General features: G+C 43.1%; 3 protein-coding genes across 3 annotated transcripts; 1 reads left to right on the top strand and 2 right to left on the bottom strand.

Annotated features, from left to right (window-relative positions):
* Nucleotides 1–16,608: 16,608 nt before the first annotated feature.
* On the bottom strand, nt 16,609–25,513 carry LOC128446128 (transmembrane O-methyltransferase-like). Its single transcript, XM_053429081.1, is given in 5 exon segments — nt 16,609–17,423; nt 17,499–17,695; nt 24,276–24,471; nt 24,473–24,575; nt 25,287–25,513. Coding segments are annotated over 4 exon segments (795 nt in total). The 5' UTR covers nt 24,536–24,575; nt 25,287–25,513; the 3' UTR covers nt 16,609–17,084.
* A 1,820-nt stretch (nt 25,514–27,333) lies between these two features.
* On the top strand, nt 27,334–101,026 carry LOC128446262 (LIM and calponin homology domains-containing protein 1). The gene is made up of 29 exons (XM_053429265.1): nt 27,334–27,688; nt 57,195–57,265; nt 60,049–60,118; nt 66,282–66,388; nt 70,026–70,056; nt 73,234–73,344; nt 74,503–74,701; nt 79,695–79,953; nt 81,191–81,427; nt 83,397–83,699; nt 85,055–85,090; nt 86,969–87,095; nt 87,368–87,525; nt 87,782–88,265; nt 90,026–90,334; nt 90,792–90,897; nt 91,060–91,160; nt 91,261–91,366; nt 91,786–91,860; nt 92,561–92,589; nt 93,381–93,494; nt 95,288–95,380; nt 95,527–95,691; nt 95,791–95,885; nt 96,124–96,282; nt 97,084–97,179; nt 97,512–97,620; nt 98,001–98,103; nt 98,959–101,026. Exons 1-29 carry the CDS (start codon nt 27,587–27,589, stop codon nt 98,982–98,984), a joined length of 3,981 nt encoding a protein of 1,326 aa, XP_053285240.1. The 5' UTR covers nt 27,334–27,586; the 3' UTR covers nt 98,985–101,026.
* A 2,309-nt stretch (nt 101,027–103,335) lies between these two features.
* phox2bb (paired like homeobox 2Bb) lies at nt 103,336–105,216 on the bottom strand. Its single transcript, XM_053429356.1, has 3 exons — nt 104,792–105,216; nt 103,949–104,136; nt 103,336–103,764 (listed from the first exon to the last, which is right to left on the bottom strand). The coding sequence occupies exons 1-3, from the start codon at nt 105,030–105,032 to the stop codon at nt 103,336–103,338; spliced, it is 858 nt and encodes a 285-aa protein (XP_053285331.1). The 5' UTR covers nt 105,033–105,216.
* Nucleotides 105,217–132,868: the final 27,652 nt, after the last annotated feature.

Here is a 132,868-nt window from a genome sequence, read left to right as displayed (position 1 = left end):
TAAAAACACTGATTTTCAGCCTCTCGCTCTTTTGGTTAAAGCGAGCTTGAGTCCCATTGTACGTTTTTGGCAACGTTATCGCGATTTTTGTGCGAACCGGGGGACGAATCAAAAATCTGAATAATAGCACACCGATCAACGTAATGCCGCAGGTTTATTTGTAGGTCTCGTGAATGTGCGACAAAATTTGTGGGAGGAGAAGCGTTTCGAAATTTTAGGAAGAAGAAATAAGAATAATAAGCACCACGGAATAGTAATATGTAATGCTGCACTGCCTAGCACCCATAATTAACGTTTCTTTATTATTGGTGATTAAAACCAGCAAACACTCTTCACCTCATGTTAACTGTTTCTACATCCTTCAAAGTAAAGCTAGCAGCTGAAAACATGAATTCAGACATGGGTGGAAAAGTTCATATTCATATTCAAATATATTCTAGCAAATTGTCATATTCTTCCGAAATCGAATTTTTGGAAAACCTTACAGCTCTAGAAGCTTAATACTAATATGTACTTTTGTCATTGAAAGAATTTTATTATACTATTGTTAGTATATATCATCCTAGCATTCAGCTACAAGCACCACTGTCTTTGTTCACAGCACAAGCTGCCTTTATAAACAAAAGGCTTGTGTGAAAATGATTTAAGTCACATTTTTAAAGTCATGACTCCAGTTTTAAACATCAAATTTATGAACAACAAATCATATGACATCATGACAGTGTCCCGCCTCAAGCCATTTACAAGTTATATGCTGGTGGTGGTGAGAAGTTTATTGAAATACTGTGTTAATGTCAAATTGTGGTTGTGATGTAAAACAACAGATTTCATGTTAAGGTTTATTACTATTTATCAGCAAGTTCACTAAACTCAAAGAATTGTAATGATGACTTGTGATGTGAAATCTTACTCGTCACTTTTGATTTCACACACTTGCCCTTTCCTGTTAACATTTTATTGCCGTTTTTATGAATAATTTATTCCCCCTTTGTTTCCTTAAATGATGGATACGGGTGCTGGAGAATGTTCCCCTGCACCTTTTAGTCAGATAATCATTTTCTCTGCTCTCCTGTGAGGATTCTTCAGTGGCTTTTCATCTCTTATTTCACTGGTAACTTATAGATCAATGCATTCTCAGTTTTTCAGAGCCACCTTTTCTTTGTGTGCGTGTTTTTTGTGCTGAGATCGAAACGCTTCCAAAGGTTGTTGATGCAAAAACACAACTGATCCATGAATAAAACAGTCGGGTCCGATCCATACTGAACAAGAAAATGAACATTGGGCCACATGTATTCACAGACACACACACACACACAGAGCGTATAAGCACAAATGCTTGAATAATATAATAAAGGTCAATGATAACTGGACCTGAAGATGTGGCCTGTGATGTCTGCACTGGGAGAAAACTGAAAGCTCTCAAGTCCTGTTTGAATTGTTTGGCCTCTTATTGTGAAAAACACCTCCTGCCTCATCTTCAGTCAGCTGCATTTAAGAAGCACAGAAGATATTTTGCCGCACTGATCAGCAGTGTATCTGTTATCTCTGCTCTATGGATGAACATAAAGACCACGACACAGTGTCAGCTGCAGCAGAAAGGACTGAGAGGCAGAGAGAGCTCGGGCTGAGGAGACAAACAATCCAGCAGAGAGTCCAGGACACAGAGAAAGACATGAAGCTGCTTCAACAGGAGGAGGAGGCCGTCAACGGCTCTGCTGATAAAGCAGTGGAGGACAGTGAGGAGATCTTCACTGAGCTGATCCGTCTGCTGGAGAAAAGACCATCAACTGAAGCAGCTCGCAGACACAGAGGATCACAACCAGTTTCTACACAACTAGGAACTTTGAGGACGTGACAGCAGCTGTGTCCCAGGTCAGAGGTCGACTACAGGACATTCTGAGTGAGACAGAGACAGAGATCTTACAGATTGTGTCTCAAGTGGATGTTTTACTGCATCAACCAGAGCTAGAGACCAGAGCTGACTTCTTAAGATATTCACAGGAAATCACACTGGATCCAAACACAGCACACAAGCATCTGTTATTATCTGAGGGAAACAAAAGTAGCATTAATGAGAGAAGAACAGTCTTATTCTAATCACCCGGACAGATTCACTGGTTATTATCAGGTCCTGAGTAGAGAGAGTCTGACTGGACGTTGTTACTGGGAGGTGGAGGTTGGGGTGGGAGGAGGAGTTCATGTAGCAGTCACATACAAGATATCAGAAGAGCAGGAAACTCAGATGAATGTGTATTTGGATACAATCATTGTGATGGAAACAGTTATAACTTTTATTACAGCAGCATCAAGACTCCAGTGTCAGGTCCTGTGTCCTCCAGAGTAGGAGTGTACCTGGATCACAGTGCAGGTGTCCTGGATCACATTATTATTATTATTATTATTATTATTATACAGACTGTAGAACTTCATGTTCATGTCAGACAACAGAGATAGAAACAGTTTGAGTTTAGAAAATCAACTCAGACACTGAAACTATAAACCTTGAAAGAAAGAATCAGTATAATAACAACTGGAAAAATGTGAAGGAAGATGGATCATAAAGAATCTTAGAAGAATGAATCAAACGTTAAAACTGACTGCTTCAACTGGTTTATAATAAGAATACGACTATTACTACAACGATACTCTATCTATTTAAGCTTTTGTCTGCTGTATCTGAAACAGAATCTTGGCCTGGTAAATGCTGCTTTATTTCTTCGACTGCCTAATTAGATGTAATATTGTTTGAAAAGACAGAAAAGAATTAAAAACTAAATAATTATTGTGATAGGCTTTCGATTTTTCAGAAAACAAACAGATTAACAAAATATTGAATATATGATATTTATTCATAATTTCACTCAAAAGGTTATGATAATACATGAATATTGACATAATAATACAATGTCTGTCAATTATGTAACAAGAGGTATTTCTGTGTTTGACTTTGATATCCTTGAGTTGCTGGATGGTCTATGATCACACCTTCAGTATACACACCATACCCCATCCTTTGAAGGAAAGGTTTCAGCAAAGGAATGCCGAGGTTATGATAATAGATAAATATCATATACCTTCAGATGACTCATCATAGGATGGGGTATAGTCTGGATTCAGCAAAGGAATGCCAATGATCTCAATTGCTAGTGTCAAATGATGTACTCTATCTTTTCTTCAGAAAGTCTGAGCTGAAGAAAATGAACAGTAAATTGATCATCGCTACTCTCAAGAGGCAAAAGACCCAGCTGGTCAATGAGAATGAACAAGTCATGGCCAGATTGAAGATCGCAGAGGCTCAGATCCACAATAATTGTTTAGGCAATCTCACTGTCACGGATGTGAGTAAGCTTTGGAGCGGGAATTCTGAGACTGTCATATGCTCTAAAAGCATCAAGGAGCTGGAGCGCCTTGTAGAAACGAAGGAGGATCAGCTCAGGAGTGAGCAGGTGGAGAAAGAGACCTGCCTTCAAAAAATCAAAGAGCTGAACCGTCTGGTTGAAACCTCCGAGAAAAGGTGGCTCAACGTGCAAGAGGAATTGCAGAAAAATGTTGAGCTCACAGAAAAACTGACGGCCGTAGAGGATCAGATCCTCAATACCTTTATATGCAATCCCACTATCACGGATATGTCTAGGCTATGGAGCAGGAATTCTGAGGATGTCGTCTGCACTGTAAGAATCAAGGCGCTGGAGAGCCTTGAAGACAACTCGGACATCCAATTGAACATTCTGGAGGATCAGGTCAGGAGTGATCAGATGGAGAAAGAGACCTGCCTTAAAAAAATCAAAGAGCTGAAGAGTCTGGTTGAAGCAACGGAGAAGAAGTTGCTCAACGTGCAGGAAGACTCACAAGAAAAAGTTCAGAAGATGGAGGAGGATATTAGGCTCCTCATCGTGAAGTCTATTAAGCTTCAGGTAAGTGACATCAGCTCAGTTTTATTTGAACGATAACTTGTTGGAATGTGAGTTTGTTTCAGATTTAGACATTTGGAGTGAAAATAATGGAACACATGTCATCTCTGTCTTTTCAGGAGCTGGCCCTCATGTCAGACAGCGACAAAGCCAGAAGAAGGGCGGATGAAAGAAAAGCTCAGAAGAAGCAGGAGAAGACAGAGAAAGAACAAAAAGAGATGGAGCAGAAAGAGAGGGAGAAGCAGGAGAAGATAGACAAATACAAAAGAGAGAAGGTGCTGAAAGAGAGGGAAAAGCAGGAGAAGATAGAGAAATACAAAAGAGTGGAGGAGCTGAAAGACAAGATGATAGAGGAGAGATTAGCGGAAGAGGAAAGAGAGATGGAGATGAGAGGGAGGAAGAAGCAGGAGAAGATAGAGAAATACAAAAGAGTGGAGGAGCTGAAAGACAAGATGAAGCAGGAGAAAATTGAGAAAGAGAAAAGAGAGAAGGAGTTAAAAGAAAAGAAGAAGCAGGAGAAGATAGAGAACGAGAAAAGAGAGCAGGAGCTGAAAGAAAAGAAGAAGCAGGAGAAGATAGAGAACGAGAAAAGAGAGCAGGAGCTGAAAGAAAAGAAGACAGAGAAAGAACAAAGAGAGATGGAGCACAAGCAGAAGATAGAAAAATACAAAAGAGAGAAGGAGCCTAAAGAGAGGGAGAAGCAGGAGAAGATAGAGAAATACAAAAGAGTGGAGGAGCTGAAAGACAAGATGAAGCAGGAGAAAATTGAGAACGAGAAAAGAGAGCAGGAGTTAAAAGAAAAGAAGAAGCAGGAGAAGATAGAGAACGAGAAAAGAGAGCAGGAGCTGAAAGAAAAGAAGAACCAGGAGAAGATAGAGAACGAGAAAAGAGAGCAGGAGTTAAAAGAAAAGAAGAAGCAGGAGAAGATAGAGAACGAGAAAAGAGAGCAGGAGCTGAAAGAAAAGAAGAAGCAGGAGAAGATCGAGAATGAGAAAAGAGAGCAGGAGCTGAAAGAAAAGAAGAAGCAGGAGAAGATCGAGAACGAGAAAAGAGAGCAGGAGCTGAAAGAAAAGAAGACCATAGAAAGAGCACAATTTCTTTCGACTATTGTGAGAATGTAAAATCTTAGCTTCTCTTGTGGCCTGTAGGTGAAGAGGATTATGGAAACAGAAACTGTAAACCACATGAAAGGAGGGTGGGGGCTGGAGCCGATTGAGACAGATAAAGGGCCTTCACACAAATGATTTAATAATAACCTTTTAACTTCTAGTGTTTAATCTTGACATTAGAAGGTGTGTGGCACATGGGTGTTTAGTCACCTGTCTTGATAAAAGGTCTGCTAAGAGCCGCTGCCTGTTTTGAGGACTGTGAATTTGTGACATACAATATGCTGTGTACTGGCAGCTGAGAGTAGCAGCGTGACGGAGACGGCTTCTTGTCACTTCCTGGATTCGTTGACAAGAGGCGGGGGATTAAAGCTGTGGACCAATAAGGGAGAACCAAATTGATTTGCGGTGACTCTCCTCCCATATATTAAACCAATCACATTGAATCTACTGCTGTAATTATATCAAACCCCTTCTGTTCGGGGCCATTATTAACTACCTATTGCTGACTGATTTAGCCTAGGCTGTGATAATTGTCCATAGCTATGTTGTTCAACTTTCATTGCATCTCAATAAATACTTGAATTGGACCAGTCCGGCTCATCTCTTATTTAGGATAAACCAACACGCCTGACACTATCTGCATGCTGTTATCTGCAATGAACTGTACTGCAATTGCTTTTTTTTGTATCAGCAGTTGCCTTGTTTTGGTTCACAGGAAAAAAGGGAAACTTGAATTTAATTTTAAGTAAACGTTTGTCGAAGAAAGTCTTTGCCTCGCTATTTTTGGAATTTAAAGTCAAATATGTATTACTTGGTTGATTGCTTTGGGAGATTGAACTGCGTGCACTAGAGCCATTTAATCCATGTCACACATCCTGCTAGGTATCACAATAAAACAATAACTGATAATAACACTGTTGTTTTTTTTTTAAACATTCTTCAAAGAAACGTTACCTTGTGCCAGATAAGACTGCATGTCATTAGCAGCGATGAACAATCCTTAATTTGTCGTTACTTTGCACCCAAACTATCAAAAGTTTTTTGGTTCGATCCCATTATATACATGATTTGAATTCATTTGAGTGTAGTATAATTCATTCTCACCTTTTCTTGGTAGTTTTTTTGATTTGGAGTGTGAATTGATTTGTAGTCCTCACCCATCCAGTCGCCTCATAAACACGGGAAGCATCAATTGTCTGTTGTCACTCACTCAGTGTCTTAGAAATGTCTTCAAAGTGCAGTCAAATGTCAAATTTGAACCCTACAGAAACCAGCTGCTGCAGGAGGTGTCAGTCTGACTCAGGTACTCGCTGTGTGTCCAAGTGCTGCACAGGAAACTCATGAACACTGTCTGAATCCAACCCAACCATCCTCCATCACGTTCTGTCCTCACACCGAACCCGTGTCCACATGTACTGTGTGTGGAATGACATCAGATGTGCTTCTCGGTTGGTCATTTAGAAAGAAAAAAAACAACCAAAAGAACCACGCTTACATGGCTGCTGCTGTTGTGTCGTCTGTTTAAGTTTTGCCGTGTGAAGCATGTCACATGTGTCGTCTCATTGTCTTGCCTGCGGTCATACTTCACGCTGATGTTCTCAGCTGTTCATCGGAGGCATTTTAAGTCTCAAGTTTAAACCTAGCTCCCCCTGTTGATTTGTATGGTAACTACTCCCCACCACCACCCGGGCCCGAGCACTTTGAAGCGTTGCATCGTTTTGCCTTAAGAAAAAAAAATAATGACTGAGTAAATATTGACACATAGAGCTGTTCAGGCTTGGACTCTGATCATGAGACAGAAGTTTGGTGGTGATAGGACAATGCACAGTGGAGTTATGACAACATCGTCTCCTTTGGCGAGGGGTGAACCTTGTAAGTACCTCAATGTTTACAAGGTTTGAGAAAATGTCCAATTCTTAGAGAAAGAGAGAGAGAGAGACGTCACATTTGCAAGACATAAAGATTCCTTCGATCTTTGAACACTGACACTGCAGGAGTGGAGTTGTTTGTTTACGGCTCAGCATCAATGAATTCATGGTCCAGAATATCATGTTTTAATGGCGTGTAATCAAACTTTGACGCCACGCCACGGTCACACCGTGTGACGAAAAATGTATCTTTAAATAACTTTTTATCTCCATCTTGTTGTGATGACACTCATCTCAATTTGAAGTTGATCTGATGAATGCCCTGGTACAAGTTTATCAAATAAAAAATGTGGAATATGGCCAAAATGGCCACTAAATGCAAAATAGCAGGCTTCCTGTTGCGTTTTTCCAATTGTACTTGAGACTTTTTTGTTTGTCTGGTCATGATACACCTGTGTATTGATTTTTGTGAAGATCGGTCAATGTGAACACGTTCCAGGGGTCTCGGGGGGCACCATTGAGACATTTTGCGACGCCCATTGAAAATTCCTCTAGAAGACGTACATTTTCACCACTTTCTAACTTTCTGCTAATTTTGGCGTTACAATTTCAATAGGGCCTCCCACTGTCAGTGCTCGGGTCCTAGTAAGATGTTCTGTCGATGTACGTTTATTGGAGTAATTACTCTTGTCCCATCGTTTCACCAAGAATATTCCCCGTCCTCCTCGTCCCTAACCGACCCTCTGTCTGTCCTGGAGGCTTTATCCCTCTGCTCCTCTCTGCTCCTCTCTGCTCCTCTCTCCTCCTCTCTGCTCCTCTGCTCCTCTCTGCTCCTCTCTCCTCCTCTCTGCTCCCCTCTACTCCCCTCTCCTCCTCTTTCCTCCTCTCTGCTCCTCTCTCCTCCTCTCTGCTCCTCTTTCCTCCTCTCTGCTCCTCTCTCCTCATCTTGCCTCCTCTCTGCTCCTCTCTGCTCATCTCTCCTCCCTTTTCCTCCTCTTTCCTCCTTATTCCTCCTCTCTGCTCCTCTCTCCTCCTCTCTGCTCCTCTCTCCTCTTCAGTCCTCCTATCTGCTCCTCTCTCCTCCTCTCTGCTCCTCCCTGCTCCTCTCTCCTATGTGGACCTTGTCACAGCAGAAAGTGGATAGACAAAGACACTTTGCCTCCTTGTCATGATTATACACTGAGCGAGCACTTTATTAGGAACACGTGCACCTCTGTGTTCATACCACCACGTGACAGTGGTTCAGATCATAAAGTCAAACTGGTTTGGTCTGTATCAGCTTTAAATCATTCATGCTCCAGGTTTTAGATTATCAGACAATTAATATTAGTATTTACCTTTATGTATCTCAGACGTATGTTACTACAGAACTAATGCGAGCTGTGGGCAGAAATCTGGTTCCTTCTGTTATTTCCCGTCCAGCCTCCATTTCCACTGACTCCAGCTACCTCAACTAAAAAATTCACTTTACCTTAAGACACCTTTTTTGTCCAGCAATAAATTAGATATGTATTAATGTATTCAGCATCAGAGTGTATTCAGTTAGCTCCAAACAGCATCACAAGACAAATCTGTGTCCCTAACAAAGCCCTAAAATCTTGTCCGATGTTCCCTGAGCACCAAACCTGCTCTGAAGTGCACGTCTCCATCTGCCACAAAAACAAAATCCTCAGAAGGAGGTCGAGGAAGAGGTGGAGGAGGAGGTCTCTTCAACCTGGAGCAGAGAAAGAACAATCTGAAAGAGGCTTCAAACCTCTTAAGACTCCACATGACAGGAGGTCTATTTTCTCTCAATCTTCCCCACTCCACAGGAAGCAGTGTGCGTGTGGTTGTGTGTGTGGGGGGGGGATTGTGAGTTGCAGGTTGAAGTCTGGGTCAGAAGCAGGAGGTGGAGTCACTTCATGTTGTCAGATCCATTGATTAAAAGAGATAAGTGAGTTTTTTCAATAGCTGAAAGTAGCAGGAAACTAATCTGAGCTAAGTGTGAATGGAACGAGGTCGTAGCACCAAGAGCTAATTAGCTCGGTTGCACACTTGACTTTATCTTCATCCCACCGTGTCTGATGGTGTTTGTTTGTTAACGGACCAAGAAAGATCCCATCGAAGTTTGATCCAAACAAAGGGACGTGTTAAAGATTTTACTTTCACTCTCTTTCGCCGTTTTCCCAGAGAATAATTAATGGATCTAGATCGAGTTGTATGTGCTGATCTAGTTTAAAAACCTCCGCTCTGCAGCCATAAAGAAAGATGATTACATATAGATAAATTAATGCATTGTACAGATACATGAGGGAAACTCTAAACTCTTTCTTTCAAACCAGCGTAATAAGGTAAACTTACATTGGACAGATAAAAAATGAGGCTTCCTCTGCTCCAGAGATGTCACATGTTGGAGGAACAGGTGACAGCGATCACATGTGAGGACACAAAGTCATTACACAACCCTGACATGAACGAAATGCAGCATGTGTGCTTGTGGGTGTGTGTGTGTGTGTTGTTGTCACAGTGAACCAAATATGGAAGTCCCCTGGTCTCTGCAGAGGCATCAGGAGTCTCCTCTCTCCTCTGGCTCTGCCCACTTCAGGTGATGAACCAGACTCAGGCGCTTTGTTCTTTCACCTCCGGACAAGAAACATGTTGTGAATCTGTAAACAAGTGTTTTTGCTGCTGTTAGACGCGACTGAGAAGTGTGGGGGGATTCACAGAAAGCATCAAAAGCTTACAGAGGATTGTTGTACCAATCATGTCAGAGAAAAACACACTAAAAGGAAATATAAATGTGACAGTTAACTTTATTTTCTTTTACCAAATCTACTATATTACACTCAACAATTTGTTTTACAATGTGAAAAGTCACAATTTTTTTTTTTACATGTAAGTGGCTTTAAGCAGCTGCACACAACTGTCCTCAGTCACTGTTTGATTCCCGGATGACTCATGTTTACCTGTGAGCGTCCTCCAAGGAAAAGAAAAGATGGCGTCAGTCGTTTCAGCCGCTGATCAAAGCTCCACCTCCCTCGAACCCAGCTTCCAAAGCGCTGCAGCACCTGGAGGAGCAGTGACTCCTCTTCATCAGGAGGAGACGGTGCGATGATGATGATACAGAGCTGCAGATGGAGGAGGTCAGTGAAGATGATGGGTCGACTATACACTGGACTTACATGAGGAGAAAACCCTTTCCTCATGTTTTTAAAGGGGACTTGGCTATCGTTTACCTGACAGGGACCTCTAGTGGTCATGTGACGCAACTTGACCTCTCAGGCGTAGCGTCAGATCGTGTTTTTCGTACTTGCGGACAATTTTAAACACGACCACGAATGTACCCAAGTTGTTTCAGTGTTTAAACCATGGACTGTTTATAAAGACAAACGATATGAAAACCCTGCTAAAAGTGAGGCCAACTCATCTTGATTGCCCCCTGGTGGCTGGCTGCAGTATAGGTCATAAATCCCACCTCCTCCACGTTAGCAAATGGGACATGGATGAACAAAAAAGTGGTAGTAGGAGTTTTTATTACATGGGGCAACTGCAACTTTGAATATGATTAATTCACACATCAATATTTATAAACACATCAGGGCCTGGGTCAAAAAATATATGAATTCCTCTTTTATACGTATTTTTGATGAAATTATGTAAAACCACCAACATGTTATGACAAATTCCAGCGGCTCTGCCCTCAGGTCTCCTTTCAGAGCAGCCTGGGATCATAACACAATGCGACAGATGAATATGACATTCTCTGCATTTCTCTGCCACTGAAGACGTTTCTGTCTCCGATGTGAACTCATGGCGGTGAATGGCCAGAGGTTCCCACCAGTGCATTGTGGGGTGTTTGGGTATGAAGGGCCTTTGTGCCGGGAGCCCGGGGGCAGCGGTGCAAGGCTCTTTTAGGGTTTGATTTATAATTGAAAGCTGTGTTTACATCCGCTCTCCAGCCTCCGTGGCACAGAGTGCAGTTCATAGCCCGACGGAGGAGGAACCCAGAAAACTGAAGCCATTAATTTTTTTCTTTTTCTACTTTGAGGAAGGGGCGAAGGGGTTGGGTGGTCATGGAGCCCGGTGTTTACATTTGGTTGTACATCATTGTGTACACTGGCGCTGCTCTGAAAGGACAGCGAGGGAAACGTTAAATCACCTCTGACAGCTGAGAAATTGACCACCTCTCGGCTCCAGCACGTTGCATTGTGGGAGATGGTGCTGGAAGCTAATGAGCGATCATTAAAGTCGGTCTGCTCTGTGTAATCACAGACACACTTCGGCCATTCAGCGACTCGGCTGGTGTCAGAAATTCATCATGTCAAAGTGCAGTGTAGCCAATTTGTCTCCAATACAGAGAGTGAGTAAATATAAAGATGAAAATAGCTTCATGGGTTAACAGATAAATACACAAGTGCAGTTTCTTCGCACAAATCTGGTTCAGGGCAGAATAAAGAAAACGACTTGTTGTTATATGTAAATAAGTTCTTTGTTAAAAAAATCTGATATTTGTACATATGTTAGTTCATAAACCTGTTTATATTCATAACAACAACATGAATAGAACTCAGTAGAGCTCATACCTCCCCAGAGGCAACACAGTCCCATTATATCCAATCACAGTGCTCCAAACCTCACTCACTCATAGATATCAACTCACTAAATATCCCAGATTTTCTTTTTTAAATCAAACATCACCTCCTCCTCAGAAGTTTACAATTTACCGAGTTGTGACGTTGTTGTTCAAGCTTGTGTGTTTTCCTTTCACCAAGTCTTGTAGGAAACTGTTTGGTTGTTTTTTCTGTAATCTCGCTTAAATAGATTTAAAATAAGGTACAAATTACCACTGAGACCAGGGATTACATCCTGGGCAGTCAGAGGTAATCACTGGTTTCAGTGGTTGGACTGTTGGGCCTAAGTGGATATGAGCTCTACTGAGTATATATGCTTCTATCCAAAGACTTAAATCTTTTGTGTCTTGATGTTAAATGCTGTAATATACTGTGGCGTGCACTCAGGGGTGTGTCCTCTCACCCAGTGGGTTGATGGGTAATGTTAGAGGCTGTAGCTATATATACTTCCCGTATGGGGAACATGTGCCAGTTCTTCCTTGCTACTGAATAAACCACAGTAAACAGTACCTGCGTCTCTGCCTTTCCTTGTCTTGCCACATTGGTGACCCCGTTTTTTGGACATGTTCGAGGTAGAGGAGGATAGTGTCCCTTCCTCATCGGGGGAAGACGTATTTTCTTCCCCGGCGCCCGTGGACCGTGTCTCCACAACGACCATGGCACCGCAGCTTCCGCGACCGACCAGCTCCGCGGAGCACGTTAAACTGCCGGAGATTTGGCAGAACGACCCCGCGCCGTGGTTTCTGCACGTCGAGGCTCTTTTCCATCTGCGAGGAGTAACGGCAGACGACTCCAGGTATTTTTTGGTGGTCGCGGCTTTGGACCAGCAATCCACCCGGCGCGTGATGCAGCTCCTGCGAGCCCCGCCGCTGCGCGGAAAGTACGCCGCCCTCAAGCAGCTTCTCCTCCAGCGCTACAGCTTGAGCAGATTTTCTGTGCACTAATGGGTTGTTAGTGGATGTAGCTAATCGCAGGCTCATTGATGCTGTGTCTTTTGCGTCTTTTCCGTGTCAGACAGGGGGACCCGGGCCGTTAACACACGCTAATTTCGCGGCGTCAAAGGATGTCTTCCAGCGCTTACTGGCGGAATTTCCTTCGCTGACAACGCCCGCATTTTCTGCCGCGGTTACTAAACACGGCGTGGAACATTTCATTCCCACTGCGGGTACGCCCGTTTTCGCACGTTTGCGTCGCCTCGACACCGTGAAGTTAGCCACCGCGAAGGAGGAGTTTGCTACCATGGAGCGTTTGGGGATCGTTAGGCGGTCCAACAGCCCGTGGGCTTCGCCGCTCCACATGGTGCCCAAGGCGGACGGGTCTTGGCGGCCGTGCGGTGACTTCTGCCGTTTAAATAACATTACGGCCCATGACCGTTATCCCATTCCGCATGTTCAGGATTTTTCGATTCGTCTGGCGGGCATGACAATTTTTTCTAAAATCGATTTGGTGCGAGGTTATCATCAGGTGCCTGTGCGGGCAGAGGACGTGCCCAAGACTGCAGTCATTACACCGTTTGGGCTTTTCGAGTTTCTGCGAATGCCGTTCGGCCTTAAAGGCGCAGCGCAGACGTTTCAGCGCTTGATGGACTCGGTGTTACGTGACCTCGCGTTTGTTTTCGTCTATTTGGACGACATCTTGGTGGCCAGCCCGTCGGTTGATGAGCATTTGTCGCACCTTAGGCAGGTTTTCCAGCGCCTTGATGGACATGGTCTCATTGTCAACACGGCCAAGTGCCAGTTTGGGCTGTCTGTCATAGACTTTTTGGGCCATCGCATTTCGTCGCAGGGTGCGGTTCCTTTGCCCTCGAAGGTGCATGCAGTTGCGGATTTTCCCCGTCCGGTCTCGGTCAGGTCGCTACAGGAGTTTTTGGGCATGGTAAACTTTTACAATCGTTTCTTGCCTCGTGCGGCCCAACTCCTGCAACCATTGTATGGTGCTTTGAAGCTTAAGAAAGCCAAGGACCAGGTTGACTGGACCCCTGTGAGGATCCAGGCTTTTGAGGGGGCTAAGGCTGCCCTGGCTAACGCGGCGCTTCTGGCGCACCCCGCTTCTAGGGTGCCCATCGCCCTCACGACCGATGCTTCGGATGTGGCTGTCGGTGCAGTTGTTGAACAGCGTGTTGCGGGTGCGTGGCAGCCCCTTGCATTTTTTAGCCGCGGTTTGCGAGACAGTGAGCGAAAATACAGCGTGTTTGACCGGGAACTGTTAGCGTTGTACCTGGCTACGCGTCATTTCCGTTTCCTGCTGGAAGGCCGCCCTTTCACAGCCTATGTTGACCACAAACCATTGACGTTTGCTATGGCGAAGGTGACAGAGCCATGGTCTGCCATCTAGCGGCGATCTCCGAATTCACAACGGACATCCAACATGTGGCGGGTAAAGCGAACCCGGTGGCAGACTGCCTGTCGCGGGTGCTGGTGTGCCCTGTGCATCTTGGGGTTGATTTTTCAGCACTGGCTGCCGATCAACCTGGGGACCCGGGTATCGTTGCACTGAGAACTGCGAGTACCGGTCTGGAGCTGGAGGAGGCAGTGGTGCAAAATGGTGGGCCTGCCCTCCTTTGCGACGTCTCCACGGGCCGCCCCCGCCCGGTGGTGCCGGTTGCTTGGCGCCGTCGGGTCTTTGATATGGTGCACTCTCTTTCTCATCCGGGTGTCCGGGCGTCGGTGAAGTTGGTGTCTTCGAAGTTTGTGTGGCCTGGCCTTCGCAAAGAGGTCAAAGAGTGGGCGGCCACATGTGTGGCGTGTCAGCGCGCAAAAGTTCACCAGCACACTAGGGCGCCCCTCGAGCCATTTTTTATTCCGGCCAAGCGTTTTGATCATGTGCATATCGACCTTGTGGGGCCTCTTCCCCCTTCCCAGGGTTTTACACATCTCCTTACCATGGTAGATCGGACCACTAGGTGGCCAGAGGCGGTTCCTCTGTCTTCCACGACATCTGCGGACGTGGCACGCGCTTTTCTTTCAGCTTGGGTCTCACGTTTTGGTGCACCGTCTGATATCACCTCTGACAGAGGCCCGCAGTTCATTTCGGATCTCTGGTCGGCGCTAGCAAAGTCTTTGGGCACACAGGTTCACCGTACCACTGCCTACCACCCCCAGGCTAACGGCTTGTGTGAATGTTTTCACCGGTTGCTTAATGCGTCATTGCGGGCTGCGCTCTCAGACGCGAACTGGTTGGATCGGTTGCCGTGGGTAATGCTCGGGTTGCGCTCGGCTCCTAAGGCTGACCTGGATGCCTCGCCTGCAGAGTTGGTGCTCGGTCAGCCGCTCCGCGTCCCAGGGGAGTTTCTGCCTCAGAGCTCGGCCCCCTTTCCGGTTCCTGTTGCGCGTCCTGCGTCACAGGCCGCTTGTGCACCGGTGCCCGTGCATCATTTTTCTCCTCGGTCTTTCGTGCCAACGGATCTCGCGACCACTCGGTTTGTTTTCGTGCGTCACGATGCTCACCGGTTTCCCCTCCAGCCCCCGTATGACGGCCCGTTTAGAGTGTTAGAGGCGGGTTCTAAAAGTTTCATTCTGGACATGGGCGGGCGCAGGGAGCGCGTTTCGTTAGACAGGCTTAAGCCAGCTCATCTGTTGGCCGGCGAAGAGGTGCTACCGGCCCGGGTTCCCCGTCGTGGTCGCCCCCCTTCTAAGACCCCTGTGTTGTTTTCTCCAGTTGTGCCTCCTGATCCTGTGCCTGTTGTAAATGATGTCCCTTCTGCCTGTTCCACCCCTGCGTTGGCGGACGGGGGTCGGCGTAGCCGTTATGGTCGCCTCGTTAAACCCCCTGAGAGGTACTGACTTTTGTCCCATTTTTTTTTTCCCTCTGGGTGTTCGGGGGGGGGGGGGCTGTGTGGCGTGCACTCAGGGGTGTGTCCTCTCACCCAGTGGGTTGATGGGTAATGTTAGAGGCTGTAGCTATATATACTTCCCGTATGGGGAACATGTGCCAGTTCTTCCTTGCTACTGAATAAACCACAGTAAACAGTACCTGCGTCTCTACCTTTCCTTGTCTTGCCACAATACTTTCGATCTAATTATCCAATAATATTTATATACTAACTTGATAATGCTTCTGTAATCCTCCTTAGTACAAGCACTGTTACTAGTAGAGAGCAGAGCCTCCTGTCAGTACTCCATGTGGAACTGTGATCCCTGTAACTTTGTGTATCTTGTGTCCGACAGTATTCAGCTCAGCTAATTCATAATGAACGACCCCGGTGGCATCAGAGTTTCCAGGAAATCAGTGTTTCTTTCCCTCAAAGTCATATTCAACAGAAGCTGCTTCCCACAGATGTGCCGACAGTGATCCGTGTCTGAGGCTATAAAGAATTCATGCATCTCGTCAACATGCTGCCAGCACAATTACCTGTTTTGCAGCTGGACGGATTTACACCACTCTCATCCAGTGTCTGTGTATTAACTAACCTGCATGTCTAATTTAAACGTGCAGCCCCCCCTGACTCTCTGTCTCCCTTTCACTGCAGCACACGCTCTCCGAGTTAGAATCATCTCACCTACTGCAGCATCCACCACGCTGTGACCCGGGGTCGGGCACACCCCCAGGCCCCGGCAAATGTTGCATCTAATTAAATCGTGTTATTGCGCAAGTATTATTTATTTAAATTCTGCACTAAATTGTCTCTAAACCGTGTAATGGCTTTCCTGCTGCTCTGAAGAGCCTCGGCGGTGCCATTAGAGGCTCAGGTCAGAAAACTCCACCTGAGTCCCCCCCCCCCCACACCCTGAAGACAACACAGATTCCCCCCCTCGTTTGAGAAGCTCCCTGGACCACTGGGTCTCAGACGTTATGGCCACTTAGAGGAAGATTGCTGATGTTAGTAGAAACAAAGGAGTGGGGGGAGCGACTGGGAGCAATTTCCCCCAATCTTGCTTTATTTATTTAATTGTAAACACTGAGTCTGAAAGTAAATAACACAACATGCACAAGAGGGAGGGGGGGGGGGTGGATGGATCTGCTGACTCAGGAAATATGAGACTGATGACATGATAAATACCAAAAGCAAAACGTGTTGATGGTCACTGAGCCACATGTAAACTCTTAAACTGGGTGGAATTGTCCTTTAAAGGTTTCCCCATCAAACCAGTTTGTGAACATTTGAGTCGTACCCAGTTCAATGTGCAGGTTTCTGTTACTTTAAAAAAAGTAGAGGCCGCCATCAAGTGGTCACTCTGGGCTCTACATCCAGTATCTATGTCCACAAGGAGGTTATGTTTTCACCCCCTGTCCGCTTGTTTGTTTGATATTTATTATGTTATTTTCTGCTGTAAATATCCCTGAAGTTAGCACATTTAACATTAAGATCAATATCATATTGATATCATATTCATTTATTTCAGATAAGATATTTGATTGATTCGATTTAATAAATAAGTCAACCTCAAGCACAAGAGACTAATTAGCTGTGTGGCTGTTTTATTTATAAACTCTTTGACACAGATATCGCTCGTTTCAATATTATTAACTTATTTGTAATTTAATTATCCAGCATTAAAAGTAGATTTTCAAGTAATCCATTCAGCATGTCTTGATCTTCCAGTTCTTTTAACTTTATAAAACTGTTCGTTGACAAGCACCTTGTCTTCAGATTCCCTCAGCTTCTCCCTCAGCACGTTCCTTCTGGTAGAAGACCTCCAGTAAAGATGGAAGCTCAGTCCTGACGCTGCAGGAGGAGTCAGATCTCGCTCTGACGTGATCCAGGATTCCTCTGAGACCTCCTGCTCGTCTCTTCCTGTCGATGAAGAGGACGGAGCAGCCGGAGCGACACAGCAGCTCCTCTCTCTCCAGCGCCTGCAGGTCGGCCAGGTACAGCAGAGGATCGTGGTCCATCAGCACCAGGTTGAACCCTTCACTCCCATCAGGCTCCAGATGTGAGCGTAACGCTGGGACGGCCTCGGCTGAGCTCGACGTCAACACCTGGAACTGAGGACGTCAGGAAAACTCAGTTAGATTCATTTCCTGTTTGATAACCAGTCTTTAACTGAAGCTGTGATGTACCTGGTGGTGTTTGAATCCAGACACAAGAATGACTTCCTCCCCCAGCTCTGCTGTGAGGGGGTCCATCTCCACTGTGATCAGTCTGCCAACAGGGGGCAGCAGACGCAGCAGGCGCACTGAGCTGTAGCCACAGTGAGTCCCCAGCTCCAACACCCGAGAGGGACGCACCCGCTTGACCACAGCATCCAACGCTTCACCTGGGTCAGAGCAAACAAGGCTGTATAAAACCAGCTTCATCAACATCACACACACACACACACAAACACACAAACACACACACACACACACACACACTCTAATACACGCATAGAAGCAGCATTTTCCTTTTCTAATGATTTTCTACCAAACTGTGGGCAGAACATAATTACATTTATTTAACAAGTGTCAAAGTAATTAATATCATATATACAATGGGTGGAAGTTAGTGATTTGTGTTAGGATTTCTAATGTTAAAGCACATTTTCAAATTTAAAGATTTGTAATCTTTAAATGATGTCTCTTAATAAACTACACGTTCATTATTGAAATAAAATTATTCTTTTTGCTGCTTTTATTACAGTCGGAGACAATATATTGTTCAGTTCTGGTTTATTTAATATAGAACCAGATAAAGAAACTGCTGCTGTGGCTTAAACTGCAAGGGGAAAGAGCGCCACTCTCTGGACACTTCGGGAACAGCAAATCTCTGATATCAGCGGCATAAACTTCACAAGATTCAAAGAATCTCATTCGGACGTCAACAACTTTAGATCCACAGAGGTCACAGATTTCAGATTCTACTGGTCTGAATGGTTAGGTTAAATATCACAACGATGGTTCCTCACAACTTTTGATGCATTTTTGATGCCTTATCAACAAGGACCGGGAACCCCACCTGACTTATTCCGCCCCCACACCTCAAGGATGTGTTAAATTAACACATTATATTATATTATATTATACTGTGTGACTCCCTCCCAAGCACAGTCAGACAGCAAATGGTTTCCTCCACGGGTCTTTAATGAAGTCTTGTTCTCCAAATCAAACCGTGAAAACTGCGCCACACACGGCAACAAAAGACACAACATACAGCGTTAGCTAACTAGCAAACACAGTATCAATTATTACAGTTACAGTTAAAATAAATAACAAACAAAATACCTCGTTGGCTGCATGCTCTTGAAAAGGAATCTTCTTATCTTTTCTTACTTAAACTCTTAGACATGCGCGTAACTACATCTGCCTGCTTCTCCGTGTCTCTTCTTCGTGTTACTTCTCCGTGTTTCTTCTAGAACAGTGGTTTTCAATAGGTGAGGCGCGCCTCCCCTGGGGGGCGCCAAAGAGTCGCAGGGGAGGTGCGAAACAAGCGAAGAAATATTAGCAGTTAGCAGTTACAATAGCAGTTAACTCATTGTTCGTGCTTGCGTGTGTGAACAAGTTGGCCCATTGAAAAATGCATCGCTTTCTGATACAACCACCGAAGTCAGCAGAAAGGGAGGAGCCCACAAAAAAACGTAGGAAATATGATCCCGATTACTTAAAAATAGGGTTTACATGGTCGGGCTCCGAGAGCGCACCTCTGCCACAATGTGTGGTGTGCAAAGAGGTTTTGGCTAACGATAGTATGCGGCCATGCAAACTGCGCCGTCATATGGAAACAAAGCACACGACTTTAGTTAACAAGCCACTGGAGTTTTTTGAGAGGAAACGTGATGAATTGCGGTCACAAAAAGCAGTAATTCGTTCGTTTGGCACCACTAACGTCAAGGCAACTGAGGCATCTTATCGAGCTGCTCTCCGTATAGCGAAGGCAGGCAAGCCCCATACTGATGGAGAAACATATCTGCTCCCTGCAGCTAGAGAAATGTGTTCAGTGATGCTGGGAGAAGCAGCTGCAGCTAAACTTGACACGATCCCAGTATCTGACAACACCATCCAGCGATGAATATCCGACATGGCTTACGACGTCAAAGAACAGGTGGTGAACAGTGTTCGCAAAAGCCCCATACACGCCATTCAACTGGATGAGTCCACTGACGTTGCACACTGCGCTCAATTGATGGTGTACGTCAGGTTTATTGAAGAGCTAAATGTGCGCGAGGATTTTTTGTTTTGCATTCCCCTCCCTGCCCGCACAACAGCAGATGAACTTTTCAAGGCTCTGAATGATTTTTACCAGGCCGAAGGCCTTGAGTGGAGCCGGTGTTGTGGCATATGCACGGATGGAGCAAGGGCCATGACCGGCCGTCACAGCGGTCTTGTGAAACAAGTGCAGAACGTTGCCCCGGCCGCTGTCTGGAGACAGTGCATCATTCATCGCCAGGCTTTAGCAGCAAAAAAGATGCCCAAAGAATTGCGTGCGGTTCTGGATGAGGCAGTGAAAATTGTGAACATAATTAAATCACGTGCCTTAAACGCACGCATGTTTAGAATCATGTGCGATGAAATGGGCGCTCAATTCAAGCAATTGCTCCTGCATTCCGAGGTGAGGTGGCTCTCTCGGGGTAAAGTCCTCACCAGGCTCTGCGAGTTGCGAGAAGAAGCCTTCCTCTTCCTCACCGAGATAAACTCCCCACTCGCAAAACATCTGGAAGACATGAACTGGCTCGCGCTGTTGGCTTATCTGTCTGACATTTTCGAGCGGATCAACACCCTGAATACTTCTCTCCTGGGGCAAAGAGTGCAATGTGTATACGGCACACGACCAAGTGTCTGGCTTCATGAAGAAGCTGGATGTGTGGTGTGCCTGTATTGGAAGGGGCTCTGTTGAAATGTTCCCGACATTGGAGGATACGCTGGAGAAGACAGCGCAGCCGCTCAGCTCTGTGAAACCGGTCATCAGCGCGCATCTGAGCGGGCTGCGTGACCAGTTCGGAGAGTATTTTGGAGAGGAGCCACTGGGAAACCAGTGGGTCCGGAACCCCTTCTCCTTCCCACCCACAGTCCGAGATGATCTGAGCATACACGAGGAGGAGGCTCTTGTCGAGCTCAGCTCAAATGTGGACTTGAAACAGAGACTGGTGGAAATGCCGATTACGCAATTCTGGTTGAGTATCGAGAGCGAGTTTCCCCATGTGTCCGCCAAAGCCATGAGAGTCCTGATCCCCTTCACCTCCACTTACCTATGTGAATGTGGGTTTTCCGCTCTGACCCTGATCAAAAACAAATACCGGTCAAGGCTACAAGTACAGGATGACTTGAGGCTGTTTCTTTCTTCTGTGCAACCTCGCATTGAACAGCTGTGCGCATCAAAGGAGCGCCCGCACTGTTCGCATTGAGAATAGCGACAAGTGTATAATTAGCCTAAAAGTAGGCCTAAATCGGAATATGGAATGTGTTGACATCTGTTAAATTCAGGATATCTTTATTATTATTATTATTATTATTTCAGTTGACGTCTCGTGTTGACGCGAGTTCAGTTTGACACTGGCGTCTGTTAAGTTGTCTGCTGTTGAAAACGATCGTTTATGAATTTGCAATGACAGTTCAATTTTAAAAGTAGGCATAGGCCCTCTGTTCGTGATGTTTCAATAAAAGCAGCCTCTGACATGGAAATATTGGATGGACATTTTATGAATAGGCCCTTTTTTGTGAATGTACTTTGTTAAAAGAAATACAATTTAAAAAAAACATGTAGGCCTATTGGGCTATCAGTTGTTTTTGAAACAGCATTCCAGGAACACAAAATACCTGGTTGGGGGGGGGGGGGGGGGGGGGGGGGCTTGGTCCTCCTTACCTTTTCCAAGGGGAGGCTCACATTCAATGAAATTGAAAACCCCTGTTCTAGAAGGTTCTTCTCAAACATGCAGCTCAGTGGAGGCTTCAAAATAAAAGTCTTATCTCTAATTACAGCAATGATATATACAAATACAAAATAAACATTAGAAACCTTTATAACATATTACATTAATATAGTGGCAACAGTTACACTCCCACCAAATCACAAAACCTTACTTCTGAGATTTCCTCATACATACTGACTGTTGCAGTTGAAGTCTTTGACCTTAAAACATTACACATCTGTCATTAACCATTATGTGTGGAATGCAAAGATAAACATTAAACTTCTTCTATAGAATGAAGATAAACATTAGACATAGTAAACTGGGTCTGCTTCAAGCAGAGTAACCAACTTATGCACAGGTCTCTCCAAGAAAACTGTCTTAGTAGTGGATTTACCCTTTTCATTAAATGTGGTGTCACTAACTAACAATCTGACCTTTCTCACCCTATCATCTGACCCTGGATAAACTTCTGTTATTCTGGCCAGCTTCCATTCATTAAGTGGGGCTTGATCATCCTTTAAAAGCACAATGTCGTTTACTTTTAGGTTTCTTCTGTTCTTCTGCCACTTTTGTCTTGGTTGTAAACTCAAAAGATATTCCTTTTTCCATCGAATCCAAAACTCATTGGCTAGATATTGAACTCGACGCCACCTCTTTTGAAGATAAAGATCTTCCTTGATAAACTGTCCAGGTGGGGGAAGAATGATGGTGGACTTCATTGTGTAGGTTGAGGGTGTGGTTTCCAGATTGCCATACTCCCACCATAGGAATCGTAAGTAATCCTGGTCTTCTTTTTTCACATGAAACTGATGAAACATCCTTTCAATGTCACACATCACTGCGATGGAGCCCTTTCGGAATCTACACAGGACACCCACTAACATGTTTGTCAGGTCAGGTCCGGTGAGTAGATGATCGTTAACAGATGTTTCTTGAAATTTGGCAGAATAGTCAAATACCACACGGAGTTCCCCTGGTTTTTGCGGATGATAAACTCCATGGTGTGTAATATACCAAGCCGGGCTGTGGTCAATTTCCTCTTCAGGAACTTTCTCTGCATCGCCACGTGAAATTATGTCGTTCATGAAGTTCACGTAATCCTTGTAGTATGCTTCATTCTTCTTTAGCCTCTTTTGAAGACAATTGAGACGATGTGTTGCACATATCTTGTTGTTCGGTAGTTTTGGTCTTTCCTGTTTGAACGGTAATGGCATTTCATAGTGCCCATCATCCTTTTGTTTGATGTTTTCTCTTATCTTTGACAGGAACTTGAGATCGTCTTGAGACACAGGATCCTCTTCTCCAGCTCTTTCTGAGAAGTCTGACTCAAGGACCTTAAGGATGTCTGAGGGGTTGATTTCTTTGACTTTGGTTCTATTCACATAGTGTACTTCAGTTTTCAGACTGACTGAGGGGTTAACTCCTGGTGTCACTTGTCTCACTACTATGCAATGGCTGATTCCGATGGCATCTCCATAATCTACACAGGCATTCCCAGGGCCGACAATGCTCCACCCAAGGTCTGTGCGCTGTGCATAGGGTTCATTTTCTTCGCCAGACACAACTTCTCGTGGGAGTAAGGCTTGCGAGCAGTTGTACCCAATGAGCAGACCTACTTCACAGTCTTGTAAAGGTACCACATTATCTTGGAGGTGTTCTAGATGGGACCAAGCTTTAGCAGTTTTAGCTGTTGGAATGTGAGTTCTGTTGGCGGGAATAATGTCACGTGTGTAGGTTGGTGGTAAATAGACCTTCTTGTTGGAGTAAAAGCCACGGACTTGAAGGTTGTTTACTCTCTGAGATCTTACTAGTGTTGTTCTTGAAGTCATAGTAGAGAGTTTTAACTTGACTTGCTCTTTGTCGGCCTCCAAAGCATTAACTACTTCACTGAGAACAAAGGTCGTGTCACTTTGCGAATCCAAAAGAGCATATGTAAGTACTTCTTGTGATGGTTGAGCTGCAGATGACAGCCAGACAGGAATTATTGCAGATGTTTGTTTATTATTTTTCTTAAAGATTACTCTATTTGAAGTAGCTACTGCAATTGTTTCAAGTTGTGTTGCTTGGGGCCTTTCCCTACTCCATTCCTGCCTTGTAGTTGACCTGTCTTGACTTGGACTTTGTGTGACTTGTGGTGCTCTTTGTAGGCATGGTCTCTCTCTTCATGCAGACAAGTAGGATGGCGCCTGTTGCATGTGTCGCAAACACTCCTTTTGTTGCAACTCTTTGAGAGGTGACCGGGCCTAAGGCAACCGAAGCACAGCCTTTCAGCTTGGACAAACTTTACTCTATCTGAGACGGCTTTTTCCACAAACTTCCTGCATTTGAGCAAAGTGTGCCCAGTCTTCTTACAGAAAGTGCAGGTTTTCACACTGTCTTCATCGGAGCTTGTAGTCAGTGTCTTTGCGTTAAAACTTTGATATCTTTGTTGTTTTGGCTTTTCAATTTCACCTTGTTTCAGTGACTGCAATGATGTAACTGGATTACAAGCGATTTTCACTTCTCTTATCAGAAATTTGACAAACTGACTAAAGGAGGGGAACTTGCTGCTTTTCTCTTCAGCTTCTATGACGTTCCGATTCCATCTTGCAGTTAGCCAGTCAGGTAAACATTAGAAACCTTTATAACATATTACATTAATATAGTGGCAACAGTTACATACTGCATTACATTGCATATTGCAATCTGACACTGTTCACTGTCTTGCATCTTGCATTTCACCTTTTACTTCACTTTTTATATCTTTTATCTATTATATATATTTTATTTAGATATGTTTATGTCTAAATAAATGTTACTTTGTATAAATATTAGAAAAAGGGAGTAAATAAGAAGTAAATAGTGAGTAAATATATATTGTTTATTTGTATTGCTTTTCTTGTGTGTGTTGTATTTATTGTGTTTTTATGTTTTTATGTTTCAATGTTCATTGTATGCACCAATAACAAGAGCAAATTCCTTGTAGGTGTAAATCTACTTGGCAATAAATACTTTCTGATTCTGATTTACTTACCTATTACTGGACCAATGGATAAGGAGGGGTGCGTCTCAGCGTAGAGGTCAAAGGTCTCCAGGACACTGTCCACTTTGCCATGGGTGCAGTTAGAGAAGACGAAGGAGTGTGTGCTCCCGACACACACTCCCCCCCGCCGCAGCAGCCTCAGCACCCAGCCCAGAGCTCTGAGACACAGCGAGGACAGTTGGACGTGGGTACCGACGGGACGCCAGGACGATGGCAGGAAGCAGCGGCACGGAAACAGCAACTAGCCACATTTTACTAGCTGCTGGAGAAAATGGGACAAATCTCAAAGATCTGTGAACATACGATGTAGAAAATGATTTAAAACTGTTTGATTTCAGCAAAGTGACACCTTGGTTATTGATTTGTCTGAACCAGAAAAGTCTTGATCATCAATTTGAGCTCATTGAAGATGGCTCCTGTTGGATCCAGATTCGGATTCTTGATATATTATCATCTTATCAATGATTTCATACAAAATAACTAGCAATTATTTTTGGCTTATACGCTTAATGCTTAACTTATCAGTGGTTGAGCGTTTTCAAACTTGTATTAGTTGTTCTTTAGCGCCCCCTGCAGGTAACATGTGGTTCTTTCAAAGCACAGGACTGAGTCTGCAGGTTTTTTTTTTAAATCAATCTGCAGATTTCCAGTCATCCTTTCAGATATTATAACATCTTAATAATTGTATTTTTCCATCAAACCGAACAATGGTACAAACTTAGAAACAGAAAAAGACTCTCATAAAAATTGATATCACGTCTATTTATTGAACAAACCTTCAAGTTTAAACATGAATTATGACTTTTAGAAACTTTATGTTGAAATCAAACCTTTTCAATGACTTCATGTCTAACTTTGTCTCAATGTTTGTACAGTGGTCATATGAATAGACCTTTGTGTTTCAGTGCAGAATAATAACAAAATCACTCTTTGTTTGATAGAAACATGTGAACACGAACAAGGAAACTTTTAATTGTGAAAAGTGACAGAGCAGCTTCTCACCCAGTAGCTGCTCCAGGATCAGTCCTGTCAAACACAGGTGGGGGTCTGTCACTGTGCCTCCTGTCAGTCAAACACACGAGCAGCACGTGACAGCAGCTGGGAATCAAACCTGGATCGTTTGGCCTCTGAATCAAATCCTGAGTGAAAAGAATCCAACGAGAAGGAAAAGCACGTTAATCCGATTCCACTCTCCAGGAAATAGACACCTCGAAACACACACAGGCTCCTCCCCCTGCTTCTCAGTGATGCTGCGGGATTCCACTAGAGGGCAGCAAACATGTTGAAGTACAACAAGCATGTGGGAAACTGGTTCTGCAGGGGAAGTTAAACTGGCAACATCTGACCTTAATAGAAGTAGAATATGTATATTCACCTCCCTTTATATTTATATTAGTCTCTCTCTATATATATAAGATAATATGATCATTCATTAGTCCCCAAAAATGTATGTCAGTGAAGTAATGATACTTAAACATGCAATACATACATACATACATACATACATATAAATCGGACATAAAAAATATTGAAAATATTGATAGAACAGAACTAATATATACAGTGTAAAGTTAAAAATATATATTCATGTGTTATAACCATACTGTCCAATCATCCTGCCACTGCACTTTATTCTTCTACTTTATCGACCCATAATATTCTCTTTGTAGTAGGAGGTGCGTATACATGTCTTTGTATTTTTCATATTTTATAGCATTGGCTATATTTTACAATATTTTTTACTTTTTACTTGCTATTTTATTTACTTATTTATGTCTAACGTAACTCTTTCAACAAGAATGAGAGAAACTATAATTTGCTGCAGAGTCGAACTGATCAAAGCGTGAGAAAATATTAATAAACAAATATTAGAAGATGCAAATGGTGTCAGTGATACACACACACACGCAAACACGCGCACACACTGCGGTGAGGTGTGCAGGTCCTGTCATCCAGTTAACACAAGTTTGCTTGATTGTAACCGGAATTAAAGCGGGTTCGTCACCAAAATAAAAGCAGGCGGATGGACGACTATAAGGCAATGAGTGGAAATTATTCTAATAATAAATTGCAATACAACTCGTAAACATTGAGAGTATTCCTGATATTAAAACCAGATTTGTTTCAAGAAAAAAACATATTTAAGAAATGCATAGAACACAGACACAGAACTCATTAATCCCTGGCACAGAACAACAGATTGTATTTCTCTCATTTTGAGCAGGTTTGACTTGTGTAATGTCGAATGAGAGGTCGACCCCGAACTGTCAGAAATGATCTACAGCTGATTCAGAACTCTGCAGCCCGAGTGTTACCAGAACCAGGAAAGAGTTCACACCAGCCCTGACCTCTGCACTGGTCCCAGTTGGCTCTTCATGGACCATGCAGACATGTTTCATATGCTCACAGAACCAATACGGCTCCTCGGCTCCTCTGGTACTGGTCAGTGAACTGGTACTGGCAGCTTTTGACTCTGAGGACCTGAGAGCTGGTGGAAGTGTGGAAATCATACATATGAGTTTAAAACACATCTCTTTGACCTGACTTTTGATAACAGACATTATTTTACTGCATCCAAGTTGTAAATTTGACTCAACGTAGCCCTAGTTTATCATATAGCTGCAGAATTGCTTGAAATATTTAGTATATAAATATAAATTGAAACCCCTTCCAACTTTTAAGATTATGACATATTGGAAACGAAGACAGATATAAATATATGTAAAAAATGTAATTCATCTTTTCTCCAAACAATGATAACAATTACGGAAGATAGATAGATAGATAGATAGATAAATAGAGTGAGAGTGAGAGTGATATAAGATACAAATAATGGTAATTATGTTTATTATAATAATAATCATCATCATAATAATATTCTGGTCAGATCACAACATCAGCTCAAGCTGAGCAGTACAATACTGTCACCTTGTGGACAAAAGTGGGAACTGAAGGATTCAGCATGTTCTCATGCTGGAGCTTTTATTTTGTGCTGTCTTAACCGGAAGTCACACCAGTAGTGACTGTGTTTGACTCGACGCTGCTCGTCCGTGCACATATTTCCACCAGGAGCGTCTGTGGAGCAGCAACAGCCCCGTCCTCCTCCTCCTCCTCCTCCACCTCCTTCCTCCACCTCCTGCTGCTGCAAACACCTCCATCCGCACAACGGAGTAGCCTGTGACCGACTCGCCTGACGCGGTGCACGGCTGCATTCTGTGGAATAATTGCGGCACCGAGCTGCCTCTGCACATCGCACGTTCCCAGGCTTTTACTAGTTGAGGAGAAGCTGAGCCCACTCGCCAATGGCAAGTCCGGCTGCAGACACAGGACAGTCTCATCAGCATCACCCGGCCAGCGACTCTGCCGCAGACTCCGCGTTCCAGGAGGCGCAGACATGGATCGAGGTGAGTCCGGTATCCGGTGAAATGCTGCTTTCTAACTCTTCAGGTCTCTGCTTCCCTTTTGACGCAGGTGTGTTGTGTTGTGCGGTCTCCCAGTGAGATTAGTTACTGGTTTGCAACCCGATGTCTCCCTTGAAACAGCACTTTGCTCTTTTGTCTGTATTGCCTCGTCACCTGTTGAAATGTGCCTCAACCAGCAGGGAAATACTTATTATCAGCCCCCATGAAGTTTCTGAGGGGGGTCACGATGATGCATGATGGAATAATTATAAAGGATATGGTGAATTTAATCACGTGCAATTTGAAATTCCTTTAAATTAACAACTATAACCAAAACAAAAAGTTGTGTTATTGAACCACACTGATGCAGCCTAAGAAGTGCAGTGTCTCCACATTCCTTCCCAGGATGCTGCACACACTTGTGAGGGACCTTCCTGTGTGTTGCAGCAGGCTCTAACTGGTGTTGTGTAGGTCTGGGGGGGGGGGGGGGGGGGAGTTTTGTACAGTAGCTGCTGTGGGGCCGGCCGCCTGTTTGCCCGCAAACAATGAATGCATCATGTGGAATGGATTTTTTTTTTTTGCCTCATCGAGAGCCCGGGCGAACAATAATCACACAAGCGAGGTTTTTTGTTCCGGGAGAATTTTCAATCACGAAACCCGCCTGCCCCCGTGTGCAGTTGACTTTGTCATCCCGAGCCGTCCGCCTGTCGGGACTCAAAACACCGGCGGCCGCCACATTATCTGCTGCGTGTGAGCAGGACGTGGTCCCCGCTTTGCAGCCTTTCACCTAGAGGATGAAAAGGCTGATCTGAAGCCCACTGTGGCACGAAGCCTTTGTACGAAGTGGGTGATGCAGTGCAGCAGGGTAGTTGGTAGAGATTGTGGGGCCTCATGTGTCTCTATTTCTTTTGCTGGAGCTTTGTGTTTTTGTTTTTCACTCATCAACTGTTGGTTTCTGAGGCGCATCAATATGTTGCTCACCCACATGTGACCGTTGATCCCAGATCTGTCCTTTGATTAAAATGGAAAGTTAAATACTTGAAACCAGGTATATCTTAACAAGTGTCCACGTTAAGCAGCAGCACAAAGGTTCTTAAAGGAGACATGTGATGCTCTTTCAATTCATAATGCACATGTAGCAGCTAATCGGGCCCCTGGTAAGTGTTTCAGACAGAGGCTGAAAAGAGGAGCTGCAGCAATGAAAAGGCTGAGGACAGCGATGTGTTTTGTGAACATTAGAATAAAATATTTGATAAAATCAATAGTGATTATTTGATGTTGATCAGTTTGACGGTCAGTATCCGGGTGGCCCCGCTGGCAGAGCCTCTCTTGGCAGCGGCCCTGTATTGATGCGGTGCCTCAGGTCAACAAGCGACTCACACGTTTAACTGATGTTTAAAAAATAAAACTGCTGAATTCATATTTTCTATCCTGGATAAACAGGGCGTCGCTTCTTTAAAGTTAAAACACTATGTTGGGTCATAGTCTGCAGTAGTGTGTGTTTGTGTGTGTGTGTGTCTGCCCATTTGTCGCTCTTCACACAAACAAAAGTGGTCACATGTGTCTGTATCGGATCATGAATCCGGATCGTTCCAGTCACTTTAACCATGATGTCCTTTGTGCGTCATGTCTCGTCTCATGTATTTATTTTAAACGTGTTTAAGTGAGTGAATCAAAGAAACCCAAAGTCATCTTCATCACTGTTCAGGTCCTAATAACTTTGGAAATGTGGCAAAGGTGTAACGATACTGGTGCAGGCTAATGGATTCATAATGTGCGTCTGTCTGCCCTGATCCTGAGGTGGGGATCATTTAGCAGAGAACACTGATCTTATTCTTATTGGTATTAATACAAGTCAATTCCTCAGTGTCAGATTATCAGAGGCCATGATAGGCCTACTTAGCAGCAGCGCTCTCCTCCGAGGCTCGTATCACATCTTTAAAAAGCCACTACTGACCTAGAATCACAGAGGCGTCTCCGGGCCGAGCGCTGAAAGGAGAGAGAAGTGATACAGCTCCTCTGTTGTTGTTCCTCTATCTCCCTTTTCCCAGGGGAACTGATTTAATTTCCCATACACACCTGGTGACCGTCCTTCTGTCACCTCAGGCAACCAGAGACCGGTTGCTGGTTCCATAATGAACAGATCGACACAAAGCCTCAGTCGGCAGCACAGTGGTCAATCTCTGACTGCTTATATTCAACTGCTGTGCCAGATAAGGTGTCAGGACCGGAGGCTGGAGGTGAGAACAACAGGGCCTCTGTTTGTCCCTCACTAATCAGAACAGTGCAGGTCTCCAGACTTTTTACATTGGTTTCACCGGTGTACCTAACTTTGTCATTAAGGTGCATTCAAAAGTTTTCACTGCGTCTTTTGGCACCACAATAATAAACCTTTTATACCTTTACGTGACAGTTCCTGTCTATATATATATATATTCCTATATTTACTTGATTTGGATTCACAAGGATTTAATTCAATATTGATTCAGTTATGGATATTTCATTGTACAATACTAGTTTAACCTGGATATGACATAAATTCTCAGAGAATAAAAGCTGTAAACTAAAAACCTAAAAATGTTAAGGTTTGTATGTTACATAACGTATTTTGTTGGAAGATATTTTGTCCCAGAAATTACTGCTTTAAATATTATTCTTGTCCTCATTGTGAAACCATTTAAAACCACTGGTGCAGCGATAATATTATATCATAATCATGCAAGTGCATCCTGTCAAAGAGCAATGAACTTAATTCTATATTAAAATATCCTAAATGAAACCAACTGTGTGTTCAGTGTTCCTCATCACTTGGGTTGAAATATAAACTTCCATCTGTTGCAGTTTAGTTGCAGAGAAGATCTACTTCCTGTTTACACCTGTACGCATGTATTGACGCAGCCTTAGAAGCTCAAACTTTAAACGTTTGCTGAACAACTGGATAACAACAACTTGTGTGTTTGTGGTGATTATAAGTTTTGTATTAGCTTGGAGCAGTTTTTTTTGGCAGGTGAGGATCATTTGACCACAGCTGTGCACTAGCTAACCGCAGTGAGAGCGTTCGGAGCTGCTGTTGAAAACCAAATTTATGCTTCTCTGTCAACGTGCTCTGCTCGTCCGGCCATAGCTGCATCCCGGGCTGGAGCTGATTTACTGTTCGGTGCTGGACTTTGTCCTGTTCTCTGCTGAAGCTCTACTGAAGCTCTACTGTCATGGCGAATGGCCATGTTGTGAGTTATGATGTGTGACCATGCATTTGTTAAATGTAAAAGTCTTCCCTCACACATGTTGTGACATGGACCTGGGAAGGTTCTCACTGTAAACCACCTGCTACAAAGGAGACACACACTGTTTGCTGCACGTCATGTTAATGTTCTTTTGTTCAGGACCTTTCTTGCATGTAAATGATTTGCAAGATGAGAAAACTGCATATTGAATAATGTGGCCTATTTAAAAAAACTACCATTGAGATACCCAAGATACCGTCAAAAACAAATGACAAAGAAATGTCGATATTTTACAGTTTAATTAAAATATGAGAAAATGTATTAGTTGAATTAAGAAAAAACACAATCTTTATCTATCTAAACATAAATTCGCACTTTTTCCACGTTGTTTATTCTTTAAAATAAAAGTCTTCATATCAATAAACATAGGAACGACTCGTATCAGCTGATTTGGTTGAACAGCCGATCCACCAACAGGCTCTTGAGCGAACATGGTGTTACTGAGAAGGAGAAGATTGCTGAATCTTGAAATTGCTTCATGTTTTCTCCAGTATCATTAATCTAGACCAGCATTGGAAACATGCAGGAGGAAAGATAAGTGCCTCTCACTGAGTAATCACAGTCTCAATGGTTTCTCTATTTAAGAAGGAGCGTGTCACAAAGACCAATCAGGTATAGTTCCACCACGGTTTTCTTAAGATCATTCTGAATATTCATCAGCCCCTCACTGTCCACTTTGAATTTCAAATGAGTCCTTTAAAATGTGTCCCTATGGGAACCAGACACAGGTTCCCTCCTTGATGGCTCCTCCGCTCAGCGTCATGTCAGCGCCGCTGCAGCTGATCACAGTGTTTAGACTCCTGAACCCCAGAGGAGTCTGACCCTGCTGATGAGGGCGGGAAACCCCAGATTGATTTGCATCATGTAGCCGCAGCGTGTCTGCTTTGAATTGGAAACCCATGGATATTCACTGACTGGGTCTTTTTCTCAGATCACACCTTAGCGGTTCTATAAATAGTTTTTTTTTTTGGTGGTTGAGGACTTTTTTGCTGCTGGCAAATTAATATCAAAGCACAACTGTGGGACAATAATGGTGTGAGAGTTGCGTAACTTGTTATGCACTCGCCTTGTTATGATGACAAACATTTACGGTGGGAAAATATCCAACAGAAACATAGATATGTGTAAGAGCAAATTAAATAACTTAACTATATACAACTCGATAAAAACAGTGCATGTACATGATGTGTGCAAAGATGCAATATGACAGGCAGATGTTTGTAGTGATGACTATCACAGTATTCTTCTGCAACTCGTGGAATATTTGAATGATGGATTAATCCAAACTTTCCTTGAAACGCAAAATGGGAAAAAGTTGCCAAAAAGTCAGAAGCTGGAATTGTTTGGCAGATCCTCAGATCAGAGTTTTCAGATAATTTTGTAGAAACAATTATTCCATTATCAAAATTGCAACAACAATAATTGTTCTCTTAATTGACTAATTGTTGAAGGTCATCACAGCTAATTAATCAGCATTTATTCATGGAATCTCGATACATGATTCAGTTTAAGCTGCTGATAAAGACAAAAACTATAAATGCAATCATCTGTAATTATTATATATAGATTATATTTTGCATACAGTTCTGTATGTGTAGATTACAGTGTTACGTCCATTAATTTGTGTTGTAGGTTTTAAACTGTATACAGTAAATAAATTCCCTCGGCAAGACGGCTTGTCTCAACTGGTTGTTTCTCCTCTCTACCGGTTCCGTATTGTCTCAGTCTCTCTCTTTCTCTTTTCTTCTATTCCTGAAATCCCTCCTTCTCCTCCTTCTCCTCCCTCTATCCATGTCATGGCATGTTTAGGTTGCTCAGAATAAAACCAACTTTCCTTGTGACATGCCTGCAGGCAACAGGGATATCATCACATGTCAATGGCTAATAGCATTCCAGTGATATCATTGTGCAAATCAGTCGAATCAACACAGACTGAATGTAGTTATGATTATGACTGGAGATTGCATCCTATTACTGACTATATTTGATCTAGTTTTTAGATATGTGCACAGGGAATAAAATCTAATTCTTTCATTTTATGTAGTCCTTATCGCGCTGTGATGAATTTTCAATTGTTAAATCTTCCAGGCTGTTGACAGATGAAACTGACCTGCACTTGGTCGAGCTTGTGTATCGTCAGACTATACTACTCTAAATTTAAATTGCTGGTTTATCGACAGGGTAATCGGTCATTTGTAATATCATTAGTGTGTCGAAATCAACACAAAAAAAACCCCACAACTGAAACCCATATCCCACCTCCTGTTGGTATTTGTTGTTTTTTTAAGTCATAACTGAATCTTTTAAAAAAACATTTCCATTTGATAAATGTCTTGGTAGCTCCTGTGCAAAGGGCAAATGGAAGACATCCATTAGACAGCAAAGCCTCCGCTGCCAAAGAAACAGGTTCCACGTGGTGATTGATCGTCGCTCACCAGCGCCAGCTTCATCCGACTGGAGGGAGATACTGTATATCAGGTGAAAACAGCCAGATGGGACCCGACCTGATGACAGCTCAGAGGTGTTTTCCACGGAAACCTTGAGTTGAACAGCAAGAAAACAACCGACCGAGCCAAGAAAACAGTAAAAACAAAGATACTCGTTGCCAGGGAGGGTTTTTAAACACAGATGATGATCCTCAACTCTCCAAACCAACACTGTCTGCATGGTTTGCTATGGAGACCGATACACTAGGTTTATTTTGGAGGACATAGGATTGTGGTTTCTGTAAAGCCTCAACAAAAATACCTGTAGGTTTATGTTTTGGTTGAGTGACTCTTTTCTTAGTTGGATGTCTTGACGGCGTCACCCTTTGAAATGCAAATAGCATGCACCTCTTTGTTTTTTAGCCCTGAGCTGTTTTGGAAAGTCACTGCAGATCTGTAGTCGCTCTGTCTGTGTGCAGTCGTTCCCGAGTCCTTCCCTGATGTCATCTGCAGTTTTAGGGCATTGTCCTTCTTTACTACTTTCAAACCTTCTTTTCTCAGTTGCTCTGCTATGACTACCAGCTGTGGAAGAAAGTAATGTTAGAGGGAAGTGTCTGTCAGAGGAGGGTTCAGGGTAGATTGAGGATGTCCCCATCATCCTTCACCTTAATGCTCCGATGAGCTGGAAATCCACGGTCCAGCACGACCTCCCTGTTCTGAGTGGTGCTGCTCCGAAGATGAGCTCAGATTCCAAAGTTCAGTGTCTTATTCCAGGAGGAGAATTAACTTGAAACGTGGACGTGATTAAGTTTAGCTGCTGATGTACATCTGATGTCACCCAACAGTCCACTCAAATTCAATCCAGCTGCACCAAGTGTCACACTCTCATAGATATCAATCCTCTAAATGTATGTAATATGAAGATAAATAGATATGTATATTTTTGTTTTTTTTCGAAATCAGTGAAGTTTTCCCTTGAAAAATGTTGCAAATGTTGAAAAAAGCAGTACCTCTCATTTCTCAGTAGCAACAAATCAACTACGCAATTTGTTTTTAACTCTTTTAGCCATAACTTCAGTTGTTTAACATTTACATGTATACTGCCCACACTGAGGCGCCTGCAGGGCTGCTGATCAACCAGCTCACAATAGATATGTTTATACATTCTGCTGTACTGTGGCATTAACACAAATGAGACATCTCTGAAAGTAAGATGCTAATCGCTAACCCAGGGGTTATGATCTTCTTAATCTGAGCAGAGATTGTGTGTCCTCTCCTGGTGAAGCAGGGAAACGAGCTGACATGTGGACACGGAGGCATTAAGTGAAAAAAAAACCAGGGATTAGATGAAATTCTCATTTACACTCATGTTTCCTGTTATTTACCCGCCACATAATCAAAGTATTTATTTCATACTAGCTTTAATTTTTAAATTGCTACATGCTCTCATGTAAATTTATCAGTTTATTTCAGCAGGATTGGATTTATTGTAAGAAAGAAAAAGGAACATAAACGATGCAGTAGTGACTAAATCTGGGTCCAGATGGGTCTTTGTGAACACGCAGGCAGGTTTGCAGTGAGAGGTTGATCATGTGGCGGATTACCAAAGTCGAGTGGAGATTAGCCCCCCCCTCTCTCTCTATCTCCAGTATGTGTGCATGGCTGTACGTTTGTGTTCATGAAGTCACTGAGGCAACATCCATCCACTCCGTTATTACATGTTTTGTATAGTTTCTGGAAATCCCTTGTATTTCCTATTCTTGCAGGCACACAGGCCGCAACGGTACAAATAATTCCAAAATTGAGACGAGTACCATTTGTCACTTTTCATGCAATTGACACACATTTTAAGGCTGATAATTCTGTCATTACGTTTTTTAAGCTTGATTGTATGGCACCTTTTCATTGTTGGACCAGTTTCCTTGGGTTTTGTAAAGTGGAGTACAGTCAGCTGTACCTAGTTTCCATCAGGTAGATCATTCCCGATGAAGTGACCTTAATATCTTTGTTCATAGCGGATCCTCCCTCATTTTAAAGGAGACATAGGCTAATTGGCCGGACTACTGATGAGGTGTCTAGATAGATAGATAGATAGATAGATAGATAGATAGATAGATGGATACTTTATTAATCCCGTGGGAAATTCAGACTAAGGATGTTCAGTAGCAGTGTTTTCTGTTGAGATGTACGTACATTTTAACGACACAAAATTAATTTAACAGAAAAGAAAAACTGAAACAGAATAATGTTACCTCCTAACAATCACTATTTTTACAGTTAAACTCATGTCATACCTGAAATCAGATCTCTAAAACACCCCGAGCAATTTCTGTAATCCAGCACCACAAGGAGACAGGACAATTTGATCATCAGCCAACATCAGATGATATATACACAGTTAAAGATTTACCAGTGATGATCAGGGTTAACTTTTCACCCCTTTTTGCTGGGATATCATTTATCACGAGTCATCCCTGGGCTCATGTGTGTCCTGCTGCCTGGAGCTGATTTGTATAATGACCTTCAATCACAAAAATACTTTCAAATGGAGCAGAGGAATTGTTGGCTGCCGTTCACCTACAATAATGGAAAGTGGATATTTGAGAGGCTTCACCTGCCAGAGGAGATGACCCCGCTGACGGGAAGCACACACATACACATGTGCTTGTCTGAACCAGTAAGTGGGAGAAAATACCAACTGGTCAAACTTGTCTCTATAATCTGCAGTAACTTCATTTTAAAACCAAATATATTCAAATATATGTGGCCACAGGACTGGGTTAGGTTGATGACATGTTATACCAAACTCCATTATTCCTCCTAAGTAATATTTGAATAGATATATGAACCAGCCACATATCTGATGCTCAATCTGAATGTGTCCCTTTGACTTTCTCTCTTTTACGTGTGCGTGTGTCTGTTGCCTGATGTTGCAACTCTGGTCGAACATATTTATCTTGTTCAGCTGTCAGGCCTGTGTGTTCATGCACTGGAGGAGAAAAATAGCTTTCAAGGAGGAGAGAGAGCGAGGCAGCGTCACACTCGAGTGAAGGAGGCACAGTCGGCTGTGTGCCGGGGCTGCACAGCTTCAACGTGCATGAAAGATGTTGACAATTGTTGTGATTTGCCATCAAGGCCATTGCATCTACAGCTCAACCTGAGAAGATATTGAGCATATTGAGGAATTTCAAAATGATCTTTACGGATGACTGACATTCTTCGGGTGGTTTCACACCTGAAAGTTCAGACGATGACCTGCGTGTATTCAGACTCTCAAACTCCTGTAATGTGCTGATGAAACCTTCCTTCCTGTTGGTCTCTGTTCTTACCACAGCTACTTCAATCAAGATGCAGCCATTAGGCATTTTGTTTCAAATCAAATAAAGCCACGACAACAAGGCCCCCCTTAATGTAGAATTTATTATGCAGTCTTCAAGGAAATGTTGGTATGCTACTTCCTCATCAAAGCCACAGGATGTCCGAAAAGCCCCAGAGTTGTTTCAGTTATTAATGTTCTTTTGAACCGACCATAAAATTAAAGCTTTTCAAGTTTTCCTTGACCAGCTCCCCTTTTTCCTCAAGCATCAGACTCAAAGCAGAGAGGAACCCCGAAACAGACATACTTCAGCTTTTTCTCCTTCTTCTTATCATCAATCACGTCTATCTAGAATATTCACCTCTGGACATGTGGGGATGATGCATGGAGACGGCAGCCGAACCTGAAGATCTGCCTCAGCTCGGTAAATGTTCAAAGATCAAACACTCAAGAATCAAAAGATCATAAATACTTCACTTCCTCCGAACAGATTTTCTCGACCCATTTAGAGACTCGAGCCTTTCAATCACAGGCCTGTTCTCTGATCTCTCCCCCGTAATTACAGGGCATTCCTCCGCTGTCATGTAATCTCCCATTGGGGCTATTGATCGGCCCTTTTCACAGGCAATGTGGGTCACTCCGCACGCCTCCCATTCAATTCAGATCTATTGATTGTTTCGTGAGCTTTTGACCGAAAGGGCGCAGATCAGTTCTTAGACCAACAGGGGAAACTTTAGTTTTTCTCCAAACCCCTCCTGCAAAAATCCAATAATTGTGTGCTGTTCTCATCCCTCATGTTCTGGAGCTTATTGAGCAACAGTTGCAGGCTGAGGTTGTAACGCACAACCTCGTAGATTGGCGTGAACAAGTAATTCTGTGGAAAGATAACATGAGCAGTATTAAAAGCATGTTAAATGAGGTGTTACTCTCAATGTCTGGAGCCGGTCTGAACAGGCCTACGGGACAGAGGATTGGATGTGACAGAGTCTGATGCTCCTCCACTGTCCAGGGGATGTTTCTAATTAGGTCGTGTGGGCTGAGCTGGTTCCCTGGTTTTTTCTGAGCTGGGGCACCGGGGAGCTGGACTCTTTCTGACTGTCGAGGGAGCAATGCAACCCGGATGGTTGGAGCTTGGAAGACTGACAGTTGTGTAGCAACAGAGTCTGATTGGCTTGTGAATAAAGTCCCTGTTCAGTTTTTATTGCTGGCTCTAAGCTTGAATTTATTTTTGGCGTCTGTCTGTTGGACAACTGCTCGGTACACAACTCTGTTCTAGATTGAAATATTAATAACTTTTGGCTGTACTGGCTCAATGACAAATGATTCAATTGTCCAATTTTCCAATACAATACTTAAGTGGTCTCACATTACTACACATTTTGTCAGTCGAATCAGATTTGTCTTTTCAATAGGATATTCCACGATTTCTCTTCATGTAGTATCAAGCAACACACTTAACTGAACTGCCAGAATTTACAGCCGGACATTTGGGAGTTAGGTTAATGCTCATTCATCGTTATAGTAAACAACCCAAGTTATTTGTCTATTTACTTTAAATCAGCAGCATGCTAAGCTAAGATGATAAACATATCACCAGCATTGCCATTGAGAGCTTGTTACCATGCTAGCATTAGCATTTAGCTTAATTTTGTCCTTCTAATGGATTTGACAGCTTCCGACTCATTGCATGAAATAAATGACCGATCTCTGGCTGTTGCAGTGATCTTTTCTTCTTCAGTTTAACTTTACATTCCCTGTCAAAGTGACTGCGATCAACAGTTCTGTTTATTTATTAGAGAATAAAAAGTCATGGTATCTATAATCAGATAATAATCAGATGAACCTGCCTCGTCCCGTTTCATCGTAAAACTTACTGCGTCTATAAAACATGACAAGATAAGATCTCATCTGCTATTTCAGTTGGAAAAATCAGATGACTCAGGTCCACCATGAATGGAGGCTTTTAGAACTGAGTGAGGTGGCTTTCATTGTCTCACACACAGTCTCATGCACATGAATCTCAGCCAATCCACCCCAACATTCCTGAGCCCCTCGGTCCCCATCCCATTCAGACTGACACACACACACACACACACACACACACACACACACACACACACACACACACCCTCCCCAGCTGGTCGCCCCCTGTCACAATGCGTGCTGTCATCACACTCTGGAAAGTGACACAATCATCGCTCAGCTGACTGGCGTTTGTCTGCCCTGGTCTGCATGATGCAGCATTGCTGTCTGTAGCGCATTTCTGGCATTTCACAGGTGAATGCCTGTTCAGTTGGTAGAGCTTTGCTTTGGAGACACAGTCTAAAGCTTTTTGACGCCACAATGCCTCCGCTTATTGTTTTAAATATGTATGTTTGTGATGTTGTAGGCTCATGCAGTTCATTTTTAGTGGAAGAATTCAACATTTTACGTTACTTTTCTACTCAATGCCTATTGGTTTGTATTTTTAAAAGGTGCACACAGGCATTGATGAGAACATAGATATTGAAGTGTTTCTTTTTGTGTACAGGCTAGTTGAATGAATTAGTTTTCTTTGTGATCATTCTAGGAGTTAATATGAGAAGGACATTTAAATCCAATGACTGCTGGTTTAGGATAAAAGATTCTAATGGAAGATAGATGACAAACACAGTCCTGCCCCCTGTGCTCCTGTCGCTTAGTCTTATTTGTTATTCTGCTAAAACCATTAGCCTCTATTTGCATCAGAATCAATGTCTGGTTCCTTTCTCTTTCTTACGCTTCATGCTTGCTCTTCTTTTTATAATCTCTGCACAGCATTAGAATGAAAACCATACTTGATCCTGAGTCACAGGGTCTTGGAGCCCTGGTACTCATCCTCAGTATTTGTGGGGGGGTTTGTAATGGTGTAAGAGACTGGGATTAATTGGATGTTTTCCTCCGAGAGTGAATCCTCAGAGTTAAATTTAGGATGTAGATACAAGCTCTGTGTTCTGATGGTTCCCCATCCTCCATCAGTTCTTGTAAAACATGTCACCACTGAGAATAGAGTTCAATTGGAGGGCCTGGAACCACACCCCTATAAATATAGCGTCAGTTGTTACATGAGGTGGAAAACTTGCTGTTGAATTATTCGGTGTTTGTTGCACCTATATTCACGACATGAACAAGCATGAACTGAATGGAAAATAGGATTTGATCCATGTCCGTAATTATCTGATGCATTTTAACAATGTTATAGACATTTGGCCGACACAACACAGCTGTGATCCAAGTTATCCCCATGAAAACGTCAACATCAGCCTGATTTGTTGTTCTTCATAACTGGTGTGAGGTGAGTCAGTCATGGGGAGTTCAGGCAAAAGGAGACGCTTTATGATTTATGAGACTAGAGGAGCAGATATCAAGTGAGCAGAACTGAAGAAGAATTGTGCAATCAACATATGAGTGTTCAAACCCCCATGTCTGAATCCATAAATAGCTCCACCTGCTATCCAGAAACATATACCTCGATTGTTGTGTGTATATATATATATACCTGTATACCTGTATACCTCTTAGCAAATGAGAGGGCATCTGTCCCTATTGCTTAATTAGAAGTGAGCAGTTAGTGTACAGTCAAGCTGTTACCTGCTAAGCTATTGTCTGTACTAAGACATGCAAACAGCTTACAGCCAGAAACCTCAGATTTGTCTTTATTCAGTATATCAATCATTTATATTTAAACCTACTTATAACCCAATCTGCTGGCTGGTTAGATGTCTGGCAGTCAGTCCTAAACAAACGGTTATTTTGGGGGTTTCTTTTGGAGCTGCGCGTTCAGCCTGCCACCTGCAGGGTGGAAGTTCAGATTTCCACTGGGCTCAACCATGCGGAGAACACAAGCACTCACTCTGGTGAAGGGGATAAAAGCATCTTCTGAATGTTTGACTGGTACAGTGGGAGTCCTGTTCTCTGTGACAGCAGCAGGCAGACGGCTCTGCAGGCTCCCTCAGGCCCTGGACCACAGCCAAGCCTGCAATTTGAGGACACTAGTGTAAACTCTTGTCACAATTAAAGTTTGATTGCATTTACCATTTCTGATTTAAGTACTACTACTACTAATACACAAACACTGCAATAATGCGTTTTACATCAGCGATAAGGATTTTTTGTCCTGATATTCCTTGTTTCCTGCTTCAGGAAAGGACGTCTCCAACGTTCCACCTTCCCACTCGGTGTTTGGTTGTAATTGTTTGACAGTTGGCCAATTATTACACATTGCTCCTTTTTAAGAGTGTCAACTAAATACCTACAATGGAATGGCTAAGTGTACGGTACGGACTCTTGAGTGCGGTTATCCCCATCAGCTTGTTGGTAGCAGGGGATAAATGTTAATCCTGACTAATCCGGCCAGCTGCACCTCCCTCTTTTCAGGGGGTGAGCGAGCATGGCAGCTCCCCTGGGGCAAACTCCGACCCTGTCATTAAGGGTTGACAGGAAGGTCATCTGCATGTATCTCCTTGGCACTGTGACTTTGACCTTTTGACTTCTGACCTTTACTTAAAAAGTAGTAAGTGGTGGTGTGTTTGACGTCACCTGTCTGGGTCCATTATGTTTGAATAATGCAACAGCCATTTTTTTTTTTATTAACTGGAAATGGTCTGGCTTCTCTTACTGTGGTGTTATCGCTTTCCCCATCTTCACATTTAGCCCACAGCTGGAAGGAAGAGGTTCACGACCCTTCTTTTGGGGGGTTGTTGAAAGGCTTTTCCTGGAAGTTACTAATGGTTTTGGTGGAATCACAAACATAACTCATAGAAAACAGTAGATGTCACAGAACACAATGACCAGATTGTGTCTTTCTACATTATTTTACCTAGTTCAGGGACACTTTGAATCACACAGTCATGTTCCCATTGTGCACTCACTCAGAGGTGGACCGTTAATGTTCTCAGTGATATAATCAGTTATTCAAACAGCTACTAAGCAACTTATGCGATGTGAGCAAAGCTTAAGCTTCAGTCACTGCCCCCCCCCCCCCCCCCCCCGTACATTTCTAGGCATAAGAACTGTTGGGAAACTATTCAGACTTTGCAAAGCAACTCAAAGAATGTCTCTTTTCAAAGCTTAATTCCAACACTAATGTTGATCCGGCTGTCCAAACTGATCAGTCGTCAGCCCTGGATGGTTTACAGTAAACACACACACACACACACACACACCTACACACTGGCAGGTGTGTCTCAGTGCTACTGTGTAATTAAGTGTACTGTGTTGGTTTTCATGATCCGACAACTGACACGAAACCTTTATCCTATTAATAAATTCCTCTTCGAATCTGCTTAAGGAAGTATTTCATTTTAGCACGTGAACATTTTTGAGGTTTTGCTCACACAATCTCACAGCTTGGTGTTCTGCGGTGGTAATTCCTGCTTGTCGTCACATGGATTATTACAGGATATAAGTTTTTGCCTCTGCACGGTACTGTGGACTCTATTGTGCAGGGTTTTGAGGCTGATATCATATTTATGTAATAGCATCTTCACGCGGGAGGTGAATCAGTGATGGAGAAAGGGAAGTCTTCTAAGCTTCTGAATGATGAAATATTATCTCATCAATACCTTTTGTAATTGAATCATTTGAAGTGGAGCTGCTCAGCATCTATGGAGTGACTGTGATGTTCTAAAGACATATTACGAATGTTCAGTTTTTTTTTTGTTAAATCTTTTTAGGTGTCTCTCAGTTCATTTCTGGGCCATTGCACTTATTCTGCACGATCTATCACTGTCCCTCGGCACCTTCTGTTTTTCTGTTCCCGGTTAGAGATACTGTGTCGGCCCCAGAATTCTTTCTTCAAAAGCCCTGAACCCCCTGGGGAGAAGCACAATGGCCGGATTCCTGTGCTTCTTGGGTGAGGAAAGCCTGGCTCCAGTGCTTCCTCTTCCTAATGGGAGCTCAGTGCTAACGTGGACTGACAGACGCCCATGTTCCCAGGGGTGACGGAGGGGCTCAGCCTCGGGAAAACTGTCGGGGAAGACGGATTCCATCGCCTTTCAAGAGCTGATTTACAGATTCTGAGTTCTGATAGTGGAATAGAGGTTTTTGGAGATTTTTGTTTGGTTTCAGACCCGCTATCTGTCACACACTTGTTGTGTTGTTAGCGTTACGTGAAAGGCTAATTGTAATGCAATCAGTGTGTTGAGTTTCTTTTCAAGTGGGTGTTTCATCACGATTACAGCAGGAGCCACAGAGCGTCTCAATCCTCACACACTTGATAGCAGAGGTCATTGTAAACGCACTGATTAAGTCTCATTGTGCTGCAGTGTTGACACAGTATGTCAGTGAAGCTGCTGATTAGTTCAGCCTGATGGAGGACACACCTTCTTGATGAGAGGGAGGGGGGGGGGGGGGGGCATGTCTGAACATGTACACAGGACAGAATCTTATCACGTTGAAAGTTTGAATGGGTTTTTATTTGCTTTGGCTACACAAGCCTCCCTTTCTTAAACTGACAACATCAGATGAAACTGCCAATCATCTTTTTGTGTTGTTGTTGTATTTACTATGATCCAAGGTCCGTTACCTGGAGACTGTACCAAGCATCATGCCTGGGCAGAGATGGTGTGGCCCACTCTTTGAGAAACAAAAATATATATACATATTTCCTTGGGATTAATATTAGCTGGTACATCCAGTGATTCAGTATAATTGCAGCAGTTAGCAGTGATGCTAATCTGCTACCTGCCTTAATTGGCTGAAGATTTTGGTCTCATGATATGTCTGTCTAAATCACACCCCCAATAAGACAAGTGGACCTTGGTTTAACTTCTGTCCACTGAAATGAAGCATCAAGGCAGTTGAGAAATGTTTTTAGTTGCCTTTAAAATTAATGATGTGTATTATTTCTCTACTTAAATGGAGGCAGGACTCATGACTTCTTTCTAGTGTGTTTCAGTGGATATTTAAGGTTTGTTAATTGGCCCCTATGTTCTATAAAAGCAAGTTTGAGAACCTCACTGACTCTGGCCTCAAGATGTCCATCTCAATAAGTAAAGACCAGGGCGTCAATCTGTCTGTCTGACAGACTTTCTGACTGTGGCTCCCAGTGTGGCCGGTGGCTGGCTGTTGCCCCCGGCCTCATGAAAACTGTAGCAAGCAGGATATTGGAGACTAGGGAAGGCCCCTGGAAAAGTCCTGCTGCTTAGGAAGCTTAAATAAGAGGGCCGGTGTTGACACAGACTTCTTTGTTACTGATCTTGCAAAGCTGTGGGGGGTTGTCACTAAAATCCTGGTAGATATGGGTAAGGTATGGTAAGGTATCTGCATGGGTTGGTTTATGAATCAGAAACAACCAGTTAGCATATTGTTGAGCTTAAGACAAAGGGTCTTAGCTATTGGAACGTCTTATAGTGGTAACGGTCAGTTTCCCCTCAGTACTTGTGTGTATATAACTCGGAGAAAGTTTACCAGGCATCTTTACTGTCATGAGTGGACTTAACCAAGATAAACATTGATCTTTATTCCACAACGGATAAAGTAAAACAGCAAAACTCTGTTGTCTTAACTGATGTGATGAAAGTCTAACGGTGAAGTGGATAATCCAGCAAAACACAAAACAAAGGGATCTTACAGTCAAGTGCTTTACTCTGAATGCAACTGAGTTTATTGAAGAGAAAATGAAGTTTCTTCTATTTCTTTTTTTAACTTCCTCCTTTTTCGCTCTGATTCACAAATCCGCTTCCTCTGTCTTGTTTCACCGAGACGATGTAAAGTAGGCTGGGTTAGTAGAATGGGGATTTGTGACTGCACACCCAGGGTAATTACTAAATTAAAGAGGCGGCGTTTGTACCACGAAGGGCAATCTATAGAGGACCCTGGAGTGTGATCTGAACAGAGAGGTTTGAGGGTTCATTCCATCTTGTACGCAAATCTTAAAGCCAGCGTGGGGGGGTGACACAATGAAGCCCTGTTTCCCCCTGCCCCTTCCCAGTGGTCACCCTAGTCCTCTAGTCCTCTAAAGGGACATTGTTGGTGAGATCAGGCTGTTTCCCTTTCACGCCACTGCTTTCCCTATAGGTTTTGGCCTTGTGGTAAGTTTGCACTGCAGAGAGAGCAGAGGGTTATCACAACATTAAAGGCCCAAACCGTAATTCAGATTCACAATGATAAATATAAAGATATTTAAGGTTCAGTATCTTGCCCAATTGCATTTTGTCACGAGGACTTGAAGAGCAAGGGATTGAACCAACAACCTTCTCATTGGTGGATGTCCTGCTCTATGGTTTTAGCACAGCAGTAAACTACATTGAATTTTCAACTGTGATCTATCGATAAAACTCATGAAAGCAAATTTTACATCCATAAAAAGTGGTGATTAATAGAATTGTGTATATTGTCTTATCTCGAAAACTTTTTTAATCCATAGTCCTAGGCTCATGCTCTTTTCTGAAGTTTCAGCATTAGGAGTAACATAGTTGAAAATATGGATTTTGCATTGGCAAAGTAGAGACTGCCTCTTGATCAGCCAAGTGCAATATTTATAATGTAGCACTGTCTTTGTCTTTAAAATGTGTTTGCTCTCTAAGAAAGGGAGCTGCTGAATCATTCACTGTTCATAAGTGAAAACTCTCAGCTTAGTCGGGGTTTGGTTTTCATCTTTAAAAACTAAACTGTAGAATTCATGCCCACACACAAAAATCTTTGGATCTATTTTTCTTATTTTCTTATGAATATATGAATATGACAGATTTTTTGATGTTCCTACTTCCCACTCACACACATGCAGGTTTTTGAAATGCCTTGTTATGCAAGTCACAGCCTCACAATCGGCTTGCAGCTAAAACAGGATAATGTAATCAACCTGCCTCTCACCCTAGTTCACTGTGACTCGAGTTAAAGTTTGATTTGTCCTTCTAAGCACAGTTCGCCTCCTCTCCTCTTTATTCACGTCAATCTCAGACTCATCCAGAGTCCGAATACTTCTCCTTTCTCCTGCTACGTGGGCCCAAGGCCTCCTGAAGCTTGGAAGAGAGTTTAGGGAGAGCTAGGAGGGAATGGGGATGGAAGTGAGCAGCACCAGTGGGGGCCAGGAGTGGGGTTAATCCACAACCCAAACATTGTTCATCTAATCAGGGGGGGAAATGGGACGGACCGGCTGGAATACTAACATTTAGCTCAGGACCAGGCCATTTCAGTTGCAGGAAACTTTGCTTGTTTAATCAGAGGGACCTATCAAGAGTCGAGGGAGGCATACAGAACCAGGGGATGGAATTCAGACAGTTTAAGCTCTTAGGAAAACAAGTCTGCAAGAAAGTGGTCTCTGTCTGAAAGCCATGTGTATGGTTTGAATGTAAAGACCACTTTATATGACGTGGGCATCACATTGTGGTGTTTGTCAGTAAAGTCAGAAACTACTGAACTTAATCAGATTTGAAAACTCTCTGCCTCACCGGCTCCCTGTTTTTATTCAAAGCTAAACATATAATTGGCCCGGGCAAGCCTGAGAAGAAATGTCCCAGTCTGGCATGTCATTGGCTGCAAAGTGGGAGTATGTGCCACGTTTGTTTAGCAGTTTTTGGCCTCACTGAGTAAAATTAAAGCGACAAGGTGATAGCAAAGAAGAATTAGCATCCTGTCGTATAACAGTTTTAACAGTGGGAGCAACATTTTCCAATTTGCAGTTTGCAAATCTCAGGGAATTGCAATTTCCAATAATCAGGAGCCTTGCTGTGTTTGTCCATGAACACACGTTTACTAGAGAATAGTCCCAGCTATTAATCGACCTCCCAAGAAAAGTGGAAGTTTATCGTGGGAGAGATGAAGGTTAAGAGTATCTGACAACATGTAGAAGTTTAAAAAGCAGGTTAATAAAAGTGCCAGTTAATAAAAAGAAAAAGTAATTAAGTCAACCAAGCATTTAAGTTTATACCCATCATAAAAACAGCTGCGTTTTACTGGAGCAAAACTTCTCCTTTTCAAGTTTATTGGATCTTTAAATGTTTTAATGAAAAACAATTGATTCATGGTTCCTAGTTGACTTCCTTAGGGTTAAGTGATGTCTTCTGAACTGGAGACGATGAGGAGCTGCAGGTCTACTAGCTGTTAATGATCATCAGTGGAGATCATACATTTAGCTACTGCTCCTCATCTTCAGCTGGTTCCTCAGGCTCTCTGTCACCGGTCTGTGGTTCGTGTGCATCAGCTGTAACCAATTAACTTGAAGGCAGCCCTAAATGAAAGTCGACTGTTGTCAGTTTGCGTGCTCGCTGGGCACCATCATCTTGTCAGAGAGAGTTTGTGAGAGAAGAACCACCACGCTGCGATGCCACTGTACAACCACAAGTGAGCTGAGTGTTCCTGCAAAAACCAACAGAGTGAAACCTCCTGGAGCTTCACGTCACTGTGGGCGATGGAGACACGCTTACAGACGGTGTATTTTGAGAAGGGAGGAGGGCATTGTCCATCAGCCCGGCCCCAGACACCACTGACTTTGATGCTGTCCACTGACACTGTGTATTTGAAGCTTGACTAATGACGCAAAGGGTAAGAATGCAGCTTTTGTAAAGACCCTTTTAAAAGGCGATTCCTAACATACTTGAACCGACGTGTGTCACTCGAAAAATCAGCATTAGCTTGTCCGTTACACTGTCAGACTCGAGTAACAGGAAATACATGAGGAAGCTTGGGATTTGACTTGTGCATCAATATCAATGTCCCAAGTGGCTCCGTTCTCTCCTGAGAAGCGCTCGACTTGTTGCTCTGCTAACGGGAGAGGCACGAGCTGAGCCAAGTCTGGGGAAACCGCGAGCACTCCCAAGTTTCTCACTTGTCTTTTACAATTACTTTCACAGAGTATTTAGCTGAACCTGATAGTCTCTCTGTGTGCGTGGTGTGCACAGTGCCTTCTAACCGTGAGCAGGTGACGGGACTGGTTCGCTTGCAGCCATGTTTGTCTGCAGGGCTCGATAAGAAGAAGGGGTCTGACTTAAACTGGATTATAAAAGCTGAATGTGAGGAGTGCGTCAGTATCGTTTTCTCAAGAAAAGATCAAGGATTGTACGGGTTGAGATATTTAACAGCAGTGCACTCAGGGTCGGCCATGAACTCTCTGTATGTGTGGAGAGGACACAACTTAAAAGCAGCTTTCATCTTCAAGACTGCCAGGCTTCATGTGGTTCTTTGGCTTTGATTAAGGGGGAGGGGGGGGGGGGGGGGTCACTGTCTGTTCACTGAAAATAAAAAGAATCATAGCTTTCCTGCCAATTTACTGTAAGTTTGGAAAGACGTGGTGAAATGAGTGGATGGCCAGAAAGAAGTGTATACCTGTGTTTGGTTTGGGTTAGGTTTTTCGCCCCTGTGCATTCGGCTCTGTGGTTGTTGGTTTGTTTGTTTGTTTGTTTGTTTGCAGGATCGTGCAAAAACTATTGAGAACACAGGCAAAGAAAGAACCTTGAAATTATTTTCAACCTGGATCCAAGCAAAGCAGATCCAGGATTTCCTTTTTATTGATTTTTAAACATTGCGAAATTGCTATTTTTTTACATTTTCAGTATATCTTACTAGCCGGGTTGCACTAGTTTCTGTGCAGTAAGTGTTTCTGGAGAACTTCACAAAAGAATCTACATTTTTTAAGTAAAGAACAACGTATGGTTTTCTAGTCAAATTCTATATTGTGGAAATCTGGCCACACACACGATGAATGCATCAGCAGAGTCTGTGCAGGTCGACAAGAAGACCATACAATAAATAATTTAATTTCATCATTGGTTTATTGTTCATACGTTATCTAAATGTCTGTGATGACATGTTGTTATGGAACTCGGCCACATATGGAGCAGACTTCCAGGTGGTCCACAGATCTACAGTGTGAACGCAGACAGCAGATGTTCATTCACAGCTCAGCTCATCATGACAGGCAGTGGGACCGTCTCCAGAGACCAAGGTGTGACATGGAAAACCGATCTGCTCCGAGTACGTGTGTTTCTGCAGGCTGACAAACAAATGCCCCCTGGGGTGTTTTTTATTTGGTGGTATAGTGACAGGAATTTAACAGCAGCACATTAAATTATTGAAGATGTTTTATTGATTACAATATGCTGAGTTTGATGGCACGTTTTCCTCTGAGGTAAGGTGTATTAGGTTTTATTTAAATATTTATTTGCACCACATCTGTTCTGCCAGAAGAAATTGCCTTATTTAATTCAGCAAAGTAAACCAAGGCAATAAAAAAACATATGGTAAAGATGATTTGGCGTTTCTTCAATTAGTAATCAATCAGATAATGAAACTATTCTGTAACCAGAAGGCTACTGGTTTAACCCTCAATGACTCATTATAATCAAACCAGAAGGCTACTGGTTTAACCCTCAATGACTCTTTATAATCAAACCAGAAGGCTACTTGTTTAACCCTCAATGACTCTTTATAATCAAACCAGAAGGCTACTGGTTTAACCCTCAATGACTCATTCTAATCAAACCAGAAGGCTACTGGTTTAACCCTCAATGACCCATTATAATCAAACCAGAAGGCTACTGGTTTAACCCTCAATGACTCATTATAATCAAACCAGAAGGCTACTTGTTTAACCCTCAATGACTCATTATAATCAGACCAGAAGGCTACTGGTTTAACCCTCAATGACTCATTCTAATCAAACCAGAAGGCTACTGGTTTAACCCTCAATGACTCATTCTAATCATACCAGAAGGCTACTGGTTTAACCCTCAATGACTCATTCTAATCAAACCAGAAGGCTACTGGTTTAACTCTCAATGACCCATTATAATCAAACCAGAAGGCTACTGGTTTAACCCTTAATGACTCATTATAATCAAACCAGAAGGCTACTGGTTTAACCCTCAATGACTCATTCTAATCAAACCAGAAGGCTACTGGTTTAACCCTCAATTACTCATTATACTCAAACCAGAAGGCTACTGGTTTAACCCTCAATGATTCATTATAATCTTCACTAAGAAACCTAGCTAGCTGCCAAAACCCTTGATAATAGTGATCTGCTGAAGTTATACCTTAAAGATTATTTGAAAATTGAAATACCTGCAGCTTGATTGTCTCTCCCTGGACTCATTGATTCATCGACCTATTGTGAGTGGACCATTACAGTCCATCATGTAAATGTATAAAGTAGCTTCTGCTCAGATAAAACCAATGAGTCTTGGTGAGTGGGAGCAGAACCATGACTAATCAGCGGTTGTGTAAGGTTTCCCACACCAGATGACTCTCACATGTGCCGGGGAACATTTGTGCTTTTCTGACTAAAATTAGATCAAGATTAGAAAAGTGTGTTTGTGATTTTACACACAAAACATCAGTGAGGTCTTTGACACAACACACTTCTAGTAAAGAAGCCGGACAACATACTGTGAGATATAAAAGCTTGTGTATACTATAAACCCTGGCAAACAATCTGGTTGTGATCACATGAAATGTTATTTCTGCAAACAATGTAAACTTGCACTTCTGTGTAACTGAGCCGACTCTGAGGTTTTTCTTTTTTTTCCTCCCACCTTTGACCAGTACCTTTTTTTATTTATGTCTTCCCTTCCTTTTTATTGAGCTCTCCATGACCACAAATCAACGTAGTTCACTACTGCTGCCTACAGCGTGTGGCTGGCACATGTGCATGAGGAACTTGTGCAAAGAACTTACATAACAGTTTGTCCCACGCATTATTTTTCTCATGTTATCTTTGTGTTAGAAAATCTTATGGACGCTTTTGTAGCCTCCTATTTCGACAGAGCTCTTTCTAGATATCAGCCATAGCAGAGTTCAGTGTGTGAAACGCACTCATCCACAACAACACATTGAGTCTAAATAGTCCAGTCAACAAATCAGTCTATAAATATTCCCCTCAGGAGCCGGGGTCCGGATCGGGGATTGGACTGTTGCGCTCCAGTGCTGATCCCACTGTGTATATGATACCTTGCCAATTATGCTCCATTAACCATCATTACCCGTGATGATCCGAGTTTCGTAATACTCAAATTGTTCACTGTCTCTGTCCCGGGCAGCGACTCTGCTGCTGGTTCCAGCTCGGCTCATTTGATTTGAGAAATTCAGCCACTTCCGTCTTCAACTTCAACTTCCACCAAAAATAAAAGCTGGGGTGTACTGGGGTCGGCCTGCTGTAAACACACGCTGTCATCTGAGTGTCTCTGCTGGTTGGTGGGTCCATCAATCTCTATGTTTGTGTCATTTAATGAATAATTGTCCGGATCTCACTTACATGTGTCTCTGGACTGAATATGCATGTTGGATCATATCTCTGGCTGTTTCTCCTGTGTCTATTTGTATCTGCTGGCGTCACTGTCTCCAGATCAGCGGGACATGAGGACGAACCCTCGGATTTGACACTGATTGCGGTTGTTCAGCGGTGATCTGCCACGCGGGCTGAAGAGGCATGATCCAATATTAGCCCAAATCTTATAAAAGCCTCTCTGCCAACTGCAGGGAAACCTCATGATGCGTGCTAAAATTAGGCAAGGAGGGAAAAAGATACACAAGCTTTTCTGTTTTCCAGAACCACATTGGACCCAGATGCATCGAGGGCCTCTGTCTGCTCCGGGGAAGGGTGGAATTCACAGCAGCTTTCTTTTCTCCCACTATTTGACATGTGTTATTGGTGATTATTTTGTCCATAATTCTGTATTCTCTTCAGTTTTTGTTGATCTCGTGAAGGTAAACCCTTCTGTTGCAAATTCCTTTTAATGTTGATATGCACCGAATAATGATTTTTATTGTCGACCGATGTCAAGAGAAGCTCAGATCCCTTTGATCACAAGTTTCCACAGCACAGGTTGATGCCTTCAAATAGACCAACAGTCAAAAGTTCTTACGGAGACATTAAACAGAGAAAAGCAATAAACCTTCACATTTTTTGACTTTTGTAGTTTATCCAAATAGTTGCAGGTGACTTTTCTCTGGATTCACTTGATAAATCTAATATAATTTCTTGTACATGGCTCGCCAACAGTTTAGTTTTGGAATGTATTGATTTGTATTCTCAGAAGTATAAAACATATAAACCTGGCAGTGTGGGAAAGATCTTGAGATACTTTCCAGTTTTGCCAACCTTTACTGTTCCTTTCAGGCTTGGGGACTTCTCTGCAGACCCCCCCATGTTTGTTTTTAAACTCTATCAAAGGGTGAATAGTAATCTTGAAGAAGCAGAACAAGCTGACACGTTTAAATGTTCTCTGTGATGGCCCCCCTCCAGTTCCTGTTTCCCCTCTTCAGCCCTCACCGATCCACCGACATGCCAGCACACCGAGCTCAGAGCAAACAGTCCACAGGCACAAAGGAGGATCCCTGCAGTGGTGGCAGGGGTGGCAGCTTGTGAAAGGGCCTGGATGATGGATCGCAGGCCGATACCACTCCTGACCTTTGGCTGAACCTCTAAGAGCTGAGGGGACTCTCACCCAGAGCCCACCCCCCCCCCCCCTCTATGTAGAGTCAGATGTTCCCAATTTTAATACTCTCTTTGTCTTTTGACATATTTTGTTTGAAATCCCGATTTCCCATGAAGCCAAAGATTTCTATCTTTTTAATGATGATGAAAACTTGACTCTGTTTTTTTTAACCTTGTCATGAAACAGTTGATTTAGATTCTGCAACACTGGAGATTTAAGAGGTTCCATTGTCCAGTCCCCTGCTTGGAGACGACAGTGAACTACACAAATCAACCTCAGCGGTATTGTGTGTCTGTCCTCCTCCTCCTGCACATGTCCTGAAGTTTGTATTTACTGAACAGCCCGGGTGTCCACTGTTGTTTTTGAACTGTTAAGCAAAACCAGAAGCATTTAAAGATTAAGCGCTCTTGCCAAGTTGAATTAATGAGATTATTGGCTGCGGGCCAGAAGATGTGTTTACATGTGTTCTTGAACTCGGCTTTAGCAAAGCGTGGGATCCAGTCAGGATTACACAACGCCCTCAAGACAGCAGCATGAAAGGTAGAATGCTACAAAGCAGGCGTGTGATACGGAGGCCGGTCTGCAGGCCGGGAGCACACGTCTCTGTTTGTGTTTGCCAGCTCTCGAGCTCGAAGCTGTCAACTCTTCAACAGGCTGATCGTAGTTTGCCTCCGGGCCGTGAAGTGAGTAGTGTTTTAACTTCACCCAGTCACGGAACTCAGCCTGTCCACAAATCTTGAGTTATTGGTCTTGAATGTGGGACAGGTAGTCGTCCAACGCTGTGGGCTCTCTGAGATCACAGTCCCGCTGCAATAGGTCTGTTTTCATTGGATTTCCCTCAGGGTGGATAACAATACCATACCGTGTCTATATATATAAATATATATATATATATATATTAGTGCCCAATGACGTCGTGACAGAGTTTGTGCTGCAGCGATTGTTGTCAACCAATCACAAGTAACTCTCAGCTGTAAATCACCAAACTTACCAGATAACTATCTACTTTTTTAGTCTGGTCCATGTCCCGTCCACTGACATGGAGGAGGCAGGTTTTGTGATCTCTACCCCAGGCAGCCACCAGGGTGTGCTCAAGAAGCTTTGGCTTCACTCCTGGTATTTGTCATATTGTTAATTTAATGGTCAGTTTATGATCAGTACAGCCATGAGCTGAGTGGCTGTGTTACAGGAAGTTCTTGATTTGGCTCTGGTCCTGATTGAATCTGCAGTGCAAGTGTTTTCTCTGTATGCTGATTATAAAAATGAATTCTTGGCAGTAATATTTCAGTTGCGTTCCAGGCCAGACAGAGTTGACTGCAGAGGAATCTCTCCTCATCACATTGATGTTTTATTTCTCAGAAGCATGAAAGCAGTATCGCTGGGGAGTTTTCAGGCTGGAACCTCATCATGTTTAATATTTTATATTTCATCAAAGCACTACTGCAGAATTCAGCAAATTTAGCCTCTGCAAAGTTCACTCGTGCAGATTCTAAACCTACAGACACGTCCTATCACTGTGGACACAGCGACGGCTGCTGCTGGATAATGAATCCATGAGAAGTAATCCAGTTTAGACATAAAGGGATTGCAAGAGGAAGGAAGTGAAAAGGAGGGAAAAAAGCCAACCAGCATCGTTTGATTGTTTGTGAAACAATGCGGGCGACATTCCACTGAAAACAACAAACGCGACACATTCCTCTTTCTAATTGAGGCCCCTGGTCTGAGCCTGCATGGGTTTGCAACACAGATCCAGAGGTTTCCAGCACATTTAGGATGTTTTTCTCCCACTGAGGTGATTTCTACTGCATCAGATTTATCCCAGACTCTTTTTATTCCTCAGTCTCTGTATGCATATTTGTTTTGTGATCAGGAAACAGTACCACTTTACTGTAGGTGGTCTTCTGTGGGTATTTTATTTCTTCCTTTGTTCGATCTGATGCTGACGAGGATCCTGGGATTTTCTGATTTAGTGTTTAATAGCAACCTCAAATGACTTTTTTATTTTCCTGGACATTAAGCCGTTAACCTACAATCAACAGCACTTCCCCGCATGCCATCTCGACTTTAGCACGATGCCTTCCTGCTGTAACTCAGGAGGTTTTATTGGTCTGCGAGGTAATGCTCACGCTAAACCCACCAGCCAATCATCCAGCTTTACATGAAAGGCCGGTGAAATTCTACTTCCTGGTGGTTTAATATGTCCAACTCGTGTGTTTTTAATCCTGCCTCACAAAGATCTCTGATCTAATCAATATATCAATTCTGTGTTTTATGTTGGTCGAACGTCTGTTGCTTCAAAACGTCCTGACAGGAGTTTCATGGGCTCCTCGGCTCAGAACGACACTCGTGGGAGCAGCAGACGAATATGAATCAACTTCCTCTGAAGCTCCAGAGCTGCTGCCAAAGAGCTGCCAGGCAACATCAAAGCAGGAAAAGTACTGTTGACTATGTTGTAGCCAGTAGATTGATAGATATAGAACTTTATTGTCCGTCCCAAGTGACAGAAGTTCTCCTTTTGACAGGACTCAACAATACACTCATGATTCACAATTGATAACACACAGTACGTATTTAAAAACAAGACTCAACAATACACATCATTAACCTTTAAAACATAAACACAAAACAGAGACATATGCACTTTATGTTAACGTGCATGCAACAAGCTTCCTCTCAGAGAAGTAAGAGGTCGTTCAGTTTGAGCACAGAACCAATGTCCACCTGACACATTTATTGAGGAGCTGCAAAATCAAGGTCATCTGCTCGGCAGCAGGTTTACTTTTTTTTTTCAGGCTGCTGATATAAAAGTATCTAGGCCACTGGATCTTCACAGAAATCTGACCATGAAATGTTATTTGCTCATGAACAAAACCAGGGAATACTATTCTCCAGTGTGCTAAAGCTGGGATCTTTGCACATGAAGATTTAATGTTATTCCCTCTTGTACGAGAATGTCAGCGTGTAAGATCAGATCTGGAAATGCCATTCTTCTGTGTTTAAAATATGGAAATGTTATTGACTCATAATTGCATCCACAGACGGCAGCTGCTGCCATTTAGCTGCGCACAGAACACTTTTCTTAATTTAACTTTATTTGTCTGGCAGAACTGGGGAAAGAATTAAACTCATTGATTAAGTTAAACCTCGCCGGGCTGCAGAGCCAAAGGAGATTTTTCTGGCCAAGTAACTTCAGGCTTGAGCTCGATGGAAAAAGGCAGGAGGCAAGAGAGGAGGAAGATAATTACCACGGATCCTACTGCTGCTGCTGTTTTAGATAATTGAGAAATTGCAGTGTAGCAACATTAGACTGCCTGTGTCAAACAGAGATAATACATCTTTAAGGTTAGAGCAGCTTTAAGAGCCTTTTTTCAATTGCTGTTGTGAGAATTTTTAGCCTTTCTGATTTGCCTTTTTGTATTTACGAATGTTCTCCCAGGCAGTTTATGACTCAGAGAATGTTGATTCCCCAAACCTGCTCTTAAGCTCTCTAATGAAGATAATATATTAATTATGTTATATTTTTTGAGACTCCAGGAAGTCCAACCAAGACATTGACAATCATGTCACCCTGTAAATCAAGAAACTGAGGTTTTATTCTTTGGTTATTTTACAGAAACAAAACTCGATACGACCTATTGCTATTAGTTAATGAGCTTAAGAGGTGTTGACGGGCAGATTTTCTTCCCTTGCACAGGTGTTAAACATTAACTATGGCACTTAGCTAACACTCCTCAATGATGTTTGACTCAACAAATAACATAAACGTGTTCTTCCTCATCCAGTCAATATAGTGTAATTACAGCTTGTGGGTTTTGTGGGCCATGTGTTTGCACTGGGGGGCAAACTTTGAGGCCTCACCCTCAGGCTTCACTCATCGCTCTTGTGTTGTCAACTCCAGACGCACAATGTGTTTGTCACAAGTGCTGCTGCAGTCGGGGGGGCGAGCGGCTAGACGACACCACACAGGGAAGCACTGTGGCACTTTCATTTCTGTGTTTGTAATATCTCTGTCTCTATCGATCTAACTCCCTACTAAACATTAGCACCTCACAGGCCTCCCCCCCCCCCCCGACCCTCACCAGCCCCCCCAGCAATGGACATGCGGCCCCCTGACGGCCGACATGCTGACACACAGCAGTCCGTTTCTTTTGTAACGGGTCCAAGCTCCACGTCGAGGCAAGAAGCCGACAGAGACGCACAGCTGGCTGAAGACTCTACGTCTCCACAGCTGTGCAAATACACGTGAAAGAAACTCTGCAGGAAACTTAATATTGTAATTGTTTTGGCTTCCAAGCCGGCCGTCCAAATGGGTTCCTCAGTTTTTTTTTTTTTACATCTCCCAGTGTTTGTGTGAACAAATGGATTTTAAATTGACTCAGTCACAAAAGTCTTGCAACAGCAGATATTTCTGAGTAGGAGGCAATTATTGTTTCACTGTGGGCGCTCGCGTTTGCACGAGAGTGTTTCGTTTGAGTTAACGTGGGTCGTATGTATTTATGAGATGTTCTCTTCACTCTCATGACTAAAGGGGAGAGGTTGGAACTTCAGCTGAAGCGTGAACACCAGGAGCAACAACAAAACAGCAATTCAGAGTCATTGTGTTGCCTATATGCTGCAGCACATGTTCAGGTATTCTAGCTCGCAGCTATAAAAAGACAAATCTACATGTGTTGTGATAATAAACACATAACTGAGGATGCACTGCAGTCATGCAAACACATGCAAACGGGCTGCTACTCCTCCTCATGGGCTCTGAGCGACTACTACCCGATAAATCCCCTGTCACGACACATTAGCTTGCCAGAGCCATTTGGTCGGGATGATGGCGGCTTATGTCAAGCTTGTTAGTGTTTAGCACCGTTAACCAGAGGGGGACCTGATATACGGCCGGCCGCTCTTTGTGCTCCTCTCCATACGGCTCCTGGGATTTACTGTGAAGGGAAGGACGTGAAAGCAGCGTAGATAAAGGTTGCTGCGCTTGTTCGTCTCGACTTCAGAAACTGAAATTCTCTTTTGATCTGGTGTATTTTTTCATCCGAGCGGCTCTCTGTGCTGTATTTTGCTGAAACACTCCTTCTCTTCCCTCTGTAGGCTGTGACAGGAAGATGTTTTGGTGACAGAGACTTCAGAGGAGGACTGGAGAATGGCATACTGCTGTGCGAGTAAGTTCTGACTATACACCTTTATTATAACTGTCTTTAGTATATCAACTGTTCCCCTTGCTGTCTGTCAAGCTTTTATCTTTGTTCTTGTTCTCTTAAGGGAACTGATGCGTTAATAACATGGTCGTGAAGTGTAGGTCATTTTAATTTAATGTTTCTATTCTATTTAAACCATGATACTGTTTTCCATGGAGACTTCAAAATAAGTTCTAGACCTGTGCAAAGGCCCGAAAAGTCTTGTTCATAGGTGGAGTGAGTCCTCAATAATATAATAGTATTCTTCCCTCCCAAGTTTATTATTATATCACTTAATAGATATAAAGGGTCTTTTAGTTTTAGACCCATAAAATCCTGACTATTCATGGATTGATAGATACTTAATTGCTCCAGACTGAAATGTAGGAAGTTGAAAGAAGAAAACAACGATCCTGTGAACATAGAATAAACCATTCAGACAAATAAAGTTGACAAGAAGAACAGATTTCCATTTCATACCTGCACTGATTTGTTGCAGCACCATGCTCCAGTGGTCAGAGGGACTGGCGTTCTGTTGAATTGTTCTCCAGTGTGACACTTGAACTTTTGTCTCAGCGGCTCATAATAAGCAGAGGTGCTGAAATGAGACTGAAAACACACGAGGACACTTGCACTTTCCCTCTTCAGCATTCTTCTGTGCCAAGTTCAGTTAGACAAGCCCCGTGTTTACTCTGTCTTTGTTGTGAGTACAGACCTCTGGAACAATTTAACAGTGTCCGACTGCTTTTGGAATTTCTGGAATATCGTGGGAGATCCGGTCGTCCTTCAGGCCTTGATAATTAGAGAATAATGCTGATTTATAAATGGAAATATGTATATTTGGACCCTAATTGGAATTTGGGGAAATTGGTCAAACAAAACAAGACAAGACGATTTCACAATGGGTCTGAAAAACTTTTGATTGCGTTTTTTCACGATGCAGATCTATCTGCCAGATCACTAATCCTAGTTCTATAGATGAATGACGTGATTCTTAGCCTGATTTTCTACATACGGACACATGTGTGAACTCCTCATAAATATGATTACCAGCTACCGACATGTTGCTTTCACTGATTCAATATCGTGGTGAAAGGTAATGTAGTGTGTCACCCCTCAGCTGTGTCGTATGAACTCACAACAGACTCACAAGACTGTTAGTCATTTACTGTGAACAGCAATCCTGCAAGCCAGCAAGTTTGAAAGTGGTGAGGTCTGCACTTGGCATTAGATAAACTTATTTTTATTTCATCATAGATTTAAAAACAAAATCTATCTATTTGAAATCCACAGAAGAAAAACTGACACCAGACTTTTATACTTTCACAAACATGCATTCGTTTTACGGCACACAACCATGGACAGTATATTATATTCACCAGTCAAACCACTGGGCAAACATCCACGTTTAACTTCATAATCACTTATCGTGGATGGTCTCATCCGGAGACACAGATTGACATTAAGTAAATGGCTGCAGGAAACTTTCAACTTGACATTTCCTTCAGTCAGTGACAGTGAACAAACCTGTGATCCTTTGGGCAGCCTTCCAAACGTTTAGGTTACTGATGTGATTTAATCATCAACCCTTATACCCATTACCTTGTCTTAACACCCTGCAGGTGTTCAGTCACGCAATGCACTGAACCGGTGTCCAAGCAACGTCCAACCTCGTCCTCTAAGGCTTCATGAAATGTGTTTGTCTCGGTAAACACTCGTAAGATGATGTATTCATGTGCTTAGTTTGTTTTGGTTGTGTCCTTGGTTTAAAAAAATGCAGCAAATCCCTCTCGCTCTTGTTCTTATTCCAACTTTATCATCAGGCTGTAATAAGTTTACACTGTGACAGTCGTCTGTGGAAACAAACACATTCCTGCAAATAACTGGCAAAAATGATGATCACGAGAATCATTACATTGATCACATCAACTTTTCAAAAGATGGTAATAGTCGTCTGAACCAATGCTCTTCAATCATTCGGGCAGAAATCCATCTAAAACAAATTAGAGAAATCCATTTGGTTGCCATTAAAATAAAATGGAAGCACACTGAAACATTCCAGGCAATTTTTCAAGAGGGGAAATATTGTCTTCACTGTTTCTCGCTCTCTCTCCACCTACACACACACTGTGCAGAGAGTTCTCCTCAGGTCGGTTTGAAGTTATTCTGGGAAACACTGAGGTAAAGTTTGATGAGGCAGGCTGAGGGGAAAGGGTTCACTAGAAAGTTAGATCACAGAGTTTCATTCCAAAATAACTTGTGGAATGCTGCGAATATCACAGGAGCTGCTGATATCGGATACCCAGTGTTTCCAAGGGTGGGCTCTTCCTTTAAGAGGGCTGACTCATGATCGTTCATCAAAGATGAAAGTGCAGAGAGACCGAGGGAGAAGTGGGACGTTGGGACTGGTTTGTTCACGACTAACAAGCAGGCAGAGTTAGTAGGAAATGAACTGTGAAAGAAAAGGGTTTGCATCTGTGTTTTCAATAAGGAAGATAACAACACCAGCACATAACCACTTCTGTGTGTGTGTGTGTGTGTGTGTGTGTGTGTGTGTGTGTGTGTGTGTGTGTGTGTGTGTGTGTGTGTGTGTGTGTGTGTGTGTGTGTGTGTGTGTGTGTGTGTGTGTGTGTGTGTGTGTGTGTGTGTGTCTGTGTGTGTGTGTGTTTGACCTGGACAAGTAAGACTAGTTTTACAGTCACTTTTTGTGTTTGATTGAAATTCACCCTTTGTTGTGCTCTTCCCATTGTGTCTCTTTGTTTTATTAGGTTGCTGAGCTCCATTAAACCCGGTCTGGTGAAGAAAATTAATAGACTTCCTACACCCATTGCTGGTCTGGTAAGTCCACTACACTACCTCATCGTTAAAACCCCAAATTTACAGCCGCCTACACCAAAGCTTACAACTTTAATATATAATGTATTCTGTCTCTTGTCCTCTTCCTGCTTCATGTCTTTGTCTCCTCCTCTCCTTTCTTCTTTATAATTCCTTCTCCAGAAATACATTAGATGTTTGTTTTTGGTTCAGTGCTCTTTAATGTGACAAACTTGCTGTAACCTGCCTTAGAACAAGGTGTTAATCTCTATAAGGGATGTTTTATGGGGGAGAGTGAACATGACACAGAACAGGGTAATTCCAAGTAGGAGATGGACTTCGACCTGAGACATGACAAGGAGCTTGTTTCTAAATGAGGGGCTACACCTGCTGGCAGATTAGGCTGCAAACTGGCCCCAGTAGAAGATATAACACCACTAACATCCTCTATAGCACCGAGGCAAGCAAGTTAGAAAGTAGAAAGATGAGAGTCAGGTCCCCAAAACTAGACCAGGGACTCAAATGGAAAATAATCTACAATATGGAGCCAATAGCTTCCATTGCAAATTAGCCTCTGCAGATTTACACAGTCAACAGAAGTCATGAGTAACACAATATATCGTTACCTGGATATTAAATGTCTTTTATCGTAGTATCAGATTCTGGTTGTTTAATGGTTATTAATGGTTTTGTATTTATATAGCGCTTTTTCTAGTCTTGATGACCCCTACACTACAGTTTTACATTCACCCATTCACTCACACATTCATACAGTGCATCTATTCGCAGCACTTTGTTATTCTATGGGGGGGGGGGGCATTCGGGGTTCAGCATCTTGCCCAAGGACACTTCGACATGCAGATGGGTCAGACCGGGGATCAAACTGCCAACCTTCAGGTTGGAGGACGACCACTCCACCCCTCAGCCACAGCCGCCCAGCTTTGGTTTCAAATAGCAGTTTTCCTTCTTCTCCAGTCTCTGCTTACTGATCGTACAGTTTCAACCAAGGAAACAACCTGAGACACAGACAAAGAGCATGTGAGGTTAAGAGTTAGTGGCTCGGCTGGACTTGACATTATAAACCGGCAGGTGTGTTATCTGGGTTTGATCACAGATACCTGCTGCCGAGAAAGACCTCAGTTTCAGTTCCAACAGCCAACGTGTCCATCAGCAGCCACCTGTGACACTGAGCCCTTCACGGTTCACTTGTTGTACAATGAGACTGCAGATTTCCTTCCTGTATAAATACTCAACATCGAGATGATGAATCTGAGCTGATCCTGTATTCTGACATCACTTACTGCCTTGGCATTAACTTTTCATTTGCACTGATAGAAATTGTCGCCTGCTCCCAAAAAAACCTTAAGCCAAGATTGTGCATTGTATCCTGTGTTGTTATTTAGGAATCTAAGGGGAAGTTCACCTCCTGCTGTAAATGAGAACCTGTAGATTTCAGTGAAGCTGAACACTGATGCTTTTCAGGCGAGTACAGTGAAACACAGGAGAACCTTTTCATGAGGACCTGAGACCTTGATCTGGATGAAGAGAGGCCTTTCAGGAGCAGGGAAGACATGTAAACATAGGCAGAGGAAAACGTTAATCGCATTGGAGCTCATATTTTCCCCTGGTGTTTTGTCAATAATCAAGTCTCAGAGCAAAAGTCAAGACTCAAAAAGAACTCCTGAAAATGTCTGGACCCAAATTTTCCCAGATATTTTCTGAAGATTACATTTTAGATATGAACAACGCAGCAGGAGCTTGACCAACTCAGACTCGTTCAGTACACCAGGAAAATTTTAAGAATATTCAGACGTGCAGTGGCGCCTGGGTAGAGGATGCAGGCGGCCGGACTCAAAGCCTCTTCTACACATGGAGCCTCCTCTTCATCCTGAGATGTTTGTGTTCTTCTGGTTCCGTGTCCATCATGTGTCCAGAAACATCAACAACTCGAAACAACACAGATCAAAGTAATGGCTGCTTTTAAGAAATGTTGAACCAGTCCAGTCCGGTCGGTGACGACAGACGATGGAGTTTAAAATGTTGTGATCACATGAGGGAGAAATGCTGAAGGTGATTAGAACAGAACTTCTTGTACTTAAAGGGGGAAAAAGGTGCAAAGGATGCTGGGTATTTCTGGATCACAGCACGACAAAACAAACAAGGAAGTCTGTCCCCGGCTGAAATGGCTTTTCTTATCTGACGGCGTCACTAATGGCCGCCAATGGGCCGTCTCTGGCTTTTTACAAGTGGCGGATAATTACACAGCCACATTCTTTACGAGCCTTCGACAATCACGAGTAGAATAACAAGTGATGATCCTGTGAGAGCTTTTAATGTAGTCCCTCCATCTCAGTAACATTTCTGCAAATTGTTGTTTTTGTGTCGCCCCTATATTCTTCATCCTAACTTCATATACTTATTATTTATTGCAGAAGGGGAACACTTCACCTCCAACACATATAAAATGTGTCTTCTGCACAAGCCAAGCTACAAATCAGATTATGGATCATATCCTTTCTTGAGAGAAGTTGATTCAAACTTCATTTTATGGACCATTCATTGTTTTTGTTCTTGTGAATATATTGGAAGAGATTGTGTGATTGTTAGTTTATGTCACGAGTCTGAATGGTTTCTCAAACACCGGTTGTCGATCCGTGCAATGACAACATAATTATACAAACATAATAAGGCATGACAATTACAGGACAAGCAAACAAAATGTGACCACTGCTAATTGGTCCAAAGGGGCAAACGAATCATCCACTGAAAACAACATGTTTACATTAGTAGTTTCTTGTTTATGTTTGAACAGTTTGAGTCTTTATACTTCATAATTCTGTCTTGTACTCTCTTGTGGCTTTGGGATTCCCCCCCCCCCCCCCCCCCCCTTCGGCTGTGATTAGAGAGGTGAGAAATGCATAAACAAGGGTCCTGCTGTTATCTGGCCCATCGTAATAAAACACAGGCTACTCCCCCTTCCTCTTCCTGTTTGGGGGGGCTAATGGGAAAATGAGTCTCTGAGGAGTTGGGGCTGTTTTGTAATTAGAGCAGCCACCTCAGTGCCGCTCGGCCTGTGTGGCTCCGTGTGCGTCTGAACTGGTCGGTTGTGGCGCGCTCTGTTTCCCAGCTTGTCTCTGGGTGGACTGGCATGTTCACGTTTTACAGTGTGCAAACAGACACACACTGGTGATCGGCCCCGGAGCTGAATGGTTGTAATTCACATGTTGCTTTCCAGACATCATGTTTATGATGTGACGCACTCGCGTGGAAAGAAAACACTGGAGACTGTTATCGTGATATATTTCAAGCTTTACTCCTGTTGAGTTTTCACCAGTTGTGTCACCATCTGCTTCATTAGTATCTTTAGAAAAGTGGGTCCCTTGAGTTTTAATCAAAGCATAAACATTAATGTCAGTCCAATTTAGGGCTCTTCTTGGAAAAAGCTAGTTTCCTATCAGAGTCTTTATGATAAATTGGTAAAACAGAATAAACAAGTTTGACTTCAGTTCCTTAATGATTATTTTAGCTGTTGTTTTTTTGTAATGTTTTTCCCTTTTTGTTGTCTCTTATTGAGTATTTAATATACATTTAAATCATCTCCTGATTAATGTAAACATCTGCTTACATCTCTAAAATTGGCCACTGTAGTTTAGATAATGTCACATTGAGTTACAGTAAAAGATAAACCATCTGAAAGGAATTGCCGCACAACATTTTATTCTATCTTATCAGATTGGCTCCTTGCCTTCATGTTTCCTTGGTCTTAGTTTTTTGTGTTATCCTTGCCACAGGACAAAAAGCATAAGGAAAACATCATATAGTCAAAGGGTCTTGTATTCTCGCCCTGACCAGCTTTCATCTGGAGTCTGTCCCGACCCCGGGCGTGAACACGACACCTCTTCCCTGACAAACCTGTCTGATCCTGGGTGTAGACAGATATTGATTGTTGTGAGGGGCACATGCTTTCTTTTTTTGTATTTCACACACGCTCATAGTAAATGCACTGACTTTAATTTTGTTCAGATTTGATTGTAAATATAATTTGTATGACCCTCGTTAATCTTACCACAGTGTTTATATTTCCACATTCCACATTATGCCTTTTGCCCTAATTTATTATTACGTCTTTCCTTTTTTTTTTATTCTATGTGAATACACAGGCTCTGTGTCAGACTCCACTTCTCCACCTCCCATGTCTACGAACACATTCAGCTGTCACTCAAGTCTCTGCAGTAGACGCCCAGTTTCCTGTGGCAGTGACCTGCGACTTCACCACAGAGTTCATTTCCTAAGACACACACACTCTCTCTCCCAATGCTCCCAGTTGAATTATCCTGTTTGCAAGTTGCTACCAAATGAGTCTGTTTAAGCATTTGTTGTTGGTCTTATTGGTTTTGGTGGTAATTGTTCCAGACAGTTATAAATACCAGTAGAGGCTGGATGAGGAAAACTGTGGGACAGGATTGTTTAGCTGCTGAGGTTCAAGTTGGAGTTGCTCTCTTACAAGCATGGTTTCATTGGTGGCTCATTATACAGCCGATTATTGATTGATTGATTATTATATGATTATTGATCACCAATGTTCCTTGCTTTCAGAGCTCTTGATTAACAGTGCTTTAATATTTCAGAATTAAATTATACTAACGCATTAATTCATTTTACTATTGTGTGTCAGTTTATTACAGTGAAACAGACTGAAACAGTTCAATAAAATTAAACAATCGTGTGTGTGTGTGTGTGTGTGACCCATTTAATCCCACTGTAGGTGTGTGCCCTTGGAGTTAAAAGGGTGTGTGTGTGTGCGTGTGTGTGTGTGTGTCATCAGGAGAGCAGAAACGTAGCTTTCCCCAAAACACAGGAAGCTGCAGGGTGGGTTCAGAGGTGGTGTTTTGCAGGATCGTGAGAAAAAAAGTGATTCAGAGAGAGTGTTTGTAGCAAATCCATGTATTCTCTCACCACCTAGCCTGTACCTGTACATGTAAAGTATCTTAGTCTTGTGTTTCTATGTCACTTCGAATGATGTATAACTGCATTTTGTGTAAAATTGCATGCTGTGTATATTGCACATGGTATTTGTGTTTTTATGTGTGAGAGAGATACAGTGTGCCTGGGACAATCAGGGTGGAGAGGAAACGGTGACACCCAGAGAGGAGGAGAAGTGGGGGGGGGGTGTTGGAGGGAAAGGCAATTGGCTGTGGCCCTCATAAGGATAGAGAGACATACACAAAGAAAGAGAGAGAGAGAGAGAACCTGGGAACGAGAGAGGAGAGCTGAGCTCAGGTTGCACCCAACAAAGAGTTTTGTCAGAGAGCCGGGATGTGAGGGTGAGGACTGAGGAGATGGAGAGAGACTGAGGAGCAGGGACAGAGACGAAGAAGAGGACAGATCGAGGAAGAGCAGGTGAACGAGGGGAGATAAAGGAGGAGTGGGACGACAGTGGAGGGAAGAACAGAGTGAAGAGTGAAAGTTGTATTGAATCTGAGAGGGGGGGTGCACGTTAACCGGACACAGAACCTAGCGGTGTCACGTTTCTGTCGAGCAGGTATCCTGATTTTCATGTTGTGACTGTGATGCATGTTTGTTTGAGCCTAGCCTCCTCTGACCAGGGACATGAATTACAAACACTCGATTCATGCCTTGTTGTTATTGTTTCTACATTTCTGGCAAATGTTCTTCTGTGTGTTTGTCTGAGAGAGAAATGTTGAAAGCCCCTAATTTAGAAGTTGTGTTTGCGATAGGAAGCGACTTTCTTTGCAGTAAATGAAGAGAAACTTGAACTTTTATCTAAATATCTGTGGAACTGTTGTTGTGCTTCTCTCTTAAAACTGTTGACTTTAACTGTGAGGGCATTTGTTGCACCATAAGAACTGTTTGGACAGTGCATAGGTCTTAGAGGTCAGAGTCGGGTGTATGTTAGGTTCAGAGTAAGAGAGGTAATTCTTCACCTGTGATTACGTGTGTGTGTTTATGTTTGACGCAACAGTGTGAAGCCAGACTCAACTTTTCTAGTGTAAACAAACACCAAAACAAATGCCACTTATATGTTTTCTACAATATATTTCACCGTGAGAGTGTTTATCATCTCAGTTGAGACCCTGAGCAGTGAATGAGCCTGACCTTGCTTTGCCTTGTGTGTCTGCAAGCAGTGTATTAACCCTTATGAAATGTGTGTGTGTGTTTGGTGCAGGACAACCTCAGTGTGTTTCTCCGAGGATGTGAGGAACTGGGACTGAAAGGCTCCCAGCTGTTTGACCCTGGAGACCTGCAGGACACGTCCACACGCCCCATCGCCAAGTAAGACTTCACTGTTACCTCCCTGCTTAATGACTGTGTGTGGATCTGTGTGTGTTTCAGCCTTTCAGTTTGATCCCCATGTACAAAGTAGTGTTATCTCTTCATCCAGATTGAAAAGAAAATACAAACTTTATTGGAAAAGAGTTATAACAATTTATTTTAGATCTATATACCAATGCAGGGCCAAGGGAGCTCCAAAACCCTCCTGAGCTTTTGAGTACATGTCATGAATGTTTAGAATAGAGGGAGAGTTGTGTTGATATTAAGTGGTTGTGACTGAGCGCTCATGATGATGATGATCACTTCAGTTGTGTGTTAATAGATGGCTTGTCCCTAACACTGGTTGTGTGTTTCTTTGTGTGTCACATCTGTCAGACACGCTGTCAGTCATTCTCTGCATCGGACAATACACCAGTTCAGGGCAAACACAAACAACTAAATGGGAGTAAATGGAAGTTTGTACGAGTGTGTGTCAGCAGAGCAACAACGGCATAACTGTTCTACACAACCAGTCTTTGTCCAAATACAACAAGAAGCTTTAAATCACCCACAGAACCACAGCTCCCACTTTGTTGCTTGGTAAAAAAGCCATGTGCTTGTTTTTTTTTGTTATATATAAACTCTATGTTTTAATGTGAATGTGTCGTCATTCACTGGAGGGTTCAGAAAGGTCCTGCTTGAGATGGAGGGTGGAGAGAGGACGGAGCTAATGTTAGCTAAGAGAGGAGCTGCTCCACCGGCTCTGTTTGGACAAAGACATGATTGAGAGGCTGTGTGTGTGTGTGTGTGATTGTGTACTTTACAGTATTTATATATCTTTTTACTCTGAGCATGTGTGCAAGTTTACAGTAAAGGTAATAGCCCATGCCTCGTTGGCCTTATTGTAAATAAGGAAATCATGACGTTTAACTTTTCAAAGCAATACATTTTTTCCCTGATTGGTCTACAAAAGTTAAACAAATCCAGATTGTGTGTTTTTTCATTCTGAATTAATAAATAGAGGAACTTAACATAAGCTTTCATCTAGGATTTACCTCCCACTCTTTTGAGGTAGAGGTATTAATTTCTTACAAGGTACAAGGAATTATTTTTATCCCCATTTGTCTGCATAAATAAAGGGTATATTGACAATTCATCACTTATTAAATAAATGTAGTTTTTCCCCTTCAACCAATAAACATGTAGAACAGATTTTAAATCAGGTGACAGACTGTGTTATTTTAAAATACTCATTACAAAAGCATGTAAAGAACAGTGAGCTGCAGTGGTTCATATCGTTCGGTGAAACATGATTTCCACACTCTGAGAAAAAGGTTCCACTCTTCAAAATGTCAGGAATAAGGAATCCCAGACCCGAGAGGAAATATCGCTGTCATTGTTTAAGTGGATCCGCTTCTATTTCCAGTTGTTGTGTAACATCTGTCGTACAGGATATTCTTTCCCTGCAGCAGTTTCCCTGCTTCCCCCCGCGTCGCACCGGACAGGTGTTTGCTCCTCTGGGAGACAGCTTGGGACAGGGAGGGCGTAAAGACAAGACAGGTTGTGGAACACTGTGAGCTCAGGCCTGAAATATATCCTGTCCCCCTGCTCGTTGATGGAAACGGACAGAAGTGGAAGGTGAAGGAAGGTGGAGGAGACCTTTTTGTTGAATGTGTAAAAATGGATTTCCATCACAGCTGGTTTTGAAATAGGTGTGATGGAAAAGAAAAAACACGTCTTTAGGATTTATTTAATATTGATCAGTAGTAAGTTGCTTTTTGTCTGCTCCATCATAGAGTCATACACATTGTGATATTCATAGTAATTTTTTTAACCAGCCCTGACACGGCATGGAGCCCAGTTGAGAACTTTATCAGATTTCTCTTGACTAGATTTAAAAAATACATTAATACAGACCTTAATTATTATATTTTAGATTAAAATTATCATTTAATGATACAACTTTGCTGCAAGCATTTAATTAAAAGAGAACACGGATGATAAATGAGCATAAAAAACAAAGTCTGATTTTCATTGTTAATTGTCTCATGAAATCTGAAAAATCGTTGATGTGTCATTACACTTTTTGCACATCTTTAAAGTAAATGTTATGTATAAAGATATGGTTTTTAAATAAGAATCAAGTCAAAGCAATACCTTTAACTATTGTAGGTTATCTCCAAATATGACAAAAACAAAACTAATAAAGGTTTTGGTTTGTCATCGATACTGTTTGTTTCTGTCAGCCTCAGTAACCATGATGTTATTTAAAGTCTCAGGAAAGACAACAGTAGAATCTGACAGATGTTCCTCTGGCCTGGCCCCTGAGTGTGATCTCATATCTGGTGGAATCTGTTGCATGTGTCCCTCAGGTTCACCTCTGCAAGGTAACAGCAGAGACAAGCTGTCTACCTGTCGCACTGTTTATCTAGTCGGCTGACAAAGAGAGGAGGAGGAGGAGGAGGAGGAGGAAGGAGAGGACTGACACTATGTTCCCTCCAGCTGCTGTCACCTCGCTCTTCACCTCCTCGTCTTACATTCCTTTCTTCCCTCGCTCACTGCTGTTATGGAAAACTCATGCAACTGCAATTTAGGTTTTTACCTGCACGTTGAGTGAGTTGGGATCTGTGACCCTTGGGCTCTGGAAACTCCCCTGATGTTAACATGTATTTTTGCTCTTTCTCAGAAGGGATATATTATACAAGAAGACATATTCTTATATTTCAGTGATAATGCTGTTGTTTATTTTTGACAGATATTCTGTGATTTAACTCAAATGAATAGAGAAGCCTCAATCTACTTCTATAAAGTATTTTGTTTGTTAATACCTGCTCCTGAAGTGAACTTTATATCTGTAAAAAAAAGTTTGACTCTTTCTGGTTTTGGTGTGATTGGTCTTTTGGTCATAATCCAGACTAAAGCATAATGATGACCACATTTCTTCACTCGGGTGCATAGACTTGTCCAGAAGGGTTTGGCAGCTCCTTGTTGCCTCTCACTTAAAAGACATTTTTAAACTTTGTGCCTTAGGGTTTGTGGATTGTTGCATATTTGACTTTGAAAAGTTAGCTTCTCGTGTGTGTCATTCTTCCAACTCATGTCGTCATATCTCTTTATGCATGTTTATGTATTTCCATCTATTCTCTTAAAAGTGCATTGCAGTTCCACACCATGTGTGCTGGGGTCAGTTTAACTGCTTCACTTCCCATTTATAGCTTCAAGCCGCACGATCCACAGTCTTGTCACTTTGGCAGCACGTGTGGCGCTAAGTGGCCTCGGCTGTGGTGTCTGTGCACTGCACCTCCCTCACTACACTTGGCAGTCAAAGCATCTGACCGCCACTGAGACGCACTGTCAAAAAAAAGAAATGAAGAATGAAAAATGATGAATATCAGTGTAAGAGAGCAGCTGTAACCATCCTAACACTTTTTGAATCAGAGAAACTAGACGAATATTCTTCTACTGTATGTTGTGATTGAATCCCTGAGTTACTGAGGCGGTGAGTTCTCCCTGCGTGGGCTGAACTCACCACAGATTCCCACATAGTTTTGATCAGTTTTCTTTTTGCTGCTGCTTTGCATGGATATGTGGGAGTTCGGGCATCTTAGGTGTCTGCTGCTATCGTTGTGTAACTCAGTGTCTCTGTCTCGTTCTCCAGGGGAAGTGACTGCAGCCGAAAGCTGAAGAATGTAAGTGACTCTTCTGGATTACAGTGGGATAATGTGCTTGTGTTCTAAGTGTACGTTTGGAAGGAAACAGCCCTGTGTTTGTGTCTGTGCTGCGGTTGTAATCCTTTATTTCAGCTGCCTGTTCCAGCTCCACCACTTCTGTTCATCCCACAGCAGCTCTGTGTCGTTAAATACTTCATGTGGAATTCCATTCATTCTGTCTCGTCTATTCTAGATTCCTCTATGCAGACCTCATCTCCTCTATCGACCCCGTCTCACACATTTCACTTTACCAGCTTTTGAAATAGACTTTATTAAGATGCATTACACATTTTTCTGCCACTACTTACAGATTAAGAACATTTTATTTCACACGTACTTAGATTTTTTGTGGTTTGGTCCATGTCCCGTCTGCAAACATGGAGGAGAAGAGGTTTATGACCACAGTCCATGGTTTTGATATCAGTGCCGGTCTTTCCAGTTTGACTTGTTCTGCCCTCCCAGTTTAAATGTGTTTCTTCAGGTCTTCTTTCTTTGTCTCTACTGTATATTACACACATAACTTTACTAATTATATCAATTGAATAAATAGAAGGTAATTGTAACTCTACTTTATCTGCACTTAGTCGCTTGATTTGTGCCTCAGCTGCTTTTTTTTTGTGCCTCTTTTTGTTTTATTAGAAATATTTAATCCTCAATACCTACTCATTTCATACCTGCTCCCCTCAACTGCTCTTCATCATCCCTCTCCTCTGCTCCTAATAATGCTGCTTTAAGAAGTCCAACACATAACAGTAGCCCTGCCCACTCTGCAGTCAAAGCGTTCTCTCTCTCTCTCTCTCTCTCTCTCTCTCTCTCTCTCTCTCTCTGTGATGCTGCCGTGCACTGTTCAAGTTATTGTGTCGAGCTGCAGAGCTGGCAGCGGCTGCTAGCTCGTCCAGCTGACAACACACAGCCACAGCTCAGCCAGAATTTACAAGCAGTAGCAAAACAAACGGCCTGTGAACCTCCAGCAGCTGCTGATGCTCCGAGTCGCGGCTCCACTGTGGATCTACCCTGCAGACTCAGGATTTGATAGCAGCTGTCTCTGCTGCACGTCACATATTGAGAGGTGAAGGAACTGCACCAAGTGAAATTTGCTGATGTGGTAAACAAAAGAAAAAAGGTGTTGTTTAGCAAACAGATGGGACAAAGAGGGTATCGCGTGAATGGATGGAATTCTGCTGGAGTCATGAGATGACAGTTTAGCTGTTGCAGGTGGGAACAGGAGGGGGGGTTGTGCATTTGTGCATTTTAATAATGGATATAGGGACTTTGTACCTAATATTGGGAAGTGCTCGTCTGTGGATTGGGGCAGGTTTGTGTGTGTGTTTTGTGTGTGTGTGTGTGTGTGTACATTGTAGATGTTTTTTTTTTGTTGATTCATGCCTCTGCATCACTTGTGATCAAGTGTGTTTGCACATGAAACAAAGAGATGACTGTTGTTTTCAGTGGAACCTCTTTGACAGGTCTTTCCACATCTGCTAGAGAAGGACAGCTGCTGATTCTCAAGTGGCAGAGCAAGTGTGACACTGTGCATCATGTGACTGTCGGGCCTGTCAGTTATATTTCAGTCAGTCAGAAATCCCCCGGATGTGTTTTCTTTCATCCACTGTCGCTTAGCCCAAGTTTGATGTTGCATGTCAGAATCATGTGAGCGCAATCGTGCATGTACCCCCCCCCGCTGTGTTTGTGGAGTACAGATCAATATGGATGCGTTTAAAGCAGAGTAGTAAAGGACCGAAACACAGCTGGTGCTGACCCACTTCCAATGGGAGCTGGCACGGATGTGTTCATTGTGCTGGTGACAGGGAAACAATCTGCTGCTCTGCGTACTCCAGTGTGAAGATGATGACCCACAACCACAGCAAGTGCAGCACTGCTTTAGCACAGCTCTCTTTGTGTTAGTGGCATTTCGTGCGGTAGCAAGATGTGCAGCTATTTGATATGAAGATGAAGGACAAACCAGCAGTTTGGATCTTTTTAATAGAGTTCTGGTTTGATTCCAGGTGTGATGTGGACGTGTCCTTGAGCAAGAGACACTGAAATCTCTCCCAGATGTAGTTAGGCTGACCCTCTGTTAGACGAAAGTCTCTGTGTGTCTTCTGATCAGCTGACCGGTGTGTTTACACTGACGACTGACATGAACACATTAAACCACGCTGAGCTTTCTTATCAAAGCAATCCCAGTGGAGTGCTGGTTGACATGGACACGGTCAATATGGCTGACATCACTTTGCCAACAGGGCTACAGGTGCAGCTCTCCCAGTGGACACAGCCAATCTGTACATTCTGCATTTCGGTCATTTGGCTAATTCCATACTTTGGTTCTTCCATCACAGTCGGCACCATTTCAAGGCACAAGTAAGACACAGCTCCTGGTTCCACTGGATTATGGTGCTGGAAGGAGATGAAACTGACCTGGTCTTTCGTGCACTCTGGGCTAAGTGGGTCTACAGGAGAATATAAATCACTTTGGTGCCTGGAGGTTTGATCAATGTTGGTGAAAGTGCTTGAGCCTGTTCTCAGGGTCAGAACAATGACTCGGTCTTGTCATGTTTGTGCAGGACGCCTCGAACTAACATGCAACTTCTTTGAAAGAGGCTGGATTGTAGGGGCCAGGAAACCAGCTTGTGTCGGTTTGTAGATGGAGAAAATGAACGGAACAGAGTCGAGGATTGTTGTAGTGTTTTGCCTGAAGCACTTTTATCTTCCTTTAATGTAAAGAGAAAGACGGTTGCATGTTTCAATCAGTGTTAACTTTGTCCGTTATGTCTACGGCGTAGAACCCGAAACACGACCACACAGCATCTTCTCGGATGCTATTTGCTAGCTTCCCTCCTTTTTCCTTGCTATACATCATAACATTACTGTCTTACCATGTTGATGGGGTCAAGAGGGCAAGCAATAGGTCAAGCTGATAGTGAGCGCCCTCTGCTGGATCTCAAGGAAGACTACTTCAGACAGTCTGGAGTGTTTCTGACTTTTCAAACTAAAATTCTAAAAGGTCGTTATAGTTCGAATATGAACTTTAACACCAACACAGGCTCAACTTGTGTGTTGGGATGTGTTTGTGCATCCGGGCTGTTACATTTTATCCAAAATACCATTGTATAGGAATGTCTCATGTCATCATAATGTATTTTTTCTGTGCCTTAGGTTTTAATCACCATCTACTGGTTGGGACGTGCTGCCAACGGCTGTACCTCCTACAACGGGCCCACGCTGGACCTGAAGGAGTTCGAGGGCCTGCTGTCACAGATGCGAAAGGTTTGTCGAGTCACATCTGGTGATAGAAAAACAAAGCGAAGGTTAATTAGGCCCCATATACACACACACACACACACTGACAGCAAGTCTCTCGCCATGATGTCACCCTCATCATGGCAATTTATTCCACAAAGTGACGTCCCTGTGCTTTTCTGTAAAAACCGAGGGAATTACTGCCAACTCAGCACAACCACTTCCCCAGATGTGAACACGTCGAAGCAAAACAAAGCCACGTCTCCATGAAACAAAAGGAAAAAATAACAATGGAATTGGATTTGGAAAATCTAAGCAAAGCACATCAGGTGCTCACATTTAAGGTTGAATCGGTCAGTTCACTCCTAGGGCTTATTAACTGGAAACTGGATGTTGGGATAGTGGAAAAGGAAGAAGCAGGTGATTCCCCAGCTGGACCTTTACAGAACCTGAAACTTTGGATAAAAATTCTGACAGTGATGAAATAAACAAATGAAAAGAACTTGAACTGTAGTAGAAAACTGATCTCAGAATTGAACCTTGGATTTTAAAGGATATTTTTGCACCCATCCACAAACCTTAGCGGTGCACCCTCACTCTGTGATGTCATGACTTCACCAAAGACATAAATCACACAGAGATGATGTAGTAGTAAAGCCTTCTTGAAAGCATAATAAAGACTTTGTCGGGGGGGGGGGGGGGGGTCTGGGAGTTGCATAACAGATGGTCCCGGGGTCAGGAACAGGAAGTTGTTGTGTAGACAGGAAAGGCCTCTCCCCACCTCCCATTAGCTGCACAGACATGTTCCAACTGTAGACAGACAGAGGGAGGGGTCAGCGAGGTGAAGAGAGAGTGATGAAGGCAGAAGAGAAGATGGGGAAGATGCAGAGGATGATGGATAAATGGATGTGGGAACACTGTGAGATGTTAGTGTGAGATGTTTGAAGTGGACGTCCAGCACAAGTTGAGTTTTAGTTAATTCTAGGGTTATTCAAAGGAAATCTTTGGTCATTTTCTTTCTTTTGTACATGTGCAGTTTACTCACCTGTGTATTCTTTATAACGTGTGTGTGTGTGTGTGTGTGTGTGTGTGTGTGTGTGTGTGTGTGTGTGTGTGTGTGTGTGTCTGTGTCTGTGTCTGTGTCTGTGTCTGTGTCTGTGTGTGTGTGTGTGTGTGCTTGTCCAGGAGGCGGAGGAGGCAGAGAGCCCGAAACGCAGCATCCGGGACAGCGGCTACATCGACTGCTGGGACTCCGAGCGCAGCGACTCTCTCTCCCCCCCACGCCACGGCCGCGAGGACTCGTTCGACAGCCTGGACTCCTTCGGCTCACGCTCACGTCAAACCCCGTCGCCAGACGTCCTGGTCGCCCGCGGCAGCAGCGATGGTACGAGACACTGTACTGGGAATGTGGGATGTAGTAGAAGAGACTGTTAAAAGGTTGCAGGTTGAAATCCGTTGAATAGCCTTTGTCGTGTTAGTCACAGGCATTTATCTTGAGGAAGGGATGTAATTCGGTACAGGCTGTTTTGTTTGGCTGGATTGTGGTGCACCGATACAGTGTGTAGATAAATGGGCTGCATTGTCCTCGTAGAGCTACTGTAGTTAAGCCTGTAGTTTTCCCCCCCCCCCCACCCCCCGGGTGTTTTCACAGGACAACTCCCAGTGTTCAGTCAAAGGCTTTTTCAAAAGAGAAACGTGAAAGGTCTCAGTGATATTTTCAAGTCAATGTATGGCCATTGTTTCATTTTATTTAATGCAACAGCTATAGGGAAGAAATTCAGAGCAGGTTGTGCTGATTTAATTTGATTCAAATTTAATGTAGGCTATAGACACATGCACTGAATGAGGTAGTTTGTGCCTGTGGTGCTGCCGCAGTGAAGCTACTTGGAACTATAAAGGATATAAGTGTCTGTATCTGCAGTTAGAAATTCTACATATCAGGGATCCTGTGTTTTGACACTTTCTGACCTTTGACCTGGATTATATAATGAGCTCCTTTCCTCTGTTGTCAATCTGCAGTGTCAAAAAGCTGAGCTACAATAACACACAGTCTGTCACATCTGTTTCTCTTTCTCGTTTAAAACATTTCAGTTATGCAATATTCACACAAGGCTCCAACAAGATTACGTCCTATGACTGTGTCAGCAGACGTCAAACACAAGATGTTAGATTTGTGTTTTTTACCTTCTGATAATTACCAATTCTGACTCAAATGATGCAATTTGTTGGATGTGAAAGGATTTGAAATACAACCATGTGTCTGTTTGTTTTCCTTCAGATGAAACATTTCTTTCTTGTGTAATAATTTATCATTCACATGGCAAATCAGTGTCCCGTGACTGAGATAACAACTCGTCAAGACTTTCAGCTGTAGTTTGAACACTGAGAAACCAGATCTCTTTTAAACTACACTCTTTGTGGGTTTATTTGTTTATCTGTAACATGTATGTGAGTGAATGGACGCCACAGCCACTAATACGCATCGCCAAGCATGCATTCTCTCATTGCAAGTTTTGACACCTGTCACTGAGGATTTCCTGTCCTGCCATTGATATCCACACAACAGTTCCTCTGTGCTGAGTGTTTGTGCCTGTGGTCCTGGGCTACGGCTGTTTGATGGTTCCCTTGAAGCGCGGCAAGAGATGATTGAGAGAGAGAGAGAGAAAGAGAGAGAGAGAGAGAGAGATATGAAGCGTCCTCATCCAGAGAAACAGGGGAGAGAAAGAGGTGCGGTTGAATGAATGGAGGCTTTTAGTGGTTTTTTTGATCTGACACTTGACTCATCTGTCAGCGATGACGGAACCTACGAACAAAGAACACAGTTCCATATGTTATTATATCCTCATTGTCCTGACAGAAGATAGAACAGAGGCTCTTTGTTAATCCTTGATAGGATTTAGGAATATGAATTTAGATATCACTTAATAAACAAAGAAATGAATGTATAAATGCCCTTTACCTCCTTAGTATTTCTTCGATTTGTACATTTTATTCTCTATATATCCTTGACAATCCAGTATCTCCTCAGTTTTCAGTGTTTTTTTTAAGGAGGTTGCATAAAATAAGTTTAGACAACCTCATATTGGCATGTAAAGTTTTACAAAGCAACAGTTTTTACACAATATTTAAAGTTTAGGTCAAGAGAAACGTTTTTATGTTGTGTGTTGGAGTCGTAAATGAAGTTAAAATACAGTTTGCACGTCACTGGGAGCTGTTGATTGCTGCTCTGCATTCGAATGTGACCATTTTACATTTTATTGACGGCCTCTTAAAGGTTACAGCACTGGTGACGAAGTGTAAAGAACATTTCACTAAATACAGAGAGAGGCCGAGCATCCTGCCAGACTGCATTTCTGTTTTGAGGGAAGTGCAAAGCAAACCGATGTGGCCTAAAGCTCTTTGTGACTCGGTCAGGTTCAGCTGAAGTTATTTGGTCCTAAACATTAATTTAGTTCAAACTGTTTCACGGAGATTTACCCGTCTGATCATATTTCTAAGCCCTGACCATTATTCTCATATTGTCAGTGTTGGGATCAGACCCAGGAGGCACAGGTGAGAAAAGTGAGACCGGGAACAACAATGATGTTATCAACCAATCACAGGCGACTCTGAGAACACCCAGAACAAGAGTATCCATTTATTAACAGGCACAGAGGCTGAACCCGGGGAAGGTTTCCGCTGCCCCGGCCTTTTCAGACAAAAACAACCTTTCACTATTCAGACCTGCAAACCGAATTCACCCTGACGGTAATTAGGAAACAGGAAAAATGAGTTTTACTCGATCTCCGAAAAGAAATTCAATATTGGAGACGTTCTTTTGTTTGGGGCAAAGTTTGTCGATGGAGACAGTTTTGATAAAAGAAGCACTTTGTACTCCTGGTTCTAATATTGTTTTAATCTATCCTCCTCTTTTACTATAGTTGTGTAGGAAGAAACCAAGGGTCACTGAAACCTGAATAAAAACCTGAATGACGGCACCAAGATGGGTTTAAGGGTTTCGCGGGAAATATTGTACAGTTATCAGATTTCAAATTTCCAATATATATAAATTGTCTCTAGTTGCTTTAGACCTGCACTTTAGTCCAGATATTTTCCTGGTGGCTATACGTGAGAAAAATGTTTTCCCAGTTAGTTGCCACGAACATTTTATGGACCCAACTTTCAGGACCAAATCTCATCCCTATGATTCACTGGTGACCTGCCTGCAGCCCGCCTCTCTCTCAATGTCAGCTGACATTAGCTCCAACCCCTCCTCATCCTTTTAGGGTTGACCTCAAAGAATGAGCAGCATAAATAATAATTGGGAATAAGTGGGTTTTTCAACACATACTTAGAACCAGGCTTCTTTTAGCCACACAAAAAGCTCAGCACATCTGTGTCACATCATCGGAAAAACTGGAATCGTATTTTGTGTCCTTGAAGGTGTCATCATGTATTTCACTTTATTGCTCTCTGAGATTTTCAGTGTATCTCTGTCGATCTTCATTTGTTTTTTCTGTTCCCGCTTTTCAGTCACTTCAAACCACATTGAACTGGAGCCTTGCTTTTCCTTTTCCCGTGTAGCATGACTTGCATGTTGACGGTTATTGATGTAAATAAGATTCTTTTGAAGCTCCGGTACAGTATGAGCACCGACCCGGGACAAACGCTCCGGCTTCAGTGTTACCACATGTGCCGGGAGACGAGCCCGACCCCGTGAAGACATGTGCTGCTCCTTAGAGATGGACTCGGATGGCAGAGTCACTCATGTTTCCGGCTGATGGGTTAAGAGGCATAATTGAACCATTCATTGTCGGGGAGTGCGGATAACTCAAGGCCTCTGTTGGACCTCGTTCTGTCAATCTCTGTGGATCACATAAAAAAACAAAAAGCCTATTCATAGAACGAGAGGTTCTTCACGAGTTCAAAATGTGACGTTTATTTCCACCGATAGCTGCGGTCGCCTCCTCCACGTGTATCTGCTCAGAACCAACTGGAGACTTCTTATGGGTTGAAATTGTGGGTTTATACTTGGAGAATATATAAATTAAGTCATATATATTCGTAGGTCATAGATGGAGCCCACATGCCTCCACTGGGATTCCAGTAGCACATGTGCTGCACATCTTGGGCAGAGGAATTTCTGGGAGACCTTGGGTAAAGCATGGCAGGTATCCGTTTTCTGCAGATTGGACGTATTGAGTGTTGAGTGGAAAGAGCAGAAAGAGGCCTTAATGACAGTGGAGATGAGTGGTATGCTTAGGGTAGATCCCTGGAATTATAAACATGTGATGTCATCAGTGAGGCGCTCTCAGGATCACATCAGAGCGGAGGAATTTAAGACTCCGAGCAGGAAAGGTCCTTGAGCAATGCCCCTCTGTGAATCCAGGTGTTTCCACTGACATTAAAGTGTTTGAATCTGATTCACACAGACACGATGGCATCCTAAGTGAATTCTTCCGAGCTGCAGGCTAGAATTTAGTCTTCATGAGTTGCACGGTACAAATATAGTAATGATTCATGTTGGTTGTTTTGTGTTGGGTCGTCAACCTGCTCGGAGCTGATTTATGTTCTGCCGCAGGAATGCACCACATATAATAACACAGTAAAGGCACTATAATGTTTTGTAGGCCTGTATAACCTGATGGTTTTGAGGGGAAGTCTGAGTGTTAATCAATAGTTATCTTGCTCCTCGTCTTTCTTTTACTATTTATTCTCTCCCTCCCTCTTTCCCTCGCTCCCTGTCTGTCTCTGACCATGACTCAGCAGCCTCAGTGCTTCGTTTCCCTCTCGGAGGCTTAAAGGGGAATCACAGGCAATTTTCAAAAGCTGTTATCAATCAGAAAGTATTGCAACACACATGAGACACTGTGGATTCATATCCTTCGTCATAAATGCAGCAAAGATTCCTGTTCAGCTACAGCACATTGACATAACTCCCTCCACCAAGGACGTTGTGTCTGTTTGTTTGTTTTTGTTTCATCAGTAGAATAATGCAAAAAAGAATGTGTTTTGTTGTTATTTCAATATTTTGTGAATCTCAAACTATCTTTAAAGTTGGAGGTTAAGGTAGAGTTAAGTTGTTTTCCAGTTATCATAGATTGATATTCATAACATCCAGGAAATGGACGTTTTTGTTGAATTTCCCTTTCAATACGTTTGTTGAACAAGGTTTCAGTCAGTGACCTTTATCAGAGTTTAGAGATTAGAACTCTTTTTAAATTGAATTAGTGTATTATTCACCTCACATCTACATTATGAAAATAAACTATATTTAACTGTCAATGCCTCTTAAATACAAATCAGATTTTTAATGATTTATCTGCGATGTTCATAGTAAAGGCTCCATGACACCCTTAATAATCTCCTTCATCCCTTCATCTCCTGCTCTGAAACAGGCCGTGGAAGCGACTCAGAGTCCGACGGCCCCCCCCACAGGAAGGCGCCGGACATCCGCAAGGACGACATGTCTGCGCGGCGGACGTCCGTCAGCGAGCTGCGAACCGCCATGCCCTTCAACCAGTACCTTCCCAACAAGAGCAACCAGAGTGGATACGTTCCCACGCCGCTGCGCAAGAAGAAAAACGACAAAGAGGAGGGAGCACGCAAGAGCTGGAGTACTGCCACCTCGCCTGTAGGGGGAGACAGACCTCTCAGGTGAGTGCGAGGAATCGGAGAGACTTTAAAATGACGATGGGAAGATATGTTATTATTCAGTTGGGAATTAAACAAACAAACTCCTACGCTTTTTGGTAAATTTTGGCTCGATCTCACATATTTTGTGTTTTTTTCTAGACACAGTGCAGAGTGAGCAAACTGTCTTGACCCTGGTGATGAGGAGTGTAGGAGCTTAGTGAACAGAACAAGTTATACAAACATGAACTTATGTTTGCCTGATATTTATTTCTTTCTTTCAAATAAGGATTTTAGCTGATTCAACTTTTTCTCACCTGTAAATCTGCATCTGTTATGATGATGTCGTCTCCATTCTGCAAGTTGGATGTTTGAAATAGTAGATTTAATCTAGACAGAGTGATGTATTGGTGGAGGAAGGCATAATTCTAGACGATTGTGTGGCTCAAGCTGTCACTTAGTCAAATTGCACATTTCAGCTTTTGGTTATTTCTTTCTGTCCAGTGCAGCTCAGTTGGGGGGGGGGGCTGATCGAGGCCAGATGTGAGCTTCCCTCTGGTTTCTGACTCCCATCGAAGCACAAGTGTGAAAACATGGTACATGGACAAAAAGGCTAAATGTACGACAGCTCTGGGATCGTATTTATATTTGAAGCATCTGCTCCTCAGTGGATCTCATGTGTTTGAACTCTCAGATTCCTGCTGGCTCGGTGGATTCAGTGATGTGCTTTTGATCAGTGTGCGATGTTGTTGTTGGGGCGTGAGAGGAGAAAGGGAGTGTTAGGGTTGTAAGGGCTAATGTTGTGAGGCTTTGGATGAATAATTGTTGGAGGACAGCAGGAACTTGGTCTTGATCTTACCTCCTGTGGTCTATGGTTGTGAGTAGGAGGATATACAGCAGGGAGATTGTGTGTGTGTGTGTGTGTATATCACCCATTGTTTGCTGCTGATCTCTCATTCCCCTTGGTTAAAGTCATCCACCATTTTATTTTTGCATCATCAAGTCCTTTTTATTAATTTGTATTTATTGTTTTCCTTTTCCTCCTTTTCCTCCTTCTCCACCTCCTTCCCTCTTGTTGTGTTTATTTGTGTTTCCCCCTTTAACCCTAATTTTACCACCTACCTGCACCTAATTGTCCATCAACACATTTGTGTGTTTCCCTCATCGTGTCGTTGTCACCATGCAATAACCTTCATGTCCTTGTTGCTAATTCCGCTCCAATGTGATCAAATCAAATGTGTGTGAATGGCTGATCCAACAGTCCAGATGAAGTCCGTAGCTTAGACACCCCGAGTCCATCCTCCCCCCCGCCCCTTGAACCCCAGCCACAGATTCACCGGGAGGATGAAGGGCCGGGCTCCGTCTCCATACCTAGCATTGAGATCCACGCGGCGAACAGGAGGAGGAGCAGTGACCCTCCGCCCTGTAGCGTCCCCCAGCCCCGCCCAGAGCCCCGCGCCGACACCAGTACACACCTGACGGGCGCCTCTGCACAAAGGTCTTCACCTTCATTCATCTTTTCTTTCTCTTAACCTGAAATCATCAACAAAGTCATTATTGATAGTGTGATTATCAGTTTATATGTTCATATTGTTTCTATGAAGATTCTTCTGAGTTTCCTTCAGACACTTAATATGTCATCTGAAGCTGTGCGGTGTCTGATTTTGAAATATTTCCCAAATGTCACTTGAGGCAGATTTAGGCTGCGGATGTTTAGAAAAAGAAAAAGAATATTAGTTTGAGGAATTTGACAGAAGTGAGATTTACCAGACCTCTGAAGCTGCACACGATTTAACACACTGGAGCCTGCAGGCAAACTGACAGTGGTCAGGTTGCATTGTGGGTCATGTAGGCACCAGGTTTAGACAGGTAAAAATAGATGTGATGTATTAAAAAGGATGATATCTCTGGTTCTGCTGCCTCACCACCACCTCTGAGACCCCAGTGTGCAGAGTGAATTACATTTTTCAACGACTGGAAGAGTTGCACTTGAGACTGTCCTCTGCAGCACATCTGTTCCCGTCAGTGAGGATAATCCACACACTTCAGTTTTTCTTTGCCAGGACCTTTCTCCTCAGTTCAGATTTGTCCCAGCTGCTGTTTCCATTCGGCTACTTCCCTGTGTGCCCCTGTTATTACCAGGTCATCGCTTCCACTGCTATTCTTATCCCCGAGCAGCCCGACAATAAGTTTGCGAGAGGAACACGTTGTTGTTGTGCAAAGTCTTTACCCAGCAGGCTCGTCCGAGGGCCAGGCAACTTCACAGTGTGTGTCAGCTAACAAGGTGAGGATTAGGAGTTGTTAGGAAAAACTGTTCTATATTTTGCATCTCAGACGTCTAGTGCGATTTGAGGCTCCATGAAAACATGTCAGTTTCACTTTCTTGTTCATTCCCAGTCCCGTCGGGCGGGGGGGGGGGGGGGGGTGTTACAGCCATGCCTCCAGTTTGCAGCTTGTTTGTTTGACACCGATGTTGTGGTGTTGATTGGATTGTCGGCATGTCGAAGGGAGTGAGAGGAATTCCTCAGTAGAGATCTAACATGTGTTTTGCTGTTTGCCGAGGAGAAAGTGAGATTTCTTGGGTGTTTTGATCCGAGCTTCTTCAGTTGGTTCCAGCTGGTGTTTGTTCAAGAGGGAAAATAAGGCCGGGGCTGTTGTGATTTCTTCAGGGTTGTGTCACAGCGACATTTCTGTGTTTCGTTACATCCTCTTTTTTTCTGCAAGCAAAACAAGGCTGAGATGTTTGTTTGGGTTTGTTTGGACGGACGAGTGGAGCCTGTCTCCGGCCCTGTGCTGCTGCTTGTTAACTGTTAACTGGGTTTCTTATCATGAGCACACGTGTGATATCCAGGGGTTAATATGAAAATGATGATGTGATTATGTTGTTTTTTCTGACTGATAAAATCAAAAACAAGAAACGAGCCAACAAAAGCCCTAATTATCGGCCTTTCCTTTCTTTTGACACTTGGGCTGACGTCTGCCAAAACCTGCACAAACCTTCACACACACAAAAACACACTGTACGTGTCCACACACAAATAAACCCACTCACAGGGAACATCAACATGTGACCCACCCTCAGGATGTAAGGAAATGAGCCCGTCTTCCTTCCCAGACCCTGAGTGGGCTGGAAACGAAGCCCAGTCCTTTCACTGCCGGCAGCTGGCCAGTGTTTCACTCTGCTGTGCATTCTGGGAATATTTACAGTCCAATAATAATTCTCCCAGAAAGTAGGTGACAAACAACGGAGCGTTTTTTTCATCTGTTTCTTTGGCTTTGTTTCTCCATTTTGTTTTCCCCTTCCAGTCTGTGACGGACGGACCAGTGACCGTACTGTGCTGTTTCCTTAAATTTATGTTTAGAAAATCCTTCATGTGCCCTTGACTCCTCCAGAGGAATGCTGTCTGATGACATAGAGGATGATAACCAGACAGCAGTACGTTTTTAGTTTGCTTTGCTCTCCGCAGCACGCCGGCTCGCTCGTGCTCCGAGGAACTCTTCCACCAATCCACGACTCCGGCAGGAAAACATTCACCTGCAGCGGACCGGGAGGAAGCTGGAGGGAGCAAGGGCCTCGCTGGTGCCCCGCTGGCCTGTCAAACGCTGACCTCTCCCAAACGCACCCCAAGTCCCTCCCACCTCCTTCCTGCACCTGCTTCCATTGCAACCACTTCAAAAGAAACAGCCAATAAGGGCCGACGAAAGGGCCGGGCCCTGAGTGAGAGTGACGACCCTCAAGGATCTTGGTTTCACGGCGATCTACCTGCAACGTGAGCCCCCCCGTCCAGCAGCTACACTACACTTTAGGAACTAGAGCTAAGAAAATCTCTGTTTAACCAAAGGGATCCACTTTCCCCGTGATTCCATCTCAGCATGTGACCTTGACCTCAGCAACGCTCCTATGAGCACGGATGACTCACCAACTTTAAGATGAAGTCTCATTGTTATAAAGCTGTTCCATGAACGCATGGAAACGTGTGATTTCCTTGATGCATCGCTATTTTTCTGCTTTTTAAGTATTTCAATAAGAAAAAAAACAGTGTGGTTTTTTACCTACGCATGATGTTATTTTTTTTTATATCTTTGATCTTTTCATGAAACCAAAATAGGAAAACAAATTCACTTGATGTTGAATTAAATCTTATCCGGTTTCATCCAGATTATCACTAGAATATGTTGGAATTCACTCATTCATCATATTTAAAGCAACGGTACGTGACTTTATTCAGTAACAGCGCCCTCTGTGGGTAGTGATTGATTCTGTCGGGCTACGTATCCGACAATTAAATAGTTTTCATATTTTTTAACCAGTGGAGCCTCCACTGTAAAATCGTACCAACTCACCAAAGTTACACAGAGTAAAGTCAAACTATTTTACAGTTGCTGTTTTGAAGTAAAAAGAAAGTTGCACAGTGTTGCTTTAAATTGATCTAAATGAATCTGTGCTTGTTAAGTTGTTTGTCTGTGCCGGTCGTTCCCCGTATGACAACAAAGCTAAATATTGAAATCGGCTTTAATGGAACCCCCCCCCTCCCTCCATGTCACAGGCAGACATCTTCTACCAAATTACATTTCAAATAATTACAACGTATACAATATGGCAAATAGCCATCTGAGTCTTTATTTAGTGTCCTCCTCCTCATGTGGAGCCGCACTCTGTCTCACGTCTGTCCAGCTTCACAGAGGAAGCTCCTTTGTGGTTCAGGCCCAACCTACAAGTCGTGGTCACAGACACAGAGAAGCCACATCCTTCATGTCGCTCTGATAAAAGATGCATGTGCTTATTTTTATACTGCAGTTAGTTTTTTTGCTGAACACATCTGTTGAACGTCAGCAGTGTTTTTGTTTGCAAGTGCTGCAGTAGATTTATATTATGCTCTACTTGTGTTTTGGATGAGACTGCCCCCTGGTGTTTGGTTTGAGTCTCACTGTGCAAACCATGGGAACACATTTGTTTAAAACATTATTTATCAACACAATCTGCTGCGTATTTTGTATTTGTCTTGATTTCCTCGTTGTCAACACTGTGTTTAATAATCAGGACGATTCCAGTGTATGTGTGTTCATTTGTGGTTGTGCTCTCTCTCTCTCTTTCCATGCTCTCTCTCTCTCCATCCTTCTGTAGATTCAGCCACACAGATATTGTGTCAGATGACTCACAGTAAGTTGTGTTTGTAACCACCCGGCTGCCTGGCACGACGCTGCTCTGCACGACAAAACAAACAAACCCTACTTGACAAAGCTTTATTAAATCCTCACGTTTATTATTTTTACGTTTGCAATAATGACTTTTGGTAGCATGAGTAAAATAAAGTATCTAAAATGGCTGTTAACACTGGAATTACCTGCAGAATATCAATAATTAGAGCTTGAATTTGTCTTGTAGCTCAATTAAAATAATTTGTAGGTGAAATCTGTATTGCATGAGCTGAATACATTTATATAACTTTACTGAAGAGTGAAATAAATAGACCAAAATGTTTTATGTAAAGACAGTAATTTATGCAGATATCTGCTTTCATGCAGCTTGAGTAAGTCTCTTTTAAAAAGGTTTCTACTCATGGAAAATAAAACCTTCAATACTTAACTAAAAACATTATAGAAACATCAGTGAGATGACTTGTTCACAGCCAGGACTCTTGATCTTTAAGACGTTTTCGAGGAACCAGTTTTTGTTTTGTTGACAGTCAGGAAGCTGGAATCCGTCCTTTCCTCCCTGATTTAATTCGGTGCCTGCTGCAGTGGCCTTGAAGGGAACTTACTAAACTACACGGCTCTTAAATCACAACAGTGCTTCTGCCGGCTGCTTGTTTCATGTGATGCAACCTCCTGACATCCCATCTCTAATCAAATACAAGATATCACGGTCATGTCCTATGCTGCGAAGAGCTGATGAATAAACCTGCAGCTTCTCAAAATTAGAAAGATGATTAATTACCCAGAGACGACTGAAATACAGAAGTAAATAAATAAATGTACCTTCACTAATCCTACTGTCCAAAGTTTAAAATAGAAATAACATGTCAGTTATCTCATCGACAGAGTGTCAGAGTAAAAATACTGTCATGTTTGACTCTGCTTCTCTTTTTCATTTTCAACCAACTCATCTATTTGCATCAATTTCTGAGTCCACAAGCCACAATTGTGAGAATTGTGGCTTGTGGGAAATTGTAAAGGCAAGAATAAAATGACTAAAGCCGTTCTCATTGTGTGATGAACAGCCAGTCCAGCTGCATGCTCCTAACAGTGAGGCTGCGTTTCACTGTCCTGTCTGTAAATCGATGCTTTAACATCACTGACTTTACAAATGCAAAGATCAGTGTGAAACTTTCTGTAACCACTGTTTTGCCTGTTTGAAATATACGTGATGTTGCATCTCATATACTCACATCAGGATGTTACTAAAAGCTTTATAACAACAGTTACCTGCATCTGAAGCTGAAGGTTTTCTTTAATTTTGTCTTCACGTATTTAATGTTTATGCATTTCCTGTATAAAATGAATGTTTGAATGTGACATAAAACAATATGTGACGGATCAAAAAGTACTAACAGAGTGGAGTTGTACTGGGATGGGATTTTCCTTTACTTCTGACATTTTTGTTGGGATTATCTTTGCATTTGTCAGATTCTGAGCCACTGGTTCATGATTGAATTCTACAAAAGTAATCTTGTGAAAAGAGTGTTTTTGCTTTTACTGGAAGTTTAGCTTCAGAAGTTTTAGTTTTGGGGTCAAAGTGTTATTTTCCCAGTGTCCACAAGACTGTGTGACACAGATTAAATGGCCGACAGGCAAACGTACACTACCGTGCTTGCAGTACAATGAGTTGAGTGAAATGAATAGAAGGACTAGCAGCATTAGAAAACCCAATCTTGACTTTTTAAAACAAAGCTTCTGTCCTTTTCTGGAAGTTTGTCATCATCATTCTCCCTCTGTCTCTCTGTCTCCCTCTCTCTTTCTCTCTGTCTCTCTCTCTCTGCCTCTCTTTCTCTCCCTCTCTCTCTCTCTCTCTCCCTCTCTCTCTCTGCCTCCTACTCAGGAGTGTGAGTATGATCGACATGCGTGGTGAGGACGAGGGCATCCTGCAGCCTCACAGTCAGGTGCGTCATGAACTGATGCACAATCAGTACAACATGATGAAGGAGGAGGACGATCACTGGCAGGACGTGAGTGTCTCTTTTTTATTTGCTGGTGTGAGACAACATTTAAGTCCAGTGAGAATTGTGTCTAATCTGCACAGTTTGTATCTCTGGTCTCTGTGGTGTGTTGGGCTTCATTAGATATAAGCAGTGCTTTTTTAATGCCTGCAACCTCTTGCTGTGCCCCAGTTACACAACTTAAAACCAGTTTTCAATGGAGCCACAGACTTGCTGCAAGTCTCCCATCACTTCTAAGCCAAGCTCTCTCTCTCTCTCTGTGTTTCATGTGGACCCGGCAGGACCTGGCACGATGGAAGAATCGGAGGAAGAGCGTTTCTCAGGACCTGATCAAGAAGGAGGAGGAGAGGAAGATGATGGAAAATCTGCTGACAGGAGACGACTGTCCCGCCCAGAGGAGGAGAAGCATCAAGACGTACAGAGAGATAGTGGAGGAAAAGTAAGTGATACACAGTGGGACGAGTATTTTGTCTTGTTGTTATTCCACTATATGAGAGCGGTGGAAAAGTAGGTCTACAACCTAATCCCCGGTAGCAGGCGTAAAGGTGACAGTGACTCCTCCTAGGGTTTAATTTAGTATCTCTCCTATAGGGGGAAGAAAAAGAAAATGGAAGAACGTGTCTTTTGCAAGTAGAAAAAATCGAATCTTTGCTTCACTCTTTATCTTTTCGTGCTTCTTCTCCTCACGTGACCAGGGAGCGTCGGGAGGAGGACCTGCGAGACACCTACAGACGAGCCAGAACCCCCGAGGAGGCGTCCGTCATCCTCCAGCGCTACGCCCAGCGGTTCTCCATCAGCGAGACGATCCTGGAACGCCTGCAGCTGCCGAAGCTCCTGGATCGCAGCATCTCCGCCGACCCCTCCTTGGCCTGCTCGCCCTTCCCTCTCTCCCTCTCCTGCTCCCCGACCACGCCGGACCCCTTCGACGTGGACCCCAACGGGCCCCTGAGGTTCCTGCGCCAGCAGTCGGCCCCGGCTCCAAAGTTCACGTCTACGCTCGAGGCCCGAATCGAGGAGTTTCCCAAAGACTTGTCCTCGCCTCACCAGCGGCCTCAGATCCGCTCGCGCTCGTCCGAGCCGCCGTGCACCAGAGCCCTGTCGCCCAAACCGGTGCCTTTGCTAGCGCCCAAGCCTTACTTCGAGTCCCGTGGCAGAGCGGCTGAACCGTGGGCCAACAAGGTGAGTTCGATGCTCATCATCATATCCACAGACAGAGGTCCAGTTAAACAAACACCACCTGGGGTTTGATTCCCGACAATAGCAGTGGAAGCATCTGTGGTGCTGTGACACACTTTGGATTATAGCACCTTCTAAATGAACATGTGGGTTTTCATTCATGCTACAATGCAACCCTGGAGTTTTCAAAATAAAATGAGGCCAGCTGCAGATTCCAAACTGCTGAAGAACTCTCCGTAGTGTGAACACAGGTGTGAACATAGCAACAGGGGGTTTTGTATTTAAAGGAAGTACTTTGGTTGTCCTGCTGTAATGATACTTAATTTAAATTGCCTAATTTTCTAACATTATTTCTAGTTTTCCTCTTCGATTAATTAAATGATTGGTCTACGGTTCAGTGGCGAGGCCTCAACCACTTTGCCTGTGGTGAGTTTCCAGTGCTGGCTGAGCTGATGGGTAAATTCCCCCCCCATCTGTCTTGGCATTTACATTAGAATGCCAAAGAACCGCCATGGTGACCAGCCCACTGATTTCTCCGGAGGACACAAGACTTCCCCCTCACAGGAGAAGCATGTAATGTTTCAATTTAGCTCTCTCAACAGGATCCGTTTCCTCTCCTCCTGGAAAAAAAACGTCCAAATGGAAATATTCAAAATGCCATCTCATGTTTTGTTGTGGCGGGGAGGGGAGGGAAGGGGAGGGGCGGGGTTATTATCAGACCAAATGGAGCATGGCCGCTTTTCTGGAATGTCTTGTTCGGGGAGTCTGAGCGGAGCCCGGCGCTGAATGGAGCCCTCTGTTCCCTATTGACTTAAGAAGTTGACAAGTAGGGTCCTCTCGATGTGAAGTGGGCTCCCAGCAGACAAAGAGGGCCCACACAGGCTGCGCGGGTTAGGATGAGAAGGTGGAGGGCGGGGGGGGCGCAGACCGAGAGCCCGCATTCACCCAACTCCACCGCTGTGTCTTAAGTTACCGCTCACTATAGGAGCTCCTCACACATACATCACTGGGTCTTTGTCACGGGGGCCTGAGCGGCGTGGTGAGCCCGGTGAATGGCCGATGAGACGAGGGGCTGGTAATGAGCACAAATGAGCAAACTGAGTTTTTTATTACTTGTAGGGTTTGTTTGAAAGTTTTCATTAAAGTTCATTTTGACCTGGATTTATTACGCGATGGTACACATTATGAGTATTGTAATAACCGAACATTTTAGAGATAAATCAAGTCCAGAGGTTCAGCATGTTGAACTGGTTTTCCTTTAATTGATAATGATAATTGGAGGGTATTAATGTATTCACCACTCAAAGCACTTTAGAGTCACATTCACCCATTCACACTCACTTGCATACAGCGCTTCTATATGCAGCACATTTTCTATCTTAATATCTTTCATATTATTATCAGATTTGCTGTATGTCCTCATGTATTTCCCTGGATGTTCCTACTAGTACTCTGTAATGTGTTTGAGTTCCTTAAGAGTTTACAGTCCAGTTCCATGTTGGCACAACTGAACTTGGCTGAGTGTGATATCATTCACCCATAAATTAATGCACGATGCACTGTATGAATGTGTGTGGAAAATGGTGAATGGTAATAATTGTACTGTAAAGAGCGTTGAGTGGTCATTAGACCTAGAAAAGACCAATATAAATAGACCGGTTCTTCTGGTTCTGCACATACAAAACATGGAGAAAAGGACAAACACACCAAAAAGAAAAAGGATATTCAGAAACTAACATGGCGCCTGTCGTCCTCTGATGCAGGCGGACGGTTTGCTCCGAGTCAACGGCAGTGCAGGAAGTGACGCTCCCACCGCACCCGAGAGTCGAGGGAGAGAATCTCCTCCTCACTTCCAGGCGTCTCCTTCCAGAACCAGCAACAGCCCGGTAGCTGCTCCCTGCTCGGCAGCATCGCCCGCACACAGTCCACACGCCCCCCCCGCAGGAGGAGGCCCGGCGTTGATGAAGGCCAAGGAGACACAGGACGGCACCGAAGCAGCTTCTGAGGACGTCCGAGAACAGAGAGGGGCTGAGACCTCATCGCCACTGAGCCGGCCCACCTCACTGCCAGCGGTCAGGATGAGGAGACATTGCATCAACTCATATTTTACTATAGACAAATATTGTAGTCAGTGTTATTTTGGTAGATGCCCAGTAGAGGGCAGCTTCCTTCACTCAGCATTTGTGGATGAACACACAGACCAGTAAACCCCTAAAAATACAATAAGTGATTCACTGGGTCCAGTGTCGATATAAGCAAAACACAATATCTAATATCTACATCTAATATTTTGCTGCACTGTACTAAAATTAAAGTTCTCTGTCGATGGAGTTCTGTGGAGGCACAATAGAGATGCATTGCAAACAGAGACAACACATTGTCCTGCTCTCCGTCTACTTTTGTAGAAATTAGCTGGAACAAAGTTTAAGGAACAATATTATTATGAACCACAAAATCCTTTAAAGCCTTAAATCACTTCATAGTCAGATCATGCACTGGACATTAATATCCATCTTGTGGCCCATTCAGGAACTGCAGAAGCCAGAAGAAAGCTTTTTGAAGACTGGAGACCAGATGTCTGCGGCTCCAGAGGAGAAAACCTCAAATACTGCAGCTCAGCCAACCACACGCACAGGTGTGAACACACTGACACCCTGTGGTCACTCAGAGACTCTACAACACATTTCAAGAGGATTGTTACGTTCACTAGAACCATTGAAAATATGAAAAATAATCAATAGTGAGGAGGAAAATGATTTTAACATGAGTGGTAACGTTGTGTTTTCTGTATTTTTAGAAGCCAAACAAGAAGTTCAGCCTGAAGCATCCGGTCCAAACATCACCACTCTGGTCCAATCAGGGCTCAGCACACAGCAGTGTCACACAGTAACTTTACAGGTGAAGCTGCCGACTAAACAAATTCACACTTTATTCACCTTTAATCCAGAAGCAGCGACCACTCATCAGTGCTTCATTAAACTCTTGAATCTCCACGCAGGCAAGTTTTCCCAGTTCCCAGGAGTTTCCACTGGGAGGAGAGAATGTCCCGAACTTAATGGCACCAGGATTGTCTGGATATCACCCGGCACAGGAAATGACAGCAGGTCAGTGAACTGCTCATGTTCAAGCACCAAGCCAGCAGCTTCTTTTCCATACACCTCCATGTTTTCTCCTCCTCCTGTTTGTTTTCTTACGTGAAATTAGGGAGAAGTTTAATTATTAAAAAAAACATGTATTGAAGGAACAAAACTTCTTATTCCTCGTAAAACCAAGTTATGTAGAAAATACTTTTTTTAAAGCTAAATTTAGGCGTCTATAAGTACTTTGAAACTGGTTGACCAGTTTTAGTCTGTTTATCCTTCAGTGTCACAGCACCTCTGTAATTCTGCTAATGTCCATTCCAGCTCCTGGTTTTGACATTTCTTTTATCCCTCATCATTTCCATCCCTCTTCTCTTCCTTCCTTTCTTCCCTCATTCCCTCTCTTATCCTCCACCTGCACCTTTTTTTTTATTTCGCTTTAGAGTTTGCAAACAGTGTCCTCTCTCCAGCGGCTACCAGCAACCCTAAGTTACGTCTGGAGTTCTTCGCTCCGTCAGGTAAAATCCTTTCATTCATCAGCGGAGCTCGTGTTTCCCTCCCCAGGTTCTGAATGTGCAGAGAGTTCATGCTGATTTTTCTCTCCATCTTAAATTAGTTTTATTGTTTTGCGCTACAATTATTCACAAACAAAAATTCGATTCCAGCTCATCATTTATTCTGAATCATAGTTGTTCGATCAGATGAATTGGTAAAGATAATCTACATATGCAAGATTAAAGAAAATATGTCTAGCAGATATCTGAGGGAATACCGACCACATTCATTTCATATACCGAAAGAATATTTTCTAATATTTCATATAAGTTTAATTATCTGTAATAGTTTGAAAGCCTCAGTATCAAGTCTTGCATTTTTTTCCTTGCTACCAAAGCAACAACATTTGGCTTTAAACTGTTTTTCATCCATATCCTGCCTTTATTATTTTTTATACCTGCTTATTAGGTTTATAGAAGAACATTTTCAAATGTAAAAACAAAAGAGCGAGAAGAACAACTTCCCATTAAACTCGTTGCTGCTGGTGAACTGGTTTTCTCCCCTCGTCTGTCACCCACTTTCATCTGTATCTTCCTTTCTCAGGTTCTTCCAAACATCTGTCCCATCAAAAAAAGAAAAACACATTTATTCTGATCAACTGTCTCTATAATATCTGTGTGAACTGTATTTTAAATAATGTTCTCTCTCATATTTACTCTGCAGAGGCTCCAGAAAAGGATCTCCGTGGAAATGTGAGTTAAATCATTTGAGCTAAAATCCCTTTTCACTGCACCTCATCTGGTTTATCACCTCCTGCGTCACAGATGTTACCTGTAGCTTAGTTAACTGGTCAAAATACACAAAGACAGAAAAACTAATGACTACATCCTGCAGGTAAGATTTAAAACAGATTACAACAAGCAAAACATTAGTTTTAATGTCATCACTTTACATCCTGTAAAGTTTGAATTATGCTATTATTCAATAAATTATCATGTCTCTCAAAGCCAATAAACTGCTTTGTGAGCAGAACGATCCAAGGACAGTTGTTGGGTAACAGGTTTTAGTTCTTAGTGATGTTTTGGTTCACACGTTGAACACTCAGCCATGATGTTGTGAGTCACCGAGCTGTTGATGTAGCATGACAGACGACGAGGCTGAACCACGATGGCCGAGACTGCTTCAGTTTGCATTGGAGCTCATCTCTCTCTCTCTCTCTGTCTCCTCTCTTCTTAGTAGGAGTCCTTTGGCTAGCATTGGAGTAGTGCTGTTGTGGTAGACCAACTATTTCTGTCTCCTCCCTTCCCTTCTTCTTTTCCTGTGGTGGACGTGTGTGCACATTGGTGTGTGTGTGTGTGTGTGTGTGTGTGTATGTGTGTGTTTGTTGGAGGGTGTGAATGTGTGCATGATTATCTGTGTGCCGTGTGTGGGGTATTTTGTGCATGTTGATGTGTGCGTGTGTGTGGATTTGTGTGTATGTTTCTGTGTGTGTATGTTTCTCTGTGTGTGTGTCTGTGTGTGTCTGTGTGTTGGGGTCCATCAGGTGTCTGTGCCGGTGTTGCCCCAGGCCAGGCGGGCAGACCGCTGGTCCTGGGACCCGGATGAGGAGCGAAAGCGTCAGGAAAGGTGGCAGCAAGAGCAGGAGCGCATGCTGCAGGTACACAGTGAACCTCACAGGGGGAAGCATGGGAGCATGAGTCTGCAAGGTTAGGAGTTCAACTCCTTGTGGAGCTCAGTGGGTCGAGAGCAAGGCACCAACACCCTGAGGATTAGATCCAGAACTCATTTTAAAGTCGAAACTTTTTTATTTTAGTAGATTAATAACTTGTCCTACAGGCAGAAAGAATTAATTGAGTTGAAACTCTGCCCCTGAGTGGAAAAATATATTCTCAAATAAAAATGAGAAGCTAGTAGTCTTTGTATTATTGAAGGTCAAACTATGACGTTCATCTGGCAACACATATTAGGTTTAGGTTATTTTACTAAATGCAGTTGTAGATAATGATCATGAGTCAATACATACAAGTTTTTATAAACTACATTATTTACCATTAATTTTTATTTTGCAGTTAATCAATTGAAAAACGACTTCTGGCTGTGAACTGGGCTTCATCTCATTGAAAGTCAACATTCAAACTGCTGCTTGAGTAATTTATTCTCATTAGATGTTGACATATGGTGAATGAAATGTTATTGAAAAGTTTAAACTTCACCAAAGTAACTCAAACCGAAGTTATTCTGCTTTGTTTACTGGGACCATTAGCTGACCCTTTAAGTGCATTTAAACCAGTAACCCCAGTAGGTTTTAGTGCGTCAGTCACTGGTCTGCTCAGTTCACAGTCAGAAGAATGAACCACATGGCGTTGCTACCTGCAAAGCTTGCCTCCATGTTTGTTCCACACCGAGCGCGCCCTCCTCTAAAAGCAGATCTCCTCTGACGATGCACCCTCTGGCCACTAGATGGAGACTTTGTGCAGTTGAAGAACGTCTCGTTGGGTTTTTTGTTTCCATCTCATGCACAAAAACACAGACTTCGTTTCCCGAGGTTGCTGCTGTTGCTGCTGCCCAAATCACCCTCTCCCTCCTCAGCCAATACCAGCTGCATCTCAGGGCCACGTGCTTTTTTAGTGAGCATACTGTGCTCTGATCTGCAGGATCTAGATAAGTAACGGTGACGTGAAAAGGTTCCTCCTCCTCCCCTGTCGCTGCAGTTGATTGTTTGGGATGAAATGCTCTAAAATGGATGAATGTCTGGTGCATCAATGTGCTCGTGCCCTGGTTTGTATTGTGCTGTGTGTGTCTGTGCTTCGACCTTGGTCCGTCATCTGTCTTATTCATGTTGCTTTCACTTTGAATCTTCCTTCTTTCATTTGGTCTTGTTTCAGGGTTCACACACGACTTTAGAAAAGGAGTCAAAAGCAGATTTTGTGTGGAATAATCCTAAGTGCACATTTGCTCTAACACGACCGTATTCAGGTGAACAACCTGAAGGAAATTGAAGGATTCAGGGAAACTTTTCAAATGACAGTTGTGTAGGAACCCTGTGCTCTGCATGCTCTGCTTCTTGCCTTTTGTCTGCATCGCCTGCGTCTGGTCTCTTTTGTTCGCTTTATAATCACTAACAAGTAAAATCAGATCTGAGCAAGTGTTCGGTCATAACAGAGGAACATCAGGGTTACCTATGCATCCATTAATATGTCTCTGAGTCGAGGCTCAAATCCAGAGAACAAGCAAAGAGCGTCTCTCTCACGGAAATCAGATACAGTCACAACCCCCCCTTTCTGGATTTAATTAAGCAAGATGCACCAGTATTAATTTCAGATTCAGAAAGCTTTATTTATTTTTTAAAACCTCTCAAAGCTTGTTTGAAGTTATATCTGCCCCCCCCCCCCCCTTTGCAGAGGTTGAGGTACTGTGCTGTATTTCATGTGTCTGTTGCCATGGTAACAGGAGAAGTACCGCCGTGAGCAGGAGAAGCTGAAGGAGGAGTGGGAGAAGGCACAGAGGGAGGTGGCGGAGGAGGAGAGGAAGTTCCATGAGGAGGTGTGTGTGTGTGTGTGTGTTTATACTCGGGGGCACATGTTTATTAAATGAAATGTGTAGTGTGTTTGTGTGAGTCGTGTGATTTTAAAAGTGAAATAAAAGTTTACTTTCTTCCATGTCGCTAAACTCCCCTCCGATCCCAACAGGAGCGGCGGATCCTGGAGGAGACGGTGGCTCCTCTCACTCCTCGCTCCTCGGCGCTGCCGTCCCCGAGCCGCGGGGGGGTCTCCTCCACCGCCGAGCCCCACGACACCATCGTCCGCTCACTGGCCGACTGGGAACGCAAGCAGGAACTTCTGGAGAGGCAGTCGGTGAGTAACTAATGGATTAGTTCAGCAGGAAGGTGAAAAACTCGTGAGTGGAAACAAATGGACTGACTGTTAACCTGTTTGTGTGATTGGCCGGTGCAGAGGGGGAGTACTGAGAGCGCGGAGGGGAAACGGCGAGAAAACGACCGGACCAGTGACATCAGCACGGCTGACGACAGCATGAAAACAGGCAGAAGGTTGGTTACCTCGGCCTCAGAGCAGGAAATGGTGCATCTGAGTAGATTCAGAAAATAACAGTGATTTAGGATGAGGCTCTGAAGAAGGGCTGGGTAATAACATCAATATTGTTTCATTGTTGTATTGTGTCATTGTTTACTGCTGCTAAATAGTTTAAAACCCAGGTTGTGTCTAGTTTTTTTAAAAGTTGGACTTTCAACTTTACAGTCCACCATCTCTCCCTCCTGTGATCCTCAGCCTGGTGAGTCACAGCAGCAGTCAGCCGGAAACACTCGGCCACAGTCTGCAGAACGGCCAGAAGCCTCCAGCGACGCTCAAGCCCTCGACTCCAGTGAAGAAACAAGATGATCTGACGCCAGACGTCAACAAGGCCGGCCAGGCTGCAGGAGACAGGAGGTGTGTGAACGAGAGACAGAGAGAGAGAGAGAGAGAGAGGACATGTGAACAAGAGTGAGAGAGAGAGAAAGGGAGAGAGGAGGTGTGTGTACGAGATAGAGAGAGAGAGAGAGGGAGGTTACAGTTTGAGAAAGATGATGAACTCAGTCAAATTAAAATTTGTGATGGATTTGTTTTCCTCTTACATGTCAGAGTGAGTCAAGACACACTTATAGTATATATACACAACATACATATTAATATACGGACACTGTACATACTATCTACAAACATGGAATATAGAAAAGTATAAACAGACTGTAAAAGACAGAAGTACAAACAGTTGCAGACATGAATGTTTCATTTACTTCCACATTGAAATGACAGGGATACAGTTGTTTTTTTGTTTGTCATTATACACAAATGTCCTCATGTCTGTTTTGTTTTCTCACATCTTTCATTCTTGTGTCGGGTGTAAATGGGAATTTCAGTCGACCACAGTAACAAGTAGAGCACTGGCTCTTTCCTCAACAGCTTCAGTTCCTAGTTTGTCCATCAGGTGGCACCTTGCACATGTAGTGTTGCCCCCACCACCCAGTACAACGTGAGACAACGCCATGACAAGAATAACTTCTTTTAAACATTATCACCAGAGTCGTGTACTGCAGGAAAACAGAATTTTAAAAGAATGCCCAAACAGTTGTGAGTAGATTTGCCGGTTGGCCCCAGCTCGGATTGGCTCACGTCCCCGACTCCTGCAGCCAATGGTGTGGCCCCGATCTATGAGTCATCATCATGTCTCATGTCACTGTCCATTTCCAGGGGTGGTCCCATTGATAATAACACAAGCCGCAGCTCATCAAACCCCCCCGCAGCATGTCCACCTCCTCCAGACACTCTGCCTCCAGCGCCCAACAGGTACTGCATCACAAACAGCCCACACAGGGGAGGGAGGGGAGGGGGGGGGGTTCATTTCTGCTTTGTCATTTCCTGCTCTGCTGCATCTCCACCCATAGCATCACATGTACAACCACAACCTGCCTGCAAGTGAAATACTCAGTCCAACGCAATAGTTTCATGTGTTTTTGTGTTATTTGTGCCTCCTTGTATTTCAGTCAGATATTAAAACACGTGTCAGTCTGATCAACACTTTCCTCTTCCTGTCTTTTTCTCAATCCTCCCTCTCACATCCACCGTGATCACAGTTAATCACAGTTAAAGGTTTTGTGCGTCTCTCCGTCCCGCTGCAGGTCCGTCAGTGGGAAGAAGCTGTGCTCCAGCTGTGGGCAGCCGCTGGGGAAAGGAGCGGCGATGATCATCGAGACCCTCAGCCTCTACTTCCACATCAGCTGCTTTAAGGTCGGTGATGAAGAGGAGGATCGACTTCCTCACGTGTTTCCTTCTGTCAGAGATTTAGTCTCATTCTATGTTTGTATGAGAATGAGAATCAGGCTTTATTGCAGATACACATGCAGCTTCTTGTTTACACACTGCTTTAGGATTGTTTAGACATTATTAAACTGAATACTTTTATTTTTAAAGATCTACTTTTTTCAAATGTGTCTCCAATGGGCCAAAGACAGAATTGAGCAGATAATACTGAGACATGCAGTGACTCATTCATTGTTCTGTTGCTTTTTACAGAATAAAACCATCTTCATCTGTTTATTATCAGCTGTAATAACTGATAGATTATTATTTCATATCCATCGAGCTGCTCTCTGCCTTTGTCTCCTCAGTGTGGGGTGTGCAAGGGACAGTTAGGCGACACGACCACGGGCACAGACGTTCGAATCCGAAATGGCCTCCTCAACTGCCACCAGTGCTACATCCGCTCCCGCTGTGAGTACCTCCCCCCCCCTTCCCATGTCGTCCTCACCCCCTCACCACCCTCCTGTCTCTATCTACCCTCCTCTTCCTCTCTCTTCTTCCATCATCACTGTGCAGATGCTTGTATTCATCCATCAGAAGCATAATATGAATTATGGATGTGTTTGAGTTCTGTCAGCAGATTACAAAAAAAATCAACCACAGTCAACAAAGAAACACAACCAGCAGAAAAAAAGGAACAATTCCCTAAGTTACATAAGATTCATAAACATTCTAAACAAACGGGGACAAAATATGAATAAAAGCATTTTTCAACAAAGCAGTAAACACAGCGATCGTGAACCAGGAAGAGAAACTGACTGTGTTTGATTTATGTTGTTTTCAAAGTAAACACGACTCTATTTCATGATTAAAACATTCGAGGTGCATTTCTAAGGTTTTAATCCTTTATTGCCGTCCTGCTGTGAGGCTCATAATACGAGGGGGGGGGGGGGATTTTTAATATGAAAAATCTTCACCTGCGAGTGCAGCTTTAATGAAGAAGTGTCAGACACTGTGGTGCCGTGCTGAACGGAGGGATGGATGTGAACAGAAACTGGGGATGCTGCGGCGGAGAGAGGACGAGTGTAACTTTCCATCCCTTTCACCTTGACTGGGCTAAAAAAAAAGAGAAAAGTCGCTCATGTTTAAATAACCTCCGAGCAGCCGAGGGATCAGAGCAACCACAAAATCAAATCAAGAGATTCAATCATATGACTCTTGACTCATTATGAGGTTGTTTCCTGCCTCGACCTTAAAATCCCAGGAAGAGGAAGCGTGATTTGTAAAAATGTTCTTCTTCCCTCTCTGTGTCTTTTTCCTTTCAAGCGGCCGGACAGCCGACCACGTTGTGACGCCCGGCAGGAAAAGCACAAGGTTCACAGAAGAAGCCCCCTCCCTGCTTTAACCCGATTATCTGCAAATCATGTCCTTCAGCGTGTGGCCGGGTCTCTGCATCCTCTGCAGCTCAATAACCAATGAAGATTCATCACGTGGGGTCGACCGGGGATCTGGGGACAGTCAAACAATGACAAAAAAATATATATATAAATATATTCATCGTGTTTATGTCATCTGATACGTGAGTGAAATCTGGATTTGATTGGTCCACGCAACCACCACAGACTCCGCTCCATCATGCAGCGAGAAGGAGGGAGACGGCTCGGGGGCGGTGGCCATGTTGAAAAGAAAAACACAAGATGCAGATTTCAGATTCGCTCTGAACGCAGTCGACGTCCTTCAGGGTCACGGTGAACACACAGAGAGAAAAATGGTGTTTGAATCAAGAAGTAGAATCAGATTCTATTTTTTTTCTGGATGGAAAAATAATGTTAATATTTTCCGCTTTCGGTTCCATATGATGGAAATGCAGTATATTGTTTAGTTTAATGTCATCATTTAAGAAAAGATTATTTTCATAATTAGATTTGATAAGAATCAGAAAAACCCAGGAGTGAAAAATGAGGCTGCTCAGATCTGAGGCTGGATCTGAATTAGTTTTAATAATTTCTTGTCCCTGCAGCAAAACTACACAATCACAACAACAAGGTTCTACAAGCTTCATTTAGAAAGTGAAATGAAGGTCACTCTAAATCCTCTGTATCCACCGTAGTGAGTGTCTGGTTGTTTTTTGATCCTTTGGCCCAAACAGTGATCTCACGTCTCCTCCTCTGTGCTCGTGAAAATAAAACTTTCCTCTAATATAAACACATATTGTGGATGTAGGTCATCATCAGGGCCGCAGGAGGCTGTTGCTCGGGTCTGGAGAAGTCAGGACTTTAATGTGCCTTAAGAAAGCAAAGGTGATGCAGGACGAAGACAAACACACACCTGGGATGGAGGGAGGGGGGAGGGGGGGGGGGGGGGTTGGCCAAATTTAAACTCCTAAAACCCGCAGCCCCCCCCCCTCACATCCCGCTTTACTGCAGAACTTTTTATTTTCATATCGCTCCCCTGTTATTCCTCTGTGATTTGCAGTGACGAGTTCGATGCAAAGAAAGAAGTACGTCTGTTGTCTATCTGGAATAATATACCTGTAGAGTGTATATATATATATATATATATAAATCTACTGCAGGGGAAACCATTGATTTTATTTTGAATGCTTGACTCTAGAACCATTTAGACTCCTGTTTGTTATTAATTGAGGTAATTTTGATAATTGCTCAGTGGTAGGATTCATTTATGAGAAAAAAAAGAAATAAGTCACCAGTACATGTTACATCTCGTAAAAACCACCAACGTAAGATGAACACACACACACACACACACACACACACACACACACACACACACACACACACACACACACACACACCAGCAGCAGCAGTTGCACCTGTGCAATATTTGGTTGGATGAAAACTAAAGATCTGTGCCGCCAGCTGGAAAAAAACTTCAAGTCAGTTGCTTCTTTTCTTTTCATGAACTTGTATGAGAAGAGCTCAGTCGTGTATTGTGGATGTTTTTTAAAAATAAAATGCACGTTTAAGCCTAAAACCAAATGATTTGCTGTATGAAAGCAAACTAGCAGCCTCCTCCTCTTCCTCCTCCTCTTCCTCCTCCTCCTTCATCTATAGCCAAGCTTCTCCGGGTTCATTTCTCTGATCTACAGTATTTTTAAGCTTCTGTTCCGATTGTGTATTTTCTTTTTTTATCATTTAGTTGATGAATAAATCTCGGCTGAGTCTCTTATAGCAGGATCTTTGAGACGGACGCTCTATATTCAGACGCTCTTCTTTGACGGGATAGCTGGGAAACGGAAACCTTTAACGTCTGTTCTGTATTTATTGTAATATTCACCTGAACACTATCTGAAATATAGATTCATTTGATGTTTAAGTGCAACGGCATTTATAGCATACTGTATGTTTATAAATAAAATGTTATAAATTTTAAACCGTGTGCACTCGTCCTCTAATTTTGAAGCGATCCTTGAATAAATACCAGATGTTTTTGTCGAACATAATAACTGCTTAAGTAATTTAAATGATCAATCCTGCAGATGCACTCCTGCCACTGGCTGTGGAACATGAGAAACACAAACTAACGTCAAACCTGAGTTAGTTTTTCTCTAATTTAAACTTTTTATTAACCAGGTGCCTGTTGAGGTTGGAAACCTGAGATGAAGGAAAAACAGCCGCACGAATCTCTGCTCTAATAATAGACTAAAGAAAATGAAACAATGAATAAACACTACACCAAAAAGAAAAAAGTCTTTCTCTATTTTTTGTTATTTTAGATTCTGCCAGATACGATTTATGTGTGATTTATCACATTTTTGTTAGAAATTAATCAACTAATAGAAACGACTGATTTAGGTAAATGTGAAGCTCAGATTAAAGTAAGTGGGTAGAAATTCTAACTATCTGGAAAATGTGTGACTGAATTTGTAATTTCAGCTGCTCCATGTTGTCAAAAATGATCCCAAACCTGCGAAGCATCTCCATAAATTCATGTAATGTGTTGATTCCAATCCTCAAACTGGTGGTTAAAAATATTTTGGTTCTAAGGCCTCAGTGGTCAATGTTTGTTAAATCCATGAATATTTATCCTTAGATTTGGATCTCCGGTCGCACACAACCTGATGAATTCAATATATTCTAAAAAATGAATATTATCAACCCAACATCAGGCTTTTTAAAATGCAATTTCTTTTTTAAAATGTATTTTAAAATGTCTGATAACCACTGTCACAATTTCTGCTGGTTTTATTTATTATTCCCCATTATTGGGACATTTTCTTGTTTTATCATTATCTAAATTAAATTCTACATTAGAGGACTGACTGTAAATGAACTGTAATATGTGATAATATGTTCATCTAAAGACAAACTGTATCCAAACTGTTTGTAAAAATAAATCTAGAAAACTAAATGAATTGAGAAACAGTGCGTTGCTGTCCGTGGTGCTGAAATCTTGGGCCTTTTCAAAATAAACTTATTTTTATGAGACAGATAATTCTAACAAATATTTCAGGATTTTATACTTAACTGTCGAGCCAAGTTGATTTCTATAACACTAATAATGATAAATGATAATATTTTTGTTTGCCAAAAGAAAAACATGACCAAATGAACTTGGACTATTATTTTTTTTATCATCAACAACCATTTCAATGGTACACCTGGAAAACTATGTGTACATGTAGAAATATTTCCTTCTTAAATATAAGCATTCATTACCTACATATAAATAACTTTCAGATCCGGGACAAAACATGTTACACAATGCTCACAAAATGGGAGGGAACTCATTGTAAAATCAGACAAAGAGACAACATGCAAATTATATAGAAATAAATACAATGTTTGCATCCATTCCCCCTTCTTTTTTTTGTATACCCAAAATAAATTCTTCCAAGGGAAATCTTTGTAAAACATCAAAAAAGACTCTGTATGATCGATCTACGAGGGAGTATGGCCTACGGTTCAACTATAGGAGACAGTAATACGTATTCACACTATACAATTTGAGCCACAAAAACACTGCCGTAGAAAGACACACAAAACATACAGGGTTCCTGTCATGGGGGGGCGAACATTGCAGTAGTTTGTGCCTTTTTTTTTCTCTCGAGGAAATAATTGTGTTTATATCGACAATTTAAAGAAAAGTAAAACTCAGCGGTCGTTCTTCCACAGAAAGTGAGTGAGATTTGTCGTGTCAGGGTTCGTGGGTTCGTCCTCGTGGAGCCTGTTGAACGTCTCTGCCGAACAAAGCAGCTGTTGAACTCTTGACTTGTGAATCGACTGATCAGACGCCGGGTGTTTGCTCATGGGCCACTGCCATGTGTGTGTCTGTGTGTGTGTTGATGTTGTTTGTTTTCCTTTAAAAACACGAGGAATGCGTACGATGGAGTCTCTCGCATGAATCATCTCAACACAACAACTTGTTTTCTTATTGTCTTTAGATATTCAGTCCTAAAATATGACCGGAAAACAATCCACCGACCCAACTTGTTTCAAGACGGACAAATGACTTGCCAAGATGGATATTTTTACAGCGAAAGTGTTTAAACTGACCACAAGGAACGGTGCAAGGCAACAAAACAAAAGAACAGGAGTTGTCATCGTCTTCTGTTTTAATTAACTGCGTTTTATTGTCCGTTTGAGTCTCGAGCAATTTGCTTTTTCAGTCTCCGGAGAAGGAGGAAACTTCTCTTTCCCTCCGATCTGTGTTTTCTCCTCCTCCATCCGCCACAGAGCTTCATTAGAACATGCCGGTCTTTACTAATGTCGCTTTGGCTCCGTTCTGTCTTTGCAAAGACGACAGTACGCTGGCGAACGGGCCGCCCAGTGAGTCCGGGATGGAGGTGATGGTCCCCGGAGCGGTGGACCAGCCTTGGCTCGGTGCTGTCACCCCCATGCCGCTGGACACGGAGGTCTTCACTTGGTCCACCTGTCCGTTCCCGTTGTTGTTGACCTGCACGCCGGTGGGGCTCGGTCCGCCGCAGTTGGAGGTGGGCAGCGGGTTCGGGCCGGGGCCTCCTGTGCTGTCCGGGTCGGTGGATTTGTTGTCTTTGCTGTCTTCGTCTCTGGGGTCGGACTTCTTCCCAGAATTGTTCTTGGCTGCCGCTGCGGCCGCTGCAGCTGCCCGCTCCTGCTTGCGGAACTTGGCGCGTCGGTTCTGGAACCACACCTAGAAAATTGAGAAAGGGTTAAACAACTGTTGATGGAAAACACCAAAGCATCACGTGAAAGCATTAAACTTAACTACAAACTGTTAAAAAAATAGGGATTATGTTAAAAAATGTTGTTTGCATAATAAATCCACCCGTGCGTAACTGTGCGTAATTACGCGTAACTGGAGAACGGCTGTGTACCTGCACTCTGGCTTCAGTCAGGTCGATTTTGAGAGCGAGCTCCTCTCGGGTGTAGATGTCCGGGTAGTGTGTCTCCGCGAACACCCGCTCCAGCTCCTTCAGCTGGGCGCTGGTGAACGTGGTCCGGATGCGCCTCTGCTTCCGCTTCTCGTTCAGTCCTCCGTGGTCCGTGAACAGTTTGTATGGAACTGGGAACAGAAAAGAGAAATGTCAGCGTCAGACGTGCGAAGTACAGCAGAGGGCTGATCAGTAAGAGGAGCGTGTGTGTCTGTGTGTGTTGTCAAGTGGAAGTAAATTCAAATTCGATATTTTTGTGTAAAATCCGGTTAAGGACGTTGAGCCGAAGCTTCGAATCCGGTTACGCGCGCGGTTGCGGGTTGAATTAGTTGTGAATTGATAACGTCGCTGACCCGTGATGCGGTTAATTGTAATGTTAAACTAATTGTTGCTGCTCAGATCGAGGCTCGAGTTTGAGAACTTGTCATAATGTTCCCATCCTGCCCCGCGTGTGCTGCTACTGTAACTCCGAATCGGTGTCAATAATGAGCTTTAGTCTTTGGTTATCTAATTATTTTCGAAGCTTTATGTCTCATCGCAAAGTAAATAAATTATGCCTATCATTTTGGCAGCTTACGATAATTCTGTTGGCGGTTTTGGGTGTGACTGGGATAGTATAACCCGGTAACCGAATTACCGCTTGCCTGCAATCGCTTCTAACGTGATAAATTCTTTCATTTGTGTAAGCAAATTTCGTTTGGTAAATACTAAACACATTTCCATTTTCAAATGCAATCAAGGCGTCCTATAATACGTCGGGGTTGTGGCTCCGGAGCCGCTGCTTACCTGCGGCATACGGGCTGCTCTGGTGGTCCCGCAGGGTCCCCAGGCTGCAGGACCCCGGCGTGAGGGACGGGCAGCCGGAGGTGGCCCCGAACGTGGTCCTGATGGGATTGTACTGGAAACCACTGGCCTGGCTGCACGAGCTGAAGTCCGCATAGGCCGATGCCAAGCTCGACGTGTCCATTCCGGCCATACATGACTCGTAGGCAGAGGAATTTAGGTAAGAATACTCCATTTTATACATTTGAGAAGGCTCGGTGGAGTTAGAAAGCTGCACTTCCCCGAGAAAACCAAAAAAACAGCGGCGGAGAAAAAACACCGACCCTCCCTGGAAAGGAGCAAAATAAATAATAAAAAAAAAGCTGAAAGCGAGCAGGACGCGCGGTCTGAGTTTGGGGGAAAGCGGATTTGGTTTGGACTGGAGGAGGCTGGACGGTGGGTAGATGCTCACTGCTCAGCGCCTGCTCCAAAACTGGCCTCCTTTATAGGAACCTAGCCCTGTTTTATGAAAACCCCCCTAAGAGCCGCCTAGCCCGAGGTCTCTAGAGCATATAGTCCTCATAATAAACTTGGCTCTTTCCGCTTGGACAATAGCAAAGCGTTTGGTCTTATTGCTAGCGCTTTTTTACATGACAATAACTCATCAGTCTATTGGGCTGGCACTGGGGGCCCGGGCTGTCCAACCTCCCTATCATTGATCCCCTGCATCTCTAATTAGAATTTAATACCACGCCATTACGCACCCCTCCACCGCCTCCACCTCTCCATCCCTCCATCCCTCTACCCATCCGCCCCACTCCTCTCCAACCACCATCTTGCCCTTTAATTCAATCACACCACTTGGAAATAATGAAAGTTGGGTGACGATTCTCCCTGATCCAATTTTCTCCAAGCTTTTAAGCCTTTTAAGCGACCGTATACCTTGGGCAGGATTTCACAGAGTATTCCCCCCCCTCGTGCCTCCTCTCTCCGTCCGTCTGCTCTGGCGCTTTTCACCGCGGATCCTGACTGTGGTCTCCCCGGATGAGTGCAGCCGGAACACGGGCACGATCATCCAGCAGGACTCGTTGGGGCTGGTGGCAGAAAAATATGTAGTTTCATCACAATCAAGTTCACGAGGCTCGTTTTCTTCTTTTCTCTCGGGGAAAACTGGAGTAAAAACCACAGAATCACTCACGTAATCTGCATGTGGGTGAATTATTCCATGTCACTATTTCATTTTAAATTTTTCTCATATGACAGAAATACAATTTTAACACTGAACGTGCAGAGAAACGGCTTCTCCGGGTTTATTGCCCCTCATGCGCACCAATCACATCCAAAACCAGTGCCACACGCTTTCCACATTGATTTCTGTTTGTTTCATCTCACCCCAAACAAATGACTTGTTATTGCTTTAATTAGGATTTCAAACATTTAAATGAGCACATTGCAATTTCTGTGCAGCAACTAAACCTGAAATGAAACTCAGGAACTGTCTCTGTGGGTTTTACAGCCCTGGATGTGACACTTTTACGCAGAGTAATAAACAGATTTATTGGCTTCATTCAGTTTATCTTTTTCCCTGAATCTCCTCCCGCACCTCTGTTAAACTGTGTGTGTTTTTTTTTCTTTATGCTTCAAATGAGTTTGTAATTGTCTTTATTACTTTCATTATTTCGTTTATTGGGCAAATAACATCTTTGTAATGAAAGTAACGAACTGGTGAGGCTTTCATCGGACCTCTTAGGCTGCACTATATTGGCTGAGTGGTTAATTCGGTTTGTGTAATAAGGTGAAGCGTTTTCTATGGCACTCACACACTCTCTGTGTTTCGGGCTTTTTTTCTCACCGACACCGAGTTCAAGTCCTCGTGTGAAGCTTTTTTTCTTTCTTCTTCTTCTTCTTCTTCATCCAAATTATCCAAACGCAAAAAGGCGCAACTTGAATGATGGCTCAGCAATTGGATTTTTTCGATGAGTGTTTGATTTTTAAATTTCTTCACCTCCGGTCGTGTTTCAGTGATTGATCTGTGTTCTGTTCTTCATCTTCTTCTTCTTCATCTTCTTCTTCTGAGGCTCTAAAATCCTCATATTCTTTTTAATTCTCCTCGTGTGTGTGTGTTTGCTTCAGGATTTCTTCATCATACCTGTGACACTGACATCGGTTTTGGATATTATCAACGTTTGTCTCGCAACCTATTAGATTTATTTATCGTAGTGTTGTTATAGATTCTTTGGCTTTGATTTGATTTGTCCTTCACAGTATTGATCTTATTTTTCATCACAGTTGAGGAAGGATGGAGTTAAAAATAAATAAAACATGTATTCCTTATAATTGAGAGTTTCTGTGTAAAAAACGAATGATGTTGAAAGAAGCTTGTGAGGTAAATTTAGTTTTAAATCTTATTATTATAAAAAGTAAGATATTCAGGTGGAAGATATTCCTTTCACCTCAGTTTCACAGTTTTAATATTCATCCCCACAACTCAAATGTGGCTTTAATCTAATGAACTGTTCACTTGCTTTATAATTTATCCTCAAACACAGAATAGGGCACCAGGCGTTTCGTGCATGTGGCCTCGAGGTGCAGCTCCAGTTTCTCTGTTAGAACACAGAAGGACCCGCTGCACATTCGCCATCAATTATTTTGCCTCCACAATCCCTGACGTGCTGCAGTGTGTGTTTCTGCCTCTTTTCTTTCTTGCATTGTCTTCTCACAGATCAACCAGACTAAAAAGGAAAAAGTGAATTCTTTCTTGAGACGACCCGGTTCCTATTATGTAAATGTTTTCTTTTTTTTTCTATCTCCCCCCCTTTCTCTTCCACACACGAGCTGGGACCCAAAAGTTGTACCAAATGGTTAATTTGATTATTGAAACCAAAGAGCCAAATGGTTCACCGTCCTCCCTCCACGCGTCTGGCGGCGAGAAAAGAACCCATCTCTGGGAATTAATCTAATAACGCTCAAAGAAACGAGGAGTCTTTTCTGATATTTCGCCGAGGCAAATACAATTATAGCTTTTAGCCATCGGTTTCTTTCACTGAGGCCGCTCTTTATCCTGACGCTCTATAGTCGCTGCACCATGCTCCACCAGCTATTGAGACGCCCCCTCTTTTATAGTTTCAACATCTTTTAATTATTTCAGCTGGTTCGGGTGGGCCGAGGAGCCACGGGAGGAAAATCTGATGCGAGAATATTAAATCCGACAGGCGCGTCTCTGAGCTGCAATAAAATGTGTTAATTTTTGTATTCAACTGTCTTTATTTTATGTTTGAGAGATTTTTGCAAGGTGCAACACAGTGCAGGCAGTTTACGTGCCAGACGGGCCTGGTGGCACTGCAGCGGTGCGTAAAACCAGTGATTTACAGTAACATAATGGCCCTTTGATTGAAGGGGAAGCTGCAGTTAATTCGTAATTATGTGGCAAATGAAGAGCTTTAACCATGCGCCTTCACTTAAATAAATCACGAAAATGCGATGTGTGCAAGACCCTAAATTCTCCCGGCAAGTGCCGCACAATGGCCGGTGTGCGGGAGCAACTCCTCTCCATTTAGTGCGCACTATCGTTGCTCAGCAATATAGGAATGCGGGTCGACAGGGTGGACAATAAGAGGAACAAAATGCCATTGTCTCCGGATGGATTGGATGGATCCACTCCCCCGAAAACGCAAAGAAACAGAGGAGGATAAAGAGCGAGCGAGCGATGGGAGGGTCCCGCTGTCACACTGCACCGACAATGTCTCACTCCTCCGCCCGAGGAGATCCTACGCTTATCAAAACGGTTATTAATAAGGCCGCGTGTTGCAGGGGAGGGGCTCGCCGGCAGATCAAAAAACAAATCATCTTGGGTAGGGGGGGGGGTGCTCCCGTGACGATTTAGTGTGATGTCTTAATTTGGCAGAAATGGATGAAGGCGAAGGTTTCTAGATTTCACCTGTAAAAAACAGTGATACGAGAACTGAGACATCACGTTGTTTTTAAACCAGAAACGAACCAATCAGTGCTTTTTATATTTGCTCTGTGTGATGCTGCAGTTGTTAGAGCTCTTAAGTCATCACAGCTGATTGGGGGGGGGGGGGGGGGGGGGGGGGGGGACTAAACCAGACTTTAAGGTGTTCCAGGCCGGTGCGTAAAAAGGCGCATCGCGTTTCCAAGCGCACAGATGGAAAGTGACATCTGGAGAAGAAACTAAATTCAATTAGAAGCTGGTGCCTTCGCTCTGTGTCTGCGAGGAGTAAAAAAAAAAAAAAGACACAAAAGACGTCAGTGTTTCGTTCTGTGTGGAAGGAGACTGGTGTTTTTACGCGTTTTAAGCTGGTTGGGACTTGTTTTGTTCTGTCCCTGGCACCGATCTGTCTTGAGCTGGTGATCAGCTGGTGACACATGGCGTTTATATTTTATACTTAAATGTAATTGTGAAATATTTGCAGCTCATTTTAAATGCTAAACTGACAAATAAGGTGAAGCGCTGATGTGAAAGTGGAGGAAAGTCTGTGTTGGGTCAGTTTCTCCTTTTTTATTTCGCCTATAAATGTGGAAATAACAGATTTTTTTCTCACGCAGTTTAATAAGGTAAATCTTTAATCTTCAATTTTATTTACAGTCTCAATCTTCCCTGTTGTTCTTCCAGATGCTGTAGCCTGCGGTTCCTGCAGATCCCGCCTCGTCTCTCCGGCCGCTCCGGCCCCTGCGCGCCTTTATCCGCGCTCCCCGAGTGACCGAGAGCTCAGCCAGCGGATTAACATAAAAATCTTATTCCGGGGGATAAGATTAGGAAACATATTACCCTCGAACGCGGCCTTGGCACGAGCGCGAGCCAAGGCAAGGAATCAATTACTAAATTACTCCAACCTCTAAGTCGACATTAACGCAGAGAAATGCCATCGACCGCTTCTGAAATAAGATTTCGCAAAGATGTGATCATTAAATCTCTTGCCAGTGTTCAAGAATCTGATTCATAAAATCGTCCGAAATGAGATGGAATTAAATTCTTATCGGGGCTCTTGTCATCGTTTCATCCCGCGCTGCTTAACGTTGGTCAATGGCCTTCATGAGATTTCCCCCTGTAAATAAACTTAGTAATTGAATCCGCCTCTCCACGACACATTGTTTGGTTTGTTATTAATTTATCGCAGCGATGCGGACACACACACACACACACACACACGGACACACACACACACACATACACACTGACTCTACTGCTGCATGTTTCCCAACCTGCATTGTGTTTTAGCTTTAAGGGGATAAAACTACATCATCTGTCATTTTTTTCTCTTGCCTCCTGCATTTCAGCCCCCATGTGGGGGTCAAACCATATTTTCACTGGTATCGCCCCCGCCCCCCCCACTCCCCCCCACAGCCGGGCATTAGCAATTGACAATTATTAGCCCCGGCTCCATAAATCAGCTGCGTGACCCGTTATTATTGTTGAATTGAATAGCTGTTGGGGAAGTGAGGGTCAGTGTCATTAACTTGGCCCCCCTCCCACACTCCCTGGCTCCCCTCTCCACATCCACATCCACATCCACCCCCCCCCCCCCTCCCTCTCCTCCCCAGCACCATCCTCGGGCCCCCTGAAGGCATTTGGCCCCTCTATACAAGGACCTGCTGGCTAATAATGCCGTGTGGTCGGCCCTAAAAGCTTAATCACACATGCATTAAGCGGCAGACAGCGGCCCTTTGTGCGCACGTAGGTTTACTGGAATTAAGCGATTAATGGTCATCTGAGCGGCAGGCGACAAGGCGGCGCATCGAGAATGATGGAGCGGTTTTTAATGTCCAAGGAGAGAAAGAGGGGAGAGAGGAGGAGAGAGGAGGCGTCCGGCTGAAAGGAGGGAAGGATGGAGAGAAGGACGGAGGAGGGAGGGCTGCAGCAATTACAGTAGGCCACGTCTCCCAATCCATCATAAAACGTCAAGGTCATTGTGCGTCATATTGATTATTGTCCGACGCATTGTGATGTTTATTACCCCCCACCCCCCCACCCCAACACTTCTCCCTTCTCCCTTCTCCAACATTACAATATGCAAAACATTCCACATGTAAACACCTGCTATCACTTTTCTAAAGCTGCTAATTTGTCTCGCCTCCCGCCCCCCCCCCCCCCCCCCCTTCTAAATTTCATATTCTTTTCATGTGTTATGGCCGAACACTTGTACATATCAGACTCTTTTATTTTAGCCCCCAGCCGCCATCTGCATAAACCATCAGGCGGCTCCGTGTGAATTATGATTTCCATATAGTCAAAAGAGTCACAACAAGGGCCTCACATCCACTTAGATGCACAACAGGACGCACACAGACCCCGTGGACCCGCGGAGACACAAACACAACAATCTATCAGGGAGAGATTAGGCTGCATGTTGACTGTGATGATTTAATATTAGAATAAAGCTTTAATCACTGCAGGACCAACATCCCTTAAATCAGCCTCAGTGCCTGAAAGCCTTCATTGTTCATCCAGACACAGTCTGAGTTGCTGGTTGATTGATTCCACTCAGGTGTTTGTGTGTCTAACTGGTGTCTGTGTCACTATAACCTCTGTAGATCTGCTGCACCTTTCAGGACATAGTCCCACTTCAAGGTTTTTATCTTAATTGGTTCTTGTGGAGTTTGTTGACATCAGCAAACGTCCAGTAGAGCTACTGGTTTGTTTGACTCAGCTGCAGGATCCAGTCAAACCAACCATGACCGAAAACACCTCAGATGAAAGCACTTTAAAAAAGAAAGTTAAACGACCACAGTAGATACGTGTAAGTATATAAACCGACCCTTGATGGTGATTGAACTCTATCACGTTGAGGTCAAACTGATTTAGGTTTTGTATCACCTGAAGTGTTTTTGCTCGACCTTCCCTTTTGTCTAGAATCATGTTAAAATCCTACCATTGGACGACAGCAGTGCAGAAAGTAGAAACACCACAGTGTAGAAATGTTTTTTATATAAGTCTGGCAGTCAAATGTTTACCTTTAAGTAAAAGTACAGAAGTAAAGTACTTATCGTTGCTACTGTGTCAGAAGTTAATTGCTGATAAAATGTATTAATCATGTCTGGTTGGAATCTGCAAAGAAAACAGTGACTATAACTGTGTAATAAATGTAGTGATGTAAAAGTATTAAGTTACATTAAATAGAAATACTCAAGTACAGTAGCTGCTTTACCTGATAAGTGTACTTATGTATAGTACTTGATTGACTGTACTTTGTTGCTGGAGATCAGATCTGTTTCTAAACAGGAAAAACCAGATATTATTTGACAATTACTCCAGTTTGAATTAATACTAGCCTATATCACATTTAGCTTTAGATTTATTTGTATATTAGAGATTTGTAACACACTTTAAAGGTAAAATATATTAACTATTTATCTTATTTTATCCCCAGTACAACATAATTTAGCAAAGGCACTAACTTGTTTCTGATTACAAGAATAAAGTAAGTTATTAATCTCAACAAAGTTTGATAGAATCATTATCTTGAGCTTTTATTGTGCAGCTCATCACACACAAAGGAGAAATGTGGTGTTGAAATGTATTTAAGTGAAAAGTATTGATGATTAATTGACAGATAAGACTGTGGAGCTTGAGGATTTCTTGAATTAACAACATCTGATATAATCCTGAGTTTTATGTGATGATACCAGGTGACTGACTTTTGATCTGTACACCTTTTATACCATGAATCTCTCTATTTCTTCACCCAGACGTTGTGTTGCATCACATCCACGTTTGAAAATCATCATCACTCCCATCACAGAAAACCTCAAATGATCAGCCCAGAGGATTTCATGGATGCTCTTACTCTCCCTCCGAGAAGCCTTGATGGCACAGCGTGATTTATATCACCATGACCACCGTCCAATGGCAGCGCCTGTTGATCAATCAAACCTAATTTGATTGGATGGAATACTTAAAGAACAGCCAGATGGGAGTCATCAGCGTGTGCCTGTCCACTGCAGACTCTGATTCACTTCCTGTTCCCAGAAGGCAGCTCTCCGGGCGCTGAAGGATGTTGCCGCGCCGCAGAGCTGGCAGACGTAGATTCGATGGTTCCACGGAAATCGATACGAGGACCGAGAACTGGCCGGGACATGGATAATGGGTGTTTTTCTCAATAAGTGTTGGTGAGCTGCGTTGCTTGTGGCTTAGAAAACCCATATGTTGCTTCAATAACTATCAACAGCAGTATATTGAATTTCTAAAGAAAGTAATGACAGCAATTCTGAAGGACAAGTCACGGATCTTCCATGTTTTTCTTTCTTTTGCTTGTCAACAAATCCCATAAAAGTTCAGGTCCACACCAGTAGTTTGTGAATCTAAAGCCGATATATCTTATTTCTGTGCGCCACTGTTTTTAAAAAAGAGAACCAAACGTTACCAAATACGAAACCATGGTTGAAAATATGTAATTAATTAATCTATACATTTGTCTAGTTGTTATGGTTTCAAAACGTATTGGTTTTTAGGATGAGAGGCTCAAACTCATGGGATTTTCTGACATGAAATCAGGAAGTACAGCTGTAGCATGTCTGTATTTTCCACTTCTCTGAGTCTAATTGTTTAGATAAGTAATGGAGGTATACGAGAGAAAATACCCAGTTCATAGGAAGTCTTGTCTGACCACAGTAGAAAGCACGAGTATTCAGAACTGTTCCAATAGCAAGTGGGTGAGATATGGTTCTGAACACAAACACTGACAGGAGAAGTTGGCAGATTAGATGTGAAATATGATTGATAGTTTTACAAAGTTAAAGAAATCCGGTCATAACAATCAAAACTAACAAATAGTAAGTTACTAAGACATTTTATTTCATAAGGAACATTAGTTGCTTTACCACCAATGATTGGAGTGACATTTCACCTTCGTGGGATTTTAGGGGCCCTAGCAAAAACAGACCTGGGGGGCCCTACATCTGTCGAAACCCCCACATTATCAGGCCTTTGGCAGAACGTTAGTGGCTCTAATGGGGCTCTGACTGTCTCAATTGCCTTTGCTGTGGACTAATATTATGAACCATTTTTGTAGGGCCCCCCTCTCAGCTCGGGGGCCTCAGGCAATTTCCTGCTTCGCCCACCCTGTTGCAACGCCCCTGCTTAACAACATCCTCATGGTGAGGCCAATGTGAGGGGGTCACCACAGTGAGTCAGATTCATTGTCTGGGAAACATAAATGTTTGTAAAATAGTTTTTGTTCTGTAGATGTTGAGATATTTCAGCCTTAACTAAAGTAGTTGACCGATTTATAGTCACCGGCACGGCGGCAAATTTATTCCATCTGTCTCAGCTGCACAAAAGGAGACTGCAAGGTTGCTGAGGTACGCCTCTTTTCTATCTCTTGTATTTCTATGCTGAGCATCCTCCCTCCCCTGTGTGAGCCTGACGTGACAAATAGCTGGATCTGCACTTTTCTGCAGCAAAACCAACATGCCCCTCATCATCGCTGGGTGCAAATTTGATCAGAACACACCCAGAATCCCCCTGGCTGCCCGATGATGAATTGGCGTATTAAGAACGATGTTTATGCATCAGGCCGGCGCTCTCCAGCAAATGACAGTAAATTGCCTCTCAGACAAATCTCCAGTCTGGGACTCTGGTGACCGGGGATGAATTGAAACCCTCTCCGTGGATCCCGTGAGCTCCAGAAAACCCGAGCAGATGATGACTTGTCCTTAATCGACTGGTGATTTGCAGATAGTTTATTGTAAAATTAGTCGCCTGGTGAAAAACAAAGTTAAAATTAAAAGAAAGTGAAAAGCGCAGCAGCTTCCCTGGTTCTGCCCTCTGGTGGGTTGAGGGAACCCTTCACTTAAAACCATCCACCTTTTATCAACAAAGTTTTGATGTTTGCTTAAAGTAAATTTCAGGTCAAACAAACCTGAACACACGGGAGCACTCGTGTGTAGTTATTGTTACATTCATCCGTAAATTATTATGGCTGTTTATTTACCTCTTAATACTCTCCGTCAAGAGTTATGTCCCGTAGATTGAGTGAGCCTGTGGAGCAAGGAGTGGAACTTGGCTGTTCATATAGCTTTTATATGAATTAACGTCAGTGTAAGCTGGTCGAGCTCGGCCTGGTCCAGGTCCAGATTGAAGCCGCAGAATGAAAACCAATAGCCTCGGGCAGATATAGAGTAGCAGTGAGAAGACGGAGGGAACCGTAAGAGGAGCAATAACGCTAATGTGATCAAAGAGAATGGCTCTCTGAATAGAGGTGGGATGAAAGCCATACCCCTTAGATCTGGCTTTGCCGGGCCCGGCAGAGGTGACAGCATGATGAAGTTTCTATTGGATTTCCTGAGAGTAGAGGCCGAGGAGCCTTAAACCACTGCCACTCACGTGCTGGACCTGAAATTGACAGGCAGAGTGTGTTTGCAGGGAAAATTACGCCGGAAGAATTTGTAAGATTGTGGACTCAAGACAATGTGGTGTAAACATCAAGTGGATCAGGTAATGATGTGTGAGTAGAACTCGTAGTTGTATGGACATCATGACCTAGAGAGACAGATGTAGATTATTATTGATGTAATTATTGATGATTTAGTAAAGAATGGTTGTAGTCCCACAACCAAGGTAAAGGAATGTTAGAATCTGCTGTCCAGGCACCTTTGAGCAGGGCCTTTGGTTGGTTGATAAATTGGCTCTTTTGTTAGTTGGTTGGTTGGTTGGTTGATAAATTGGTTGATGAAATCTACAGAACAGATTTCTACAAAACTTGGTGGAAGAATGAGACATGGACCTAGAAAAATACATAAATTGAAGCAAAAATACCTAACCTCTGTTGATTGGCTGCAGCGTGGGGGATAAACCTTGCCTCCTCCATGTTAGAGGATGGGACATGGCTAAGTGTCAAAAAGTCAAAGTAGTAGTAGTTGCTCAAATGTTCGTGTTTCTGGTGAGTTTTGTTTGAGATGGGCTGACATGTCATGATTGACAGCTGAGACTGGCTCACAATTGGTCGTGAATGTGCGTGGGCGGGACTTCGACACTGCAGCTGCACAGACTCTGACTCCAGTGATGTCACCAGTGAAAGATGGCAGCCGCAGTCTCCGGGATACTTTGGCTTCATTTCTGTACAGCGGGATAACGTTTATAAACAATCATTTCACAGGACACACACCATGGCCGTCCTGAATGCTAACATGCAATGCTATGGGGAAATACAACACTTTGATATTCGATGTCAAACCAGAAAAGTATTTTGAATAATTGTGATTTGATTTGCTGCCACTTGGGAAATTTAGCCACCGACTGAGGTTGTTTGCTGATGGAGCCACATCACAGATGGAGAATAACATTCTGTCAACTGGTTTCTTGAAGTTTTGCAGTAAACCCAGTATCCAGACCCTTTTGAGGCCTTGATCGCTTTTGGGGCTTTACAATCCAAACATCTGTTTTCATTGATTTCTTTTGGTATTCACCGACCAACAGCAGCTGCATGTGTCATTCAGAGGCAACAACCTGGCTGTGTCGACTTCTTGTTTCGCTCCCCATTCAAAAGCAATCACAAAATGCCCACCAGTTTGCGACCGGCGTTCGTCCGCCCTCTGCTTCCCCTGACTCTGTTTGCAGGTTTGCATCTGAATCAGGGAGGCTGGCGGGGGCCCGAGTGCTCGGCCACGTGGACCAGATTGATGTCATTGTCTCGGCACACTGACCTTTGCTGTAATACCCACGGCAGACATCACAAACTCTCACATCAATTTGGCCCAATTGGATGTGGCATGTCTTGGCTAACTCAATTTGTGGAGAAATGCACCTGTCTCTGCCTTCCCTCCCTATAGATTCACTCGAGGGGAGGAGGGGGGGAGGGGGGAGGTGGTGGTATTGCAGGGAAGAGAAAGAGAGAGAGAGTGGAGTTGGCTGCTGATCCACCACCATCACCCACTCCCCCCTCTCCTCCTACCCCCCCCTCGCCCACAACAACATTCACCCGCATGCATATAAACACCACACACCAACTTCACCCTCTCTCGCTTCCTCTTAGCTCTTTTCCCTGGGCCACACTTTGCAGATGCAGCTCCTCTGCAGCAGCAGCACGCACACTCTGAACGTGTGTCTGTGTGTCTGTGTGTGTGTGTGTGTGTGTGTGTGTGTGTGTGTGTGTTATCCAAGGTCTGGGCAGAGCGTCTGGGAGGAGCAGAAGGAGAGCTATTAGCCGGCAGTAATGAGATTAGAGCGACGTTAAAGGGGGATGTGAATTTAAACAGCCAGCAGAGAGAAGAAGAGGAAAAGTTGGAGGTGTTATTAAGGTTGTTCATTACTCATATGCTCACTGAGTGTGTGTGTCTGTGTGTGTGTGTGTGTGTAGCATATGTTTAAGAATATTCTGCAAGGTCACTTTAGTATGCAGTGCTCTATGTGTCCATACAGTAGGTTATAAGGGATTTCAGGAGCTGTGAAGTATATGTATGTATTCACAGCAGCCTGTTACTTTACGTGTACACGTGTTCTCGAGTGTGTGTGCGGTGACACACACAGATTAGCGTGTGCATGTGTGTGGAAGTGTGTGTTTGTTTTATGCAGCACAGCGAGCTGTCAGAGGTGAATAATAGGTGTTGGGATCTGAGCGTTGGGTAATGAGCGGCATGCTGTGAGGTGAGGCACGAGCCCTCCATCTGCACTGATACTGTTTACTCCTCGAACGCGTTTGTTCAGCTACACTTGTCAGGACCTGCAGCTCATTCACATGTTGTACATGACCACTGGTTCAAACTCATAGAGATCCACTCTGCAGCTTCTTAGGAAACGTCCACACCCATGTTGTGAGATCCGGACCCTCTCGGACCGTGATCCAGACACAAATGAAGTCCGACTGGTTTGGATTGGTCAGACTCTCGAACCAGTTGCCGGATGGATTGCTGAAGTCTTCGCCTCCTACGATTTAAACTTTAAACCACAAACAAAGAGAACTGGTTCATGCATTTTCTCAATTCAACCAAAAAGATACCTGCCAATGTAACAAACACACAAATCTTGTTTGGACCATTATTCTGACTTTCAGATGTGAAATGTAAACAAAGGATCTTCTGAACATTGTGTCACTCTCCATCTCGGACATTCTCTATTTGTAGAACACAGCCATGTAAGAGGAGGTGAATGGTAAACGACAATGCACATTATTCAAGCCCTTTAAAACCTCACATGCATGAGTGAACGTGCACGCCCACAAACGGATGTTGTGATAACATTTACCCGCTCTATAGATTTCCCCTGCAGTCGTATTGACAGGCGGCTCGATACAGCAGCAGGGTAAAGTCAAACCCGAACCTTACTATTCACTTAACATTGACTCGACTGGAACCTCCTGGACATGAAAAGAGCAGCGTGCATTAAAATACCAAAATGCCCTGAGAGTCAAAATGCTGCTGGTGTTCATGTGTTCAGCCTCTCAACATGTTTAATGATGCCACTTTTACACTGAATAGCATCATATTATGCTTGTGGCTGTTAACACTGTAAATTGAGATGCATCTTTGAATGTGTGGAACCAGAGAGGATCAAAGGATTTAAGGATCTTATATAATTCAATGAAAGAAACAGATCAGATCACATTTGGTATTTATATTTAGAGTTTATACTATTTAAGGAAAACCATGTGTATGATGTTAACTAAGTGATAAAACCCAATGAGGTGACCTGATATGCAATAAAAAATAAACAAGTGACTTTTTCCTCTCTATCATTTTACTGCTACACAATGTGACATAATCTTCCACATTATATTATATAATATAAAATACTGTATCGAGCTCTTGATTACATCATCTTCAGCGTTTTCCTATCTACATTAAATGTTGTTTAATTTAGTTCCCATTAAAAGTTGTCTGAGCACTTTGTGGACGTCTCGTTCGTACTGGATTAAAAGCTTAAACGGGAAAATGTATTTCTGCTCCTTGAAACAATAAAATGCTCCAGATCAGTTACTGGTTTGACTTTGTAGTGTGAGTGTTTGATATTGTCATCGTATTTGGAGGATTTGAAAATGTGCATTCTGGGAAATGTAGGAAATCAGTACAGGGAGGCCGAGAAAACATTGGTTAATCACAAGAGTATAAATAACTGCATGTGATAGAAACTATTGAAGTATTGGACATGTTTGATTTATGGGATCTGACATGAGCTCAGTTTTATTTGTGAAGCACCTGAACAGGCTACACACACATACACACACACACACACACACACACACACACACACACACACACACACACACACACACACACACACACACAGTCAAATAATGACACATACAAACGTGTTCTCTCTCTCTAGTTTGGAGCCAAAGGTCCAGCCAGTGACCTCTTACAGCCAGGCCACACAGAGTGACCCCTGCTGCCCCCTCACACCACCCCCCCGCCCCTTTCTCCCCACCCGAATGCTGAGGCATCACTGCTTCTGAGCACACAGTCCTGTAGCACCCCCTGACCCCGCGCTGTCCCCCATTATAGAGCAGTCAGAAAGCTTTTAGGGGCTCCGGTAACGCTGAAAGATTGATGGCGTAAAATGGGGCGGAGGAGGGGGGAAGAGCAGGTGGTTAAGAAGAGAATGTCCTGCTTAATGGGTTGCCAGGAATGTAATTCAATAATTATGAAAAGTGACTCAGGAGAGCCGGCTGGACGGATGGATGGTCGGAGGGCCAGGGAGGGAGGCAGGGAGGCTGCCAACCTGAGCATGCCTGAGCATCCTCAGCCTCCAGCTCCCACACAAACAGGTGAAGACATTTCTACATTGTAGTTTGAAATGACGGCAAACTACTCAGATTTGGGTAAAAATTCAAATTCTCCCTCATTGTGAAACAAAAGAAAACACTTGTGTTTAGCTATAATGGGAACATCAAGTCACATTTATTCTTCTCAAGGACAAAATTAACACTTAGCATGAAACTCTTCCATTTGAGACATCAGGTATTTTCTATCTTGTTATGTGATTTGTATCATGAGGCCTTTTTATATAGAAACTACCAGATGCATCTTGGCATGAAACATCCAATCACTGTGTCCAAAATTGTCGGTATGCAGAAGCTAAAAATTCAGAAAACCAACAATCTGCTGCTGTAACCGATTTACTTTTGGATCCTGGATCAATTTTGGATGAATTCAGGGACTATGGCACTTTGATCCCCAGCTGAGGCTCATGGGTAATGTAGTATTCTGACCATCCCCCTGCACTGACAGCGCTGTGAAGGTCTGACTGCATTATTTATCTAATATTATAATCTTAGTCACACATTCTAATGCTTTAAAACCAGAAAACTCTCTGTTTAATCCTTGATTGGCTATGGTTTTTAGAAAAAAGGCTAAAAAGTAAAAGATGCCACACCTCATATTCATTATTCTGCTCATCAGGCTGGTGACAGACAGTCTCCTTTCACTGGAGGAGTTTATTTTCCTACATTTTATTCTGATATTTACAATGTATTTGACTATTTGTTTTGCAGGTTAAATTCCTATGTGTACATTTTCTTTTCTGAGTGTGTGTAGACCTCATTTGTTTTTAAAAATCCCCAAAACCTCATGAAACGATACTGAAGATATGACCTCTGACCTTAATACTCGCAATAAAGACCAAAACGAGGGCTGAAATTACCCATAATCCCCTAATTAGAAGATTTTATCTATTAACATTAATTGCTGTCAATCAATACATTTTTTGTTTAACTGTCAAAGAAACGGACACAATCAGTCAAATTGGTTTATTGTTATTTTCATACAAGAAAACCAAACCAGCGTTTTTGAGCCACAGCTTTTGATCCATCGGGGACAGATCTTTGACCTTTGACCTCCATAGCCTGAGGGTAGCTCTACTATTGTTGTCTGTTTTTAAAATATCTTATTAGCAGACACAGAATCCCTGGCTTTTAAAAAAAAATCTCATATCTTCAACCGTCCATGTTTACTGTCAGTGTCTCCACTGATCAGATTACAGCTATTGCTTTGCCTCAAACTCTGCATGTCATCAATATTTCACAGCACTGATGCAAAACTCTGCAGCAATCGCTTCCAAATCTGTAAGTAAGACTTTGTTTTATCTTCAGATTCTGTCACAGTCACTTAGAGGAGAAAGGAAACTGATCTAATATCAGTCTGAACTGCAGCTATGTTGGTGCACAGTTATTGTTTTTTGTTCGGTGTAAGAACATAAAAAAAAACCTCACTGCAATATTCTCTGTTCTTTTGTTGACGCTGTAATTGATCTGATAAATGAGCCTCATATCTTTGGAAACTTTTCAGGCTGAGTGCTCTCCAAGAACTTTGGCTTTAATTTCTGTCCCACGAAAAAAAAAAAGGCAATTTCCACTTAATTTCTTTTACTAGTTACAACATAAAAAAAATTATTTTTACGTACAAGACGTCTGCTCCACATTTCAATACGTACTTTCTCTCATGGGTTTAGCAGACGCACGATAGAGTATCTTGTTTGAAGCAGCAGTATTTTGCAGTTTTGATGTGATTTGCAAACGGTAGTTTATACATCTGACCTCAGTATGTCAATAAATTTCCAGTTGGTGAAAGTCTTTCCATCCACTCTTCCTCATCTTTCATCTGTTTCACCCTCCCTCCCTCTCCCTCTCTCTCTCTCTCTCTCTCTCTCTCTCTCTCTCTCTCTCTCTCTCCGCCCGGCCTCTATATACTTTTGCTCCGTCTTCTTACTTTCACTCCGCAAGACGTATTGATAATTTCCACCAAGAATACGATTTCAGTTTATTCTACAGAGCCAAAAATCTAATAGCTGGCTTCTCAATTGAATTGTGTTTTACCGGAGTGGAGAACAATAAACAGGGAGGAGGGTTCCGATCCCAGAGTTTCACCATGAGATTATTGTTCAAAAGAGATTTGATGTGATTACAGGAAGCAATAGATGATAATTACATCAGAACATGACTTTTTCCTCAGCGAACAGTTATATTCATCTGGGTTATGCATCGGCCCAAAACCGAAATGTGGCAACGCACGAGGTGACATGGGCTGCGAGTCCTAGAGACTGGGGGGGCTGGATGGGGGGGGGGGGGGGGGGGGGGGCTGAGGCAGCGTTTGCAGTCATTGCCAGGTCATGAGGCGAGAGTCCATTTGTGATGTTTGCTGGGATTTCTTTGTCCTAAGATACAACACAATGTGTATTTAATGACACGGATTGATGAATTACCCTGACAGCTTTAATCCACAATTATAGAACATTACAAGATTCACTTAAAAAAAAAAAAACATTCCTGTCAGTAAACATGTCTGTTGCACTTTTTAATATTGGTACAGATCATTCAGATCAGCATTGAAATGCATTTTTCAACTGATCTTGATTTAAAAACGTTTACACACATGACTGATAAAAAATAAACGTTTGTCAGCATCAGAAAACATCACGGTTGTTGCATTTTCATTTATAATGTGTATTGCTTGGTGGTCAGTACAGTTATGAAAACAATATTCTGATTCAAATATTAAAGTAACAGTAAATTGTACAATCATATCTCATTGAAATTACTTGAGTAAAGTCTGTCAAATATAACAAATTACATATTCAATACACACAACAGACCTTTTCAGAGTTATCTATTGGCTATTGGTTTTTATTATGTATCATTTTGACTGTAATGTAGAATGTGAATTTTGAAACTATTTTTGACAAATTCATGTCATGTCGAATAGTTTTATTCACAAGTCTTATTACTTGATTGTGGGAAACAATAATATCCATTTTATAATGTAATAATTTCACATGACAATCCTATTTTTCTTTATATTACAGACAAGCTTATTACTAAATGTTTATTACAACATGTACAAAAAAAGGTTTTCAAGTTAAAACACATTAACACAGGCACATAGCGAAAGACATAATATAGAATATACTTAGAAATCTATTAGAAACTAGAAAATGTTGCGAGCATTTAGCAAATGCAAGATAAGGCGGAAAAATATATGCATTACATGTCCTATCCATCAACAACAATGAAGGTTTATTGTTAAAGCACAACCAAAACGTCAGAGGATACTTAAGTTTTGATCGGTATAAAACTAAATTTAACTGGAGAAATGGAATCAACAGTAAATCTCAGCGTCAGTCACTGATCCCTGTCGTGTGTGAAGCTGCACGTTGGTGATGCAGCAGCTTCGTCTCCACAGTTAAATCCATTCCCTCAGAAAGTTGGCGTCGCAGCCGCTGAACAAAACGCAAAACAAACAGAAAAACAAACCTGGAGTAATGACACCCGCAGTTTGCCAGAGTCGGCTGTTTGGCAAAGAGCGAGTGGTGGTGAGGGCCAGGCGCTGAAAGATGGCCACTTTTACAAGGCAAGACAATGCAAAAGAAAAATAACAAAACCGGCCAACTTTGATGGCCCCTGAATATATTGGGCACTCTGCCTTGTGTGTGTGTGAGAGTGCGAGTGTGTGTGTGTGTGTGTGTGTGTGTGTGTGCCTGCAGCAGCAGCGGGTGGGGGGCAGAAGGGTTAAGTAGGATAGAAGGCACCCATACTTCAGATTGGCAGCAAGCTGCCGCAAGGATAATCTAATCAGGGGATGCAATTCAATTAGCCAAGGGTCTCTGGGGCCACCGAGCCAGGCAGCCGGTGGCAGCGCTGCTACCGAGGGGCCGCTGCTGCCGCTGCTGCTGCCTCCACACCCGACACCCCGACGCTGGCCTCCGCTGGGCCCTGGCCGCTGCGCATGAATGCAGATGAAATTTGAAATATGAAAATCTCCAATAATTTATGGAAGTTGTCAGGAACACAGAGCCAGGCTTCTGCTGCCGAGGGGGGAGGGAGGGAGGGCGGGGGAGAGGGGTGTTATTTTTCTATGGAGTTAAGATTGTCTTCGTGCTGCTGCTGCTGCTGTGGACTGTGATGTTATAACACATATTACAGTTCAGTCGACGCTGCCGGAGAAGAAGAAATACTTCAGTGTTATTGCCATTTCAGTTGTGTGTTTCCCGACCTGTAGTTATATCCTGGTGTACAATAACACACTCAGGTATTTACAGCTGTTCCTGGTCTCCCTCTCTTCTCTCCCCCATTCCCCCCCCCCTCCTCTCTCTCCCCGGCCGGTCGAGGCAGACGGCCGCCCACGTCCAGTCGGGATCTGTTGGAGGATTTCCTCCTGTTTGGCTTTTCTCAGGTTTTGGACCGATCTTTGCAAAGTGTCATGAGATAATGTGTGTTGTGATTTGGTGCTCTACAAATAAAACTTGAGGGAAACAGGTGAACTTGTTTTTTGTTTATTTCATAAATGAAGAGACTTACAGGAAAAAGCCTCACTTTATGTTCACGTTTAACCTTTTGACCTTTGACCTTAAACTGCAAAGAAGCATCACATTTTCTCAGTAAATTGTGTCTAGGTATTGTGTCTACACAGTTTGAAGTAAAGATACAACAGACCCTGAGAGTTTCCAAACCATTGCTACCAGTGAGGACAGAGAAAATACCCCAAACACAACCCAGTTCAACAGCACCACAACCTGTACACCTTCTAAAATGACCACAACATTGAGTCAACATGACTTTAAGTCTCTTTCGAACGCTGATGAGACATTTTCATACAAAAGAAATCGAGAGAGCTTTTGCAGATATAAAGAACAAGTTATTTTGGGTTGAAAATTAAACGTTTCTCTCTACGCTTGTAAATTTGTTCTGTTTATTCAAAAGACTATTGTAGGAATAAACCTTTCTTAAATAGTGAGACGAGGAACAACACTCTCATATCTACACGACAGCTCGTCAGCTTAGCACAACACAAGGACACAGAACTGATCTGGGTCTGTCTTTCCAGCACAGGTTGAATAACATATATATATATATATATATTTCTACGATTCCATTGTGATGCAGCATCTTTTCTCCTTCTATTATTCATATCTTATTCCTCTGTTTCAAGTTGAATAATGTTTCCACCGTTTTATAGAAGGTTCGTGAACATGCTTCTTTATGTATAATCAATCACAAAAATATAAAAGTGATATCAATCTTCTCTACTCGGCCATATTCCACATATTTCCTATAAAGTAAATACTTGGTAAGACCCTTTATTTTGCCGTGTCCATTATTAAGCCCAGCGGTTCTTGTCGGGATCTCCCTCCTCCAGCCTCTCCTCCGTCTCTGTGTCATAACGGCTGTGACAAGCACCTCCTCAGGAAAAGAGGAGAAGCTGATGAGAGCTGGGGGGGGGGGAGGAGGATGAGGGTGAGACGGGATGAGATAGAAGATGGAGGGAGAAACCGAGAGAGAAGCTCTTAGACAGATTATTGCTCATTAGAGGCTGCCTTGCACCGTACCATTATGTCAGGAGGAATCCTTTTTCATTTGCACAAATTTGCCTGGAATTTTTCTTATTTAGCCTGGCCTCCATTATCAGAGCTGGAAATCAGATTAGCCTATGATTATTCCCTGGCTCGCCTGCCAACATTTCCCCATGCGGCCAACGCCGGTGGCTGGGATCGGCCTCGGCCTTTAGTCAACCTCTGCCCACCAACAACACAAAACAAAAACAACAACAGGCGCAGAATGAAATTATTAAGAGGTGGATAATGGCTCCACCCGAGCAGGACTGGATCTGTTCAAGCTGAACGTAAACAGACATTTTTCACGTCAGTCACACAGAGGAATCATTTCAGATACATAAATCTATAGATCTGTAATTTACAGCTGTGTATTCTGGCTTCATTTTTAACTTCAGACATCCTTTTTGAAACATGAACAGAGGAGCAGTGGTGGAATATAACTAATTACATCAAAATACCTTCTGCACCTATTTAGAAAATTACCTCAAAGTGTTTTCAGGTCATTTCTGACATTAGTGGCAGATACAGTTCAGGCAGAAGACGCTGAGTTTGAATAGGAGAACTACGTGAAGTTATAAAGAAGTGAGCTTCTCCATTAGTCGCTGCTGCAACATAACCACATCTCTTCCTGAACAGCTGGAGGCTGCACCGGTTGCATCATGGGTAATGTAGGCTACAGGGGAATGAATTGAATAAGGGAAATAAACCGCAAAGTACTATTAGTGCATATTTTCAAATATATTTTACTAACTGATAAGAATTCCACTTGATTTTGAGGACAAGTATTTGCATTTGTTGAACAGATTAAGTTTTATTAGGATTTTACATTTAGAGAATGTGATCATCTCCTAAAAATACACCTTAGTGTAACAGTTTATGATAATTATTCAAAATGTTTTGTAGTGCAGTTCAAGATTGAACTATTTATACAAAAAAATACAACAGACAAAAAACATAATACAGTGTATTTACATGTAAAGCAATTATATCACAACTCACATATCTGTTTTTCATAATGTCATTAATAACTATGATGTTTAAATACAACAGAAACATTCTCTGTATATTCACTGATGACGAACAGAATGACGGAGTGAAGTATCTAATGTTTCTCGTGAACCTTTGCAGGAGCCCAGACTGAGAATCACTGGAACTATTGTAAATAAAGTAAACCAAATTCCCTTTGAGCAGCTACAGCAGTAAAAGGTTGATTTAAATAACACAATTTAGGGGGTATTTACTTTTACTGATGAAACTTTGGTGTAATCTGCAGATAATACATCTGTGGGTTAAATTACTTGTATTTCTACTCTGTTAGACAAAGAGTTCCTCTTCCACCTTGGGGGATGTTGAAGCTGAGTACGTCAACGTGATCTAAAGACTGTTGATTCCAGAAGTATCAGGAGGAGGAGCAGGTGGAATGTTTCCCCATTGCTAAATAATCACTCCAATTAGGCAATTAGAATCTGAGGCAGAATCAAGTTATGGATACCCCATGAATAAGCCCCCACACTAATCCCAAATCAATAAGGACACGTTTGACTGCTCCGCTCTCATTAACCCATTGCGTTTGAACTGCTGCTGCAGATTTTTCCGTGGCTTTAATTGGCTGTAAAGCAATAAGATGTAATGTGTTGTTAGTTTTAGGTTCATTAGTAAATGGTGTAAGTCACTGATTCGAATCACGGAACTTAATAATGAGGGAAATAGACGCAGGGATGATGAGGAGCACGTCGCGTCAGACTGAACCTGAACAGTCTGGGTCTCCTGTTTAGACTCAAATCTATAAATCTGGAATCTTTTATCATGATTTATTTGCTGTAATCTTCATCTTTTCAGTTATTTCCTGATGTTCTGTTTTATTCTTTTTGCAGGTCTGCAGTTCTTTGCAGGTTTATCATTCATCAAAACACCCTGATGCTCTGAAGAGACTTTTCACTACTTCATTTTACTTTAGTGAACATTTCCGGATGATCAATCTGAAGCCACCTGACAGATTTTCTTCTTGTTCTGAACCAACGGCTACAGCTTAATTCTTAAATAACTTTGATTAAAGAGATTCTTGATTTTTGATCTTGGAGGCTATGGGTTTATAATCTGAATGCAACTTTGTGTTTAGGATATGTTTGTAAAGTCTCTCACTTGTTTTGTTGAAACCTCCTCATTATGAATTTATATTTTGTTGTTCAAAATGATTAATATTTAAAAAACACCTGTTCATTTATACAAGTCTCATTTTAATAACTGTTTCTCAATGATTTGTCCCAGTTCTCATGGATTTTCTTATAATTCTCCAAACCTCGGCCGGTTTTACTTTGGGTTATTGTCATCTGGACTCTAGCTGTAAAACAATAAAAGCAAAACCTACACGTTTATTTTTCCTTCTTCCACTTTCCTTTGGTGTCGATTTAAAAAAGACTCTGGATAAGATTCTATCTTGATTTTTCTCAGATGATTGGAGATTTCACTTGAATTTTACCTAAAAGACTTAAAAATGGTTTTGTATCTATTGCATCTCCACAATCAGTGTAAAAAAGAGAAGAAATGAAAAGAGCAGAAGTTCTGTTGAAACTTTGGTAGATTTATTTTCATAGACAATCATTGGTAGCATCAACATCCTTCTTTGCATATGATACAAAAAACTTCAGAATAAAATACAAATGGAATATGTCCTAAGTATGTTGGAGGAAAATACATTTTCATTTAAAGCTCATTTTATTTCAAAAAATCAACAACTCAGATATTTGCTGCTTTCATTCAGCTTGTTTCTCATTGTCTTGACTTCAGTGCATCATGCAGGGGCTCTAATGACTCCTCATTTTTCATCTCTCTGGACTCTGAGGACCAAAGGGCGACGCTGAGGCCATCACTCTCCGGTCCCCTCTGCTCTCTCCGGCCTCCATCCGGCCGCCTCCAGCCAGGACGGTCTGCAGGACACCGTGTAGCCACGCTGGAGTCTCTCAAAGCCGGCTTGGTGGGAGCAGATTGCTGCCTAATTGTGCTTTTCAGAGCTGCTGTGCACTGGGGGTTACAACAGGGCTGCATGCGGTCTGGGGCCACAGCAGTGGACGCAGCACTGAAGGAATCCAACCTCGCAGGGTCTCATTGAACTGCCGAAGCAAAGGTCAGCGCAGCTATGCGTCTGTGGGCTGAATGACGGCTGCACCACAGAGGCCTTATCACTCACTTCAGCCACTAATCACTTATTTTTGTGGTCATCTCTTGCATGTGTGAAAAGCAACCTGCAGATCTCATTTCCAGTTTGCTTCATCCACTTTCTCCCCCCTATTATGCATCCTGAGACTGGATGATCCATCTCTCCCTCTCCCTCTCTCTCTCTTTCCATCTCCTGCGTCCCTGCATCCCCCCCCCCCTCCAGCACTCCACCAGCCAACCCCTGCTATTTTCACCCCACACACATCCGTCGCTGCACTTATCCAGCCTCAGACGGCTGCTGGCTCGATAGCTTAAACGGATTATCCAACAACAGAGCACCTCTCCTTCTCCCTCTCTTCCTCTCCCTCACTCCCCGTCTCTCCATGCACTCCTCATAGCCGTGGGTCCTCGGAGGCGGAGGGGCCCTATTGAGCGGGGCCCGGGCTCTCCACTAGCCAGGCTCTTTATTGAGGCGTCTATGGGGCTTTATGCTGCCAGTGCTCGGCCTTGCCCTCGCCATCATCAATCATCCTCGGCTCCAGGGCTGCTATCACTGCCCAGACAGGCGGCCAATCACAGGCCTTCCAGGAAGCTCTATAGGAGATGGAGAAGAGAAGCAGAGAGGAGGAGAAAACACAGAATCAGTTTGTTTCTGCTGCTGCCAGTCTCCCCCCCGTCCGATTTGATTGGCATCTCGTGTACCTTCTGGGTGCATGACAACACTGTGCAGATTGGCCTGTGTGGCACTTGATTAGATCATGAACTGAGAGTCTGAGTCATGAAAGCACATATAACCACGTTAGAATAATAATTACAGTCGGCATTTTGGCAGCAATAACAAAGCCTTTTTATGACAGATCTATATTAATCCGATAATAGTTGGATTTTGGAAGAGGGGCTCGGTGTACAAAGTATTAAAGAACAACTATAAATCCCTGAAGGAATAAAGGAATATCGTGTTGCATCAAAGCAGATAAGGTCACTGGAAACTGACTGATGATAGAGAATAATGTGGGTTTATTTAAGCAGAAGTCGACGTGAAGAGAAGAGTTGTATTGGTTCATGTTTAAAAAGCTCACTCCTCTCTTTTTTATCAACCCTCAACAAGCGTGTCCAATTTCTTCTCAAGCCTTAACTTTTTTAATAACGATTTCTTTTTTTTCTTGTTCTTTTCTCTTCTCTTCCCTGCTCCATCTCTCTTTCTCTCAACCCGAAGCCCTGAGCTCTCTCATCCTGCTCCAGGAGAAATAGGTGGAATCTGATTACAGACCTATTTTACAGCAGACGCTGGGGCGCAATAAAGGCAGAGAGAGAGGGAGAGAGAGAGAGAGAGAGCACGGAAACGGGACAGTGCCCATCAATTAGATCTCTATTAGCAGCCAATGCAGACCTCACCTCAGGAAACGCCGGGACCCTGAAATTAAACAATTCTTCAAGCACGACAAGGCAGACAACTCTGCTGTATGTTTGAGGAAAGAGGAGGAGGAGGATGATGAGGAGGAGGAAGAGGAAGAGGGGAACCATCCTGCAATAAAAAACAAACTTAATGGGAAAAGGAATAAAAGCCTAGATAAGGTCACTACTAACTACCGATTGCCGACTATAAATCTTTACTGTAATCACGTGTAAATGTTTTATTATTATGATATTGGATAGTTCAAAAAATCAAAGTGCAATAAGGTCAACACATCAATAAAGGCGATTAGAGACACTATACAAGCCTCATGACTGATTTTTAAAACCAATACAAAGTGAAAATACAAGGCCTTATATTAGTATTAGAGTAACTTAAGTTTTTTTTGCCCGTCCGGTGCCATTAATCTCCAACTGTTGACCCCCTGACCTGAGGCGGGACAAAATGTCAATATTGGATAATCAGCGACGGCATTAAGGCCATTTAGGGAGGTCATCTTGAGAGGCGTGTGGGTGCAGCCTTTAAATCATAACTGAGGGTTTCTCTTTCCAGGAAATCAAAAGTTATGCTTTGAAATTTCATTCTGGGTCTGATCCAACGAGGATCCACTGCGAGAGACATTTGGTTTTTAGTCATTGGATGTGGTATTTCCATGTTAACAGGGTAATGTATCGGTGGAAGTGATACTCGATCCACTTCCTGCAAAGGCTCCCATAGATTTATGGGACCTAATCTGGTTGGTTACAGCCTGTAACCTGGTCAGAAAGACCAGTATTACTGCTGGATGATCTGGCACCAGTAACTCAGGTGGTGGTTCCCATGCTCTTGCAGTCACAGAGGATATTTGACTACAAAAAGATGAAGGTGCAAGACTAATAATTCTGGGATGGTGGAAGAGTAAACGCTGTGTCCCCATATGTTCATATCCTTTTAAGTGGCACTTATTCAAATGTGGTATTTTTTGCCAAAATGTGGTGTTTGCTGCAAGGTGGAATCTAGATGGGTGGCCTAAAGTGGCCCATGTGGTAAATTGAAAATATGGCCCAAATAGCACAAAACTAGTTTGGGCCATCTAAAGCACTTTTGGTTGTGGTAGCTTACATGTGGCCCAGATCTGTCAAACAGGAGCCAACGTGCCTTCATCCCATGTGGTGTCTGGGTCGGATTTGGGCCAAATCTGCACCAGTGACCATTTCACTATAGGCTTTTGGGAAAATGCAGTTGGTTTCACATCCTAATGTTTCTGCTCGATTAATTCCAGTGCGTGATCTGACGCAGAGGTCCGTGCGTCTTCGCCATGGTTCTCACTCCTGTGGCACGTTTGCTCTCTATTTGCTCAATCAAAGGATGGCCATTTATCATCGAGGGAGACAGCCTCGTATTTGCTACCTTGCCTGCTCGGTTCCAGCACCAAATTCAGCATTTTTATGGAAAACTGCAGTCATTTTGATTGATGAAATCCAAAGATGTCCACAACAATCCGGGGGATCCCCAACTGTGGCGCACCGGCGGGGTGCTCCAGTGTTGCCATTGTTCCGCAGAAAGAAAGGAGCGCGTCCGGAGAACACCAGGGTAAAAAAAAAAAATCACGATTTCCAGTTCAAAAGGGGCAGAAAGCAGCGATTCTTTACAGGCAGTGGGAAAGTGGAGGAAACCCATTTTCCCACTTGCACACGAAAACAATACTTGCTCGGCTTTTCCCCTCTTGACGCATTCAGCCATAAAGACACGGCCTAATAGAAACAGGCCAGAATAATGAATTGATTATTTTACTGTGAGGGCTTGATGTTATTTGTGTTCTCGCCTCTGCAGCTGAATGGCTGCTGCAACAACATCCCCCTGCATTCATCCGATTTGCGCATACAGAGCCCAGCCTCATTGTGTGTCATGTCACCGCGTAAAAAGTAAAATAACTCTCCCTTAAAACTGATTTCAGAGCAGCTTTTATTTACCCGGGCTTGTCTTGTTTGCGGATGATTCATAATGTCACGAGAAATGTCACCTGTCTGGCCCTAATTGGCACCTTCTGTTATTAATACCGGGAGTGTGGCTCCCTCTTGCACCCGCACAAATCAGCCTATATTGCGTACTTAATACAGCGTCACCCAGAGGGAGATTCAATAAATCTCCCTTTAACGGCGCTTCCCCTCCAAACTCCTCCAGGCGAGTGGAGGCCGTGTCAAGATTGCGATTGTGCGCCAGTGCTTAGGACCAGCTGCTCCCAGGACAGACAGGCCCTTGTCAATTAGGCGGTGACAAGCAGGTCCTCCGGCTGCCTGCAGGCGCCCCGGCAGCCAGCAGTGTACAGTCCCCGCAATTAGTATCCATTTCTGTCGAGACCTCCTCGGAGCGCGCAGACACAGGGCGCGTAAATGGCCAAACATTGTCTGAATAACACCGAGAGCCACAGACAACGACGCGTAATGGGCCCGTGTTAACTGCGAGTCGAGCGGAAACACAAACGTTTGAATTCAGGGAGAGGAGCAGATGAACCCGGGGTGGTTTCTCCAGGAAAGATAAACCAACCTCAAACATGGCTCCACTCATATTATCACTGATAGATGCACTTGGATGAGGAGGAAGAATTGTATTATCGCCTGTTTGGGTTTTATTTTATATCTGGACCATTACCCACCTCTCTGGATGGGTCACCAGGTTTTAATAAAATCCTTTCGGCAGGTGATTATCCTGTTTAGGCTTTGACATTAATGAACCATCACGTCTGCAGCTATACATGTTAACAGATCATTAATAGAGTCACTGAGTTTTTTGAGTTTAATGACTGGATTTTGGTGGATATCATCCTTAACTCACTTCAGATTATCGGAACCAAGATCCAAACAGTAACCAACAGGTATTGTGATTAAAACATTTAATCTGTGACTCATAATAAACTACAGACCTACTGTTTATGAATAATTATGATAAAATCCTTTAGGCTTGTGTTGATCCTGTTGATGCTTTACTGTCTGCTATTATAAATTTAAACAGATCATTAATAAAGGGTTTGAATTTGTAATCATGACTTTCATCTTCAGACCTGATGATTATTCTACCTGTTATGAATGACTTATTGAAAACTGCAGAATTGTAAGGGATGGTTCTTTATAGATTAGCTATAAGCCATTTATAAGAACAATATGAGGTTGTTAAACATTATTAATGCATTAATATGGGGATTTAATTGTCAGTTTAACCGTTGAATTTGTTAATAAGAGAGAAATAGATCGTATGTGGTCCAGGGAATCTGCAGAAC

This window comes from Pleuronectes platessa, chromosome 8 (genome assembly GCF_947347685.1).
Source record: "Pleuronectes platessa chromosome 8, fPlePla1.1, whole genome shotgun sequence".
NCBI lineage: Eukaryota > Metazoa > Chordata > Actinopteri > Pleuronectiformes > Pleuronectidae > Pleuronectes > Pleuronectes platessa.
Note: the sequence above shows the minus strand (reverse complement) of the source record. Positions and strands in the feature narration are given on the sequence as shown.

What these genes read in the sequence shown, in the direction of transcription:
- LOC128446262 (XM_053429265.1), top strand. Translation starts at nt 27,587, where the DNA reads ATGGCAAGTCCGGCTGCAGACACAGGACAGTCTCATCAGCATCACCCG. An exon ending in AATGGCATACTGCTGTGCGA is followed by an intron (nt 57,266 to 60,048) that starts GTAAGTTCTGAC and finishes TTGTTTTATTAG; the next exon opens with GTTGCTGAGCTCCATTAAAC. An exon ending in GTCACACAGTAACTTTACAG is followed by an intron (nt 91,161 to 91,260) that starts GTGAAGCTGCCG and finishes ATCTCCACGCAG; the next exon opens with GCAAGTTTTCCCAGTTCCCA.
- phox2bb (XM_053429356.1), bottom strand. Translation starts at nt 105,032, where the DNA reads ATGTATAAAATGGAGTATTCTTACCTAAATTCCTCTGCCTACGAGTCA. An exon ending in GAGCAGCCCGTATGCCGCAG is followed by an intron (nt 104,137 to 104,791) that starts GTAAGCAGCGGC and finishes TTCTGTTCCCAG; the next exon opens with TTCCATACAAACTGTTCACG. An exon ending in TGACTGAAGCCAGAGTGCAG is followed by an intron (nt 103,765 to 103,948) that starts GTACACAGCCGT and finishes TCAATTTTCTAG; the next exon opens with GTGTGGTTCCAGAACCGACG.